The following is a 144179-nucleotide window of genomic DNA, read 5'->3' on the forward strand; positions in this document are numbered from 1 at the left end:
ACATGTGTGACTAATTGCACGATAACTTTTTAACGAGATGTCAGATTTCAACAAAATTTGGTATATAGTTTCTTTTTTATAAACAAGACGGGTATAATATGACGGGTAATATTACCCGCATGCACGCCAATGGTGAATATAAAATTCTTAGTTGTATGTCAAAAAATATGCAATAACTGTATCTTAAAACCTACCAAATTTCATTTAGGTACATATCTCAACCGGTTTTAGAGCAATAAATAAATCGTCAGTTTGTAAGAAAATAATTCAACATCCAGTATCTCGAAAAAGAAGCATTTGCCGACATGTGTTTATAAAGCAAACTGCCATTATTTTTTTATACAGATTTGCCCCTTAAAGTTTGTCGCACTTATTTAGAAAGACCATGTATTAATGAAGAACATGGCTAATTGCTAAAATACCTAACTTTTTTATTATCCCACATAAGCGAATGAATCAAAAACAAAATGTTAAGAAAACCTGCGGCTATAGTTGGGTTTTAATTTCAATATTTTATAAATGCTAGAATATTACACAGGGTGTGGTGAACTTTGAGAATAAGACACAGTTTGACTGGTACACCCGGTATACAATGATCATTTACCTGTCTAGCAATAATTTTATTACAGCGATATTATTAAAGAATAAGGCTATAAAATGTTAAAAAAATCACTTAAATCGGACAACAGATTTAGAAAATTCACGACATAAAAAATTACCCATTTTGTGGGGTGGCCATTTTTTGTGCCGCTCAGTGTACTACGAAGAGTTATTTAAGGCGAGAGAAAGTTCTCTCGAATATACAGAAGATACAACAGATCTTGATGATAAAATCGAAAAGCCGGCATATGAGGACTTTTTATGTGATAAGAAATCTAAAACAAAAGAAAGCAGAAGGCCCAGATGAAATCCCAAACGCGCTAATAAAACGAGGCGGAGAAGAACTACAACGGAAAATATACGAGCTAATTACAAGGATCTGGGAAGAAGAAAGAATGCCCGAAGAATAGAAAACTGGATGGATATTTCCGATTCTAAAGAAAGGGGACACTACAAAATGCAACAACTATAGAGGAGTAACTCTGTTAAACAGCTGCTACCAAATATTGACAGCACTAATAAGACAAAAACTCTCAAAATACGTTGAAACTATAATACGAGACTACCAGCACGGATTTAGCGAGGGTAGGTCAACAATAGACGCAGTTCACATAATCATACAGTCAATTGAAAAATGTTACGAATATGATATCGACTTACACATCCTTTTCATAGATTTCAAGCAAGCCTTTGACAGCTTAACAAGACCCGACCTAATAGAAGACATGAAAAACCTAGATATACCAATGAAACTTATAAAACTTACGAAAATGACAATAGAAGGATCGACTGCAGCAATAATTACAGATAACGGTATCACCAAAAATATAGAAATAGCAAGTGGAGTACGACAAGGTGACTCTTTATCAACGTCATTATTTAATGTCGCAATAGAAGGAACAATAAGAGCTACAGAAATAAAAGGTACAATTATAACATCGACGTCACAGCTAGTGGCGTATGCTGACGACATAGCATTAATTAGCAGAAACCGGAACAGTTTAAAAGAAGAATTTACGAAGTTATGCAAAGAAGCATCCAAAAGGGGTTTAGAAATAAATCAAAACAAAACAAAATACCTAATATGCTCAAGAAAAAATCCAGTTAATGTGACAAGTTTAAATATTGGTGAATATGAGTTTGAAAAGGTAGAACACTTTAAATATCTTGGAGTCTCAGTTAATGGAACTAATGATAGAAGCATCTTAATCAGTTAAAGAACGGAATGGGACGTTTCGATGCCGCCGGTTCATCGCCGGCCGTTTCGATGCCGCCGGTTCATCGCCAGTCCATTTCATCGCCGTCATATCTCGCATTTCCTATAATTCCTAATTAATACTAAAAATAACTAATAATTGTAACTGTCGAAAATTCGGAAATAAATCAGATAGCGATTAATTGACTGGCGATGAATCGGCCGGCATCGGCATCGAACTGGCGGCATCGAAACGGCGGCGATGAAACGTCCTAGACCCGTTAAAGAATCCAGGCAGGAAACAGAGCCTACTGGAAATATAATAACTTCCTCAAAGATAAGAAGCTTACTCAGAATACTAAACTGAAAACTAACACATCAGCAATTAGACCAGTAATCACATATGGGGCTGAAGTAATGTGTCTGACATTAGAAATATTGAGGATCCTAGAGAGAAAAATAATTCGGAGGATAGCAGGCCCACTAAACTTAGGTAACAATGAATTTAGAGGAAGAAAGATTGAGGATCCTAGAGAGGAAAATAATTCGGAGGATAGCAGGCCCACTAAACTTAGGTAATAATGAATTTAGAAAACTCATGAACCACGAAGTAAGAGAACTTTTGAAAGGAGAAGACATCGTCAGATTTATCAAGGCACAGAGACTCAGATGGATGGGACATATAGAAAGGAGAAATTCAGAAGCCGTCATCAAGAAAATTTCCAAATTAAGACCTGTATCAGGCAGACCACGAGGAAGACCCAAAACTAAATGGGAGAACCAGATAGTCGAGGACCTTAAGAAGAGGGGAGTCAGAGAATGGGTAACCAGAAGCAAAAACAGGAACGAATGGAAGAAAATTGTAGAATATGCCAAGTCACACAACCAATTGTAAAACCAAAATGTTAATGCGGATTGATTCACCGCGACAAACGAATCGGAAGAGCCCAAAGAGGGCGGGAATCACTCCGTTAGGAGTGTGGATGCCATGATGATGATGATCGAGTCTATTGGGTTGAATTTGTCTGTCTGTAGTTTCAGTTTCATGTCAGAAAATAATGTATTTTTTATCTTTTAACAGTTTTTTCTTTAATTCTGGGCCGTGTTACGGCGATTTCCCCTATTCTCCCGTAGATCCACCACTGTTCAATAGTTTTCTATAGATAAAGCGAAACTACAGCTATAATAATATGTAAGCACTACGAGCCTAGTAGGCCCATGGCTTGATGTACTATTCTTTTCCACTCCCTTTTGTCAGTCGCTTTTCTTTCCCAGTTCCTTACGTTAATTCTTCTCATATCTTCTCTAACTCCATTACTCCATCGTGACCTCGGTCTTCCTCTTCGTCTTTTCCCTGCCAATGCACTAGATAGTACCATTCTGGGAATTCTAGATGGAATCATCCTCTGCACATGGCCCAACCATCTAAGTTTTTGCGCCTTAATTACTGCTAGTATGTTAGGAACTTGATAGAGCTCAGTTTGTTCCTTATTTGTTCTTCTTACCCATTGTCCATTTAAGTTTTTTCCACCGAAGATTTTGCGCAGTATTTTCCTCTCCCAAACTAATAACAACTCTTGATGTTTTTTTGTTGTGACCCATGTTTCAGAAGCATACGTTACTATCGGCCTTATTACGGCCTTGTAAGTTCTTAGTTTTGCTCTTCGTGATATATTTTTACTTCTTAACAACCCATTAAGAGCAAATATAGCGCGGTTGCCCGACATAATTCTCTTTTGTATTTCTTCTTCACAGTTAGGATCTCTTGTGAAGACAGTTCCTAAGTACTCAAATCTCTCAACTTCTTCGAATTTATACTGTGTTCCCTTCGCTGTTGTCATTGTTATGTATTGCTTCCGAACGAATTGCTTATTTGTCCATTCCATATACTTTGTTTTTGTTTCATTTATATACAATCCTTTGGTTGCTGCCCTCTCCTCGAGTTTCATGACTGTTTCTATAAGTTCTATTTTGCTCCTAGCCAAGATTACCAAATTGTCTGCGAATGCCAAGCACTGATGTTTTTTGTGGTAGATCAGACCTATTCTATTAATGTTTGCTTCCTGTATAACCTTTTCTAGTAATATGCTAAACATTATAGACGATAATGGATCACCCTGCCGCACTCCTTGTTTCACCTCAAAGCTTTCTGATATAGTATTGTTTATCTTGACTGTATTCATTGTTCTTTGGACAGTTAATTTTATAATTCTAATAAGCTTTGGAGAAACGTCCATGTCTTGTAATGCTGTGAATAACTCGCTTCTTTTCACTAGATCGAAAGCCTGTTTAAAGTCAATAAAAAGAACCATGGTGTCTTTATTAAATTCGTAACTTTCAGCCTGTATTTCTCGTAGTGTGGAGACCTGATCCACAGTACTTCTGCATTTTATGAACCCACTTTGATATTCTCCTATGCTTTTATCAACCTTCGTTGTTAATCTGCTTTTAATATGCATATCCAATATTTTATACGTTATGTTTAGCAGCGCTATGCCTCGATAATTCTGACAATCAGCCATACATATTCCCTTTTTTGTGAATAGGACACAGTATTGCTTCTGTCCATTCCTCAGGTAGTATTTCTTGTTCCCATATATTATTAATTAGTTTATGGATTTTCTCTACTAACTGATTTCCTCCAAATTTAATCATTTCAGCCGTTATGCCGTCGCTTCCTGGGCTTTTGTTCATTTTTAATTTATTGATGATATTCTGAATTTCGCTTAAAGTCGGACCCTACTCTTCACCCTGTTGATTTTGTATTTCATTTACTAGATCCTCTGTTTCCTCGTTATTATCGTCTGTCTTTTCAGGTCCATTTAGAAGCTCATCAAAGTACTGCTTCCAGCGTTCTAATATCTCTGGTTCACCCATATAGGCTATTGATTATATTCAAAATAAGATAGCTAAAAGGAACTACAACGTTAACGTGGTTTTATTATTTGATATGGTCAATGGACATCTATGCATGAAAAAACCGCGGAGTGCTACCATTTAAAGTGGTGCGTTTTTGAGAAATGGGTGAATTAGTCCCTGGGCACAGGTTATATTAGGGTGAGTTCTATGCACTTTTGGTACAAATACGTCTACATAAAAATTGTTCCTGGTTAGATTTCCTATCTAAATATAACTTTTTAAAGTCAAAGGTAGTTTTTTTTACAAAAATATATTCAAAAGAAAAGCACAAAGAAACCCAAAAGAAAGAAATTTTGTTTTTTGTCCCATAACTTTTGTCCACGGGTATATAGGTATAGACATTGCTTCACAGAAAAAAATTACATATTTTCTCTTTAAAATAATGTTTAGTAGAGGTCATTAGAATTTACAATTTTCGAAATATGATTTTTCAAAGTTTGCCACTCACAGCAATTTTGGGCAATTTTCCTTGTTATTTCGCAAATATTGTTCTGTAACTTTTTTCTACGTAACTTTAGGTATATGCAATGGTACACGTAATAGGAATAGAAATCAATTATCTTTAAAGTGGTGAATTTTTATATGTTAAAACCAGGCGCATACGCATCACCCAGCGCATACGCGCATTATAACTTTGTTCTAATTGGATGTTCAAATGACATGTCAAAAATTATCCAATATGGCAGCTGTAGGACAGCTGTGGTTTGGAGGAAAAGATAAAGGTAAACAAATGTATAATATATTAGTTTTATTGTTGTGAGGACAGAAACAAAACAGTTTATAATATTGTAGTGACTTTTAAATAGTTTTTAAAAGCAACAGGTACGTAATAATTGTTAATGTATCATGAGTAGAAAACTACCTGTTTGATCTGCCAAAATACATAGGTAGTATGTAATAATGTAATACTTTTATTTATATAATTTGATTACCATCAATATTCACCTAATATATTGTTTTCTTACTATATGTTTTGTTGTATTTTTTTTTCAATTCTAAAGTCCACTTTACATCAACAATAATTGAATAAGAAATTGACAACAAGTTATTCAAGGTCAAATTTGGCTTATACAAAACACAATTCTACATCCAATTTTGCCGTGAATAAAAAGAAAATAAAGAAATTTGACAAAATAAAACATATCCAATTGTTCTATTTCATCAAATTCCTTCATTTTCTTTTACAAACCATACATTTTGTACTCGTCAAATTTGGCCTTGAATAACTTTGTCAATTTCTTGTTCAATTTATTGTTGATGTAAAGTGCACTTAAATCATTTAAATTCAAAATTAAAATAATTTGATCAATTTTCAAAATATCACAAGTTTAATGACGTTCTACACCTTCGGCAAAGAATTAAGGATTTGCATGAAATTTTAGTATGTTATAGTTTACTTCAAAAAACTAAGACTTGATTTTTTAAAAAATGTTTTACCGTGCCGTTTAATTACTATTAAGGGTCAAAGTTAAGTTTTAACATGGGCTCTTATGGGAATTCTTAAAAAGTTAATAACTTTTGACCCAAATTTACGATTTTTAATTATTTGTGCTTAAATTAAAGGTATTTTTGTAAGGAATAACATATTAAAAAATGAGGATTGTTTACCGTACCATTATTAAATAAAAGTGAAATTGGTTAAGATCAGCTGCACTCATAATTATATCCGAAACGTACGTGTCAATCACATGACCTCGGTGGTCTAGTTGTTGAGCGTTCGGTCAGAGTTCGAAACGTCCCGGGTTCCAATCCTCTACGATTCTTTTTTTTTAGTTGTTTTAATAAAAAATTTTTGAAAGTGGTAGATAAGAAAGTTAGTTTAATATTTAAATAGAATACAATTACTTCGTTAAAATTATATAATAGAAGTATAACTTCTTACGTGCGTACAAAGTACACACACATTCTTTTTTAAAGAGATTATGGTTTTTCAAGATTTTATACTTTTAACGATTTTTTTATAATATAATATAAAAATAAAATTATTATATAGTATATTATATATTATACAATACCTAATATAAAAAAATATTATTTTTTACGATTATTTTTGAAATTTCTCATTATAATTTTTTTTCTTGTACATGAATATACTATCTATATATTGCGCAAAAAAGAGGGCTTACTTTCTATTCTTTAAAATGGTGTATCATCTATATTTAAATACATAATGGAAACCGAGTGATTCTTTGATATTTTTTTAACTGTATTATTTAAAATTATTTCTTTTACAAAAATTACATAAACATTAGTCTTAAAAAACATCACTTTAGTTAAAATTATTTAAACGTTGACATTTAAAAAATTTTCAAAATCAAAGTCCATCTCTTCGTTAGCATTAGCTTTAATATCTTCCTCTGACACCTCAGTTATCTTAGAGTTCCCACAATGAGTACCCATGCACATGCACCCTTTGCAGAATATTGAACAATTAATTCCTATCTTCCTACAACCGCAGTTTTTTGTACATCCTTTGGTACATTTACATGCTACACATTTTTTCAAGCAAAGCTTGCGGTGCAGGAGCTTTGACAGTAAATATTGGAATTATTCCATATTTTGAAGTTTGCCCGGCCGAGTCAAGTGGATCCAAAGTATTACCTATAAAAATAAGATTCAATCATAACACACAATCACATAAAATAGTTATAATGAGGAATTAAAAAAATATCTAAAATCAAAAATCGTTGCTTAATAGTATATTAAGTATGGAGAACGGTAAGGGTTTTATACCGATCGAAGACAATTGTTTGGAGGAGGAGCGGCGCGACGAATCCAATTATTGTCTGAGATCGGTTACCCTTAACGTTCGACATGCTTATAATGTTTTTTGCACGATTGATACCATTATAAATTATAAAATTAAACATTTTCGTCATATTGACTAGTTTCATTCATTTTATCAAGATAGATACTTTGGTTGTTAGGTAGTAACTAGGATGCATAAGAACAATGGAGAATTGAATTTTTATTTAGTTGTCAATAATTTTAAGTACAATTTTGATTATTATAAATTAAAATATGAGCGAAAGTGAATTTGAAGAAATTGAACGGGCTTGGGAAGAAGGGTGTTCCGCAGTTATTCCCGAAAAATCCAAAATCCGTTATCAAAATACCTACCAAAGTTTTAAAAAATGGTGCGAAGGCAAGAATTTAAGAATCGAAGAAAAGACTCTATTGGCATATTTCATTCAAAGACATATGCAGTTGAAAGCTCCTGGAAGCCTCTGGGCAGAATATTCAATGATTAAATCCACCGTTTTTCTTTATGATGGCATTGATATTTCCAAGTTTTCAACTTTGATCGCGTATATGAAGAGAAAAATGTTGGATACTACTAATGTATGCGATTCTGCAGGAGTTTCTGTTAGAAGTGAAACCACAGCCCAAACAAGTGGGATTTCATTAAATAATTTAACAAATTGTACCATAAGTTTCAATATTAATAAATAATTCGTTAGTTTTCTTTATTCTTTTAAAAAATAAATTAAAATTAAGAGATTTTCTAACTCGACGGTAAGTGAATTACTTACCGTCGAGTTGGAGTACTTACCGTCGAGTTGGATTACTTACCGTCGAGTTGCTAGTAAATGTCACCTACTGACGTAAAATCTGTCACGGTAAACTGTCAAAAATGATCAATCGTGCAAAAAAGTACTTATTACAATTTGAAAAAGCATATCTTATTCAAAAATAACCCTAGAATTTTTTATAATACACCATTTTAAAGTAAACAGAATAAGCTTTCTTTTTTATTATATAATATATACCATATAGAAAAAAAAGCTATAATGGGAAATTTAAAAAATAATCGTAAAAAATATAAAAACTCGTTAAAAGTATAAAGTCTTGAAAAAGATAACCTCCTTAAAAGAGGTCGTAAAACATTATAGAGTGAACCATTTTAAAGGTAATTGATTTCTGTTCCTCTTACATGTACCATTGCAAATACCTAAAGTTACGTAGAAAAAAGTTACAGAACAATATTTGCGAAATAACAAGGAAATTGCCCAAAATTGCTGTGAGTGGCGAATTTTAAAAAATCATATTTTGAAAACTGTAAATCCTAATGACCTCCACCAAACATCATTTTAAAGAGAAATTATGTAAGTTTTTTTTTCTGTGAAGCAATGTCTATACCTATATCCCTGTGGACAAAAGTTATGCGACAAAAACCAAAATTTCTTTCTTTTGGGTTTGTTTCTGCTTTTTCTTTTGAATATATTTTTGTAAAAAAAGTATCTTTGACTTTAAAAAGTTATATTTAGATAGAAAATTTAACCAGGAACAATTTTTATGTAGACGTGTTTGTACCAAAAGTGCATAGAACTCACCCTAATGTAACCTGTGCCCAGTGACTAAATCACCCATTTCTCAAAAACGCACCCCTTTAATTGGTAGCACTCCGCGGTTTTTTCATATATAGAGATTCATTGACCATATGAAATGATAAAACCTCGTTAACGTTGTAGTTCCTTTCTATAGTACATAATCAATAGCCTAATAATCATTTCTCCATTTTTGTCTTTATAATGTACCGTTTTCGGTTGGTGCCCTCTTTTCTCATTTTTTATCCATTGGTACAGGTTCCTAATTGGATTATTTTTGTAGCTTTCCTCTATATTTTTCAGTTTAGTTTCATAATGTTTTCTTTTTTTTTCTCGTAGTATTTTTTTGGTTCTATTTCTTTGTTTAGTGTAATTTTCCTGCGTTTCTCTTGTTCCTTGAGTTATCATTTTTAATCGTAGCTTGGCCCGTTCTTCCAATGATTGTTCAAATTCTTCATAAAATCATTCTTTTTGTTTTTTCTTTGTGTTGTCATTGGTGTTGGAAATATTTGCTGCTTCTTTAATTACATCTTTTAATGTTCCCCACATGCATTCTACATTCCTTTCATCCACTATGCTCTCTAATTTGTTGTTAATAATTTGTCCATACAACGTTTGCTCACATTCTATCTGTAATCTGATTGGTTTGTTTCTTTCGTATTTTAATCTCTTTTTGTTTCGAAGAGTTGGTACTAATTGTTTCATCCATATTCCGACCAAATGGTGGTCTGAGTCCATATCAGGTCCTCTATATGTTCTCACCTTTGTTATGCGGTGTTCTTCGTTTTTCTCAATTAAAACATGGTCGATCTGGTTGACTGTACGGCCGTCTGGAGATTTCCATGTTCCCTTATAAATGTCCTTTCGTTGGTGGTACGTACTTTTTATTATAAGTCCCTTTTCTTTGGCAAAATCTACCAGGAAATATCCATTTTCGTTAGTCTCTGGATGTAAACTGTGCTTGCCTATAGTGGGCATTAATATTTCTTCTCTGCCTATTTTGGCATTAGCTTCTCCTAGAATGATCTTCATATCATACCTGGGTATAGCCTCATATACTTCATCTAATGTGCTATAAAATTGCTCTTTCAGATCCATTCCTTTTTCCTCCGAGGGTGCATGTATATTAACAAATGTTATTTTTTGGTATTTACCTTTTTTAATCTGAGAGTGCACATCCTGTCCGAAATTGCTTTAAAGTCTGAAACAAATTCTTTCAATTTTTTACTTATTATAAAACCTGTACCCAGCAGTCTGTTAGTGCCTCCGCTATTGAAAAATATATAGTCGTCTACTTCCTGGCTACCCTGCCCCAATTGTTTTGTCTCTTGTAGAGCTACTAGATCAAACTTACATTTCTTAACTTCGTTTATTAAATGCTTCAGCTTTCCTTCCTGATAGGATCCTCTTATATTCCAAGTTGCTGCTTTTACCATTTCTTCTGTTATTTTATTAATTTGTTTTTGATTTCCTTTTTTTGTGTCCGTGTTCCCTGCGGTGTCGTCTTTGTTGATTCATCTTCGTCTGCATCTGATTCTAGTTTTTTGAGATGTCTTCTTTTATTTTTTCCAATTGCCCGCTTCTTTGTTCCATTTCCATAGTTCATTGTTTACTATTAATCTCTGGTACCCTATTTTTGTGATTTTTCCTTTGTTTCGCTGCTCTCTAGCCATTATTCTGATTTTGGCTTGTATTTCTCTTTCGTCTTTTGTTAGATCATCATTTACATATATTTTGTCCCTTAGCTGGTTAAGCTTCATTTTATTTTGCATTACTTTTGACTTTTCGTATTTATTATCCAACTCTACTAGACATGTTGTGTCTCCCAGCTTTCTTGCATCGTTTACCCTTACTTTAACTCCCATTTCTTTGTCTATTAAACTTTCTACTTTATTCTTTAGTATATTAGGATTGTCCGTGTCAATTGAAAGTCCTTGAATCACAATGTTTCTTTTTCGTTTTTCTCCTTCTAATTTTTGTAATCTTATATTCGTATTACTTAATTGGTTTTGCAGCTGATTTATCTCTTTAATCGCTTTTTCATTAGCTAGTTTTAGTTCTCCTATTTCTCTTCTATACTCCTTTTGTTCTTCTTTGAGCTCTTTTAGTTCTTCAGTTAGCATATTCATGGTTTCCGCCTGCTTTTTCTGTTGATTTTTTATTTCCTTTGTATCCTCAGCCAGTCCTTTTAGCAAATCCATCATTTGGGCTAGCATTTCTGGCTTTGAATCATCCCGTTTTTTTTGGTGATCTATAGGTTTTTTTGGAATTTTTGAATATATCATCCCAAGTTCCTGCTTTTCTTTTTCCTCTGAATACGTATCATCTGAGTCTGTCATATTTATAAAATTTCACTTTTCTTGCTGTTGCCTAGTTTCGCGAGAATATTCTTTGCACCGCGATAGGGGACGATATCCAGTTCAACCCTTCAGGAATATCCACCCCTCTCAGTGCAATCAGCTTCTCTCTAAACTTTATTAAGTTACGCTTTCCAATGAATATTCGCTTTAATTGAGGTTTGGCAACACCGCTTTATATTCGAACCGGACTTCAGCTGTAGAACTAGCTGTTTTATTTATCTTATCAATATAACCTTACTTGTTTTTCTTATTGTCAGTATTGTTTTTAACGCCGAATATCACTTTTTCGCAGTGGATTTACACTTATTTTATTGTTCTTTACTTTATAATCACCTGGTACTGTCAGTTAACATTTAATTTTCGCAACAATTCTCGAAATTTTCGGGTTTATCGTTGGCGAAAAATCAAACACTTTAACACTTTCCCACTGTTCATCCGTCATCCCACTCAAGCTATGCTGGTCTGGTATTAAATAAGTATGAAGCATTCATGAAAACATGACAATTATTATGTCGCTCTAGGATAAATTTTTTTTTCGCACTTCTTCAGTTTTCTGAGGACTTTTCGGAAGTTTTCTGAAGACTAAAATGCGATAGATATATTTTTGACCATGAATTCATGTACAACACGCAAATATGCATGAAGAAAATAAGTCTCTCTTCTTTCAATATTAAATATTTTCGTTCACTTGACCGTGAATTGGTGCACTTAACGTAAACCGAGTACCTGAATTCAATAACTTCAGAAGGCTGTAGCTTCAGAATAATAGTTCTTCCGACCTAGGTGCCATGGACTTTTTTAATCTACGCACCGAGAACTATCATTGACCGAACTTTCCTTAAATTTGACCTGGGCAACTTTTCCACAAGGAGTGTTGCGGGGTCTTTTGAATTATTTACGAGCTGTTTATATTGTAAAAAAAACAACTTAATTTAGCTAAATTATTATAATTTATTTATTTACATATATACATAATATATACATACGCATCGATTGCAGAGTCAATGACATAATACGTACAACATATTTATTAGTAACGTTTATACATAAATATATTGCAAAATGAAAATGATATACATATTATATTTATTCAACTTCGAAACTGATTAATAGTTAATTTATTGTTAGTCTATTTACTCACGGTTTTTGCTGTGTATTTTAAAGAACCTTTTGAATTGACATGGCATAAACATAGCTAACATATCAAAGAAAAAAGTGAGGATGAAGTTTTCGATCCTAATAGCATTATTAATAATATTTAGAAAATATTAAAATATTACTAAAAGATTTTTAAATCGAAAACTTATTGGTCCATTTCCTTGGTAACACCTCCAAGGCTTCTAAAATTTGCAAGCCAAATGGATGCTGAAGCGAAGAAGACAAGAGGGAATTCAAAAAACTTACAATTCACGACCCCGTCTGTTCAGCTGGTAAATTCCAACAGAAAATGGACCTAGTTACTCGAAGGAGTAAAAACCAATATAAAAATAAAATAAAAATTTTATTTTTAATTCAGTTGCAATGCGAAGGCAAAACAATCTTACTTTTCAATTAGAATACGGAGCGCAGTCCAGTCCCTTGAATCGCGATTTTCGGCTCTTATTGGAGCCTCATCGGAAAGAACGTAGGCTTGTTCTCCATATCCCAATTGATCCGCACTGAGAGGTTTTCCCACCCATTGCAACTGAAGTGAAAATATTAGGTGACTAGCGTCATCTAATAGAAAAAAAGTGATATTGTGCCGACGTGCGTTTATGCCCTGGGCAGCCCTGGGGTTCAGTACCACCCCTTCTCGGGGGTGAAAAAATATACGCAATAAAGGTTAGTCCGAAAATAGATAAAGTGATTAATTCTAAGCAACTTTCTCTCTATAGAGTTTTCTCAGTAAGTCAGTGCTTTTTGAAATAATTGCGAGTGAATATGAAATACTTTAAAAAGTGAGTATTTTATCGAAAAAAAAATTCTTAAAAAATATAGCTTATAAAAAACTGAAAAAATTATGTATGCATGAAATCTGTAGACCCAGCAGGAGCAGAGTTGTAGCTAATGAAAAATACGTTCTGATTCATCAAACTCCAAATCTAACATTTCATCTTGAAATAGTCAAAAATGAAGTACATTTAGGGGAAAACTCATCTTTATACTTTTGTTTTTTTTAAAAAGTTTCTAGCATCAAAAGTAAGCAAGCTACGCTCAAAATTAAGTTGGTCCCCTTTTTTTCGTAAAAAAAATCGTGAAAATCACCTCCTAATTAATATCCCAAATGAAATTAATCGTTACTGCTTCACAAGTTACGTTACTTACGTATTTACTGCTTTACAAGTTTCATCGGTTCAAAATGCTTATTTTTGAAAAAAATTAGTTTTAAGGTAAAAATTGTTTGTTTAATTTTGAAAAAATGCCTTTTTTCAAAATAACTTAAAAATTATTAGAGGTACCAAAAATCTCAAGGTGTAAAAAAATGTAAGTTTTGCTTTTCTGAATATTTTGGTTTTTTTTTGTTTTTCTGTAAGACAAAATTTGGATACATTTGTCATTAGTGACTCGTTCAAGCCCTTTCAAAAATAAGCACTTTGAACCCTTTATTCCCGTGATTTTGGCCCGGCCAGGTATCTGACAAAGTTTTATGGACATCAATAACCCAAACCCCTTTATACAGAGAGAGCTTAAAATAAGGAATACCTAAATTCATTTTCTGTAAATTTGACGATTTTTGAGATAAATTCCGAAACAGGTCGATTTTTATTTTTAAATTATAATTTTTTGACATATATGATATTAGTGACGCCATCCATCATAGTGGGCGTGATGACTAGGGGTCGGGTGGTAGCTTATTTGAAAGGTTATTCAATTATCTATTCAGTAATATGAATATTAACATCATTATTTATACAGGATGATAAAAAAATTACATTGGTCGCAGCAAGTACGCGTACGTTAAGTCCGCCGAGTAACTACGCCGTCGATCCAACAAGTTTGAAATCTTACTCGTAACCCGTACGTGTATCACTGCGACGAGCCGCGAGCCTCGAGCCATCATGTTATTGCGTTTAAAGTTACACTTATATTTTCACTAATTAAGCAAATTGCCCAGAAATAATTCAATCGTTTATTGTTGAAAGGAGGCAAGTTACAAAGAAAACCGTAAAACCCTGTTTAAGCTATACTAAATTATTTTTGATTATTTGTTTTTGAGTAAACCTAATTATTTATAGGCTGTTTTATCCTCATCATGAAAATATTGCCCTCTTATCTATGTATTTTGTTTGTTTATGCCTACGCCTACCTTGTATTAAATTAAAATAGATCGTCTTTTTTATTAGTATTTAAAATATAATACGATATAATTTCTAAATAGCACGAAGCATCTTCTCTTGACGATATCGCAATGAGTTATGAGTAAGTGTGCCGTGTGTCACCGACGCGCGACGGCGAGCCGAGTAAGTCCGCGATCGTTAAACCCGCGTACTTAAACTTTGCGTGTGTGTCACACGCTTTAAAGTTAGTGTTATTAACTCGTATATATTCACATTATTCATACGTTTCGTCCATAAAGGAAATTTAACATTACGATTCAAAAAATTAGTACTTGCAGTAGTTTACACAGTTTTGATTAACAGTTGCATAATTTGTCAAAATTATTAATTATTAATTATATTATTTATATGTTTATTATATATACATAAAAGATACGTCCTTTTAAGGCAAAACAATTATTTTTGCAATAATTCGTTAATGTTAAAGTCGGAATGTATTTTGAGGTATCACGACTAGTGGCAATCGAATTAGCGTATCAAAATACTATAAAAACCGCTATAAACTTGCAGTTGGTAGCGTTTTGTTTGGAGTTTTTGGGCGGATAAACAATTATTTTGTTGTTAACAAACAGCATATTTTGAGTAATCGTGAGTGGTCGCATTCGATTTAGTGACCAAAAATACACTAGAAAAGACCTTAACACTATAAATTTCTTTACAGGGCTTCTAATATTACCTGGAAAATATCTTATTTTACCATAATTTATTAATAGCAATTAATCGGGTTACATTTGGGCTTTTGGACAACTTTCATTGGATTCAGTGACCCAAAAAACCTATAATACCACCATCAAATCACAGCGAGCTAGAATTTCCCACGGAACTCTTATATTGCGACTAGACTATATTATAGAACAATATTGTTCTAATAGAAGCTACACAAATAGCCCATAAATATAATATATTCTTATATTACATAAAAATTACTTCTAGGGGAGTCAATAGAGAACGAAAATATGCCTTGTTTCGGAAAAGTTCCAATAAGCTTATATTTTTTTAAAACGTTTTTTGTTTGTTTATATACAGTGCATCCATAAAGTAACGCATAAAGTCATTATTTCGTAAACCGGTGACTTTAAGGAAAAATCCCGAAACAGGTCGATTTTTATTTTTAAATTACGATTTTTTGGCATATATATCATACTAGGGACGTCATCCATCTGGGCGTGATGTCGTAATCGATTATTTTTTGAAGATATTCTTCTTTAGCGACGAATCGATTGAGGGTAAAATTGTACATTTACCGCGCGCCTGCGCACACTGACAGTATGTAGTTCATTGCTAATCTTTCAAGATAGGTATGTATGTATCTGTAACCGTGCAAATAAGTCATTAAAAGAATATATTAGTGGTTTTAGGAAATGTATTATTTATTATAATTCTTATTGTGTTTTTGGATTAATAATAGTAGATTATACCACGAGTCAATAATGATGGCTATTATTCCCGAGGAATATTTACGAACCGAGCCGCGTTAGCGGCGAGGGAGTAACATTCCGAGGGAATGAGAGCCATTATTGCGAGTAGTATACTCTACTTTATCTACGACAAATTAATTAATTTAAGATTTTTAATGAACAACTTTATTTGTTAAAAACATTAAAATTAGTAATAGTACAATTAATAAACTGAATTGGTTGAGAATCATCATTAACTTTAGTAGAGTTTTTAATACAAATATTTGGGATCTCGATTGCTGTAGAACAAGAAGATGGTACATTACTGTTTATCATGCTGTTGCTGTAGCTAGTTCTACAATTTCTGGTGGTGTACAATTAAAAGATTCTTCATTTTCGTCCATCTCAACACAAACTGTCAAATATACTATTCGTTTGACAGTGACACTTTTTGAGGTTGATTATTTTGTTTCCGTGGTGAATTTTGTGATTGTTGTGCCAGAGGGATTAATAGCTATTAATCCCGCATTATTAATCCCTAAGGGATTATTATATGGCATTATATTGCAAACACCACAAGTATAATACATATATTATGTATCAGTCGTAGATAAAATATTATGTAAGCATATCATTTTTACACTATATGTCGCCGTGTTGTGTAATTATATCCGAAACTTACATATTTATTTCTAGTACCTCGATGGAGTAGTTAGAAATGCGTTAGCACTGAGATTGGAAGGTTGCTGGTTTAATTCCCAGGCTATTCATATTTTTTTTTTATTTTTGGTTGTTTTAATAAAATTTTTTTGAAAGTGGTAGATAAGAAAGTTAGTTTGATTTTTAAATAAAATACAAATAACCTTTTTAAGTATATTTACTTCGTTTAAATTACCTATTATATAATAGAAGAATATCTTCTTACGTGCGTACATAGTACACACACATTCTTTTTAAAATGAGAATAGGGGTCATGTAACAACTCATTTGAAAGTGTATTTCATTCTCTATTCACTAATATAAACATTAACATAATTATTTATACATGGTGTCCATTTTTTTAAATTAAATTAATTCACACAAAAAGATGAATGTATGTAATTTGTTTAATTCTAAATACATTTTACTGCTGTCAAAAAACATAAAAATATTTTATTTAAAAAATAAACATTAATATTAGCTTAAACTAAATGTTCAAATTATCAAGAGCCAGATGGGTGGCAGCTTTACCGTTAAATTTAAGCGAAAAGCAATATTTATTTGTCAAATAAACATGTTTTCTTTGTGTTTATGACAACAGTAACACTTATTTTAAATTAAATAAATTACATACATTCTTCTTTTTGTCTCAATTAATTTAATGAAAAAATTTTTTTTGAGCACATGACACCTATTATCTTAAAAAAAATCACCGATTACGTCATCAAGCCCAGATGGATGACGTCACTAGTATGCTATATATGCTAAAAAATTGTTATTTAAAAATAAAAATCGGCCTATTTTGGAATTTTTCTTTAAAGTCACCGGTTTACGAAATAATGAATTTATGCATTACTTTATGGACGCACTGTACATATGAAGGTAAAAAGTTCTACTCGCAGATTTAGCCACTAATTGTTTATTAATTGTTTAAACAATAACAATAATAATTTTAAAAATATCGTTCAATTCATCATTTTATTTTGATAAAATATGTCTCTATTTTGTTTTTGATAATGCTGAATCCGAATATGGCATTACAATTTGAAAATTCAAAAATTTGGAGCTCTTATACAGTATATCTATTAAACAAGAATGTGTGTGTACTTTGTACGCACGTAAGAAGTTATACTTCTATTATATGATTATATGATTAAAAACGAAATTAATATACTTTTTATTTATATTTTATTTAAATATTAAACTAATTTATACTTACTACTTCTCAAACATTTTTATTAAAACAGTGCCAAAAATTAAAATAATAAAAGAATAAAACTCACACAAACACATTAAAAATGCCACAAATGATTTCTGAACATTAATAATTGTCGGAAAATTTTTTAACTAAATACGTATTTTCTGAAAATAAAATTATATAATAAATATACTTACAATCATAAAATGTATAAAAAAAATAAAAAAATAAAAGTTTCTATTGGGATTCGAACCAACTTACCACGCGGCTGGTATTTGCGTTGTATTGGGGTTCACTCGCATTAAAAGCTTCGCCACAGAGACAGTTTGTCATTATGTGCGAAGATTCCTAACTAAACGGATTAAACTTTTGACATTTTTAACTTATGTAAATCAAATTATTTTGATTTTGAATTGAAATGATTTAGAATTGAAAAAATACAACAAAACATAGAGTAAGAAAACAATATATTAGGTGAATATTGATAGAAATTTTGATGGTAATCAAATTATGTAAATAAAAGTATTACATACTACTTATGTATTTTGGTAGGTTCAAATAGGTAGGTATCGGAGCCCGTATAACGACTAATAAATTTCGCAATCACTTGCATCGTGCAAAGTGGCTATGTTCAAATATCATAACAAAATTTGATCAACTATTTATAAAACACTTACCAGTGTAAGATTCTTTAGCTTTGAATAAGCGAGATCTGCGGCACTCATACTAGTCACAGTTTGATGGGCTTTCACATTGGCATGCAACAATCATCTCTTCTATGTAAATAAGTCCAAAAATATAATATGAAAACTATTTAAAAAGGCAGTATAACCATTAACTAACTTTTTGTTTGTTGTTTCTCTTCCTACAAATTTTAAAACGCAACAACCATACATTATAACCAAACCACAGTCCCACAGCTGTGCCACAGCTGCCATATTTAGTGTGACCAACTCCAATTCAGTCGAATCCGGGACAAGGCTGAAAAAAATACCTGATATTCGGGACATTTCAATCAAAATCGGGCCATTGTTGTTATCTGGAGACGATAATTAAAATACTTCTTCTCGTTGTCCTGATGCCCAATAAAAGCGTCGGACTTTGCTATGACCTATATCTTTTACCCATTTCTTCCACGCCTTCCGATCTCCTGTCATTTCCTTAATCTGTTGCACTGTTTTCCCAATCTTAGTCCCGATTTCCTTTCATCATCCCCCCCTTTCTAGGTGTGTCCCTTCTTCTTTTCCTCTGTCTTTTCGCATCTGTCACCATCTTTACTAGTCTGTTCTCGTTCATTCTAGTTATATATCTAAATCAATTCAGTTTTCTTTTTTCAATTTTTTCTCTACTGGTTCCTGTCTTAGAACGTTTCTGATGTTTTCGTTTCTTTCCCTGTCCATCTTTGTCTTTCCAGCGATTTTTATCAGCTGCTTATTTTTTCTGCATTTTTAGCACTTTCATGTCTTTTATTTGTAACCCATATCTCGCTTGCATGTATGTAGAAGAGGTGGTACTGTGATTGTATTATATACATTGTATTTTTGTTTCCTGTCTGGTTTCCCCTTTTTCCAGTACCGCATTATTAATTGCATAATTTATTCTCGTAGCTTTCTTTGTCCTATTTGCAAATTTCTTCATCTAGCTTTCCGTCGTTCGATAAAAATTAAAATCAAATCAAAATACAGAAACGAAAAAAAGTCCACCGTTTTAGTTTTCGTAGAACTATAATACCTACCACGATATAACATGCATGCGTTTTGGATGTGGTATTAGTATTCACTCTAAAAATTTTAGACTTTTTTTCGTCTCACCAATTCAATTAGATGTGAATTCTTAGAAGAATAACTTATTCAAAATTTCAAAATAGAATTTTACCAAAACGTTGAAAATTCGGATGGCCCAGAAGACTTGTCCGGGACGCCGGGACACGACTTTGTATTTCGGGCCATGTCCCGGATTTTTCGGACTAGTTGGTCACACTAGCCATATTGGATAATTTTTGTCATGTCATTTGAACATCCAATCAGAACAAAGTTATAATGCGCATGCGCCCGGTCGCTAGGTTTTACCATGTAAAAATTCACCGTCATTACGCCCGTAAAGAAGTATTACTTCAAAAAAAGTTAATGTTCATAAAATGCTCTGCATAGTCTAAAATCAAAAACTCAACCATCAGATATCAGATTTTATCAATTTTATACGAGTTATGTCAAAAATATGAATTTCGTTAAAGAGTGTCATCATCAACAGCTATTCCATCCATCGTCAGATGTAAGCTTTCCTTAGGTGTGTCCATTAATCTCTGTTTGCTATTTTTTGCATCCATTCGTGGGCAGCCATTCGCTTGATGTCATCAGTCCATCTTGTTTGAGGTCTGCCTCTAATTCTTTTGCTTGCCCTTGGTCGCCACTCGAGAATTTGCTTTGCCCAGCGGTTGTCTTCCATTCTTCCTGTGTGTCCTGCCCAGTTCCATTTTAACATGGCAACCTTATGGATAACATCTGTTACTTTTGATCGTCTTCGTATCTCTTCATTGGATTTGCGATCATTGATCTTAATGTTGAGCATTTTCCGTTCCATAGCTCTTTGAGTCACTTGAAGTTTGTGTACTACTTCTTCTTCTTCTTCATGTACCATGTCCTTTCAGAACGTTGGTTACCATCATAGCTATCTTAATTTTATTCACTGCCACATTAAATAGCATGCTTGTATCAACACCATACCAATCTCGCAAGTTCTTTAGTCATGAGGTTCTTGTTCGTCCTGGACTGCGTTTGCCTGCTATTTTTCCTTGCATGATATTTTGTAGCAACCTATATTTGGGACCCCTCATTACATGGTCCGAGCTACTCCAGCTTTCTCTGCTTGATGCTTTTTATGATCTCAGTAGTCTTGCTGAGACGTTCTAGTATTGTGGAGTTTCGAATCTTCTCCACCCAGGAAACTTTTAAAATTCTTCTATCTATAGCACCACATTAGGCAGCGAAGTAGGCGGATCCTCAATGCCAATTTTAGGTCTTTGTTACATAACACCTTGGACATCCTTCTAAAAGCCGCTCTAGCCTGCTCTATCCTAGCTCTAATTTCTCCGTGACTTTCTGCGTTACAATTTAATTGCTGTCCAAGGTAAACGATTTTATCAACTTGCTCAAGTTTGGTATTATTTACATATATAGACGGTTTATATGCTGTTGTTTACTTATTACGAGTATTTTGGTTTTCCGTATATTCAGATCCAGACCTGCCTCCCTACAACTCTCAACGACACTATCAAGTAGTGTTTGCAGATCTTCTTGACTAGAAGCTAGGAGTACTGTATCGTCCGCATATCGCAAATTATTGATGACTTCACCGTTCACAAGTATTCCTTCTTGTTTTTCAGAAAGTGCTTTTCGGAAAATTCTATCGGAGTAAACGTTGAAAAACCAGGGGTGACAAGAGGCATCCTTGCCGTACTTCTCTTTTAATATTAAGAGCCTGTGATTTCACACCATCTACTAAAACTGATGTTGTTTGATTCCAATATAAATTTGCAATTATTCGAACATCTCTGCCGTCCAAGCCAATGTCTTTTATAGCTTCGATCAATATAGATTGCTTAACACGATCAAATGCCTTCTGAAAGTCAATAAAACAACAGTATATGTCTACAGATATATGTCGACATCTTTGAGCAAGTACGTTGATTCCAAACACTGCCTCTCTCGTTCCAAACCCGTTACGGAAACCAAACTGTGTGTCATCCAGGTATTCCTCGCATTTATTGTAGATACGACCATGTATTACCTTCAGAAAAATTTTCAATAAGTGGTTTAACAAACTGATGGTTCTATAATCAGCACAGGTTTTTGCTGTTGCCTTCTTAGGTAGAGCTATAAACAGTGAATTAGACCAACCATTAGGTAGTTGTCCGCTGGTATAAATGATATTGAAAAACGAAGTTATAGCCTCTAAAACATTGCTATCATTTATAAGCTTGTATATTTCAGTTTTTTGATTGTAGTTGTAAAGAAGCAGAAAACGTCGGCCTAACCTGGAAAGAAGTTAGAGAAAAAGCACAAGATCGGCAAAAATGGAGAATGACAGTAGATGCCCTATGTTCCAGTGGGAACGAAGAGGATAAGTAAGTAAGTAAGTAATATTTCAGTTGGAATTTCATCAGGACCAGTCGCTCTGCCATATTTTGATGATTGTATGGCTTTTATAACCTCAGAGCGTGTTATTTAGAGGTCCGTCGCAGTAAGTAATATCGGGAGGTGAACTACTCCTATCGTCTTCGAATAGATTCGTGACGTAATTTTCCCGTAATTTGTGTACTACACTGTTGTTAAAAGCCCGAGTTTCAGTTGCATATGTCAGAACTGGCAACACGTATCTACCTACTGATCGAACGTTGTTGCCTTTAAAGAGTAAAGTACCTTTATATTTCAGAATATCAAAAATTGTTATTATGAAAAGTTGTTTGGAATTAAAAACTATGTTTTAATATGCAATTACATCCTTCTAATTGAAAAAAAAATAATTGCAAATTTTCCTCAAATTACGGATACCCAACATCACTTTATTAAAATAATTATGATAAATATTTTATTATCAATTTTACAAAAAAAGTTATGCTTCATAAAATGCTCTACCTGGTCTAAAATCTAAGATTTAACCATCAAATATCAAACTTTCTCAATGTTATACAAAGTATGTAAAGAAATATGGATTTCGCTTAACAGTTAAGTACCTTTATAGTTCACAATACTTCAATTACAAGGATTTAATTGAATATTGAAACATAATTTTTAATTCCAAACAACTTTTCTTAAGAACAACTTTCTCCTTCTTTTTCTTTTTCTTTTTCTTTTTCTTTTTTTTTTCTTTTTTTTTTCTTTTTCTTTTTCTTTTTCTTTTTCTTTTTCTTTTTCTTTTTCTTTTTCTTTTTCTTTTTCTTTTTCTTTTTCTTTTTCTTTTTCTTTTTCTTTTTCTTTTTCTTTTTCTTTTTCTTTTTCTTTTTCTTTTTCTTTTTCTTTTTCTTTTTCTTTTTCTTTTTCTTTTTCTTTTTCTTTTTCTTTTTCTTTTTCTTTTCCTTTTTCTTTTTTCTTTTTCTTTTTCTTCTATAGAGGCAGTACTGCCTGTTTTTCTTCAACGGTGCCTTTAATTCTGCCCCTAAATTGTCATTCCATCCTTTCCTTGGGCGTCCTATACTTCTTCCTCCCAACAGTGACTTGTCCCTGGCTATTCTTACTATCCTTGATTCAGACATCCAGCTTATGTGTTGATTCCACTCTTCTTTTCCGTTCTTTTCCCAGGAATTTATATTATCTACCCCACAAATTTGTGTCTGGTTGAGTGTTATAATTAAAGCTCGGATTATAGGCAAAATGCCTTTTTTTGCCTATTTTGCTTATTATAATTGTTTTTTGCACTTTTTGCCTTTTTCGTAAATTCCGCCTATTTGTGCCGTTTTTTAAATTTCATGGTACTACCCATGATATTATTCTATTACTAAACCATTCTATAATAAAATTTTGGGTCAATAATAAAATATCAATGGTTTGTTTATATAACAGATTTCTAGGAAAATGTACCTGATCGAGACTTGAGGGTTAACAATTTGGAAATCCCTAAGCTTGATTAGTTTATTATTAGTTGTACAGTCGGTTACTGTATCAGAGTTTAGTCAAAAATTGCTATATCCTAGTTTAGTTTTGTTGCGTATTCGCGGTGTGCAAGTACTTGGAAAGGGAAACGAGAAACGACCGTGCGCGAGTCGCGGAGAAATATTGCAACTATCTTAAATAATTCATATTGTCAATTGAAATTGTCAAATTGACGTATATTTCATACCTTCTGTCATTGACGCAGATAAATTATATATTGCTCCACAATATTGATATGATATGCAATTATTATATAAAGGTAAATTTAATTAATTGTATTTTGCTTGCAGTACTGCATTTTAATAACTGATTTTATTTACTACATACAATTGTTTACGTTTGCTAAACATAACCTGCATCTTATTTTTTCTTCTTATTATTTTTTTGGACTATGGTCTTGACAATTATCTAGCAACCAGGACTAATATAATTGGCCAATATAATTAAAAGTGCGAATAAAAGTACAGAGCGTAGAAATAGAGGTCGCTTTGCCGAACTTGCACGGTCCCAATACCGAAAAGCAAAGAACACGTTTTAAAACGTTTTAGACATTTGTGTGAAAATATGACATCTAAATTAAGGCTATGGATCGCACCTTATTCGGAACTTTCTCTAGAAGGAGATGGAGCATTTTGTAAACCATGCGGCAAATCGGTAAGTTTTATTTTTTCTCTTTTTTACTCGTCCCACAACATAACTAAATTCTAAAGCGGTTTTAGAATTCTAATTATTATTTTTTAATTCTCAGATTTCAAGTAGAAAAAAGTACTTTATTGACCAGCATTGTGGAACGCCACTTCATAAACGTAATTTGGAAAAATTAAATTCCTCTAAGTTAGCCCAAATATCTCTGCGGGATAGTTTAAGCAGTTCAAAAAAAAAAGGAGGAAGACGCATTTAAATTTGATTTATGTCAGATGATGATTGCATCCAACATTCCTCTATATAAAGTTAATAACCCTAGTTTTAAATGCTTTTTCGAAAAATATCTTAATAAATCCTTACCGGACGAGAGTACATTGAGAAAACATACTGTGGAAAAATGTTATGTGGAATGTATTTCAAAAATTAAGCGAGAGTTAGAGGGCAATTTTTTGTATATTATCGTGGATGAAACGACACATGTATGCGGCAGGTATGTAGCTAATTTAATGATTGGAATTTTGAACGAAAACTTTGCGAGAAAACCTTATTTAGTTGCCGTTAAAGAATTGGAAAAAACAAACAATTTAACAATAAGTCGATTTATACAAGATAGTTTAACAAACCTCTTTTTAGCCAACACTATACCAGTGAATAAAATAGTTTTAATGCTTTCAGATGCTGTGGCATATATGTTAAAAGCTGCTGTTAATTTAAAGGTTTTTTATCCTAATTTAATTCATTGCACTTGTGTAGCCCACGGGGTAAATAGAATTGCTGAAGAAATAAGAAATCTGTTTCCGTTGGTAAATAATTTTATAAACTTTATGAAAAAAGTTTTTGTAAAGGCTCCGTTGAGGGTGCAAATAAATAAAGAAAGACTTCCCTTTGCCACCTAAACCAGTAATTACAAGGTGGGGAACCTGGCTCGAAGCAGTTTTTTTTACTTTGAACACTGCAATGAAATAGAATTAGTTATGTCAGAATTTGATGATGATATTTCCGAAGCCATTCGAGGAGCAAAAATAAATATTAAAAAATCCCAAATTGAAACAGGAACTCGCTTATATCAATGACAATTATAAATTAATAGTTACCACAATTACCTTATTAGAAAAGCAAGAGATAAATTTATGTGAGTCAGTAAAATTAATAGATAATTTAAAGACGAAAATTAAATCGGTACCTGGAAGTAACGGTCAATTAATTTTTAAAAAAATTAAATATGTTTTCGACAAGAATGAAGGTTTTTCGTTTTTATCTAATGTTGCTAAAGTTTTGAATGGGACATTTTCCGAGGAATTACAAATTATGCCAGATTTATTATCCGCTCTGAAATATGCTCCAATTACATCTGTCGATGTCGAACGTTCGTTTTCAATGTACAAATTAATTTTAAGTGATCGAAGACATAGTTTTAAGACCGAAAATATTGAAAATCATTTAGTTGTTTCTATTAATGATAAAATTTTAAGCGGTTATAAATAATAAGTTATATTTCTTTATTGCCTATATTTTGCCTAAATGTTAATATTCCTGCCTTTTCTAATAAAAATCTTTGCCTATATAGGCGCCTTTTTCTTCAATTTTTGTTGCCTATAAATCCGAGCTTTAGTTATAATGTTCTATCAGCACTATTGGTGGTAATCGAGGTATGTACAGAATTTGCTTAAAGCGGCAGTTTCACATAGCAGTTCACTGTTATCACAGCGACTGTTAGGTAGGCGTGGTTTGACTGTCACCTTTTCTTCGTTGTGAATCATACCACTTCGATCGCAGTAGATTGTTATAAGAATTACTGCGATAAGTAGAAATAATTCTAGTTTTGCTATCGCAGTAACTTATTTATAAAATAAAAATGGCGAATTCTGGCGAAAACACATTAGGTTCTCGGACGAAAAAAATGTTTTTATTCATTTAAGAGAAAGGATGCAATTGCAAAAATTGCGGAAAAGGTGGGTATAGATTATAGATAAAGAAACCATAAAAAAGAAGATAGCATCCATAATAAGAGCAACGTATCTACTAGAAAAAAAGAAAATTCATGATAGCCAACCAACAGGAATGAGCACAGATGATTATTTACTGTCCAACAGTGCCATGGTTTTAATGGTTCTGTTAATAAATTATTTTCTATGTCAAAGCCAGGTCTGTTTAATAACGGTCTGTTCACCCAATATCTTTTTTTACTGTATGTTCGTTTCGCCACCGAGGGTACTTTTTTCCATAATATTTTTATTTCTTCAATAGTAATAAATAAGTTGTTACACCATCTACACCTTTTTTTTATTCGGCGCCATCTTTAAAAACTGACTATTTCATTTGGACATACGGATAGTGAATCAGTAGGTAGCAGTAAAACCTATCCCAGTAGATATATCCCCACCGCTAAAAGCCGCTGCGATAACAGTGGACTGCTATGTGAAACTGCCGCTTAAGGGATATCATATTGTTCTATTAAAATCGACTTCTGCATAAATATTTGATCGTGTCTTTAGATTTAGACAATATTAAATTGTCCTAAATGACAAATTTAAAAATAGCTTATTATAATGTTCTATCAGATGCGATCAATAGCAATCCGATATTTCTGCAGTTAGAACATTATAATTTCGAAATTCGAATGAGGAATAGTTTGAAATTTCGATGAGTGTGCAAAAGTTGTATGAATTATATCAAGCATTTTGTGCTGAAAGAAATCTAGTAAAGCATTTAAGATATTATTCTTCCAGAATACATTATCTTGAGCTGAAATACCAGCATGATGGACCCTTTACTGAAGTTTCAATTATATGCAAACCGTTCACTAAAGTTTCAATTCTATGCAAGCCTCCAGTACGAAAAACAAACGGATCTTGTCTAACCCCCACTTCAATACCTTTACCATCGATAAAATCTTGTGATGAACCCAGGGGATGCTAACTACCTTTAGATAAAAAAGCTTTTCAAGTTTTTGTCACCTATGGACAAACAGTTAATATCAACTTTTTTAAGCAATATCAACGATGCGAAAGTTTTATCCAAACAAAAGAAAGGTCGTTTAACTAATGAAAATTTAGACAATGAACTGCCCTCTACATCAAAATGCAATTCTTCCAACATTCCAAAGCAGTAGTAAATTTAGCCAAATTCTTGTAAAAAATTATTTAGAAACTTGTTTCTTTTATTTACTTTAAACGTTTTCCTTAATTTATAAGTTTATTAGAATATTACACGACACGATGTTGTTAGTTAGAACAATTCCGTTACATTTTTGTAAAACTTGATCTCTCAATAAAATCATAATATTCTATCAACATTTTATAATTTTTTTCAAAATACTTTTTGTTTGTTAAATAAAAAATAAATAACTAAATTGTTATAAATAACTCTTTATTACGTCATTATACATATAAAAATTAAAAATTTCTATAAACAAAGCGTCTCAAAATAAAAATACAGTGACCATTTTTTTAAATTGTTTTTCCTGCCAAACTATAAAATATGCTAATACATCTTCTTCTTCTTTAAGTACCGTGCCCAAATTTTTAGGCGTGGGTAGCTTCCATAACAATTTGCCGATATCGTTCTCGATCTTGTGCGGCATGTAACAATTGATCTGCTGATAAGCCAGTCCATTGACGAAGGTTTCGGAGCCATGAATATTTCTTTCGACCAATTCCTCTTTTTCCGTCGATCTTTCCATTGAGTATTAACTGCAGCATCCTGTATCTGCTACCTCTCATTATATGCCCCAGATATTCAAGTTTTCTCTTTTTTATCATCTTCATTAAGTCACCTTCGCCTTGACCTACTCTGTTTAAGACTTCTCTGTTTGAAATGCGTTGAACCCAAGATATTCTGAGCATTCTACAATACGACCACATCTCAAAGGCTTCTAATTTGTTCATCATGTTAACCTTCATGATCCAGGTTTCACATCCATATAGTAATAAAGGATACACATAACATTTTAGGAACTTGATTCTTAGTTGTAAGTTCAGCTGAGAGTTGCTCAGAATAGATCTAAGTTTCATAAATGCTCCTCTTGCAATTTCTATACGAGTTTTAATTTCTTCATCCGGATTTAGTGTCTCGTTTATCCAACATCCTAGGTATTTAAAATGGTTAACTTTTGTTATTGATTCATCATTGACAATTAGTTGCATAGGGCCGACGTCTTGTTTACTAACCACAAGTAACTTTGTCTTTGTTGCATTTATGTTAAGTCCGTTATTGGAGCATTCTCTAGTGACTCGATCTATAAGGAATTGAAGATCTTCGATATTTTCAGCCATGATCGCGGTGTCGTCTGAATATCTGATGTTGTTAATAGTTTCTCCTCCGATTCGAACTCCACATTGTCCTTCCAAGGCTTCATTAAAAATTATTTCTGAGTATACGTTAAACATAGTTGGGGATAACACACAACCCTGTCTGACACCTCTTTGAATGCAAATTTTGTCTGTTTCTTTGCCGTCTACCAGAATAGAAGCTTCTTGATTCCAATATAGATGTTGTGAAAGTCTCAGATCTTTATCGTCTATTCCAGTCATTTCTAGATATTCAAACAACCTATCATGTTGAACTCTATCAAACGCCTTCTCAAAATCTATAAAGCAGACGTAAATTGGTTTCTGTACTTCCCATGATGGTTGAAGTAATGTTAACATTGAGAACAAAGCTTCCCTTGTTCCCAATCCTTCTCTGAAACCGAATTGTTTGTTTCCCATTGTCTCTTCACATTTCTGCTTGATTCTATTAAGAATTATCTTAAGAAGTAGCTTGAGAGAGTGGCTCATGAGACTAATTAGTCTAAAGTCTTTACATGATGATGTATTAGACTTTTTTGGGAGTGGAATAAATGTAGACTCTAACCATATCTGTGGCATCATGCCAGTCTCGTATATATGGTTATAAATGTTTGTTAGTTGTGAGACATTGTCGTCATTCAGAAGTTTGAGCCAGTCTGATGGTATTTGGTCAGGGCCTGGAGATTTCCCATTTTTGCTCTGTTTGATGGCTTTCTCTACTTCCGCTTTTAAAATACTAGGACCAGTATTCGTATACTTTGTGGTGTTAAGTGGTGGCCTCGTATCCAGGAAGAGCTCTTTTATATAGTTAGTCCATTCTTCCTTTTTTTCACCCAAGTCGAGAATTATTTTACCTTTGGAGTTTCTCATAAAGTGAGGAGTTCTTTTTCTCTGAGTGTAGGTAATTTCTTTAAGGTTTTTATGTATATTAAACATGCTAATACATACAACATTATAACACTCGACCGACGCCTTCTTACCCTGTCCTGTAGTCCTTTTCCAGCAATCCTTCTTAAGCTCTTCATTTCGTTGGTCTCCAGATGTCTCTGTGTTTTATATATAACTGACTTATATATTCGAGCCTTTGTTTCCACTTTTAGGTGTTTGTTTTTCCAAATTGTGTCGTTTTGGCATCCGGCCGTTCTACTGGCTTTAATTATTTGGTCTTTTACCTCTTCTTCGATATTGTTGTCGGCTGATTAATTACCAGGTATTTGAAAGTCATTACTTGTTGTATAATTTGATTGTCTAACTCCAATTTGCATCTTATTGGTTCTTTGGATATTACTAAGCTTTTTGTTTTTTGGGCTGATATTTTCATATTCAACTAACAATTTTCTATATTGTGAAATATAAAGGTACTTTACGAGCGAAATTCATATTTTTTGACATACCTTGTATAAAATTAATAAAAGGACCCCGCAGAAATGGTTCTCTGTCAAATGCTCTGAAACTTTGAGTTAGAATAGAATAGAATAGAAATATGCTTTATTGTCATGAAAAATTTAACAATTTTATAGACAAAGCTTACAAGAATCATAAATAAAAACAATAACAAATACAATTTACTAGAATTATACAAATCGTCAATATAAATAAAACATAATAAAGTGAAATAAAAATCAGTAAAAAAAAATCAGTAACAATTTATTGCAAAATTAAAGAAAAAGAATGTGTGTGTACTTTGTGCGCACGTAAGAAGTTATACTTCTATTATATGATTTAAACGAAATTAATATACTTTTTATTTATATTTTATTTAAATATTAAACTAATTTATACTTAATACTTCTCAAACATTTTTATTAAAACAGTGCCAAAAATTAAAATAATAAAATAATAAAACACACACAAACACATTAAAAATGTCACAAATGATTTCTGAACATTAATTGTCGGAAAATTTTTTAACTAAATACGTATTTTCTGAAAATAAAATTATATAATAAATATACTCACAATCATAAAATGTATAAAAAAATAAAAAAATAATAATATAGTTTATATTGGGATTCGAACCAGCTATCAGCGCGGTTGGTATATTGGGGTTCATTCGCCTTAAACGCTTCGCAACGGAGGCAACGTGTCATTAAGTGCGAAGATCGACTAACTAAACGGATTAAGCTTTTGACATTTTTGAATTAAATTAAATTATTTTGATTTTGAATTGAAATGATTTAGAATTGAAAAAATACAACAAAACATAGAGTAAGAAAACAATATATTAGGTGAACATTGAGAGAAATTTTGATGGTAATCAAATTATGTAAATAAAAGTATTACATACTATGTATTTTGGTAGGTTCAAATAGGTAAGAACCTATGTATGATACATTTAAAATTATTACATACCTGTTGCTTTTAGAAACTATTTAAATGTCACTACAATTATAAACTTTTTTGTTTCTGTCCTCACAACAATAAAACTAATATATTATACATTTGTTTACCTTCATATTGAACAATTATTTATTATTGACAGATCATTTCAACACCCAATCAGAGCCCGTATAACGACTAATACCATACTGTCGGTGTGCGCATGCGCGCAGATCAATATAGATTCACCCTCAATCTCAATCGCGCCTAAATAAGTATAACTTCAAAAGTTGCAAATTGCGTAATCTACCTTAAGAAATTTAATAAGTAATTTAATAAGTTATGCTGCTGCATATGACACTCAAATATAGATTAAGATTCTACTTATACATAAGAATAATTGTAATTTCTTAGTTATTGGATAAGAAACTCTGCTATTGAATAATATGGTCTTTCAGATAAATATACTTTTGTCATTTTACGGAACTTGGGGAAAGATGTTGCAGATTTAAGTTGTAGAGGGAGATGGTTGTATAGTTTTTTGCAGAATATAATATAGATTTCTTTACTAACTCACTGGACGGGATCGGTAAATAGATGTTAAAGGTAGAATTTCTGGAGGAATAGTCTTGTCTAGGTCTTGCTGGAAAGACATGTAGATGTTTACGAATTAAGCAAACAGTTTCTAAAATATATAAAGAAGGTAATGTTAGAATCCTGTGATCTTTGAAGTCGCTTCTGCAATGTGTTGTTCTTCTGAGGCCAAACAGATATCTTATTGCTCTTTTTTGTAATTTAAAAATAACATCGGATTGGGCAGCTGTACCAGAACCCCAAAAAGGCAGACCATATCGAAGATGGGACTCGAACAATGAAAAGTATGTTATTTTGGAAGAGGCTAAATCCATTTCCTTCGAGACAGATCTTATTGCAAAGCAAGCTGAGGATAGTCTCTTGCTTAACACATCGATATGAAGGGACCATTTGAGGTTGCTATCTAAAAAATACCAAGAAACTTTACAGAATCAACGATATTGATCTGGCTGTTATGAAGAGGTAAGGGTTGAAAGGTTCCTTTATAGGATAATGCAACTGTTTTGTCTACGTTAAAAGGGAGTAAATTAGAATCGGACCAGGATTTTATTGTGAGTATATCAGAAGTTATAGTAGCATGAAGAGTTGCGATATTTGATTTGCTCCAAGTGATACCGGTATCGTCAGCAAAAAGAAAAACTTTTCCATCGATTTTTAAACTAGTGATGTCATTAATAAAGATAAGGAAAAGTAGAGGACCCAATACTGAACCTTGTGGTACCCCACATACAACATTTTTGAGACTAGAGTCTGTATCATTTGCTCTAACTAGTTGATTCCTATTATCCAAGTAAGATTGAAGCCAGTTCAAAGAAATACCTCGAATTCCATAGAAATCTACTATTTTTATCAAAATGTCGTGACTTACACAATCAAAAGCTTTGGCATAATCACAAAAAACAGTGGCAGTGTGGAGATTATTATTTAATGCTTGATAAACCTCATGTAGTACAGAAAACATGGCACCGGTGGTACATTTATTATTTAAAAAGCCGAACTGATTTTGTAATAAAATCTTGCTATCAACGAGAAAGGACATAAGTCCTTTTTATGAGTCTTTCAATAATTTTGGAGAGTACCGGTACTAATGCCATAGGTCTATAATTGCAGGCAATAGATTTTTCACCACCCTTATGAAGAGGAATAATGATGGCCGTCTTTAGGCACTCTGGAAATTGACCTTTATCAAAAGAATCATTAATTAGAGAGATAAGGACTCCCAACACATTGTCTGGGAGATTTGAGAAAATTTTTATGGATAGTCCATCGGTACTACAGGAAGATTTGCTTTTGATACTATTGATTGTTTGGATCAGTTCAGATTTATCAACCGGTCTTATAAAGAATGAATTCGAAACCTTTCTTGAATTAGGGAGATAGGAAATGGGATCTTGTTGTGACACAATAGTTGATGATATATTTTTACTCACATTAACAAAGTATTCATTTAGATTTTCTGGGTCTGGAAGGGAAAATGTTTGAGCTGTGTGAGTTTTATTACGAAGATCCTTTATTATGGACACCTTTGGTAGTCCAGGGTTTGCGATGTTTTTGCTTAATTGTGATTAAAGGAAATGCTTTATTGAAAATAGAGACCAGCTTATTAAAAAAATCACTGAAATTATAATCGACGTCCATAAAAGGAAATTGCCACTCAGAGGTTAAGCATAAATTTTGGAATTTACGAAAGTTCCGACCGGAAAAAATCCTGCCTAAACGTCGAGTTTTCGAGGAGGACTTGCTAAAGATGTTAAACTTCGTATAAACCGCTTCATGATCAGATAGTCCCGCATTAACAGTTGTAGCGCAGACATCACGGGGTGAGAAATCTGAGACAATATAATCAATTATAGGAGATGAAGTTTTTGTAATCCTTGTAGGAGAATCAATGTGCATTGATAGACCATATGATTCAAATATGTTGACCAGGGATATTTGTGTAGCACAAGCAGCAGCATAATAATTATGCAGCATAATAATTAATTATTAATGTTGAAGTCCCCGCATAAAATTTTTCTGCTTTTATGGGGCAGGTCATCTAACAAATTAAGCAGGTTCTGAAAAAATAGTTCCACGGAAGAGTCAGGTGATCTATAAATGCAAATAATATAAAGATTAATGTTCTTACTGTAAACTAAGGGAAACTAAAAGAATGCTTCACTTAATAGAAAGTCATATTTTATTACCAGAGAAAAATCATTATTTGTAGAAAGAATTAGGGTGCCTCCATGAGCTGAACTTGGACGGTCATACCTAGCAATATTGGAATATTTTCTGGGTTCTGGTAGTCCTTGATGTGTAGAACAAAAGACTCAATGGGCGCGTAGCTCCAAAAAATCATAGTTTTAAGATATAAGCCTCTGAAGTTATAGGTACAGTGAGGACGTTTGATTTGGAATAAATTCATTTTCTCGAGAATGGGCAACTCTGAAGATAAATTACGAATCAGGTCGATTTTAATTTTTAAATTATAATTTTTTGGCATATATGTCATACTAGTGACGTCATCCATCTGGGCTTGATGACAGAATCGATGATTTTTTTAAATAAGAATAGAGGTCGCGTGATAGCTCATTTGAAAGGTTATACAATTCTCTATTCACTAATATAAACATTAGCATAATTATTTTTACAGGGTGCCCCAAAATTTTTTTGAATCAAATTAATTAGGACAAAAAGAAGAATGTACATCATTTATTTCATTCGAAATACATTTTACTGCTGCCAGAAAACGGAAAAAAATGTTAATTTAAAAAATAAACATTGCTTTTCGCTTAAATTAAATGTTCAAACTGCTAAGAGGCAAGTGTGTGGCCGCTTCAATATTGAATTTAAGCGAAAAACAATATTTATTTATCAAATAAACATTTTTTCTGTTTTCGGACAACAGTAAAATGTGTTTCGAAATATATATAATCAAATTCTCTTATACCATATTGGTGTCGGGATTACAATAATAACTTAGATATTTTGTACAAATTTACGCCACTGACTTCTATTTTGTGCCAATACTTTTGCTTCTTTCCAGGATTTGCCTCTCTCAAATCATTTTTACCGGTCTTCTATCGTCTAGTCTTTGTAAATGTCCCCACCAGCTGATTTGTCTTTTTTCTATGAATTGTATGATTGATTCCACTTCCAGATCCTCTCTTATCTGCTCATTTCTTACCATGTCAAGTCTTGTGACTCCTCTCGCTCTTCTTAGCTACTTCATTTTCGTTGCTTGTATTCTGCTCTTCTGCCTCTCTGTTAATGTCCACGATTCGCAACCGAAGGTAAGTATGGGTCTATATATTGCCTTAAATACTTTCATTTTTGTACTTTGCGCTATTTCCTTTTTTCCTATAAAAGTTGTGTTCATTGCATAATATGAATTTATTGCTTTCTCTATACGTTTATCGATTTCTAAACCTTGTTGACCTAAATCTTCAATTTTTACACCCAGGTATTCGAAGCATTCAACTTGTTGTATATGAGTCTTATTCTTTATACAATGTGGTGTGTTCGTTGGAGAATTGAGTAACGTAACTGCTGAAGGAAATGCACAAATTTATTGAGATGTTAACAGTTAAGCGCTGGTTTCCTCGAAAGCGGTGCCGACACCTTACGATCGTAACGATGCGATGAATGACATCATAAAAAACTGTACCATGCAAAATAATAGCGTTGGTTTCCAAGGATGCGTTGGAAGTCACCGCAACGCAATATCGCAGTGCCGGCATATGGACTGCGGTAGCCAATGCGGCGAGAAACATTAAATTGCGGTGGTGAAGTTTGGTGATTCGTTTTCTTTATATTGTAATAACTGATAAAATAGATATATATTATGTTTTATATTATAAAGTTAACTTTATTTACATGTGTTTTTTAGCATAATGTGTTTATATTATATATTTATTTTACAAATTATATTTGTTACCGATGATGTTGTAACTGCAATGGAACCATCCGCTACTTCAGTATTGGCGGAGCATGGCCGGAAATACTTTATAAATATATAAATTTTTCCAATAAAAATAATAATTATATAAACAGGGTGGGCCAAAGAAAACCGTCCACCTCGATATTTGGCAGTAGTTATTACATTTTAAGGAAATGCTGAAACAGGTCGATTTTTATTTTTAAATTACAATTTTTTGATATTATATTTCATACTAGTGACGTCATCTATCTGAGCGTGATGACCTAATCGATAATTTTTTTAAATGGGGATAGGGGTCGTGCGGTAGCTCATTTGAAAAGGTGTTTAATTCTCTATTCAGTAACATAAACATGAATATAATTTTTTATACAGGATGGCCAAAAAAATAATTTTTGAATTAAATTAATTGACGCAAAAAGAAGAATGTATGTAATTTATTTAACTCAAAATGCATTCTACTGATGTCAGAAAATGGGGAAAAAATGTGTATTTGGCAAATAAACAATGCTTTTCACTTTAATTAAATGTTCAAACTGCCAAGAGGTAGGTGGGAGGCTATTTGTGATTTATTAAGAAAATTAGCTTTTAAGAAAATGCCCAAACAGGTCGATTTTTATTTTTATATTGCAATTTTTTGGTCATCCACCTGAGCGTGATGACGTAATCGATGATTTTTTTTTGATATCATAGGGGTCGTGTGGGAGATTATTTGAAAGGATTTTTAATTCTCTATTCAGTAATATAAACATTAATATTGTTTATACAGGGTGACCAAAAAATAATTTTTGAATTAAATTAATTGAGGCAAAAAGAAGAATGTATGCAATTTATTTAACTCAAAATATATTGTACTGCTCTCAGAATATAGAAAAAAAAAATATTTCACAAATAAACTTTTCTTTTCGCTTAAATTAAATCACAAATAGCCTCCCACCTACCTCTTGGAAGTTTGAACATTTAATTAAAGTGAAAAGCATTGTTTATTTGCCAAATAAACATTTTTTCCCCTTTTATAATTACTGAAGTTATCACCCAACTTGATTTTCAAAAATCCGAAGGTCACCTCTCAAATCTACCTCAAAACAGATCAGCCCTGGTCTATAACACATATTAAACATATTAATAATATGCTAATATAAATGGAATTGAAAATAAATAAAACAAAATGTTCACAAATATAAATAATACCTACCCTATTTTTAGAGTTAAGAAGAATTATTACATTAGTTTTATCGCATACTTTTCATTTCGTCTTTATCAGTCACAGCCTACTCTTTTCGGCACCCGGATTGAAATTTGAACCACCAAATTTTTGCAATGTTGCAAAATGGTCCACAAACACAAAATGAACCACTTTGGTAATCTCTTTTTATCAAGTTACACCTACGCAAGCGGTTTGTATTATCTACATTCCAACTGTTGCTATTTAAGTATAATCATGAATTGGTAAAATTCGCAAGTTCGCACGGTTTAGTTTATAAACAGACAAACTAAATGATTATCAGTTGTTTCTTAAAACGTGAGGTCATTTTACAATTATGCAATTTAATGTTTCCGTGACCGAAGGGTCTATATTATAAAAAAACACTTTTAAATAACGTTAACTTTACGAGATCAAATATTATACCTATTTTATCAGACAATGTAAAAAGAAACGCAGCACCACACTTCACTAGCGCAATAAATCGTCGACTGGATGTTCCTCGCCGCATCCGCTACCGCATTCGATATGCGTATGTTTAAAATTTAGTGGGATAATGCTTTTAAAGCATTTATTTTATTTTCGAATCCTGAGAAAACTAGTCCGTATTTTTGAGAAATTTAAATAAGTTAATAAGGGTGGGGGGAGGTTGGGGGTGTGTAGTTTCAGAGCAATAAAAGACGATATTTGTGTGCAAACCGTGTTCCAAATCCATTGACTCCTGAGCAGAAACTATGCCTGTTTTTAAGGTACATATTTCCATTACTATTGACTACATCAAATACAAAACAAACAGGGTGGGCCAAAGAAAACAGTCCACGTCGATATTTGGTAGCAGTTATTAGATTTTAAGGAAATGCTAGAAACAGGTAGATTTTTATTTTTAAATTACAATTTTTTGATATTATATTTCATACTAGTGACGTCATCTATCTGAGCGTGATGACGTAATCGATCATTTGTTTTAAATGGGAATAGGAGTCGTGCGATAGCTCATTTGAAAGGGTGTTTAATTCTCTATTCAGTAATATAAACATGAATATAATTTTTTATACAGGGTGGCCAAAAAATAATTTTTGAATTAACTTAATTGACGCAAAAAGAAGAACGTATGTAATATATTTAACTCAAAATGCTGTCAGAAAAGGGGAAAAAATGTTTATTTGGCAAATAAACAATGCTTTTCACTTTAATTAAATGTTCAAACTTCCAAGAGGTAGATGGGAGGCTATTTGTGATTTAATTTAAGCGAAAAGAAAAGTTTATTTGTGAAATATTTTTTTTTCTATATTCTGAGAGCAGTACAATATATTTTGAGTTAAATAAATTGCATACATTCTTCTTTTTGCCTCAATTAATTTAATTCAAAAATTATTTTTTGGTCACCCTGTATAAACAATATTAATGTTTATATTACTGAATAGAGAATTAAAAATCCTTTCAAATAATCTCCCACACGACCCCTATGATATCAAAAAAAAATCATCGATTATTGCAATATAAAAATAAAAATCGACCTGTTTGGGCATTTTATTAAAAGCTAATTTTCTTAATAAATCACAAATAGCCTCCCACCTACCTCTTGGCAGTTTGAACATTTAATTAAAGTGAAAAGCATTGTTTATTTGCCAAATACACATTTTTTCCCCATTTTCTGACATCAGTAGAATGCATTTTGAGTTAAATAAATTACATACATTCTTCTTTTTGCGTCAATTAATTTAATTCAAAAATTATTTTTTTGGCCATCCTGTATAAAAAATTATATTCATGTTTATGTTACTGAATAGAGAATTAAACACCTTTTCAAATGAGCTTCCGCACGACCCCTATTCCCATTTAAAAAAATTATCGATTAGGTCATCACGCTCAGATAGATGACGTCACTAGTATGAAATATAATATCAAAAAATTGTAATTTAAAAATAAAAATCGACCTGTTTCAGCATTTATTTAAAATGTAATAACTACTGCCAAATATCGAGGTGGACGGTTTTCTTTGGCCCACCCTGTTTATATAATTATTATTTTTATTGGAAAAATTTATATATTTATAAAGTATTTCCGGCCATGCTCCGCCAATACTGAAGTAGCGGATGGTTCCATTGCAGTTACAACATCATCGGTAACAAATATAATTTGTAAAATAAATATATAATATAAACACATTATGCTAAAAAAACACATGTAAATAAAGTTAACTTTATAATATAAAACATAATATATATCTATTTTATCAGTTATTACAATATAAAGAAAACGAATCACCAAACTTCACCACCGCAATTTAATGTTTCTCGCCGCATTGGCTACCGCAGTCCATATGCCGGCACTGCGATATTGCGTTGCGGTGACTTCCAACGCATCCTTGGAAACCAACGCTATTATTTTGCATGGTACAGTTTTTTATGATGTCATTCATCGCATCGTTACGATCGTAAGGTGTCGGCACCGCTTTCGAGGAAACCAGCGCTTTAGAGATACAAAACGATACTGTCCAAATTAATGAATACAAACTACTTATTTCTTAAAACCTTTCATAGTCCATGAACATTTCGCTGACACCGCGAAATTACAAGCGTTGGTGTTTAAGAAGTTATCATGTCACGTAGTCTAAATATTGAAATATAAACACACACAGTGGCGTGCTCGCCATAACATATGTATACCATTGATCTGAATACTCACGTTTTCTTTAATTTCTGCTACTACCATTACTTTTGCTTTTGTTAAGTTTAGTTTCATGCCATTTTCTTTTAATATTTCATTCCACGTTTGTAAGTTTTCTTGTAGGTCCTTTTCTTTTGCTTCCATTATAACGATGTCATCTGCAAAAGCACATTCTGATATTTCGATCGGTTGCAAATTTTTGTATCCTACAAATAGGTGTTTTGTTCTCTGACTGCATTTTTTAATTATTTCGTCCATAAACAACGTAAACAATGTCGGACTGAGTCCTCCTCCCTGTCTTAGCCCATCTTTTATTATAAAATTTTCTGACTTGAGGTTTCTAGTTATAACACAATTCGTCGTATTTTTATATAGACATTCAATATTCTTTCTTAGTTTGGTTGTTATTCCTCTTTGTTCCAGGAGCGACCATACTTTTAGTCTAGGAACAAGATCAAATGCTTTTTGTAAGTCGATAAACGCAAAATATGCTTTTCCTCTTCTGAGTTTCGTTTTCTCAATGATCTGTTTAATAGTGAAGATGTGATCTTGCACACTTCTTCCTTTTCTAAAGCCATTTTGAGATTCTGCTAATGTTATATCGATTATCTTTGTCAGCTTTTCCTGTAATATTTGTTCGTACAGTTTCATCGCCGAGCACAAGAGCATTATGCCTCTATAGTTTTTGCATTCCTTTTTATCTCCAGATTTAAATATGGGTAGTATCAACGAGATCTTCCATTCTTCTGGTATTCTTTCAGCTTTCCATATCTTGTTTATTAATTGTAATAGTATGTGTTGACCTTGTATTTCCATATATTTGAGCATCTCCGCTGTTATTTTATCATGCCCTGGTGACTTTCCATTTTTCATTTTTGCCAGTTCTTGTGTAAATTCTTCCCATGTTATTGCAGTGTTTTGCGTTTCTTCTATGGTTTCTCCGGTATTTGTTCTGTTAATGGTATACTGTGGTGTCTCGTTTTCGGTTGATAATAGTTCTTGAAAATACCTTTTCATCTTTCCATTATTTCTTCTTCCTGTGTCATGTTTCCTGTTTCGTCTCTAATTGTCAATTGAACTGTATTTTTTCCCCTTCTTAACGTTTTCATGGTCTTATAAAACAGTTTTTGGTTACTTTTACTACACTTACACTTCGAAACACTTAGTAAAAGTGTTTCGAAATAAATAAATTATATACATTCTTCTTTTTGTCTCAATTAATTTATTTAAAAAAAAATTTGGGCACCCTGTATAAATAATTATGGTAATATTTATATTAGTAAATAGAGAATTAAATAACTTTTCAAATAAGCCGTCACACGACTCATATTCTTATTTAAAAAAATCATTGATTGTGTCATCACGCCCAGATGGATGACGTCACTAGTATGATATATATGCCAAAAAATTATAAGTTAAAAATAAAAATCGATCTGATTCGTAATTTATCTCCAGAGTCGCCCATTCTCGAGAACATGAATTTTTTCCAACTCAAACGTCCTCACTGTACCTACATATAACTTCAGAGGCTTATATCTTAAAACCATGATTTTTTGGAGCTACTCGCCCATTGAGTCTTTTGTTCTACACATCAAGGACTACCTGAATCCAAAGTTTCAGAGCATTTGACAGAGAGCCATTTCCCATAAGGTTTCAGCGGGGTCCTTTGATAATGATGGTTGTATCTTAGATTCTATAAATATGATGCAAAATATTTTATAAAGAATAACTTTTTTTTCGTAAAATTGATAAAAAAAAAGTTATCAGTAGGTTCCAAGTTACGCAGACATACTGTATAAAAGCTCAAAAAAAAATTTTTACATTTATTTTATAACGTTTTGATGACTTTGCACAAATATTTTTTTGAACTGATATTTTTCGGTTTTTGTATTCCATTTTTTTATCTTTCTCAATTTTCTCAAAATGAAGTTGTTTATTTTATTCCTAAAGTAAAATAATGCAGTGCATTTTAAAGACTACATCTCAAGCTTTAAAAAGACATCTATAAAATTGTCATATATCTATTCAAACATGAGTAATACCCTCTTAAATTGGTAGTAATTCTGTAAAACGAAGAAGTTTTCAAAAATTACATTTTTTTGAGACGTGGTATCATTTGAATAAAATTTTTTATTTTTTTTTTAATAAAATATTATTTAGTAAGATGTTTGAAAAGTATGTTGTTCCAATTTGAGAGTTATATAAGTAACAGTAAATAAGTATAAGTATTAGTTACACATTTTTAGATCATTTGTAAACAAAATTCGTGTACGTCTTATTTTCGCCCACACCGTTCTTATGCCCATACATTTTATTTTTTTTTTATTATAACTGTAAGATAGCTTAAATATTCTTCATTCATGTCCAATTTGTAAAATTTCATTTGATCTATTAGTTAAAGAATTATATTAAAATAACTCAAATGTGCGCTTCGCTGAAGTATACAGCTAGTATACAGTGCGGCAATGTTTGTGAGAAGGGCGACTTTAGCGTTATAAATAAAAAATTATAGAAGCTATAGATTAAATTTTAGAAAAATCTTTATAGGTATAAATTTTTAGTGTAAAATTTTCTGAATTTTTCAATGGTCCAGTCAGTTTTTTTCTAAGATTTATATTTTCGTAGTTATTTAAAAAACAATTAATTTCTCAGTTCACTTGTTTAACAAAAATTAAAGAACCTTTTGATATGTTGTGTATTAAACATTTCTTAATCAAATTACAAAAAAGTTCTATCTCGTTTGATTTTTTCCGGAGTCAAAATCTCTATTGACTCCCCTATTCTGTTTTTTTTTAAATAAGCCAATGTATTTATATAATTTGGTTCCATATTTATAAATTATAAAAATAAAAAATTAAATACCTGCTACGCTAATCAAAAATTGAATAATTTTTGGATAACCCATTGGCACAGTACCGTTCTCCATTGCACGTGGCTTGCTACACTAATTTTACAACAAATTATATTATTGATAAACTTTGTCAACTAAATACAGACATTAAATTTAAAACAATAAATACCTCGATATTAAGTATACAAACTGAAAAGCCTAATTGCTGAATTGTTTTTACTGATAAGCATAACAGGAATACAACAAGTCTTAAGTAGTATTTCTGTGTCAACAAAAATATGCATTTCTTTAAAATTTGTTAAAATAATATTGTTGTTTGGTCTAAAAATTAACTAGTAGTAGGACATCCGTTATCATGTAAATAAAAAACATATTATGTTAATTGCCGATTTTTATCTCCGTTTGAGTATTTTTGATAACAATTTTTAAGACAAAACTGATAGTTCCTAACTAGTGGAGTCACTGAAGGTGGATATAAGCTATTACCTCCGATTTCGTTGAACCTCCATCGATTTGCATGAAAATTGGTAAGTGGTTAGAGGATATTTCAAGGAACAAAGGTGACATGGTGCAAACTTGCGCTTTTACCCTGGGGGTGTATGCCACCCCTTCTCGTAGGTGAAAATTGTTTTATTAAAAATAACCCCATAATTCGATAGAGGGACAAATTTTAAGCAAAATTTGTTTGACCAATTTTTCATCAATAACTCAAAAAGTGTAAGTTTTTGCAAAAAAGTTATTCTTATCAAAATTGAAGCTAATAAAAAATGAAATAAACCCCTTGTTACGAAAACCTTTTAATCTTAACCAAAAGTGAGTTATAGGTAATTGAATGTATATTTCTTTCGGTGATTAAAAAACTCTAAGTATTCAAGCTGAAATAACGGAAAATTGATGCATTTTATAACATAAACTTATTAAACATTTGTCAAAGTACTTAAAAATATCTATTAAATGTGCCCCCGAACATGTTGATAGCGTTAAAATTTATGCTCAAAAATTTTTTCAAAATTTATATTTTAAAAATTTTTCCAAAAAATGTTATGGTTTCTTTTTAATAACTCCCTTCGTTTTTACGATATCAGGTTTATCTAAAAACTGTTTAAAAGTAAATTCAAAGTTCTATTTAAACGCGTTAAACCTAGTCTTTTAAACCACTTACTTTTTTAAAAATAAAAGGTTAAATGACCCCAGTTGCATGGTTCCCACAGCAAAATTTAAGATTTAAACGTTTCTATCTCGGTTATTTTTCACCCTATAGAAATAGTAAAACAGGTAAAATATTTGGCACAGAAAAAACGAAAATCGGTTTTATATATTTTTTTACGTATATTGAGTATTTTTGGAGTTATTATCAAAAGAATATGAGAATTACAATAATTTTAAAAATTATGATTTTTATAAAGTATATCCTTTTTTCAAAAATATGCATTCTAAACCTGTCAAAATTATCGAAAACATTACTTATGCTAATATAAAGAAGTTCTTGTAAGCATTACTATAAGTTTTAATTTTTGTGGAAATGGCGTATGTTTTATTTTTCACCTTTTCCTAAAAAATTCGAAACGGTTCTTTTATTTGCATTATAACTTGCTTAATTTTGACGCTATTATCTTGTTCTGAAGCTCATTTGATAGGTATTCCGAAATACTTTGACAAGTGTTTAGCAGGAATATTTTATACATTGCATCGTTTTCCCGTTATTTAAGCTTGAATACTTAGATTTGAGTACTCGTCGAAACAAATACACATTCAATTGCCAATAACTCACTTTGAACTAACATTAGCTTACTTCTTTATTCAATTTTTTATTATCTTAAATTTCAGTAATAATAACTTTTTTTTAAAACCTTATACTTTTTGGTTTATACGTGAAAAACCGATTTAAATCTTGCATTTTGTTACGAAAAAATAAAATTTTTGGTCTTTAATAACTCAAAAAGTGTTGATTTATTTTGATAACTTTATATAACAAATTTTGCTTATAATTTGTCCCTCTATCGACTTATGGTATTATTTTTAATAAAATAATTTTCACCCCCGAGAAGGGGTGGCATCCACCCCCAGGGTAAAAGCGCAAGTTGGCATCATGTCACCTTTGTTCCTTGAGGTATCCTCTAAATACTCACCAATTTTCATGAAAATCGATGGAGGTTCAACGAAATCGGAGGTGAAAACCTTCAGTGACTGCACTAAACGTAATCCTAGTGTCATAGATCAATAAAAAAGATTTAAAAATTACACTTCTCCAAGAAATTACCGCACCACCTTAAAATTTGATCATTTTTGATGTCTCGAATTTCCTAAACCTGTTGTCCGATTTAAGTGATTTTAATATGGTATAGCCTTATTTTTTAACAATATCGCTGTAATAATATTGTTGCTAGACATGTAAATTTTCATTGTATACCGGGTATACTAATCAAACTGATTTTTTCTTAAAGTTCGCGTGGCCCTGTGGAATATTCTAGTCTAACATTTATAAAATACTGAAACTGAATCAATTATTTCTTAAACGAACTAAGTAGTCCTGTCGCCAGGGGGGGTACAACGGCCTCGTTAATTCAGATGAACTTACTCAAGTTTTTTTTATGTATTTTGACCCGTAGAACACGAATTTTTTGGGTAACAGTTGATCCGGATGTCGATAAGATTGTTATAGACCAAGAACTTGAGGAATCAAATAACAGCGATTTTTGGCAAAACAAAACAATATTTTGTATTTTTTGAGCCATTTTAAGTAAAAAATATTTCTACAAGTTTTTTCGCAGGATGCACAGTTTTCGAGATAAACGCGGTTGAACTTTAAAAAAATCGAAAAATTGCAATTTTTGAACCCGAATAACTTTTGATTAAAAAATAAAATAGCAAGTCTGCTTACCGCATTTGAAAGTTTAAGTCAAATTATATCGGTTTTAATTATTTGCATTGGTAAAAATTTATTTTTTTATTGTTTAACAAAGCTATAAACACGTAGGGTTTCCCGTGCTTTTACATGCGTTTTAACGCATGTAACGTAGAAATAGTCTTGATTGCACTAGTACCTATTCTACCTACTCGTTCGATTTTAAATGAGAAATCATAGAAACATCACTCACGCACTAGTTGTTTGTAGCTTTGTTTAACAATAACACAATAAATTTTTAGCAATGCAAATAATCAAAACCGACATAATTTGACTTGAACTTTCAAAGGCGCTAAGCAGAATTGCTATTTTATTTTTTAATCAAAAGTTATTCGGGTTTAAAAATTGCAGTTTTTCGATTTTTTGAAAGTTCAACCGCGTTTATCTCGAAAACTGTGCATCCTACTAAAAAACTTGTAGAAATATTTTTTGCTTAAAATGACCCAAAAAATACAAAATATTGTTTTGTTTTGCCAAAAATCGCTGTTATTTGATTCCTCAAGTTCTTGGTCTATAACAATCTTATCGACATCCGGATCAACTGTTACCCAAAAAATTCGTGTTCTACGGGTCAAAATACATAAAAAAAACTTGGGTAAGTCCATCTGAATTAACGAGGCCGTTGTACCCCCCCTGGCGACAGGACTAAAGTGATATTAGGAAGTTTTGAGAAAAACAGAAAAATGTTGTTTATTTTTGAACCTCTTGATATTTTAAATTTTTATTCTTTTTTTTATTATTATGGTTCGATTAAAGGTGTGTATTACTCAAATCAATCTATAATTTTGGATTTTCTTTATTGCACGAATTTTTCAAAAAAATTAACTTAGGTCCTTTCAGAAATATACATTTTATAAAACAAATTAAATTTTTTAGGTTTTTATATAATCCTCTACTATAGTAATTTTATTGTGAAAAACAGCCACAAAAATATATTTAACTAAAATTAAAGTAATAATATAACTTAAAACATAGATATAAAAAAATTATTTCTGCAAAGTTTAAAACAAAATCGAAAAAAAAAATGGTTTTCAGCTCTATTAAGAAGATGCATTGGCTTTGGATTTCTTGGTCTTTCAGGAATTTATTATGTTGACGTAAAACTCCTGCTTATCTTCTGGTACCCACTGACCAAGGCTTTGCAAATAGGCTATTTTTGTTTTCAAAATTGGCACCATGTCTTCAGGATATGCTGGTATTTTGGGCCATTCGATAATAAATTGGTGGCTGTGTTTCGGTACAGCCAAATGGAAGTGATTAACACCAAAAAGGTTATTACTATATTCCGATGCCCTTACATAATCTGGAGTTTCGAAGCTATATACATAATGATTAAAGATCGAAATTGCAAAAAGTTTTTTAGATCGATGAACATTTTTTTTGAGATTCAGTGGACAGGCTTGTCTTTTTATAATACCTAGGCCACCATTGTTTAAAATCAAGAATTTCACTAGTTTTCACTTCTTTTACAGTAAACTTGCTTTTGGCACTTGAATTAGCAATAATTTCGGCGTAGGTACTTCTGAATTTCAAATTCCGCTCACTCTAGCTTTTTGATTAAATTTCTTTAATAATTATCATCATTTCTCACACCTCGCTGTCTTTTTCTAAATTTATCTGATTAAGGCAGCTCCTCTTCACTTTCACTGCTTCTATTTTTGTCCGACCTAGCCATATTGCCACAAAAATGCGAATATATTACATTCAAATGCACATATTATCGAAGCCGGTAAAGCACTAAAATATTTATACACACGAGGCTTGCATTTCCAAACAAAACATAGCGCAAGGTCAACTAAAGCACGACTCACATTTTTAACATTCATTTCTTAAAGGGGCTAAGTTAGTTTACTTAGGTCCTTTCTGCACTTAACCATTATTTTCTGACCTAGAAATGCAAGTAAGGAATAATCGAATTTAGTTCTTTTCTGTACCAAACGCTAGGATTTGGACCAATAATTAATTTAGCATAATAAAAAGAAAACGGCCGAAATTGCACTTAGGCCCTTTCAGAAATAATCGATTCAATTAAAATCCAACTATAGCCTAATGTTTTCTTAACATTCCGTTTTGATTCATTCGCTTATGTTGGATAATAAAAAAGTTAGGTACTTTAACAACTAGCCTTGTTTTTCGTAAATATATGGTGTCTTTAAGTAAGTATGGCAAACTTTAAGGGGTTCTTCTGCATGAAAAATAATGATAGTTTGCTTGATAAACGTCCGCAAATATTGCGTTTCCGAGATAGGGGCTGCTGAAAATTTTCTTACAAACTGACTATTTATTTATTGCTCTAAAACCGGTTAAGATATGCAGATGTTTGGTTGGTTTTAAGGGATAGTTATTGCGAATTTTTGATATACAATTAGGAATTTAGTACTTACGATTGGCGCGCATATGGGTAATAATATGACCTGTGCGCCAATGGTGAACATAAAATTCTTAAGTGTATGTAAAAAATTTGCAATAACTACCTCTTTAGACCCACAAAATTTCATTTGCATATCTCAACCGGTTTTAGAGCAATAAATAAATCGTAAATTTGTAAGAAAAATTTCAACACCCCCTCTCTGGGAAAAGAAGCATTTGCGAACATACATACATCTATAAAGCAAATTGTCAGTATTTTTTCGGGTATAATATCACAAGAGGGTGAGAATAAATTGAAAATAATGCGACAGTTTTTCGAAAATTTTTTGTCTGGCAATAGACACGAGAGCCCGCAGGGTCGAGTGGCTATTGCCCAATGACAACAAATTTGAGTAAAAATTCAGCATTATTTTCTTATTTATTCTTACTCTCGTGTAATATTCGTAAGATTATTTTTTAATACGTGTATTATGGATATTTTCTTAAATGCGACAGTTGTCAAAACTAGGAGACTGGTTACCATTAAACAGAAACAATCTACTTAAAAAAATCCTATCGGTAATTTTCTACAGTAGATAATTCTCAGTATAATTTTAATCTGATTGGACAGAATTAAACATGTGATCAAATATCTTACTATACGATTGGAAATTAAAATCATTAAAAAATAATCACGTAGAATTGCTCCTTAAAGTTTACCATACTTATTTAAAAACACCCTGTATTGAAGAAAAACAAGGCTAGTTGTTAAAGTACCTAACTTTGTTATTTTCCAACATAAGCGAAAGAATAAAAAACAGAAACATTAGGCTATAGTTAAGTTTTAATTTCAGTATTTTATAAATGCTAGAATATTCCACAGGGTGATGTGAACTTGGAGAAAAAATCACAGTTTGATTGATACACCCGGTATACAATGACAATTTACCTGTCTAGCAACAATATTATTGCTAGACAGGTGTTATTGCTAGACATAAGCGATATTTCTAAAGAATAAGGCTATACCATGTTAAAAAAATCACTTCAATCGGACAACATGTTTAGTAAATTCGAGACATTAAATATGACCAATTTTTAAGGTGGTGCTTTAATTACTTGGCGACGTTTATTTGTAATTATTTGTTTTAAATCTTCTTCTACTTTTTTATAGACATGTTTGTCTTTTTTTTCAATGTGCCTCCAATAAGTTCCATCGTTTTCCTGGTCCTCCCACTGATCATCTATTTATTGGGGAACCGTCTCTCGCCGTCCTTACTAATATATTTGTTGCCATTCGGTTTATGTGGTCATTCCATTTCAGTGGCGACGCGTGACTTTTTCTGAAGTGTTACCAAAACCAGATGCAAAAAATCTTATTTAAAAAAAATGAAGATATGGCTAAATGTATATATACACTCACCGGCACAAAATTCCGCCACCCAAAATTTTTGATTAAATTTGACAGTCTATAACTTTATTATTTGTACTTCGATTTTAAAGATTCTTGAGTTTGTAGGTACATGTATTGATGTCAATTACTATTATTCCGGTAACAAAAATTTTTTGCTTAGATGGCATTATACGGGGGTGAATGTAAGCGTTGTTTTTTCTCCTAACTTTAAAAAATGCTGTGGAAAAATTGGAGGGCTGATTTTTTTTCATACTCCTTTTGTATTATCCTGGAGGTATCACTAAAGTCTTTTTTTAATTATCTGAATATTTCCTTTCTTGTAAGAGCTGTAATTAAAAACACTGCTTTGAAGGTTTATTTAATTAAAAATATGAAACTCACTAAAATTAACAGAACAAAACAAATTTAACAACAAAACAAAACAATTCAATAGCGATTATGTCCACCTCTTGCAGCAACGACTGCTCGCAATATGTTTAGCATCTAATAAAGATGTGTTTTCCTTGCCTGGGGATAGCCCGATATTCCTCTACCAGGGCCATAACTGTACCAAATTTTCTGGAGGCGTAGGATGACGGCAAATAGCTTTTTTTATTCATCCCATAAATTCTCAATATGATTGAGATCTGGGCTGCATGCGGGCCATTCTAATCTTATCAATCCAACCTCAATTGTATGAGTCAATCAGTGTTTTTATTTACAAAAAATGGTACAGCTCTTACAAGAAAAAAGATATTCGGATAATTCAAATAAAAAAATGTTGGTGATGCCTCCGGGAAAATATGACAGGACTACGAAACAAAATTAGCTATTCCATTTTTCCACAGAATTTTTTAAAATTAGGAGAAAATACAACGCTCCCTTTCACCCCTGTACAATGACATGTAAGCAAAATTTTTTTGTTACCGGAATAATACCAAACAATATGAATACATGTACCTACAAACTGGTGTAAGAATCTTGAAAATCTGAGCACAAATAATAAAGTTATAAATTGTCAAACTTAATCAAAAATTTTGGGTGGCGGAATTTTGTGCCGGTGAGTGTAGCTTCAATAATATCATTTTGTATATCACTTGAAACTCTCGAAAAAACAGATGTTTCTAGATGTTGACAAAATGTTTGATCTTTTTTAGCAATTAATGTTAACAATTCCCTGTAATTGCCTGGATTGTCAGAGTCGTCGCACTCAAAATGACCATGAAACGCTAGTTCTTGTTTGGCCCAAAAACATACAGCGTATATTGTAAGTGTGCTAAGGATATACCTATCTATTTTTTTTAACAAACTCATTATGTTTAGCAATATTTGCTTTAAAAGCTTGGTTAAGGGAACTTTTGATTTTTGTTTTGCCAAACTGAATAAAATTGGGTATACATCTTACATGTAGGTAACGGAGAAATTTCATGTCTCCTTTTTAAAAATCTAACACTATTTAAATCGTGAACCTGCTCCACCCATTTTTCTGTAGAAACCAGAAGACATGGCCAACAATACAGTGTATTTTTCTTGCAACTATTATATAACCAAGGATTTTCACTGTACCAACTAAATTTAAAATATCGAACTACTTTTGTTGATTTCTTTTTTAAATTGTTTAAAATAGGTCTTTCATTTTTAATCTCATTTTTTTCTTCAACATTATACAAGGAGAATTACTTTTCAAGTAGTTGATCGATTAAGAAGCGACACTCATCCATGGTTAACTGCACGCACACTTTTTATAGGTACTGTCACCAATTTTAAATGTGGTAACAGCACTATTGATACACAGCGCGCTTATGCCGTCGCTTCTTCAAAATTTTCAGTCACTAGCCGGTCCCGAGCGCCAGCGTGGGTATATAACCATTGTAACCAGAAATGAGTCTGGCAACAGAGTATAATAAAGTGCAACTGAGTCACATAAACTCGCCAATATTTTCGTGTCTACGTAGTCTACGAGTAGTTGGCTATTTACTGAGTTAGGTACTATTACCACATAATATAATAATATATTTCTATTGGTAAAAATTTTGGTAAATAGAATTATTCATCGTCATAAAATATTTATTTGCAAGATTTTTAACTGTTACCAAAGGTAACAGTGGTTACATGGACGCTTCGCCAGTGTTCCATTTTAATTTTCTGTTTCTTAGCCAGTTATATCTGTACCCCGTATATCTGCACTTTTAGCTCTGTCCCATAGTGTCTTGCCATCGATTTTTGTAAGGTTTTTCATCACCATGTTTCGAGCAATATTTTTGTTCTCTTCGTGTCAGGTCGTGTTTCTGCCGCGTATGTTATTATTGGTCTGATGACTGTTTTGTATATTCTGCCTTTCATTTCTTTTCCGGTATTTTTATTTCTCCATATTGTGTCATTCATGCAACCTGCGGCTCTGTTTGCTCAATTTACTTGATCTTCCATTTCTGTTTCGAGCTTTCCTTAGCTAGATAGTGTGATACCTAGATATTTAAACTCTATAACTTGTTCTATTATCTGGCCCTCCAGCTCCATTTACATCTAAGTAGAGTTGTTGTTATAACCATGCATTTTGTCTTTTTTTGGGGAAATTTATATGTTAAATTTTCTGGCGATTATATGTATTAAATTGGTGCAACTTGTATGGTATAACTAGACCCAAACTAAGACATCCAAAGTAAAAGTTATCCTCCAACACCAAATTGTTCTATATGGTCCACATAATGTTCAGAAAAAAGTGACACCATTTTGAGCGTCGGGTTTGGGTAGGAGAGGGGGGAGAAATTGCTAAATTCGTAGTTTTTTACGTTGTTCGTCGTTCGTCAATATTTCTAAAACTATGCGGTTTAGCAAGAACAACAAAAATGTTCTACATTATATTTGAAATCAAAAAGGCCCTATGCTTAATCCTTCTAAAATGAACGGTTCCAAAGTTACGGAGGTAGTATAGTATAATTGTTCCAAAAAAGGTCTAACCCAAACATCCAAAGTAAAAATTTTCCTCCAACACCAAATTGTTTTATATGGTCCACATATTATTCAGTAATAAGTTACACCATTTTGAGCGTCCTGTTTGGGGGGGGGGGAGATGGGGGAGAAATCGGTAAATTAGTAGTATTTTTTAAGTTTTTCCTCAATATTTCTAAAATTATGCTTTAGAGTAAACAATGTTCTATACAAAAATGTTCTACATAAAATTTAAAACAAAATGGTTCTATACATAATTATTATAAAATCAACGGTTCCAGAGTTACGAAGGGTGAAAAGTAGAGGTTTTCGACACTTTTTATATTGTTTCGGCAATTTATAATATTATTACTGATGAAAGAAATTTTCTCCAACAGGATTGTGTTTTGTAAATAAAATTTGCTATTTCACTGGCCGATGGTGTGTTAGTGATAAGCCCTTGAAGAAACGTCAACCTCGCTACCCAAAATCATCATCAATTGCCCAAAAAATATAAAAAGTATCGAAAACCTCAACTTTTCACCCTCTGTAACTCTGGAACCGTTGATTTTATAATAATTATGGATAGGACCTTTTATATTTTAAATTTTATGTAAAACAATTTTGTATAGAACATTGTTTACTATAAAGCCTAGTTTTAGAATTATGGACGAAAAACTTAAAAAAACTACTTATTTTAGCGACTTCTCCCCCATCTCCCCCCAAACCGGACACTCAAAATGGTGTAACTTTTTACTGAACAATATGTGGACCATATAGAACAATTCGGTGTTGGAGGATAACTTTCACTTTGGATCAGTGATGGATTGTGATTTTTACAATAGGGGAGGCTATACCTAACTCTAAAATATCTAGGCAAATTTGCACTAGCAAAAAAATGCGCCAAAAAATGTAATGTAACGCCCCATTTTTGACCATTTTTTATTTACATTTCATAATACATATCATCATAATTCATAATTTCATAATATCATATCATTTTAAAAATAATTAGTCTAATTGTAAAAGTTTAATACCAAAGTTTGTGTCGTTTATTTGTTAACAATTCCATCTTTGTAAGTAAATATGCATATCAAAATAAATACAGATTTGAAGTTTTGCAGGCCATACAGGTTGAAGGTTCACATTTTTTACGATACTCAACTGCATTTTTTTAATTCTAAACGCGGCCTACTGCGAATCCAAAAACATGATAAATTACCGATATTTTGCTTTACGTTACAAATATCGGAAAAAGTTATTTGAACAAGTTGTTCCAAATATTATTCTAACCCCACATACCAAATTTCAAAACAAAATTCGCACTTTTAGTTTTTTCATTATTTTTAGTCAGGACCCTAAAATTCGTTGTCTCGAGATGCACGCAAGTGCATTTTTGGATTCGCAGTACCTGGTCCGCGTTTAGAATTAAAAAAATTCAGTTGAGTATCTTAAAAAATGTGAACCTTCAACCTATGTATATGGACTGCAAAACTTCAAATCTGTATTTATTTTGATATGTATATCTACTTACAAAGATGGAATTGTTAAGAAATAAACGACACAAACATTGGAATTTAACTTTTACAATTAGACTAACTATTTATAAATTGTTATGATATTATGATATTATGAATTATGAAATGTAAATTAAAAATGGTCAAAAAAATGGTGCCTCAAATTACATTTTTTGGCGCATTTTTTTGGTAATGCAAATTTGTCTAGATATTTTACGGTTAGGTATAGCCTCCCCTATTGTAAAAATCACAAGCCGCCACTGAATATTAACAAAGTTATTCAAATTGTTTATAAGCCAAAAAGACTCTACTCTAGTAAAATGTTTTCGGAATGGTAAAAATGACTTTTTAATGATTTTTTTTATACACTTTGAAAATGTAACTATTCTTCTTTCACGCGGTTTCCACAGAATTGCTATGTCATTATTATTTTCTGAACAATAACATTGCAAAAAAAGCTCTTCGGAATAAACAAATTGAATTAAATTTAAACTAATTGACGAATCGTCTCAAATTTTTTTGTGCATTATGTGGACTGTTTGACTCAACTTTTCGTGTAATATGAAAGTCTTAAGGCCGTTTTCGGAAAAGTTACAGCAATTTTTTAATTTTCGAAATTTTAATTTTATTTTAAAATTTTTGAAGCAACAAATGATCAGACCAAAATTCAAAAACAGCCATTTTAAACTTTTGCTCATCTACTAAAAATTTATACTATAAATAAGATATTTAATTACCCTATTTTTACCTGTGTACCTATTTTTACCCCACAGGTAAAAATAGGGTAATTAAATATCTTATTTATAGTATAAATTTTTAGTAGATGAGCAAAAGTTTAAAATGGCTGTTTTTGAATTTTGGTCTGATCATCTGTTGCTTCAGAAATTTCAAAAGCAACGTTATTGTTTTGCTTTTTTTGCAACGTTATTGTTCAGAAAATAATAATGACATAGCAATTCTGTGGAAATTGCGTGAAAGAAGAATAGTTACATTTTCAAAGTGTATAAAAAAATCATTAAAAAGTAATTTTTATCATTCCGAAAACATTTTACTAGAGTAGAGTCATTTTTGGCTTATAAAGAATTTGAATAACTTTGTTAATATTCAATGGCGGCTTGTGATTTTTACAATAGGGGAGGCTATACCTAACTGTAAAATATCTAGACAAATTTGCATTACCAAAAAAATGCGCCAAAAAATGTAATTTGAGGCACCATTTTTTTGACCATTTTTAATTTACATTTCATAATATCATCATAATTCATAATATCATAATATCATAACAATTTATAAATAGTTAGTCTAATTGTAAAAGTTTAATTCCAATGTTTGTGTCGTTTATTTGTTAACAATTCCATCTTTGTAAGTAGATATGCATATCAAAATAAATACAGATTTGAAGTTTTGCAGTCAATATAGGTTGAAGGTTCACATTTTTTAAGATACTCAACTGAATTTTTTTAATTGTAAATGCGGTCTAGGTACTGCGAATCCAAAAACACGATAAATTACCGATATTTTGCTTTGCGTTACAGATATCGGAAAAAGTTCACATACCAAATTTCATAACAAAATTCGCACTTTTAGTTTTTTCATTATTTTTAGTCAGGGCCCTAAAATTCATTGTCGCGAGATGCACGCAACACGCAACGGAGCCGAGAAGCTAGTTAGTCTCCGTTGGTAAATCTTCGGGCAGCGTATGATGGCATCGTAGATGCCACTGGTAGGAGACCGGGTCTCCATATAACGCCTGCTGGGTCTCCTTAAACGCATTAGCAACGGAGGCTGGTCGGCCTCTCGGCTCCGTTCATGCATCTCGGGATAATCCAGGGTCCTGCCTACAATAATAAAAAACTGAGACGCAATCATGCGTTCTAATGCTAATGCTCCGTACGTATGGATATTTAGTGATAATATGGAATTTAGACGTTGTATAATGAGATGATAATGTGAGTGTGCTTGTTGTTTTTCGCGATTCAAGATAAACAAAATAGTGTAGCGTATGTAAAAAATTTATGAGAAGGCTAAGCCTCCCTTGCCTCCTCTGACGAGCCGCCACTGTTAATATTAACTCTAGACTAAAACTACTTTGGGATTTGAAAATCTGGAATTTTTACACGAATTAAAAAAAAACTTTTCGCCTAGGTTAATTATAGTCAAATTTAGCCACTTTTTTTATTTAATTCACAGCTACTTTGTTTACAACAATTAAGCAACCTAACTAGCGCCACTTTGAAGTTCAAGGTATGCAGTTTATGTGTAAAAGTTTGAGTAAACTTTGAACTTCAACAAATTGGTTAATACTTACTTACTTACTTACTTAGTCCTAAGCCTTTCTACCTTTAGGTGTAAGGCTTAGAACTAAGGTTTGGTTAATAAAGCTTTAAAAATGACGTCCTAGTGAAATCGATTCGTGGTCGGTGGAGAGGAAATATTAAAATCCATGCACTCAAAAAATGAACTTGATTCTTTAAACAAATGCTGCGATTAATATCTCCGGAGCTTGTTGATGGATTTTTATCATAATTTTTTTAATTTGTATGTACTCGTAGTTTTGTCGAGTACGTTATCTACACATATCCCCACCTGACATTACAAAATGTTAGGGGGAACCCCCCTTACCACACAGGGATATGAAAAATAGATTACGACCGATTCTAGGACCTACCGAATATACATATATAATTTCATAAAATCGGTCAAGCGGTCTCGGAGGAGTACTGCAACTAACACTGTGACAGGAGAATTTTATAGATTTAAATATATAGATGGCTATTAAAAAATAGGGGTTGGTGATAGAAGAGTGAAAATTAAGGGTTGTATGTATTTTTAAATTCTACACCATATAAAATTAAGGTAGATAATATTGTCCAAAAAAATAAAAAAAATTGTCAGGGGTGTAACCCTCCTTATAATTTATGGGTATGAAAAATAGATTGAAACTTATTCTCAGTCCTACAGGATATACACGTAAAATTTCTTAAAAATCGGTCAAGCCGTTTCGGAGGAGTATGGTAACTAACACTGTTATATGATATGAGAATTTTATGTATATAGAAGTAACTGTGAATTAAATAATAAAAGTGGCTAATTTTGACCGCAGTTAACCTAGGCAAAAAGTTTTTTTGAAAAGTCGTGTAAAAATACCAGCTTTTGAAATCCCAAAGTAGATTTACTCTACAGTCAATATTAACAAAGCTATTCAAATTGGTTTTAAGCCAAAAATGGCTCTACTTTAGTAAAATGTTTTCGGAATGATAAAAATGACTTGTTATTAATTTTTTTAAATGCTTTGAAAATACAAATATTCTTCTTTTATGTGGTTTCCATTTAATTGCTGTATCATTATTATTTTCTGAACAATAGCATTGCAAAAATTGGGATAAACAAATTGAATAAAATTTAAATTAATTGACGAATCGTCTTGAAATTTCTTGTGCATGATACGTACTAGTTGTCTAAACTTTTCATGCAATATGAAAGTCCTAAGTTCATTTTCTCAAAAGTTATAGCAAATTTTTTATTTTAGAAATTTTAGTTTTATTTTGCAATTAGCGAAGCAATAAATGATCGGACCAAAATTCGAAAACTGCCATTTTGAATCTTTGCTCATCTGCTAAAATATGAATACTCTAAATAAGATGTCTAATTACCGTATTTTTACCTGGTGGTAACTTCATAATATATGGCTTACATTATAAATTTTGATAAAATATTGTGACTACAAGTCGATGTTACAAGATTAGATTATGTATGTGCCTAAAGAGCAACATGCTTCCCTGCTCGAAAAAACTAGGTACTTGCCATTTCAATTAGCACAGACCAACTGATATAATAGGAATAGGAAAAGGAATGACAAAGAGTGACATGACAAGACAAGGTAAAGTCAATTTTTGGTTACGAACTTCAAAAAGTGTAGTTTTAATTTTTGGATTTTAATTAAAATGTAAAGGTAGGTAATAACTGATTGAAAATATAATTAAAACTGTTTAAAAAATATGTTGAGAATCTATTGTAAAGTCTAAAATAGCAACTCTCTAATCCAGAAAAAACTTTTGGTTTGTTGGAAATAAGATTGGTATATTTCACGGTTAGAAGCGTGACGTCATCGATTGTAAAATTTAAAGGTGAAAGTTTAATTTAGTATAATAGAATGAGATATATACTATATGTAAACAATAAATGACCTGAAGTGGAGAGATTGGATGGTAAATAAAGCAGATTTTAATTTTAAATGTTATAGATATATGTACTGTTGGTTGCCTAACATGATGAGGAATGTTTAAATTTGGCTGTATACTGTTGAAATGATGATTCTGTCTGTTAAAATTGTAAAGGAAATTGTGGAAAAATTAAAGTTAAAATAACTAAAACAATACAGATCAAGAGTAGATGACAATATTAAAGAAATAATTGTAAACAATGGAATTAATAAAATAGTAATGAATTAGTAACGAAAAGGAAAATAAAATATGTGAGAGCAAAATCTAATTACACTTTATGTTGTTTAGGATGGAATAAAATCATTCAAGGAAAAATACCATGAAGGCTTCCAGCAGCAGTGGTTAATGTGTGGGTGAATAATGGAATGATATCTAACTAATATATGATAAATTATGTGTTAGTGTCAATATGTAATGGAGAATCTAGAATGACTGAGTATCTGAGATAGCGAACTATGAGTTTGATGTGGTATATGGTTGGCTCTTACCACACAATCACTTTGTTTTGTTGCCTGTTATGTCACCTTCGCTTCATTCATCTCATTTAATAACTACTACAGTCAATTCCTTTGGTCTGCTACACATTTTACTATCTTTTCTTATTATTTTCATGTTACCTTTTTCTCTTTCAAAATAATTTTATTAGACTATACTAAACAATAGGGTACTGCAAACCTAAATCCATTAGCTTAAATTCAGTCTGTTACTTTTTCATTTTTCCACCTACATATCAGGCAACCCACAATACTCAGCTATTTTAATTTAATTTCCTATTAGTTCTTTTACATCATTCTTAATTCTGGTTAACATCTCTGTCATTTAAGATTATAAACTTGCACTAAAATTACATCAAACTTGGTTAAATTTGTTCACTCCCCTACCATATACCACATCAAACTCATAGTTCGCTATCTCAGATACTCAGTCATTCTAGATTCTCCATTACATATTGACACTAACACATAATTTATCCTATATTAGTTAGATATCATTCCATTATTCACCCACACATTAACCACTGCTGCTGGAAGCCTTCATGGTATTTTTCCTTGAATGATTTTATTCCATCCTAAACAACATAAAGTGTAATTAGATTTTGCTCTCACATTTCCTTTACAATTTTAACAGAGAGAATCATCATTTCAACAGTATACAGCCAAATTTAAACATTCCTCATCATGTTAGGCAACCAACAGTACATATACCTATAACATTTAAAATTAAAATCTGCTTTATTTACCATCCAATCTCTCCACTTCAGGTCATTTATTGTTTACATATAGTATATATCTCATTCTATTATACTAAATTAAACTTTCACCTTTAAATTTTACAATCGATGACGTCACGCTTCTAACCGTGAAATATACCAATCTTATTTCCAACAAACCAAAAGTTTTTTCTGGATTAGAGAGTTGCTATTTTAGACTTTACAATAGATTCTCAACATATTTTTTAAACAGTTTTAATTATATTTTCAATCAGTTATTACCTACCTTTACATTTTAATTAAAATCCAAAAATTAAAACTACACTTTTTGAAGTTCGTAACCAAAAATTGACTTTACCTTGTCTTGTCATGTCACTCTTTGTCATTCCTTTTCCTATTCCTATTATATCAGTTGGTCTGTGCTAATTGAAATGGCAAGTACCTAGTTTTTTCGAGCAGGGAAGCATGTTGCTCTTTAGGCACATACATAATTTAATCTTGTAACATCGACTTGTAGTCACAATATTTTATCAAAAATTATAATGTAAGCCATATATTATGAAGTTACCACCTTCATTGGTGTGCTAGTTACAACTACTTTGCGGAATGTAAGTATTCTCCACATATTTTTCTCATTACCAGTCACAATTTTAACCTTTTGCCTTAATCTAACGTGGAAATACTTCATTCCAGGCACTGAAGATGTTCTGTTCAGAACGAAAACGTTTTGCAATCCATGTGGATGACTTTTAGATAGTTTTTAAATAAACGATTTTATACCAAAATACAATTTGAAGTTTTTACTTCTGTATAGGTTTTTTTAACTAAAATTCTCGTGCGATCTGTGACGGGCATTTTTGTATTTATAATGTATTAGGTATATAGTACCCAAAAAACCAATTTGCAAACTGGCTGCTCAAGTGTCCCTACAAAAAGCTTATTTCTCTGGACTAAAAGTATAACTTTTGCTTCCTCTACTGCTTTTTCTGATTAAGTATAGTGTTTTTAAGATAACACGGTATGCGACGAAATAAACAGTACTGAAATTCGTATGGCTCAAATTTGTATGTGTCAGGCAACGAAGCATACTGAGTGATTTCCGAACGACGGTATAACGTTTAAGTTTGTCGTGATAATGTTAGGTGCTTCAGAATGGTTTTCAGTTTTGCAGAAAATTTTTTTATGATGAAGTACTATTTTCGATCATACTTAAAAGGTCACGAAAAGGGTCCAAGCTTGAAATCAACAATGGTTTCAGCAGGACGGGGCAACACTTCACACTGCCAAGAAGTCTCTTTGAATACTTCGCGATTATTTTGGGAGTTGCCACTCACAAGAACTAACGCCGCCAGATGCGTACATATGGGGAATGCTGAAGGAGTCAGAGAGATCCACTGTCTGCCATTTCGGAATTATGGACTAGAATTAAAGATTTTTGTGCCAGAGGCAGTGGCGGATCTAAAAATTGGCCTTGGGAACTGCCTTGGGGGCGAAATTTGCCTTAGGGGAACTTCCAATGAAAAATGAACAAAAAAAAACATAAAAAAGATCAACTCAGATTACGTAAAAGACATAAATAATAGCATAAAGTTACCTTAATTTTCTTAACTAGCGTGTTTATTGGGTTGAATTTCTGTTTCTGTGGTTTCGGTTTTATGTCAACAAATATATTTTTTATGTTTGAACAATTTTATTTCTTTAATTATGGATTTTGTGGGGGGGGGGGGGGGGAATTTCCTCATTTTTCCTGCCCGTAGATCCGTCCCTGGCCAGAAAGCATTTTTAAAATCTGTTTTATCGGGAACGTGCGTTGTCGTAAATAATGTTTGCAAGGCTATATCATGTGTACCAGATTTAAAAATAACCATAAACATTTCAATATTCATTTCAGTACTGTTTATGTTGCCGCATACTGTACCACCATAAATCAGTATTTTTGTATGAAATGTAGTTTTTAGTGGAAGTGTGGAAACAATTGGGAGAGACCTATGTTCAACAGTGTACGTAAATTGGTTGGATGATGGTGGTGATGATAGTTTTTAGTTATATTCACCAAGCAAAATTTAGAAACTTTTGTAAACCATTGCATTTTGTATAAAAAAATGGTAATGTGTTTTGCCACGGATTGTAAGCACTATAATGAAAGAGGGATATGTCGATCCTTTGTGTTTCCAAAGGATCTCCTTGAAAAGCAGAGGTGGATTTCATTACTAAGGTAACAAACTATAGTGATAAAAAAGAACTGAATTTATCGCCCGTGGGGACAGCTTACAAAATTATGCCACCATGAGAAGCACATAGTTTTTGATAAAATACACAAGAAAAAAAATAAACCTGCAGCCATCTCCAAAAAAAGATTATGCGTTTTGTCAAAAAAAAAATTTGTATTTTGAGGTTATGTACACTCAATCTACAGGTCTATAAAAATGAGACACACTTTTTTATAAGCCTCATCTATGCGTGTGAATTTTTTGAAAATTTTAAAATGATTGCACCCCACCTACAACAAATAAAAAAAAATTGTGTTTTTGCGGCGGGGAGAGCAGGACGGGAGGTGGAGTATTAAAATTGCACTAAGACTCATTTTTTATTCACATAGAACGTAAAAAAATAAAAAGAAATAGAATTCTGGGAGTGAGGGCATTTTGCCTATCTTAACCCATCAACGTAACCTACGTAATATTATTTTTTTGCTCAATAAGCAAATATTTTTTGCTTATTAATAAGCTTAATTTTTAGAAAAAAATATACTTAATTTTTATTTCTGTTGACCTTGTCACATACTAATAACATACAACAAATAAAATTATTATATAACATTATATAAACATATTATTCATTGTGTATAACCCTGGCAGGAAACAGTAGCGATCAACAGGAAGCGAAAACGCGTTCCAAGATTGCGGCTGTAATTTTGAATATTCTTTCGAGATATTTGGCACACGTACCCGTAATATAATAAAGAATGGCGGTACAGAGCCCAATTTGAAAAATATATTAATATGTGGAAATTACTCTGTAATTCAATACAATATTAAAAAAGCGAGCCTGCAACGCCATGAAGAAGAACAAAAAAATACACTTTTTTCAAATAGACTTTTTTATCCGATGCCTAGATTTTATGTCATTTTGGAACTACTAAATTTTTTTAATTCATTAGTAGTTCCAAAATGCCACAAAATGTAGGCATCGGATAAAAAATTTATTTGAAGAAAGTGTATTTTTTTGTTCTTCTTAATGGCGGTACAGGCTCGCTTTTTTAATATTGTATTTAATTACAGAGTAATTTCCACATATTACTATATTTTTCAAATTGGGCTCTGTACCGCCATTCTTTATTATATTACGAATAAGTGTGCCAAATATCTCGAAAAATATTCAAAATTACAGCCGCAATCTTGGAACGCGTTTTCGCTACCTAGTGATCGCTACTGTTTCCTCTTAAAAGTAGTAGTAAATAACATTAACTGCTGGCTAATTGGCTAAAGCCAAAACCCTTATGTAAAACAAAAAAAAACATTAAGAGGAAACAGTAGCGATCAACAGGTAGCGAAAACGCGTTCCAAGATTCCAACTCATGGATTTTGCTGATAAATGGATTGTATTAAAAATAGGATTTTGCAAAATAATATATTTAATACAATCCATTTATTTAATGCAAAATACTGAGATTATAGAAGATGGAGTTAATGATGAATATGTTCAGCCTACAGAAAATATGAAGGATGATATTATTAATCCAAGTGATAATGAACACGAAGTAACAAATGACAATGTTGATATCGTGAAAACCTCACCTCCGTGTGGTACTAAAAAGTGTAAAAATTGTATAGCTTGCTGTTACGCTGTTTTGCATACATAAGTACAACTTAGTGTGCTTATCCAAATTTAAATAGTATAAAGTGGGTGATCGACGTGCGAGCCGTAATACCGCGGTTTTAAGAACGACGCGACGGTTTTACTCGCGGCTCGTTGGTGCTGATCGACTAGCGAGCAAAACAGTCCTGTCAACCGTCCACAGCCAACATGTCTTGACCTTGTTACTTTCTTTCCTGTAGGAAGCTCGCAATGATTGAATTTTTTTCTTGACATCGGCTCTAGTTGAGTTGGGTTCATGTTTTTTACGATATTTCAGAGTTTAACATAATGTGGTAAGTCGAATTGCTTTGTTTTTGTACTCTGGCGATTTACATTTTCATAAACAAGAACAGTCTCGTAAGCAATATATAAATTCTAAGACAAAGCCGTGGCTGAGAGTTCGCATATCCATGATTAAAAACTGGTCTTTTCACTTCAACGGTCGCCGAAAACTGCCGGCTTGGCTCGCCAGCCATGATACACGCGCGGTTTTGAACGACGAGCCAAGTAAAAAATAAAACAAACTGACGAGCCGCGAGCCAGGCTTGTCGGTAAATAAAACCGCGGTATTGCAATGATACACTGGCGAGCTTTACCGACGAGCCACAAAACCGCGGTTTTAGTCGCCTGTAGACCAGGGCCTTAATATAAAGCATTTATTAACTCTTTCAGTGACACAAGTATCTTGCGAAAAAAGCTTTTCAACATTGAAATACATAAAAAATCGGTTAAGAAGTACTTTAACACAAGATCACTTTTATGCTAATGGCTACAGAAAAAGAAGCTTTGTATATAAGCTTAAAAATGATGAAATAATCGACGAATTTGCTCAAAAATCTATTTTAATGCGGAAATTATTGATCGAGAGTTAAGTAATTAGTTTATAAAATAATTGCAAAAGAATATCTAGATTATTGCGTTGCATTAACATTTTAAATATTGTTAAATTAAAGTATTTGCACTCTACTTGTATTTGTACTCTCTTGTATAATTGATTTACTAAAATGCAACTTAATACATAATTGAACAATTTTCAATTTTATTTTAATTATTGTACATACCTTAATCACATCAAATTTATATTATATTTATTTAGGAAATTATGGTTTCTGCCTTACTGCATACAATATTGTCATACATGTCAATTATTATTTGTAAGATTTATTATTCTTAAATGAAAAAATATGGCAAATTAAAAAAAATCATTGAATTCAATGTTTTATGTTTGATTTAAAAATAATTTATATTTTTGTTTTTTTTGTGTTTTTAAATACCGAATTAAATATCCTGATAATAGAAGATAAAATGAGGGTGGGAGGCCGCTTTTCTATAAAATCACCGGGCCGCTTGAAAAGTTCCAGCACCCCACTGGTTACACTACTGGAATATTGACATAAAAAGACATGTAACTGCATACAATGTACGTATATACAGGATCTCCAGAAACTCTACCGACAAATGAAGACAGGAGATTCCTCAGATAATTTTAAGACAATTTAACCCAATTCACCTAGTCCGAAAATGCTTCTTAAGGGAGCTAGAGCTCTTTGAAGATGGCGTCATGAAATTAGTTTTTCTTAAATACCTCCAGAACGCTTCTATTTAGAAAAATTGGTATGCGTGTTTACTTTTCAGAGATGAATCGACTCCATCCATTGCAAATTTCTAGTACCGGTCATAGGCGTGCGTTTTGGGTAGAGCAACGGGTATTTTATCGCATAACTTTTTTGTCCTTAACTTTTATGCATTTTTGATACCGGATTATTAAATTGTGAGGTATTCTAGTACTAAAAGGTACTCTTGATTTAAGTCGGTAGGACACACCGTTTTCTAGAAAAATCGATTTGAAAGTTTTTCGTTTTTGGAATTTGAAAAAAATTTGAAAGAACTTTTCAACAAAAAACGAAGTATTTTACCAACATAAAGTAAGACTAACTTTTAGTACTCGAATACCTCATAATTTAATAATCTAGTGTCAAAAATGCTCAAAAATTCAAGACAAAAAATTATGCTATAAAATAACTGTTGACCTACCCAAAGCAGACGCCTATGACCAGTACTAGAAATTCGCAATTAATGAAATCGATTTATCTCTGGAATATAAATAAATGTACCAGTTTTCGTCTTTCTAAACAGTTTTTTTTTGAAATTTTTTTTAATTCAAAAAGCGAAAAGTTTTTAAATCGATTTTTCTAGAAAACGGTGTGTCCTACCGATTTAAAACAAGAGTACCTTTTAGTACTAAAATACTTCCCAATTTAATAATCCAGTATCAGAAATGCATAAAAGTTAAAGATAAAAAAGTTATGCGATAAAATAACCGTTGCCCTACCCAAAACGGACGCCTATGATAGGTACTAGAAATTTGCAATGGATGAATTAGATTTATATCTTGAAGATAAATACGCGTACCAATTTTTGTTTTTATAAATAGAAGTGTTCTGGAGGTATTTAAGAAAAACCAATTACAAGACGCCATCTTCAAAGAGCTCTAGCTCCCTTAGGAAGCATTTTCGGACTAAGTGAATTGGGTTAAATTATCTTAAAATTATGTGAAGAATCTCCTGTCTTCGTTTGTCGGTAGAGTTTCTGGACACCCTGTATACAGGGTGTCCCAGACTAATTTAGCCACGCTATATCTCTTAAACGAATAGAGATTTTCGATTGGGATAAAAAGTGGTATATTCTACTTGTAATACACTTTAATATGGCGTGCAAAAAAATTATTCCCTAAATAATCATCCCTTAATTACAACCCCTAACTTAAATTTTTTTAATAGCACCCTGTATATTTTTTTATAGTTTTGGATGTGGTTTTCTATCGTCTATTCAACACTTTTTTTTTTAAATAAAATCGGTTCGTAAATAACCAAGAAAATATCAGTTTAGTTTTGTTAATTATGTGTCCCAGACTAATTTATCCAGGCTTTATTTCTTAAACGAATAGAGATTTTCGAATGGGACAAAAACTGATCTATTACATTTGTAATAAACTTTAATATGGCGCAGAAAAAAATTATCCCCTAAATATTCATCCCTTAGTTACAACCCCTAACTTTCTTTTTTTTTTAAATAGCACCCTGTAGGTTAGGGATGAATATTCAGGGGATGAATTTTTTCTACGCCATATGTAAGTGTATTACAAATGAAATAGATCAGTTTTTGTCCCATTCGAAAATCTCTATTCGTTTAAGAAATATAGCCTGGATAATTTAGTCTGGGACAAACAATTAACAAAAATAAACTGATAGTTTCTTGGTTATTTACGAACCGATTTTATTTTCAAAAAATGTGTTGAATAGACTATAAAAGACCACATCCAAACCTATAAAAAAATATACAGGGTGCTATTAAAAAAATTAAAGTTAGGGGTTGTAACTAAGGGATGAATATTTAGGGGATGATTTTTTGTACGCCATATTAAAGTGTATTATATGTAGAATATACCACTTTGTGTCTCATTCGAAAATCTCTATTCGTTTAAGAGATATAGCGTGGCTAAATTAGTCTGGGACACCCTGTATATATACAGTATGTAAGAATATTATGTACATATATACGGTAGGTATAGGTACTTATTTCTCTCAATAAATAGTCATAAAATAAACAACCTACGTTTCGCAGATGACACAGCTCTTCTTGCAAATAGTCAAGCAGAGCTAATTAATCTTATACGACTAGTCGAAAACGAAAGTCAAACATTTGGTTTGCTATTAAACATATCAAAGAAAAAGATCATGATAATGGATAGACTACATAACAATCATCCCCACATAACCACAATTGACCGGTTTGAGGTTGTGAGCTCATATTATATTTGAGATCATTGATCACAAACACAGGGTCATTATAGGAAGATATTAAACGTAGATGTGATCTAGCAAAATTTGTCATAGCAAAAATGACTAAGATATGGAAGGACTGACAAATTTCAAGATGTGTTGAAGATGAGACTACTTAATATTCCCAATACTGATTTACGGATGCGAATCTTGGACCTTGAGACAATCGAAAAGAAGAACGATAGACGCCACTAAAATTTTCTGTTGGAGACGATCGTTACTAAAGCCTTACAATACAAATAATTAAAAATAAAAATGTATACCATTTTTATTCTGTATAACTGAATGAATAAAAATGGTATACATTTTTATTTTTATATTAGTATTACTCCTATAGAGTAACTAGGTCCATTTTCCGTTGGAGCTTTACCACGCTGCAGACGGGGGTTGTGAATTGCATAGTGTAGAATTCCTTCCCTTTAGTCTTCACTGCAGCATCCATTTGGCTTGCATATTGTAGAAGCCTTGGAGGTTGTCACCAGGAAATGGGCCAATAAAGTTTTTCAATTAAAAATCTTTTAAAAATATTTAATTTACAAATATATTTATTAGGTTGAAAAACTTAGTCTTTTAAACTTAGTCTTTTACAAATAATTAAATTTAAGAGAGCTAAAGGTCAATCTCCAACAATTAAAATACTTTGGCCATGTTATTAGAGCAAACACAGAAAACATGGAAAGACTTATTATACAAGGAAAGGCGAAAGGTGGAAGGGCGAAGATCACGAGGAAGATCCCCAACAAGATGGATCGATCAAAGTACAGGAATATATGCAAAAGACCTGTACACGCGTTAAAAGAAATGACCAGGGACAGAGATCTTTTTAGACGGACAATACACGATATCACGTCGACCCCTACACTCCCTTCGAGGGGTCAGGATTGAAGAGAGACCAACGATCGGTTATTATAATATTCTGGTTATAGGAATAATTTAGCTTAGTATGAATGCTATTCCTAATCGTAGCATATGGGCCAAATAATAATGTCAAAAAAGAGGAAAAAGATGAATTCTTTGAAATATTACAAGCAGAGATGGATAATGAAGGAGAAAACATTATATTAATGGGAGACCTAAATGGTAGAGTGGGAAGAGACAATAAAGGGATTGAACGATACCTAGGGCAACATGGAGAAGAAATGAAAAATGAAAACGGAAACAGAATCATAGACCTATGTAGAGCAAGTGGTATGGTTATAACGAATTCAAAATTTATGCACAAAGACATACACAAATATACTAGAGAAATCCCATCGAGAAAAGAAAAATCCATGATAGACTATTTATTAATAAAAAGAAAAGACCTAAAGATGATAAAAGACGTAAGGGTAAAAAGGGAGGCTGAAATAAGCAGTGACCATTACTTGCTTATAATGGAACTAAGGGTGCACACACATAACACAACAGAAAAAAGAAAGAAGATAACTAAAGAAAAAATAAAAAGCTACAAATTAAGAGAAATAGATAGTAAAGAGGAATACCAGAAGAAGTTAACCAAACAGTTCGAGACTATAAAGGCAATTAACACATGAATAGAAAATAAACGGAAGCAATTTAAGGAAATCATATTAAAAACAGCAAAAGAAGTATGCGGAACAACTAAAATCACAAACATATATTCGAAGAAAAGTAAATGGTGGCAGCAGAAATACAGCGTAAAGTGAAAGAAAAGAAAAAAGTGTGGAAAAAGTATCTAAAAACCAAATCGGAGACAAGAAATTAAAACGGCAAAAAAGAAGTCTTGGGAAGATTTTGGACACAAAATGAATGAATACTATTTTAATAACCAGAAATTGTTCTATGGTACATTGAAACAGCTAAGACAAAAGAAAACACATAGATTAAGGAATATAAGAGAAAAAGAAGAAAATCTATTAACTACAGAAAGAGAAATAATGCAATGATGGAAGCAGTACTTTGAAGAACTAACAGAATGGAAACAATATCAACAAAAAAGAGAAGAATACATGATCGAAAATACAGAGGAAACGCAACAAATAACAAAAGAGGAAATTGCAGAAGCAATTGACAAATTAAAATTGGGAAAATCTCCAGGCCAAGATAAAATCACAGCTGAAATGTTAACATGAGTGAAAATTCAAAATAAAAAAATCCGAGAACTACTAAATGAAATAATCACAGCAAAGGAAATACCATCTGATTGGAAAACAGATATAATAGTACCACTGTTTAAGAAAGGAGATGCAAGAAATTGCGAAAATTATAGGGGTATTACATTGACAAGCGTTCCTGCCAAAATATTCAATAGAATAATTGAAAAAAGTCTAAGGGAAAAACTAAAAATAAAATTAGAAGAATCCCAGCATGGCTTCAGAAAAGGAAGGAGTACCCAAGATCTGATTTTCATATTGAGACAAATAGGAGAAAAACTATTGATGAAAGGCAAAGAGATACATATATGCTTTATTGATCTGAAAAAAGCTTTTGATAGAATAAGAAGGGAAGATATATGGAAATGTTTAAAGAAAAATGGAATAGAAAAGGATATGATAGAAATAATTAAAGCCTTATATAAAAATAATAAAATAAAAATAAGGACGCACAATCAAGAATCTGGTGTATTCCAGGCAAAGATAGGACTAAAACAAGGCTGCGTACTAAGTCCATTACTTTTCTCAATGGTACTAGATGACGCAATAAAGCAATGCAAGGAGAAATCTAAAGACATGATATTGGGAAAATGGAAAATGAACAATGTACAAATACAAGAATTACTATTTGTAGATGATATGGTATTGTTAGCTGACACGGAAGAGAAACTGCAACAAATAATAAACACTTATACAAAATAACTAAGAAAAATGAACATGGAAATAAACACCGATAAAAGTAAAACAATGGTTACTGCAACTACAAAAAAAGTGATAAAAATTAAGGTAGAAGGACAAGTGTTGGAAAAAGTAAACAGCTACAACTACTTAGGTACAATTATTGAAGAAGATGGTAAAATAGACAAAGAAATAAACAATAACATAGGAAAAGCAGGCACAATTTATAATACATTAAGAAATAAGTTCTTTGGAAAGAAAGAGGTACCCAAAGAAGTCAAAACACAAGTGTACCAAAAAGTGGTTCGACCATCAATCGTTTATGGGAGTGAGTCGTGGACGCTAACAAAGAACAACAAAAGAAAAATCAAAGCTAGAGAGATGAGATTCTTGAGAAAAATAGAAGGGGTCACACGAAGAGACAAAATAAGAAACGACAAAATAACTCAAGCCCTAAAGATAAAACCCATAGAGACAATTATAGGGGAACGACAGTTAGGATGCTTGGGCCACATCCATAGACTAAACGACACAAGAATAACGAAAAAAGTATATGAAGTCAGAGTACAAGGGAAAAATAAAGTAGGTCGCTCAAGAATGAGATGGGAAGAACAAGTTAGACAAGAAGCAGAGAAGAGAGGACTGCAATGGAGTATGGCAAAACAATTAGCTCAAAATAGAACAGCATGGGAAAGAAGTATCAAAAAAGCACCACAAGATGGAAACATATGGACAGATGGATAAAACATATGGACAGAAAGATGGGTCAAATAAGTAATTTATATTCATTAAAATTGTATTGTTAAAATAAGTATTGCATACTTATTAAAATGTATTGAAATGTAGATATTGAACTAGTTGTAAACAGCCCAACACCGAAAGGTACGAATGGGCTTAACTGATTAAATAAAAAATAAATAAAATAAATTAATGCTATTCCAATAAGTGAGTTTGATTGTATATGTGTTTTCATTCGGATTTTGCACAATACTAGCTTATGATCTCGGACATATTACACGTGCAGAGAGATATAAATTGCTCGAATTGATTATGCAGGGAAGTGTTCAAGGAAAAAGGAGCATATGGAGACCTAGAATCTCGGGGTTGCGCAACGTGAGAGTATGGTACGGATAATCATTAAATGAACTTTTCAGAGCAGCCGTCTCTAAAGTCCGAATAACTATGATGATTGCCGACCTTCGTCGTGCAGATGGCACTTAAAGAAGAATAAGAAGAAGCTTATGATCGCTTCTTATTTCTGCCGATGTTTGTATCTTTATATTCAAATTTTTGTCGAATGCACGGCCACACTTCGGATTCGACTCGACTACGCTTTGATTTTACCGACAGAGCATGGAAAACCAGTCGACACGTCGATCGACATCTTTTGTCGATCGACAAAGTCGATTGCCGCGTACACACTCAGTCGAGAGTGTCGATAAACACAGTCGATCGGCAACGTCGACTCAATGAGGACGCCGCTTAAGACATATTTACAGTCTTTTATTTGATTTGCTAATATCTGGTGTAATATTAGGGCAAGTTATCTTTTGGCTCTGGTTTCTTTTGCAACACCACCGTAGTCGTTGTCTTACATACTTTGACCTTTTCCTAGTTTTTAATTCCTTAATATAAAAAATAAGAAATGGGAAGTCCCAGATGTAAACAATAAATATGAAAATTCTCGTGGAACCACTTTCTGGTAACATCATTAATATCTACTTTTCCAATTTAAAAGGTAAAGAGTCTGGGAATAAAGGAGATGAAAGGGGTTCTATAATATGCAGTCACATTCCGTATATTCGTCTATGAAAAAATCCAACGAAAGTTGACTCCGTGTACTCAATATATGAGTAAAATTAAAATTTAGAAGACAGCTTATGTTTCATTTCGATACAGAGATAATCCACCATTCCCATACCTCCATTTTGGTCTATCCAGACCTCTTCAATGGGGCTACATGAACACCTCTGAATCGAAACGAAACCAGCTGCCTATTTAAGCAGAATTATAAAAATATTTCGCATATATAGGATGCTGTAGCAACATCTATTAAAGAAAAGAAATTGGAGAAAAGAGAGAGACCGAAACGTACGTATGGGGATGGTGGATCATCTCTGAAGCTAAATGAAACATAGGGTCTATTAATTTAAATTTATTTTGCGTAAACGTTAGGCTCTTTGATATTTTAAATTACCTCTTTATGTATTATTAAAACATTACACTTATTTTATTTATTTAGCAACAATACAGGCTGGGGAGGAAATGTTGCATGCGAAATCCGCCAACAGAACGGAGAGGTGGTGCAAGCTGGTCACGAGTCTGGACATGAAGCAAAACAGCAGACGTGCCTGGAAGGTGATTCGGAATCTTGGCAACGATCTTGGCAAATGAAAGATAATAAAGCGGCTGGGGAATATGTTGGGAATATGTTGGGGAATTTTGACTAGGTGTCAGAAACGAAATAGGAGATAGACTCGTGGACTTTTGTCAAAATGAACATTTTGCAGTAATGAACACAATGTTCCAGCTACCCGACAGAAGATTGTACACTTGGAGATCTCCTACAGACAACAAAGAACGCATCGTCAGAAACCAAATAGACTATATACTGGTCAAAAATAGATACAAAAATTCAATTAAAGCAGTAAAGACGTACCCCGGAGCAGATGTCAACTTAGATCATAACCCGCTGATAGCAGTAATGCGTTTGAAACTCAAAAAGATAGTAAGACGTAAAAATAAACCATCGCTTGATTATACGAAATTAAGAAAAACAGAAATACATCAAAAAATGATCCAACAAGTCAACTCAAATCTAACATAAGTAGAAGAAGAAATTTTAACATCAGAAGATATCAATGAAAAATGGAATAAAATACAGAAGGCATTGCTAAAGGCTGATGAAGAAAATTTAAAGCATGCAAAGACAAATAAAAAGCAGAAGTGGATGAGTTCGGAAATTCTAGCATTAATGGAAGAGAGTAGAAAAGCCAAAGGGAGAAATGAGCCAAAATACAAAGAACTACAAAATAAAATTAAAGTAGAGATAAAAAAGGACAAGGAAAATTGGTTAACAGAACAATGCAAAGAAATAGAAGAGTATGACAGAAAATACGACAGCTTTAATATGCATAAAAAAATAAAAGAATTAACAAGTACCAAAAAGCGAGCACACTATGGGATACTTAAAGATGATAAAGGTAAACTCATCGCAGACATCAAAGATAAATTAAGGTTTTGGCAGGAATACATAATGAAACTATTCGACGATTATAGAATGATACAAGAAGAACCACAGGAACAAACAGGACCGAAAATAATAATGTGCGAATTAGAACAGGCAATTAGAAATACAAAGACCGCAAAAGCAGTAGGCCCAGATCGGATACCCAGTGAGCTAATTAAATACATTGACGAAGAAACACTGCATATACTTTTAGATCTGTTCAACAAGGTATATACAACAGGAGTAATACCCCAGGATTGGTTGCTGTCCACATTTGTAACACTACCAAAGTCAATACATGCGACAGAATGCTCCCAGTACAGAACAATTTCTTTAATAAGCCACACACAGGCCCGGACTGGGCCGCCGGCCCACCGGCCCGCGGGCCGGTGCGCCTTTTGCCTTCGTTAGTATATATCCATTAAAAAAATTAAACGCTGAAAAAAATTTCTTTAACCATTACACAAAGACTAGGTGGCAACCATTCCCCCAAAAACTGTTTCTACTTCATGAAGAACAGAAACTGCTATAGAAACCTATATAATGAAGCCAGTGGGTACAACAAAGTATAACTTTTACCAGGTATCAGATAATCAAATAGCACAGATACGACGCTCGGTGCCCTCGAAGACTATTTTTACGATTCGGGCGCCTTTCGTAGGTATCAATATCCGGTGTTTCTATTCTAATACATAGGTAGCTTAGATTCGACGCGTGGCGCCCTCGAAGACAATTTTTACGATTCGGGCGCATTTCGTAGGTATCAATAATTTTCGCTGTTTCTGTTATAATAAATAGCTTAGATACGACTCGCGGCGCCCTTGATGACCATTTTTAGATTCATTTGCCTTTTGCAGGTATCAATATCCGCTGTCTCTATTATAATAAATAGGTTACATACGACGCGCGGCGCCCTCGAAGATAATTTTTACGATTCGGCCGCCTTTCGTGGGTATCAATTTCCGCTGTTTCTGTTATAATAAATAGCTTAAATACGACTCGCTGCGCCCTTGAAGACCATTTTTAGATTCGTTTGTCTTTTGTAGGTATAAATATCCACTGTCTCTATTATAATAAATAGCTTAGATACGACGCGCGGTGCCCTCGAAGATCATTTTTACGATTCGGGCGCCTTTCGTAGGTATCAATTTCCGCTGTTTCTATTATAAAAATGGTCTTCGAGGGAGCTGAGCGTTGCATCTAAGCAATTTAATTATCTGATACTTGATATAGTGTTACATCCCACAATTGGCCTATAATATACAGGTGTAGTTTTCTGCTCTCCATAACTACATTATACATATAGGATTGTTGCGCCCCTGAATCCTACATAATGAAGCCATTGGGTACAACAAAATACAAATTATCAACTTGTATCAGGTATTAGATGATCAAATGGCTAATATAAGAGTGTTACATCTCACAATTGGCCTAAAATATATGAGTACAGTCTTCTGCGCTCCATAACTACATTATACATGTAGGATTGTTTCACCCTAGAATCCTACATAATGAAGCCCGTGGGCGTAGTAGAAACGCAACTTTGTCAGAATGCGCAAAAAGTGGCCATTTTAATGTTTGGTTTAAATGTTTAAATGTTTTAATGTCCTTTAAAAATAAGAGTTTGTCGATATTGTAACATCCCATTAATCATTTACATACCATTTATACTCCGGGCACTGAAGTGAGGCAAAAAGCCGCCTCACTACTGGACTCTCGTGCCTGATGGCCTCCCTTGCCACATCTGTAGCCGGAGTCGCTCAGTTTTCTCCCTTGCAGTCGGTTTTACCATGACCGAGCTGTGGGTATCTGAAGCATCGCTGGACATGGAGTCTCTCGTATCTTGCACGAGTTATAGCCAATATGTTCTTTTTCCAGTGCTTTTTTGGCTGCGATGCGCGTCAGTCTAACTGTGACGTTTGTGTTGCCTTCTCTATTTTCCCTTATAGATACGAGTTTGATGTGTTAGATTTTCTGCTGCCGGTATACCTGCGAACGTGTCTCAGGATTTCTTCCTTTTTGACATCACTGTCTATATTAAATATATCCACCTGGTCCTGATAGCCCCGGACGTTAACTACTACGTTTTCCTCCGTGCGGGCCACGCTTATCTTCTTCAGGTGTTCGGCCTGTTCTTTCCATGCCACTTCGAGCTTTAGGTCCCTGTACCTAATCTTCTTAGCGCTTTTGACACCAACTTGACTCTTTCTCGTGTCTGCACTGCCTTTGTTTAGCTTTAGCAACTCGGCGTAGAATTTTCAACCTCCCTACACGATCACCTTCTGCGTCACCACGTTCATACTCCTCCAGCGCGAGGTGGAGGTCCATACCCATAAAGGTGACTTTGAGGAGCTTCCTGAGGTTCCTACCTCTGTAGCCCCCCCTATACTCTTAGGGACGCCTCTCTGGTCTCCAGTATCTCTGTCTTCCCTCAATAATTTAGAAATAATTGCCAGTAATCTCTTGTCCCCTTCCATTTCCGTCACCTCTTTCTCTACACGGATCATGAAAATAGTCTGACGATTTCCTCGGTTCTCTTTTTCCTGACTCTACCTTGTAATTGTGATCATAGAATTAAGTGGGAGGTCTCTTGGTCTGTATATACCTACTGCACTTACTACCAGTTTCGGTTTTTTCTGGTCAGGTCGTTGGACCTTTCCCCTTCACCTAGAAGTCCAGGTTCCAAGACCATTACTAAGTCGCCTGGAGGTTTATTTCCTCTTCCCGGTTTGACGACCGTAAAGTGATTTTCTTTCTATTTGAATTTATAATGTTAATTTTTTCAAAGCCTCTTGCCCTTGAGTTCAGGACCGTTGCGATCATTTGTATCTTTCTTTCACTAAGTTATTCGGAAATGAAGGCTTCGAAGTCCATTTGTGTGGACACGTTTGCCGCTTCTTAGTCGTTCCTTCCTCATCGCTTTTCTCCACTATTATATTTCGGTTCTCAATGCTGCCGAGGGCGACTTCTCTGAAAGTGCCCTCCATGTCTTCGGTGGACAGTGGTCTTCGATAGTTTAAGGACAGCGCAAGACGGTTCTCCAATAGGAAGAAGATCAGTGGAAAGACCACGAAAACGATGGAACGACAACTTACTAGAGGCACATTGAAGAAACAGACAGTCATGTCTATATAAAAAGGAAGAAGGTGTCTTTGGTGACTTTTTTAAGGTTTTTTACCTCATTCTTGATTTCGACTTTCATGTTCTTATGGTCGGACATTAGTTTCACTAAATTATTTGTAACTCTGGTAAGTTTATTCATTGCTCTTACCATAGCCGTTATTTCGGAACTCTACTCCTCTCTAGATCTTTTCTCCCCAAGTGAGGAGCTCCTTTGCAAGGTTGCCTCCGCTGGAAGCTCCGTCTTGTTCAGGTCCCTACCCCTGACCGGAATTCTTCCAACAGATCCCCTTTTTCCGAAGTCTCCTTCCTCTTTTCTTCTTCGCTGAGTACTTTCAATTTGTTCCCTTCACTACTGATGAACACGATATTATCAACTCATTCATAGCTTGTTCCAGATTGCATCACCACGGGTGACTCGCTCCATTGTCCCTTCGTTTTGTTTTATTTTTTCCTGCGTGATTAAATCCATATAGTTCCCATGAGTAGGGGCGAATTATACTGTCCGGCAAGGCAGTGCGCCCTTACCCACGTTAAGGCTTGAATTTCAGATTTCAAAGGGTTTCATCAGTTCTCCGAAGGCTCCGTTTGCGGCTGTCTGATCTAGGTCATTCACCACTCAGGCACGGATCACCTGACACCGTGTGGTTGCGGATATTTTATCTAGGTTTACTCTTCTATTATATGGAGTGTTAGAACGCTCTAAAAATTTGAAAAAATTCAAAAAGTGACTTATATTGAACACCAATCATGATTTTTGTTCATTGTTTTTGAACCAGTAGATTCATCTGTAGAAGCAGTTAAAAAATTACTCAAGCTTTTAAAAAATTTGTTTTATATCTCCAGATATCACAAAAAATGTAACGGAGTAAAAGGGATACTGGGAAACTGAGGCTATATTTTTATGGCATCTTAATATAATTTACTATTTCCAATAAAAATAGTAAATTATTTTATGAATTTAAATTAAAATAAACTTAAAAAAATCACAAGTAATATTTATAGCGTTACTTGAAAATACATGTGTTAGGATTTGAAAAAAGTTTGATATAAAGAAGGGGGGGGGGGTCTGGCGCCTTTTTTTGGATTTGGGTTGGCGCCTTTTTTATGTGCCAGTCCGGCCCTGGCCACACACTTAAGATATTCCTCACAATAATACATGGAAGACTATACAAAAAAATAGAGGAAGATATAGATGACACCCAGTTTGGTTTCAGAGGAAGACTAGGAACGAGAGACGCTCTGTTAGCTTTTAACGTTCTCGAGCAAAGACGACTAGATATGAACCAAGATCTCTATGTCTGCTTTATAGATTATCAAAAGGCTTTTGATAGATTACGACATCAGAAACTCATAAAACTTTTAAAAGAGAAGAATGTGGACAGTCGAGATATACGGGTTATTGTCAATCTGTACTGGAATCAAAAAGCAACGGTTAAAATCGAAAATGTCGAGACAGAGGCCATAGAGATCAAGAGAGGTGTTAGACAGGGTTGCGTATTGTCTCCATTGTTATTCAATCTGTACAGCGAAGCTATTTTTAAGGAAGCAATATCAGAGGAAGAGCAGGGTATATCAATAAACGGAAAAATCTTGAACAACATAAGATTCGCAGACGACACCGCTATTTTTGCAGACAGTCTAGATGCACTGCAACTATTAGTAAATAGATTACATCAAGTCAGTATGGACTATGGACTACAAATGAACGTTAAGAAAACCAAGTTCATGATTATTTCTAAGCAACATACAGAAGGAAGCTTGGATATCGAGGGAAAACAAGTAGAAAGAGTGAAAAACTACAAATATCTGGGAACCTGGGTAAATGAAAACAATGACCAGGGTAGAGAAATCAGGACACGCATTGAAATTGCAAGACAAGCATTTATAAAAATGAAAAAGATGTTTGTTAATCGAGACCTTCCTCTGGATCTGAGGATAAGAGCCTTAAGATGCTACGTGTTCTCGACTTTGTTGTATGGAGTGGAAAGCTGGACACTAAAAGTAGAAAATATAAAGAAGTTGGAAGCCTTTGAGATGTGGTGCAATAGAAGGATTTTGAAAATACCATGGAAATACGAGTTACAAATGCAGAAATGTTAAGAAGGCTGCAAAAGGATTGCGAGGTGATAAAGAACATCAAAACAAGGAAGCTGGAATATTTAGGCACATTACCAGAGGTGCGAAATATGAGATATTAAGGCTCAGAACACAAGGTAAAATATAGGGTAAAAGATCCATAGGCAGAAGGAGAATTTCCTGGCTGAGAAACTTAAGAGAGTGGTATAGTTGCAGCTCAGTAGATCTTTTCAGAGCAGCCGTCAATAAGGTACGGATAGCTGTGATGATAGCCAACCTCCGATAGGAGAAGGAACTACAAGAAGAAGAAGAAAGCGGCTGGCCTGGACGACATACGAACAGAACAAATAAAGAACTTTGGACTAAAAACCGTAAAGTGGCTCGTAAAAATGATGAATTTCTGCATCCGTACATTACAAATTCCCAAAATCTGGAGGAAAGCTAAAGTGGTAGCCCTCTTAAAACCAGGGAGGGATCCGGCGGATACAAAGAGTTTTAGACCTGTCTCTCTTTTGTGCCACCTTTTCAAGGCATTTGAAAGAATGATACTGAATCGGATCGCTGAATATGTGGAGACTAAAATTATTCCAGAACAAGCAGGATTCAGACCCGGAAAGTGCTGCTGCAGTCAAATTCTTAATCTCACCCAACATATTGAAGATGGTTTTGAACGGAAAGAAATAACAGGAGTAGCGTTCATAGACCTATGTAACTGCCGCCTATGACACAGTTAACCATCAACGGCTACTCGCAAAACTCTACGAAACTACAAAGGATTTCCGACTAACAAGGTTAGTAAAATGTCTCCTCCAGAATAGACGCTTCTACGTAACGCTCCAGTCAAAGAACAGTCGGTGGAGGGACCAAAAAAAATGGGCTACCACAGGGAAGTGTCCTCGCGCCGATTCTATACAACATATTATACACCAACGACCAACCCATACACCAACAAATAGGGCAATTTATTTACGCTGATGATACAGTTGTGGCAGCTCAGGAAGAACCTTCAATGAAGTCGAAGTGAAACTGACAGATGCTCTGGGAGACTTAGCTCTATACTATAATAAAAACCATCTGAAACCCAATCGCACAAAAACCTAGGTTCTGCTTTCCACCTTAGAAACAAGCATGCTCGAAGGCCGCTGGAGGTGGAAAGGCGTAGACAGATGCTGGAACACAACAAGACGCCAAAATACCTTGGCGTCCGTCTGGATAGAACTCTGTATTACCGATACCACTGTCAAGATGTTAAGAAGAAAGTAAGTGCTAGAAATAATATCATCCGCAAGCTAACTAATACAAAATGGGGAGCACAACTACACACTCTCCGCACTTCTGCCTTAGCATTATGTTTTTCGGTCGCGGAGTTTGGAGCACCAGTATGGGCAAACTCTGCCCATGCAAAGAACGTCAACGTGGCTCTAAATGAAACGGTTCGTATAATATCAGGTTGCCTGAAATCAACACCTATCGAAGAAGTGTCGGTATACCCCATAGATTGCTCCACCACCTATCAGGAGGAAGGTCACGTCAGAGGTAGAACGAAAAAAGCAGAAGACGGACCAAAGACACCCCTTATATGACCACCTAACTCAGCCAAGCAGACTAAGATCTCGGAAAAGCTTTCTGAAAACATCAAGATCTATCCCCGAAGCGCCAGAGACGCGCCGAATACACCTATGGCAAGCGTCAGCTACCGCGACACATTTTCCTCCCTCAGAGGAAATGGCTGCTAGACACAATTTACTGTATCCGACTTGGAAAGCGCTAAACAGACTAAGAACCGGCGTTTCACGTTGTGCTAGTAACCTGAAAAAATGGGGATACCAGGAGGACGATACCTGCAACTGTGGCGCGGTTCAGACCAGCCGGCATCTACTATCATGCACAGAGATGAGAGAGACCTGCACAGAAGAAGACTTGATTATAGAAAATGACAGGGCCAATGTGGCCAACCATTGGAAATACAGAATTTAAAGTTGTTGGTGTTCCGGACACGGAAAGTAAGTAAGTACAAGAAAATAAAAAATAACAAAATTATGTCTGTCATTTGGAATAAATTCAATAGCTCAAATATTAATTATTTTTTTGAAAAATGCTCAGACCTGTCGATTGGTATTGCAGATCGAATTTTTTTACATACAGTAATAATGTATATAGGGTGTCTCAATTTAGAGATATGACAATACTGTCATTTTGATAGCTATTTTGATAGGGTGTGCAAAGTATACAGAACTGCAAAATATCGAATTTGTATTCTCTACCCTTTACAAGATAATAAAAAATACCAGTAAATCTCTAAATTGGGACACCCTGTATACATCATTATTGTATGTTAAAAATTTCGATTTGAAATACTAATTGAAAGGTCAGCATTTTTCAAAAAACAATTAGTATTTGAACTATTAAATTTATTCCAAATAAAAATTTGATATTTTGCAGTTATGTATATGTATATCTTTACACACCCTATGTAAATAGCTATCAAAATAACAGTGTTGCCTTTTAAAAAGTCAACGATGACGTCATATCTCTAAATTCGGACACCCTGTATACATTATTATTGTATGTAAAAAATTTAGATTTGAAATACTAATTGACAGATCTGAGCATTTTTCAAAAAAACAATTACTATTTGAACTATTGAATTTATTCCAAATTACAGACTCACTCCGTATGTATATTCACATACACGGTATATTTTAAATATTAATTATAACTAAATATAATAGTTATAGTAGTTAATATTAAGTTGGAATTGAATTTTATTGACGTTTCGATATCCACATCGGTAATCGTTATCGAAATACAAAATATTTAAAAAATCGAGAAATTACTTGCCGTAATTTTTTTCAACTGGAATATATAATATATTCAATAGAAAACATGTATCATCTTGTGGTAATGAAGTTTTTAATGCTTCATGGTTTTTTTATTAACATTTACCCAAAAAAGTGACTTGTTCCATTCATTTCAATATTTTGAACATACTACGCATTGTAGATAACCTTAACAGAACAAAACATAAAATAAGATTTTCTACTATTAAAAAATGTTTATAAACAAAAAATTATTTCAAATTAAACCCGAAGGTAAGCATTATTTCAATTGTTTGTAATTATTAAAAGTTTCCGGTTGTTTTGGTTTAATCTTACTCACACAATCGAAGGGGACTCTAACGGTCGTTTACTCTGATACTATTTATGATATCGATGAGATGTCCTCTTAGTTCCAGTGAGATAGGAAAGTGGTGTATACCGACTCATCTCCATTAAAAGGTTCCTCAGGGAATGTCGAGTCGGTATCGATGTGTATTTAATGATTTCCGAAGTGGAAGTCGAAACGTCAATAAATTTCATTTCCAACTTAAATTGTGGCTTATTTCTCAAATAACTTAGTAAATTGCATAAGATGCCACAAAGAAATAACTTCAGAATAATATTAAGTAAAACCATTAAAACGTTAAAAATATAAAATATTATATTTTTATTCTTTTACTCTATTTATTCTAAACTTTTATTCTTAAAAATGTATGTAATAAAAATGCGTAGGTACGCCTATGCCATTCTTGGATTTCTCCTCGCCTTTTTCAATTCCATTCTCACAGATTATCAAATGCAGGTTACGGGTTGTTTTGAGTATTTTCAGCTTTGCATATCTTTTATTAGAATAACAAAAAGGAATCAATAATAAGCGAGAAGGCGATGCCTTCAGACTAGCTTTGGTTTATACATTATTTATAAATCGTACAGCGTTTTTAACGTTTTTTTAAAATTATTAAAATTTTCGAAATTAATTATAGATATTTAACCTCCCATATCGGCGATCCTGAGTACTAAGTTTAGGTTTTTTTATTAAGTTGACTCCTGTAAGTTTGTACTTATTTTGGAATATTATTTGCCAATATTTGTCAAACAATGTTCTATACAAAAATGTTCCACATAGAATTTAAAACAAAAAAGGTCCTATACATAATTGTTATAAAATCAACGGTTCCAGAGTTACGGAGGGTAAAAAGTGGAGGTTTTCGATACTTTTTATATTTGTTGGGCAATTTATAATATTTTTACTGATGAAAGAAATTTTCTTTAGCAGGATTGTGTTTTGCAAATAAAATTTGTTATTTCAGTGGCCGATGGTATGTTAGTGATAAGCCCTTGAAGAAACGTCAACCTCGTCACTCAAAATTGCCCAAAAAATATAAAAGTATCGAATACCTCCACTTTTCACCTTCCGTAATTCTGGAACCGTTCATTTTATAACAATTATGTATAAGACGTTTTTTGTGTTAAATTTTATGTAGAACATTGTTTACGCTAAAGCATAGTTTTAGAAATATTGACGAAAAACGTAAAAAAACTACTAATTTACTGAGTTTTCCCCTATCTCCCCATCTAACCGGACGCTTAAAATGATCCAACTTTTTACTGAACAATATGTGGACAATATAGAACAATTTGGCGTTGGAGGAAAACTTTTACTTTGGATGTCTGGATTAGGCCTTTTTTGGACCAATTATACTATACTACCTCCGTAACTTTGGAACCGTTTATTTTAGAAGCATTATGCATAGGACCTTTTTTTATTTAAAATTTAATGTAGAACATTTTTGTTTAGAAGGTTGTTCATGCTAAACCGCATAGTTTTAGAAATATTGACGAAAAACCTAAAAAACTACGAATTTACCGATTTCTCCCCACTCTCCCCCCCAAACCGGACGTTCAAAATGGTGTGATTTTTTTCTGAACATTATGTGGACCATATAGAACAATTTGGTGTTGGAGGATAACTTTTAGTTTGGATGTCTGGGTTATGCCATCTTTTGGATCAATTGTATCATACTATAAATTCTACCAATTTTTTTTCGGCCCGGGCAGATATTATTTTAGATGTTTTGGATCATTCTAAACAAAAAGGTATTTTGTAATTTTTTTCTCAAGTTGATCTTTTTCCAGTTATATGCAATTTAAAACTAAAAAAAAAGAAAAATGGTTATTTAGGCTCAAAAATACAAGTAAAAAATGTCCTAACCTCTAAGATACTACAGTCATCTAAATAGACTCGAAATGTGGTTAAATATTGTCGAGAGTTAAAGTTATAATATTTACATTAAGGAAAGAGATCAATCCAACTGTACTTCTTAACATCACTCCACTGCCAATAAAATTTGACGTCAAATTCTTCAGGATTTTCGTAGACAGCCTCCTAACATGTCATAAGCATATTTGGAACAAACGACTGCAACTGGGACTGTGTATAGAGAGATGTACTGGTTCATAAATCAAATATTATCAGTAGTAATTGCACAAGAGCTCTAAAATTCTATATTAATTTTAGAGATCGAGTGCAATTTGTTGCGATTATTTCATGAATAAAACTGTTCAAAACCAAAATTTTATTGTAATTTATTTATGTAAGTACAAATTAGTACTGTTAAACACACAGTTGATATAAAATATTTTACGGTTGAAAGTCATCACTTTTATAACTTTTAAGACATTAATTGTCATTAATGTCACTGAATGTATTTTTTCGTAGCAACGAAGGGCATCTGACGTAACATACTTGACGACGGGATATTATCAAAAATTATCACCTTAATTTGCATTTCTTGATTGGTCAGAATACAAAGCTAACCTCATAGACACAGTTAAGGAACGCTTGTGTTTAATGTTCCGCCAAAGTGAATAAAATAACAAAAAGAAAATATGTTATTGATTTTTTTTATAATTTTTTTATTTATTAATCAATGATAATAAAAGAATTTATTAAGTTACTTCAAATAATGTAGCTGTAATTATCCACCAAAATTTTAAAGCAAAACTTAAATTTTACATTCTGTTTATTTGATAACGTCAAATTTTATAGTAGAACCCGTGATCGACCTAAGGCCAAAAAACAAAAAAAAAACCGTGATCGGAGTAATACCCACTTTCTGTCACTTGCTGTTGAGTTTAGTAAATTTCCGACTTATTTCGTATGATTTAAATGATTACGCACGGGTAAAGACTCGTGGACTCCACTGTATAACATAATTACATACTTATAATATTTATACGTAAACTCAAAGGGTGTTGATTAGATTAATATTGTCCAAGATTATTTAAAATTCGTTTAATATTATTGCAAATACTTTTCTTTACCGAGAAAAAGAATAGCTGTGGCCCTTTTATCCAAGCCACTGAGTAATACAAACGTCTGAGATTTAAAGGGGACATTTCTAATCCTAATGATTCCATCTCAGTCTGGATCGAATACAAAAATGTCTGCAAGTGCCATTTAACAGAAGAAAATTTTATTTACTCGCAGCTCCGAGAACAAACCGATACGTGACAGTAAATTTTATTTCGGCCTTTTAGATCTACTCGTTACGTATTTGGCAACCGACGTCCATGTTTTTCAGTCAATCAATTTTATAACATTTAAATTTATAATCATATACTAAATATAGGTAGAGTGGGGACGTTTAGGTTGGAATAAATTCATTTTCTCAGGAATGGATGATTTTGGAGAGAAATCCTGAAACAGGTCGATTTTTGTTTTGAAATTATGATTTTTTGGCATTTATATCATACTAGTGATGTCATACATCTGAGCGTAATGACGTACTCAGTGACAGAGAGCTATACAGTGCTGTCTATGATTAATTCAGATATGTTCAGAAATACTTGTCAGTTTACGTCAACTTTGACTTCTCAAGATTTAGTATAGAAAATTATTATTAAAAATGGTTTTCATAATTATAAATATATGATTATAAATAAAGTTACATGAAGCTTTTAATTATTCTCTTAATAAAATAGCCAGTAATTTTCTTTAATTTGGCGAAAAATGTAATTACTGATAAAGTATAGTAAAGTGTTTTGAATCGTCAACAATAGATGGAAATGGAAGAGTCCATTTATTATTAGGTACTCCCATTGAAGGCGAGGCCGTATGCTCGTACAAACCTTTTTAAAGTTGTTAATAAATTATTGCTTTCAAAATATACTCAAATTGTATTTTTAACACATTTACCGCCACATTAAAATTTTTTGTTTTTGCTTTTAGACTCCACGTTCAGAATCTCAATGTTAATGTGAATGATATTTAACACACTGAGCGCCTGGGCCAAACAACAAATAACCTATGCTTTGCTTAAAAAGTTCAGATTAAAACTAACCTACTAGCAACGATTTGAGTTGACGTTTAGCTGTGTCGGCAGAAAATAAATATTTGAAAAAGGATTGTGACGTCACTTTTTAACTTTGAGGTCGGTTATCTTGAAGATGGTTAGAGATAGCGAAATGCCGTTTTCAGATTTGGATTCAGAAGACAAAACTACATGAGAATCCATCGGTAAATCGGTTCTAAGTATTTCAGGAGCGTCGACGCACCACCGAACGAACGAATGAACAGAATTTGCGAATTTAGAAAAGTTTTGGTTGAAAATAGACCTGCTTCGGGATTTCTCTCCAAAATTGCCCATTGCCCTTGAGAAAATGAATTTATTCTAACCTAAACATCCTCACTGTATACAAAGGAATAATATTATATTAATGGATTTTGATATACAAAATGTTGTGATAAGACTTAAATAACAAATATACATGTAGTACGAAAGGTAAATAAGAGAATAAAAACTTACTTTGTTTATTTTTTTAGTACAGTTGATTTCGCAATCATAATATTATAATAGTGCAATGCGTAGTGTGTGTGTTGAGTAAATGTCTTGTTACTGAGTAAAGTTGATTTCATTGTCTTTACAAAAAGACGCTTATTGTATCCGAATATCCGCGGTCCTTCCGGTGAATAAAATTTAGTTTATTAATTAACGAGTAAACTTTTAAACTAATTAGTTAGTAGTTATAAAATGTAATTATTTTCTACACAACTTTATAAAAATTGTACTTTGATTTTACCAGTGGGTAAAATCTTTCTTGTCCTTAGTCAATGTAATTACTTTTGTTTATTGTTGACACTCAACAGATTGCAAATTACTTTTAAATAAAAAAAAAATTAACGAGTAAACTTAAAATAAACTTTGATGAGGTAATTGTAGAGGTAAGTTCACACTTACTATGGGAAATAATTTAATGTTATATCTAACTTTTAAATATTGTGTTTAATGGGATTAAAAGTCACTGTAATGAAAATTACATTTCTAAACTAAAAAATTTGACGGTTTCCTTATACATTCCGAAAATCATTCGCAAAAAAGATTAAGTAAGAATTTTGTTAAAAAGAGTGTACAACTGTCTATGTTTTTAATGTACGTTTCATGCTCGTTTTATGCACATAGAAATTGTCGAATTTTGTGTATGCGGTTCTTTGATCTCTCTTGTGTGCTGTTAACTTTGGATTTGGATAGGATAGATCCAAGTGTATTGTTCTTTTAAATCTTGTTATGATGTTGCACTTATTTCGTATCTTTTTTCATTTGTCTAATAAGCTCTTTACATAATATGGTATTATTGTCATCCTTGGTCCCTCCTTGCGCGAGTGTTTCTGGATTACTGGTGGTGTTGTGTTGTTTTCTTTCTCCTCTCTTGCGGAATCCCTTATTTAAAAATGCCAATCATTTTTTGTTAAAACCATTGTTAGTAGGCTTTTCTCTTCCTAATATTTTTCGATTTCTAATCATTTTGTTTATGTTTACGTTGTGATTTGAGTGATAATTTAAATAACTTTTGGTATGCGTTGGTTTTAAATAACGTTTGTAAACATACAAACATGTTCAAATACTAATTGTTGTTTTGAAAAATGCTCAGACATGTCGATTTGTATTTCAAATCTAATTTTTTTTGCATACAATAATAATGTATACAGGGTGTCCCAATTTAGAGATATGACGTCATTTTTGATTTTCTTAAATGGCAACACTGCCATTTTGATAGAGATTTTGATAGGGTATGTCAAGTTTTACATTAACTGCAAAATATCAAATTTTTGTTCCCAACCATTTACAAGATAATAAAAATAACAATGTTATGTCTGTAATTTGGAATAAATTCAAGAGTTCAAATACTAATTGTTTTTTTTTGAAAATTGCACAGACCTGTCAATTAGTATTTTAAATCGAACTTTTTTACATGCAATAATAATGTACACAGGGTGTCCCAATTTAGAGATATGACGTTATAGTTGATTTTCTTAAATAGCAACACTGTCATTTTGATAGCTATTTTGATAGGCTGTGTAAAGTTATACATAACGACAAAATATCAAATTTTTATTCCCTACCATTTACAAGATAATAAATATCTCTAAATTGGGACACCCTGTATACATTAGTATTGCATGTAAAAAATATCGATTGGAGATACTAATCGACAGGTCTGAGCAATTTTCAAAAAAACAAATAATATTTAAACTATCGAATTTATTCCAAATTACAGACTTTTTTATTTTTTATTATCTTGTAAATGGTAGGGAATAAGTATTTGATATTTTGCAGTGAAGTACAACTTTACACACCCTAACAAAATAGCTATCAAAATGACAGTGTTGCTATTTAAGAAAATTAACGATGATGTCAAATTTCTAAATTGGGAGACCCTGTATACATTAATATTGCATATAAAAAATTTCGATTTGAACGAAAGGTCTGAGCATTTTTCAAAAAAACAATTAGTATTTGAACTATTGAATTTATTCCAAATTAGAGAATCACTCTGTATACAAAAATGCCTGAGACAATGAACACAGAGTCCAATGAAAATATGCATCAACAATCGTGAAAAAAACAGACACGAAAGAGAGAAAATTAAAGAAGCAGCCTTCATCCTACTTATTCAAGAAAGATGTGTAACGAACTCATCAGCAGAATGTAACAGGCTTTGGTTGTCAGTATTAAAAGAAGAAGTGAACAACCAGAATAGATCAAAAATAGCGGGTAATAAAATCTGTGACACATCTCCTACAATCATACACAATAAATATGCCACACACACTACACAGACACAACGCAAGAACACTGACACAAACGCATAAAGCATATACATATACCTATTTATAAATAATGCAGAGACAAACACACAGATCAATCAGAATTTGGTGTTCCAAAATTTCCGTCCTGAGGATCTTTTCGGCCAAAGCATGACTGTTGTCTAGAACGCCGCGGCCAAGTAAGTTAACCTTCAATAATTTTGAAAAGACATACTTATTCACCCACTTTGGCCGTTATACACTCTTTGTAACACAATTCTTAGCTAATCTTTTTTGAAAACGATTTCCGGAGTGGAAATCAGAACGTCAATTTTTAGTTAAAAGATTAATTCTCATTATAATTAATTGGAGCTTAATCCTATATAAGAGACAACACTTAACCTGCCTCAAGACATGCCACAAGGAAAAGGGAAATAGGAAAAAAATCAAAAAAGGGAATCATGCAATCTTTATACGATAGAGCCCAAATTACTTGTTCTAACGAAAATTAGTTGGTGAAGAAAAACATTTGTTAATATCTGTTTTATTAAAAAACGAGTATCGTCTGACGTTTATTAGCACCTAAGGACTTTTCAAGAATAGACCAAATGGAACAGATCAAATTAGATTGGGATCCTATAACATTCACAAGAAATAATACCAGAAAAATAACAATAGCATACATGCCACAAGAAAAAGGGAAATAGGAAAAAATAAAAAAAGGGAATCATGCAATCTTTATACGATAGAGCCCAAATTACTTGTTCTAACGAACATTAGTTGTTGAAGAAAAACATTTGTTAATATCTGTTTTATTAAAAAACGAGTATCCTCTGACGTTTATTAGCACCTGAGGACTTTTCAAGAATAGACCCAATGCAACAGATCAAATTAGATTGGGATCCTATAACATTCACAAGAAATAATACGAGAAAAATAACAATAGCATACATAAAGGATTACGGAAAAACTTAAATTCAACATTTCAACAATTTCAACATTCAAAACAACAAACACATTGAAATATATTTTATCTAAAATTAAATCTAATTTATAAAATACCTTGTGAATGAGAACATTTTTATTTAGGTGAAACATCAAGATCATTAAACATTAGAATAAGTGAACATCAATCTTCTAAAAACGGAGAATTTGATAGATCTCAAATATGTAAAAAAGCATGGGAAAATGTACATAGAGTTCAGTGGAAATATTCAATTATAAACCTGAAACAAACAGGTGGCAAAGAGAAAAAAAATCAAATAAAAGGTTCTAAATATGATAAATGAAACCAATTGCGTCGCAAATTCCTCGGCAGATAGTACATTCTTTCACGGTTTTTGCTCTAAATTTTAAAGAACCGCTTGGATTGACATGAAATTTGGCATACGTATAGCTTACATGTCAAAGAAAAAAAGTGATGTTGTGCCGATGTGTGCTTTTGCCCTGGGGGTGACTTTCACCCCCTCTTGAGGGTGAAAAAATATATGTCAAAAATAAGTCCGGAAATGGGTAAACTGACTAATTTTAAGTAAGTTTTGTTCTATACAGCTTTTTCGCCAAATCAACACTTTTCGAGTTATTTGCGAGTGAATATGTCCATTTTTCAACAAAATAAAACCATTTTTAGACCACATTTTTAGACGGTTTCTCGCAAATAATTCAAAAAGTAAATATTTTGTCGAAAAAAAGGTTCTTAGCAAAAATATAGCATATAAAAAAGTAAAAAAAATGGTGTACCCGTTAGGTCTCTGGATCTCGTAGAACCAGAGTTATAGCCAATGAAAAATAGATTCATATTCACCAAATTTCAAATAGAATATTTCGACGTGAAATATCCAAAAAATTAAGCAATTTTTGGGGAAAACTCCTTATAACTTTTTTAAAGTGTTTAAAAAAAGATTTATTTCTGTTTTTACAAAAAGTTTCTAGCATTAAATTTAAGCAAGTTACACTCAAAATAAAGTTGGTCCCTTTTGTTTTGGCAAAAAAAAATCGGGAAGACCACCCCCTAATTAGCAACTTAAATGAAATTAATCGTTACCGCTCCACAAATTATTTTACTTATGTTGTGTTTATATGCTCAGTAAGTTTCATTGATTCAAAGTGCTTATTTTTGAAAAAAATTGGTTTCAAAGTAAAATTTTTAAAAATTTTAATTTTGAAAAATGTGCTTTTTTTCAAAATAACTTAAAAATTGTTGGAGATACCAAAAAACTCGAAAAGCAAAAAAAATCAGCATTGCTTTTTTGAATATCATGTATTTTTTTGTTTTTCTGTTAGACAAAAATTGATTAAGATTTGGTGTTTCTAAATTTGCATACATTCGTGATCAGTGACTCGTTCAACCCCTTTTAACTACAGCCTTTTCAATAATAAGGACTTTGAACCGATGAAACTTACAGATGATATAAAAAATACATACACGAGTCAAGAAACTTGTGAAGTTGTAACGATTAAGTTCATTTAAGATACTAATTAGGGGGTGATTTTCTCGATTTTTTTACCAAAACAAAAAGGGACTAACTTTATTTTGAGCGTAACTTGTTTACTTTTGATGCTAGAATTTTTTTTTTATAAATCAAAAATGAAGGTTTTTTTAAACACTTTAAATAAGTTGTAATGAGTTTTCCCCGAAATGTGCTTCATTTTTGGTTATTTCACGTTAAAGTATTGCATTTGGAATTTGACGAATATGAACCTATTTTTCATTAGCTATAACTCTGATTCTACTAGGTATAGAGACGTGATATATACACCATTTTTTAAAATTTTTTACAGGATATATTTTTGCTAAGAATGTTTTTTTGACAAAATACTTACTATTTGAGTTATTTGCGAAAAACCGTCTAAAAGCGTTGTTATTTTGTTGAAAAAATGAACATATTCACCGCCAAATAACTCGAAAAGTATTGACTTAGTGAAAAAGCTCTATAGAACAAAAGTTACTTAAAATTAGCCAGTTTATCTATTTCCTGACTTACTTTGGACGCATATTTTTTCACCCCCAAAAAGGGGTGAAAACCACCCCCAGGGCAAAAGCATATATCGGCACAATATCACTTTTTTCCTTTGACATGTTAGCTATGTGTATGCCAAAGGACATCGCACACATTTTATGGAAAATATAATGTCACTCAAATTCAATAAAATTTATACCAATAGATTCGTTTTAAATTAACGATCAAATCTTATCATTGCGCAAACTCTCTATTTTCAAAAATAAGAGCAGAAATTGATATAAATAAATCTGAAATCAAATGGGTAGGTACATAAGTTAGAGAGAGAAAAAATATTTTAAAATACCCAGATTTTCGGTACTCCATAAATCAGCGGATTAGTTTCACTAATCCGCTTAGGCCCAGCGGGATTTAAGCTGTTATGAATAGCACTCAGAGCAATAATGATTGTAAACTAACATTTTATGGACTCCAAAAATGTGATTTCGATAAACTTTAATTGCAATTTGCGCCATAATTAATCATAATTAAGAGTTGGCGCAATGATAAGAATTGATCGTTATATTAAAACGAATCTAATCGTATAAATTTTATTGAATTTGAGTGACATTATATTTTCCATAAGATGTGTGCGATGTCCTTTCATGTCAATCTAAGCGGTTCTTTAAAATTTAGAGGTTTTGCGATATTTTACCGTTAAAGAACGGACTAAGAATGCAGTAGGACGAAAAGGATGTGGTTGCCCATATTAAAAGAAAAAAATAATAGAAAGAAAATAACACTATCGGTAAGCAGAGGCACTAGGCGGCTCCAACCCATGTAGCGCCCGTGTGCAGTCGATGCCCTGGCGCCCTTTGCTAGACGCGCAGTCAAAATGGAATAGTCGAGTAGGTACCTACCTAGTATTAGTAGGTACATAGGGTATTAGAGGGTATTAGGTGCGCTTATAATGTAAACAAAAATCCAGATGCAAATAGTGCAATATTAAATTATGTCGGGAGCCAATAGGTATTCACGGCGTCAGAACAAGAACAACCTACCCAAATCTGTTAAAAATATTTAATTAAAAATAAACTTTTTTATCTATGAGGTAAGGTTGAAAATTGGTTGAGGAAATGTGACAGGTTTAAGTACACGAGTAAATAGTACTTTTAAGAAGGAATTGGTTAGATCAGTAGTCGGCAAAGTGCGGCTCCGGAGCCGCATGTGGCTCTTTGGCTCCATAGGTGCGGCTCTCTCACAAATATCCACGGAAAGCGCAATAATATTTTCATGTGAAAAAAACTTGGTAGGAAAAACATTACCTACATCTTATTCTGATAAATTAGCGTTTATCAAACTTACAAACTTTAGCATTTGTCAAAAATCCTCTTAATGCTACAATAACCGAGTTGAAATTTTCTCGTTTTGAAATTGGCATTAAAGCTTTGTAATTAGACGAAGCAACGAAGCATTAAACCTAGGAATTTTGTGCAGTAAGATGAATCATCATGCAACTTTTTGCATTCGATTAGAGAGAGTGTCAGTCAACTTTGTGAACTAAATTCATCTAGGGCAAAAATTTTTGTGCATAAGAAAATGCATTTTAAAAGTGCATCTCGAAGAGGTGAAAATGAAAAATTTAGAACTTGGGAAATATTGATGGAAATGACTTGAATTTTTATAATTGGGGGTTTTGGGGATCGCTGAACACGAATTTCATATCGGCGATGGCCTCCAAGGTACCTGGTGCCCACGGTGAAACTCGTCGTCTAGAGTTTAACGTTATAATCATTAAAAATCAGTCAATACCCATTAGTCGGGGGGTTTTGTGGTCGCCGGCCACGAATTTAGTGTTGGCGATGGTCTCCAAGATACCTGGTCCCCAGGGTGGAGCTCGTCGTCTGGAGTTTTATGTTATAATTATTACAAATAATTTAAAACCATTACTCGGGGAGTTTTGGGGGTCGCTGAACATGAATTTCATGACGGTGATGGTCTCCAAGGTACCTGGTGTCCAGGGTGGAACTCGTCGCCTGGAGTTTTATGGTATAATCATAAAAAATCAGTCAATAACCATTACTATGAAGGTTTAGGGGTCGCTGTGCACCAATTTCATGTTGGCGATGGTCTTCAAGGTAGGTATACAATAATCTAAAAATACGTTTTAAATTAAATGTTAGTGCACGTATTCATATTCAATTTATTTGTATAATATAATGAAAAAATTAATAAAAACGTAAAATAAAATAAAAAAATATATTTACCTACTTGAAGCTACACAAATTTCTCTCTTCCGCAATTTCAAAAACCAAAATTATAAAACAGCGCAGCTATAGACTGTAGATAATGAAAATTCCTTTAATACCAATCTTAAACGGCTTGATATTATAATATTATTATTTATTCTGTAATTAACAGAACTAATAAGTATAAAATATATGACTTTTTAAAACACCAACATTAAAAACTTACTCTGCTTTAAATACGGCATCACTTTTTAGATGTTTTTTATAATTAAGTAAAATTTTTTAAAAGAACAGAACTACATAAAAGTGTAACTTGGAGGTGTTCACATATATACTATGCTTTGTTTTTAAACCAGGAGCAGTAAAATAAAAAGACAGATTCACACCCAAGAAAGTCATAGAAAAATCACCATATATATCTTCTTTTTTGGTTGATCATATCGGCCTTCGACGGTAATCCATCAACATTATATTATACTAATACGTCGCTAAAGAGTTCTAAAAACCACTGTTTTTTTATATAAAAGCAGAATAGAAATTTCAAAATTAAAATAATACCGCAGAATATACAAAAACTCGCTGATATAACTTAATTACCCTTGAAATGCCAATTATGTCAAAATTTCATAAATGTCATTAGTGTCAAAATTTAACGACAACTGCTTTAAAAGCGACAAAATTTTATAATAATTTTTAAATAGGTAATTTTTTAGGATATAATATAAAAGTGTTTTAAGAAAAATTATTAATGAAAAATATATTTAGCGAACTCCAAAACACCGAAGTAATGGATATTGACTGATTTTGAATGAATATAACATAAAACTGCAGGCGACGAGTTCCACCCTAGACACCAGGTACTTTGGAGACCATCGCCGACATGAAATTCGTACTCAGAGACCCCAAAAACCCCCGAGTAATGGTTATTGACTTTTTTTGAATGGTTACAACATAAAACTCCAGGCGACGAATTTTACCCTGGGCAACAGGCAACTAAGAGACCATCGTCGACATGAAATTCGTACTAAGCAACCCCCAAAACACCCAGATTAATGGTTTTTCACTGATTTTGAATAGTCATGACATAAAACTCCAGGCGACGAGTTGCACCCTGGGAACCAGGTACCTTGGAGACTACCGCCAACATTAAATTTTGTTTAGCGACTCCAAAACCCCCCCGAGTAATGGTTATTGACTGATTTTGAATGGTTATAAAATAAAACGCTAGGCAACGAGTTCCAACCCTTGGCACCAGGTACCTTGGGCACCATCGCCGACATGAAATTCGTACTCAGGGACCCTCAAAACCACCAGGGTAACAGTTTTTGACTAATTTTGAATAATTATAACAACAAACTCCTGGCGACGAGTTCCACTTTAGGCACCAGGTATCTTGGAGACCATCACCGACATTAAATTTGTGGTCAGCGACCCCAAAAACCGCCGTGTAATGGATATTGACTGATTCTTAATTATTATAACATAAAACACCAGGCGATGAGTTCCACACTGGGCACCAGGTACCTTGGAGACCATCGCCGACATGAAATTCGTACTCAGCGACCCCGAAAACCCCAGGGTAATAGTTTTTGGCTGATTTTGGATAATTATAATTAAAAACTCTAGGCGACGAGTTCCACCCTGGGCACCAGGTATCTTGGATGCCATCGCCAACATTAAATTCGTGGCGGCGACCCCAAAAACCCCCCGACTAATGGATATTGACTGATTTTTAATGACTGTAACATAAAACTCTAGGCGACGAGTTCCACCGTGGGCACCAGGTACCTTGAAGACCATCGCCGATATGAAATTCGTGCTCATCGATCCCCAAAACCCCCGTGTATAAAAATTCAACTCATTTCCCTCAATATTTCCCAAGTTCTAAATTTTTTATTTTCACCTCTTCGAGATGCACTTTTAAAATGCATTTTCTTATGCACAAAATTTTTTGCCCTAGATGAATTTAGTTCACAAAGTTGCCTGACACTCTCTCTAATCGAATGCAAAAAGTTCCATGACGATTTATCTTACTGCACAAAATTCCTAGGCTTTGGGCTTTTTAGTGCTTCGTTGCTTCGTCTAAATACAATTTCTGGATTTAAGAACAAGAAGGTATGACGCTCTAAATTTGAACGTCTTTGTGTTGAATTGGAAATATTGGAGAAGAAAAAATGTTCACAACACAAGTGGTCTGCTTTGAATCAACTGGAGAAGGAAGACATGATCATTTTCAACGCTTGGAATAGTATTCCTGATTCTTATGATGAGCTGAAAAAGTTCACGTTTGCTGTTCTTTCCCTTTTCGGTTCTACATATCAACATTAAAAAAAGAATGTGTGTGTACTTTGTACGCACGTAAGAAGATATTCTTCTATTATATAATAGGTAATTTAAACGAAGTAAATATACTTAAAAGGTTATTTGTACTTATTTTATTTAAAAATCAAACAAACTTTCTTATCTACCACTTTCAAAAAAGAAGAATATCTTCAAAAATTATATAATAATATACTTACAATCATAAAATCTATAAAAAAAAATAAAAAAATAATAACTTCCTTGGGGCTCGAACCCACTTCACCTCTACCGCGCAGTACGAAAGTTGACGCCATTTCAAACTGCACCAAACTCTCGTATACGTCATGTGGGAATATACACAAACTAAACGTTTACACCATAAATTTATATGAATTTAATAAAATTATTAGTTTGATTTTTGTCGAAATAAAATACAACAAAATATAGAGTAAGAAAACGATATATGAGATGAAGATTTGTTCGTAATCAGATTATGTAAATTAAAGCATTGCCTACTAATAGGTAACTATATTATTTTGTTTACATTTTCCAAATAGATAGGTATTGAAACTATTAGGTATTTCCAACTGAAACATTTAGAATTACGTACCTGCGGCTTTTCAAGACTATTTAAAAAGTCACTATAATTATAAATTTGATTTTATTTCTGTCCACACATCAATATAAACTAATATTATACAATATTTTTGTTTACCGATAACCTCCATATTGAACAATTATTGAGAGATCATTTCAAAATTTCAACACCCAATCAGAGCCCGTATAACCACTAATACCATACTGTCGGTGTGCGCATGCGCGGGGATCAATCAAATTTTACCCTCAATCGATTCGCCGCTAAAGAAGAATATCTTCAAAAAATGGATTTTGTTCCAAAAATTTTGTGAAAAATACAGTGTTGTAGTAAATAAAACCTTACAAAACGAAAGAAAATAGAATTTTCTACGATGATTAGAAACGAAGATATCGCCAAAAAAAAACGAAAAAACACGTTTTACTTTTTTGCGGGGTTATGGATGGGGCAAGGGGTTTAAAATTTTTTTTTGGTCGAATACTTTTTGATGTAGAACATATGGTTTTTTATTTTTGGAATATCGCTGGGGGCATTTTTCACTATCTTAACCGGCTAGACCCTTTAGTTTTATTTAGTGTAATAAAAGTTTGCTGAACAAGCAGATTTGGCTCCCAATTTTTTTTTAAATGTTTGTAATGTTCATATTTGCCTCTTTGGCTAAAAAGTTTGCCGACCACTGGGTTAGATGAATAAAAAAGAGCAACTTTGTGATTATTAAAAAAAAAATAATTTATTAACGAATTATTACGGGACGCACATAGGCACATACTCCAACATGTAATTAAAAAAGATACTTTTCGTGCTTTTGCATTAGCAAAATCTTGAATAATATCACTTACTTCAATTTTTATTTCATGTTCAATACTTACTACTGATAAATTTGTTAATCGGCTTTGCGACAATGCTGATCTCATATACTTATATTTTTTAATTTAGAAAATGATGTTTCACTGTGTGCTACTTTCACTGGCAATGTGAGGTAAATTCTAAGAGCAGTGAACAAATTTGGGAACACTGAAAATAATTTATTTGTATACAAGTAATTAACAATGAAGCTTGGACCTTTAATGCTGTATCAGTGAAAAACTAGAATCATTCGAGCTGTGGGTGTACAGAAGAATTCTGAAAATATCGTGGACAGAACACGTCACAAACAAAGAAGTTCTGAGGAAGATGAATAAAGAAATGGAAATCTTAAACACAATCAAAACCAGAAAATTGAATATCTCGGACATATTACACGTGGAGGGAGATACAGCTTGCTCCAATTGATTATTAGTCTAAGAGCTAGTGAACCCTTCGACTAACGGTCGTCCTGTAAGGCTAGAAATTTGTCTAGTGATAATTCATAGCACACCAAGGCTAAAAACCATGACCTGGTAGGCATCAGCCGTGCACGTGTATCTACCAGGTGAATCGAAAAGTGCATAGTTTAGGGGTAAAATAAACTTTCTCCTGTAAGGTTTAAATTTAAGTAAGTATTTAAGTAAGTCATTTAGAAGAAATGTGTACAATGGCAGGCGATTCTGAAGAGCATAAGACCTTGCCAGGCGAGGGGAAAAATTAGGGGTTTTCCTAAAATTATTTTTTTTGCATCGAACAAATGTTTTTTAGGTTTTTTGAATCATTCCAAACAGAAAAGATCTTTAGTGATTTTTCTCTTAAGTTAACAGTTTTTGTTATATAAGCTATTGAAAATTTTGAAAATTGCGAAATCGGCCATTTTTAACCCTAAATCGGACATTTATCTAAAAATTTCAAAATTGGCAAGGTAGATAGATATTCTTTATACATTGATTGATGAAATCCCAAAGAGTTTTTTGCAATACAATATCGGAAACCCCTTTGTTTTTAATTGCTAATCAAGCGGGCGCGACACTGTAGTATAAGTGAGGACGTTTCAGTTGGCTTAAATTCATTATCTCGAGAATGGGCAAATTTCAAAAGAAATACTCAGACAGGTCGATTTTTATTTTTAAATTAGGACTTTTTAGCATATATTTAATAATAGTGACGTCATCCATCTGAGCGTGATGACGTAATCGATGATTTTTTTAAATGAGAGTAGGGGTTGTGTGATAGCTCATTTGAAAGGTTATTTAATTCTCTATTCACTAATATAAACACTAACATAAATATTTATACAGGGTGTACAAAAAAAAGTTTCTTCTATTTGTCAAATTTATTCAAAGATAATTTAAAAAAAAATTTTTTTTGTACACCCTGTATAAATAATTATGTTAGTGTTTATATTAGTGAATAGAGAATTAAGTAACCTTTCAAATGAGCTATCACACAACCCCTACTCTCATTTAAAAAAATCATCGATTGCGTCATCACGCTCAGATGGATGACGTCACTAGTATTATATATATGACAAAAAGTCCTAATTTAAAAATAAAAATCGACCTGTCTGAGGATTTCTCCTGAAATTTGTCCATTTTCGAGATACTGAATTTACGCCAACTCAAACGAAACGTCCTCACTTATACTACAGTGTCGCGCCCGCTTGATTAGCAATTAAAAAACAAAAGGGTATCCGATATTGTATTGCAAAAAACTCTTTGGGATTTCATCAATCAATGTTTAAAGAATATCTACCTACCTTGGCAACTTTGAAATTTTTAGATAAATGTCCGATTTAAGGTTAAAAATGGCCAATTTCGCAATTTTCAAAAATTTCAATCGCTTATATAACAAAAACTATTAACTTAAGAGAAAAATCACCAAAGGCCTTTTCTGTTTGGAATGATTCAAAAAAACTAAAAAAAGTTTGTTCGATACAAAAAACATAATTTTAGGAAAAACCCCTAATCTTTCCCCTCGCCTGGCAAGGTTTTATGCTCTTCATAATCGCCTGTCACTGTACACATTTCTTCTAAATGACTTACTCAAACACATACTTAAATTTAAACCTTACAGGAGAAAGTTTATTTTACCCCTAAACTATGCACTTTTCGATTCACCTGGTAGATAACTTGCACGGCTGATGCCTGCCAGGTTGTCTGCTGCCTGCATGGTTTTTAGCCTTGGTGTGCTATGAATTATCACTAGACAAATTTCTAGCCATACAGGACGACTGTTAGTCGAAGGGTTCACTAGGTCATAGACTATATGCAGAGAAAGATTCAAGGAAAAAGAAGCATAGGGAGACGCAGAATATCGTGGCTGCGCACCCTGAGAGAATGGTAAGAATGTACATCAAATGAACTTTTCTGAGCAGCCGTCTCTAAAATCCGAATAGCTATGATGATTGCCGACCTCCGTCGCTGAGATGGCACTTAAAGAAGAAGAATTTAAAATATCCAAAGGTGTAGTAGAATCATCGATAAAGATTGGTATTAATTATACTGCATTAAAGAGCTCAAACCTATCTACGTCTGAAGAGCCTACATGACACAATTTATATTCTAAATTAGAACAATATGCTCTTTTTGTATCTAACTCTGAATCCTTCAAGTGTTTTAATTTTTGAAGGAACGAAAAAGTGTCATTATTTTGCTTTAAAAGTTCGAAGCGTTCGTCAAACTTATTAATTGCGGTATCTAATAGGTAATAGTAAAAGTTTACTTTAAAATGTATTTTCGAGTCAGTTACTGATCATCTTCCGCCTCACAATTAAAAAATTTTCATATCTGTTGAAACAAAGTAAAGGACCCGCTCTTTGGCGCTCGGCATCCCCAACATCTCGGCGCCCGTGTGCACCGCACACCCTGCAGAATAGGTAAAGCCGCCTCTGTCGGTAAGTCAATGTATTCTGCTTACTAATTATTGAATTTAATTATTACTTAGATATTATATAGCAAATATTAATTAATTAATTATTTGCTTACTAATTATTGAATTATTTATATGTACATTTAGCATTAATTTTTTTGTAAAAAGCGTATGCCATAAAAGTTTATATTTTATATTTATTACAGAATAAAGCTTATTTTTAAAGTTAAAAAATGTCGCACGTATGTACCGCGTGTCCCAATAAGAATGGCTCTCGGCGATATCTCAGGAACCGTTTATAGTACAACTTTGAGAAAAAAATATTTATAACACAAGTTGCCTCGGGAAAAGCCTGGAAATTATTTTCATAATTGTAGGTCCACCGCTAGAGGGCGTAATTGAATATCAAAAATTAAAAATTCAAAATTTTACAAAATTTACCTAATGAAAGGGCACTGAAAATTCAATCTTCGTATTCTTCATAAAATTCTGCGCATATTTGATTTCACAAGTTTAAGTCTACCTTTGCAAATAAGAGGTGGGGGTGAGTGGGAAGCTTCTTATGACAAAATGGCTGTAAGTCCGGTTCTGCTATATCGAATTTTGCATACTTGGTCTTGTTGAAAACAGCTCTTATTTTCGAAATAGCCTAATAAGTAATATGCAAGCTAGTAGGCGTTATTTAATTATTTTAAGAAATCTAGTTTTCTTTGAAAATATTAAATACAAGTATACATTTTTAATCCTGTATTACAAAATTAGACCAAATTAGCAATATAATACCGAAAACCGCATGTCGATACCTTTTTTCTATCTCCTATCTAAAAAATGTGTAAATTTTAAACATAACTGTTACTGTCACCGGTGAACGAGGTTAAGGAAAAGCAGTTTGCTATGGAAAAAACAAAGAAACATTTTCCAGATGTAAACGTATATAATTATTTAAAACAACAATAAGACAAACAACACTATAAAATATAACAAAGAAATAAAAGCAACTACTTACTTAGTCTTAGTGACTGCCTAAATGTTCAAATTGTTGCCCATCATTTTCGATGCAAGCATTTACACTTTCAAGAGTAAATTGAACAGCAGTCTCAATTTCTGCTTTCGCAATGGTTTGAAAGGCGTTTCGTATTCTCTAGATTCTAGAGCATGTTTTCTCGAGTAGTGGGCCTAGCGGCAAAAACAAGGTATTTAATCCGTCCCCATAAATAAAAGTCTAAAACAGATAAATCTGTTGCTATTCAATCTACTCTTAAAAGAGTAAACACTTGCATCGAAAATGATGAGCAACAATTTGAACATTTAGGCAGTCACTAAGACTAAGTAGTTGCTTTTATTTCTTTGTTATAATGTTTTAGTGTTGTTTGTCTTATTGTTGTGTTAATTAACTATAATACGTTTACATCTGAAAAATGTTAATTTAGTTTTTCCATAGCACACTACTTTTCCTTAACCTCGTTTACCGGTAACAGTAACAGTTATGTTTAAAATTTACACATTTCTTAAGATATCTCGAGATATAAAAAAGGTATCGACATGCGGTTTTCGGTATTATATTGCTAATATTGTCTAATTTTGTAATACAGGATTAAAAATGCATACTTGAAAATAATTAAATAACGCCTCCTAGCTTGCATATTACTTATTTGGCTATTTCGAAAATAAGACTCTTACATTGACGAAAAAAATGCTGTTTTCAACAAGACTAAGTATGCAAAATTCGATTTAGCAGAACCGGACTTACAGCCATTTTTTCATAAGAAGGTTCCCACTCACCCCCACCTCTTATTTGCAAAGGTAGACTTAAACTTGTGAAATCAAATATGCGCTGAATTTCGTGAAGAATACGATGATTGGATTTCCAGTTCCCTTTCATTAGGTAAATTTTGTAAAATTTTGATTTTTTAATTTTTGATATTCAATTACGCCCTCTAGCGGTGGACCTACAGTTATGAAAATAATTTTCAGGATTTTCCCGAGGCAACTTTTGTTATAAATATTTTTTTCTCAAAGCTGTACTATAACCTGTTCTTGAGATATGGCCGAGAGCCATTCTTATTGTGACACCCGGTACATAGTTTTGTGTCTGTTAATCATAAATGAATTTGAAGTGTTGCTTTCAAAGTAAAAATCTTGCCTGCATACCCCTTGCCGACTCCAAATTCCTGACATTGATTTATTCCACATAATGAAATTCTCAAGTTACAACATGCATTCGTTATTATACTTTCAAGTTAACTGCCCAATATTCAGTGCCATAAATCAAATGTTACCTTACAGGCAGCGGTTTTAAAAATGAGATAAATAATTTGATTTAGCTTAACATGAGCTTAAAAACACAATATTTCTTATAAAGTACCTACATTTCATTGTAAACCATATTTTGTTTGAGCTGTTCAGTATTTATTTATTACTTCTTTTTATTTTTCTCTATTTGTTGTATTGTTCTTCCAATTTTTTAAATTTATAATTATTTCTAAATCTTCTTTTGGACTAAGAGCCGGTGTAGGTAAAATTTGCTAATCATTTTAGGCACCGTGACGCTTCCTTCACAAATTAAGAATTTGAAACGTGCGAGGGTTAGAACGTACGATGACATTCCAATGGTGGCTCGAGCAATCATATCGCACCCTCAGTAATATAAGGGCTCAACTCAAAATTGTTGGTAACTGTGATTTTAAATGATTACGGCACAAAATGAAATTCTCTACCGGTTAGCGCCGATAGAGAGAGAAAAAGAACATAAATGGCTCGGTAGCTATATGTGTGCCTCTCTCTTACTCTCCCCGCCGCGCCCGCCTCTCGTTTTTACTGCTACAAGGTAACAATCAGTAACATGTCTTTCTATGACGAAAATTCCGGCGAGTTTGTGTTTTAACATTTTGTATTATATAGAACAGTTTTGAGTTGAGCCGTTATATTATGCAAAATATAATAAATAAATGGGTCTAATTCATAACAGATCGTTATTGTGCATAAATAGTGACAGAGCATTAATAATATAAGGGATCAAACTTAAACAATTCCTTATTTCTGTTATGGTTTTTTATACTATATGGGATTAACTTGAAAGTATTTTTTTCCATTACATGTAATGGCAGCTAATCTGGAAAACTCAACGTAGGTGGCGCTCGTGTAGTTGGAGGTCACCTCAACTTACGTCAACAGTTCAAATCAATCTATTTCTAAGTAAATATTGCATATTTGTTTGGTTGTGTGAATTAAACTTAAGAGAATAAAATCCCTCAATGTTGTGCTGTGCATTTGTGCTCATCGAGAACATCAGGACACAGGTTTCCCAAAGATATTCTGATGAGAAAAAAGTGGATTGTAGCAATAAGAAGTGATAAATATGTGCTGACAATAAATGCACGTATCTGCTATAAAAAATTTGTTGAAACCGATTAAGTATTGCCCCTAGATTCGACTGTAAAAAAAAATAGAATACTTTACTATAAAATTCAGATAAAAATGTATTATAAACGCACGGATTAAGATACGTAATTTTATATACATTCACACTGTTGCCACATCCACAATGGCTTTTTATGAAGTGAAAATATAAAATAAATTATATTTGATACAGTTGAACCCGTTTATTGGAATAGTCTTTGTGCCAAGCAAAAGTATTCCTATAACCGGGATATTCTAATAACCGATCATTGGTTGCTACTATAAATGTATCGGGACCTCAAATTTGTATTCCTTAAACCGGGATATTCCTTTAAGAGGTATTCTAATAAGCGGGTTCGACTGTATAATAAAATATAGAAAAATTTTAAATAATTCTCAAGTTCTCAATATTTTTAGTGACTAAAACATAACCTGACCAAACCTAACTTTCATCGAAAATAATATAAATAAGTTAATAACTGAAAATTTAAGTGACATAATTACCTTTAAAATGACTAAAACATAACCTGATCAAACCTAACCTAATCAAAAATAATATAAACAAGTTAATAACTGAAAATTAAAGTGACCTAGTAGCATTCAAATATTCTTTAATGACTATAACATAACCTGATCAAACCTAACCCTAATTTTTTCTAATTTCACCTTAAATTTAAGGTTGCCTTTCACCTAGACACACACCCAAATAATTATACTTAATTAAATTAACACATTCTATATTTCTTCAAGGAATTAGATATAAGTTTTTTTTAAATCAGGCAACATTGCGGAATCAAATGCGCTCAACCCATGCTTAAACCAAATTTATCCCAAATGCGCCACTGTCATGGCGGCCATATTTTGAAAATATCACATTTTTAAATGAGATAAATACAAAAATTAATGGTGAGCGTACTTATTTGGAAATTTTAAATTGATACAAAAGTAAGGCAGATATCATATACTTACACACTAGACTCGTGGGGGGAGTTAGTCAATACCAAATAAACACCCTCAGATCTATACCTTCTGAGCTATATAGAAATAAAACATTAAGACGATGATTAATATAGTTTATCATTCGATGAGGGCTTCCTTTTTTCCAGTAACTTTCGCATTTCTTCTCCTCAATTCGTTTTTCAACGCACAAACAGCCCAAAATCCGTATTTTTTGGCCATAATCTATTATTTGATAAATCCTAATCAAAAACACCATATACAAACTACACGAATTGTCAAAACGGGATCAAATGCGTACATAGCTGCCATTAATGGAATTTATTTACATCATTATTTTTTCTTCATTGCCATTTATAGTGTAATTATCAAATAACAAATCTGCCAAATTTCACATTTAAACTTAAATAATAAGCATGTTATTTGAGAACATAGCTGCAATGTTGGAAACCAGAATCTTTAAACGCGATTTCCCAAAAATCTAGTTTTGGATTGTGCCTCCATATTACTAAGGGTGCGATATGGAACCTTTCTCATTAGACGCCGGTTGGAACGTTCGGTGTAATGTGAAAGTTACCATGGGATTGCTTGAGCCACCATTGGAATGTCATCGTGCGTTCTAAAAGTGGGTTGACACGATCCAAGTTGCATCCAAGTGTACTTCGTCCAAGTCAACTTGGACACTGCACGCGTCTACTTGGAAGCTACTTGGATCGTGTAAATTACTTGGATGTCAAATCAAATAACCATTGCAAAGATGGCGGAAGTGATTATGGAGGGGGTTGAAGTGGTTGCTCAAATGTTTGCTCAGGGGGAATAACCAGATGCCCGTCATACCAAACCAAATAACCAATGGCATGTCAATGTCTGTGACGGGATGAAAAAATTAAAAAGGCCTGCCGAAAGGTTTACGGTTTCTTTGATATTGCACTATTTATGGCTTTATTATTATACTACAACTGTATGTTATAAAAAGAGAAATGTGTTTCCTTTGAGTGGATTATTCTACCTGTAAGTACCAAAAAGGACACCGGTTATTGATAAAGAATAATCTTAAAATGTGTAAAAAGCAGAGAACAACGAACCCCAGGGGTTTCGTTGTTTTCTGTAAAAAGTATGTAATGTTTTTGTTAAAAGAAAAATGATACAATGAAAAAAATGATACTATACCGTGATGAGCACGCTAATAACCAGCAAAATAGCGCAAAAGATGGAAAACATATTAAGTTGTGAGATAAAAGAAATAAAATTATTAGAGGTGGGAAATTTAGCAATAGAGACCTATAAATTTACAACATATTGATTTTTTCTCACCTTTAGACGTATCATAGGATTATGTCGACTAAAACTGTCACTGTCATGGTGATAGTTGCCAAACTGGTCCGATACGCCTAAAGGTGGGAAACAGTCAATATGTATAATGTAAATTTATAGGTTTTTATCGCTAAATTTCCCACCTTTAATAGTGTCATCTCTTTTTATCTCACAACTTAATATGTTTTCCATCTTTTGCGTTATTTTGCCGGTTACTATCGCGCTCATCACTATATCGGTACATATTGGGCACATAAATGTCTTCAGTTGACGCACCTGTTGTAGTTAAGGCTTTTATTTTTTCTGCTTCCTGTTTATAGGTAGTTCTCATGACATTAATTTTTTTTAAAACGTCATTTTCTGTGAAACCAGGAATATTCATGTGCATTTTTATTTGTTTTAGGTCCTCACTTCTAGCATCCCTATTTTTATACTCATTTATTTTTATATTGCAAGGAAAAGTGGAGGGAAAACAAGGACCAGGAAGTCGAAGGATTTCCTGGCGGAAGAATCTACGCACATGGTTCAACACAGAAATAAGTTCAATTTTTATACTTAGGTGTTTTGGAGGTCACTGAACACGAATTTCATGACGACAATGGTCTCCGAGTTACCTGGTGCCCAGGGTGGAACTCGTCGCCTGGGACGACCGAATAATTCGCGGGACGATCGAATAATTCGCGAAATGAAGATTGGATCGAAAAATTGAAAAATATGTGTTTTTAAATTTATCAATATTTTTCAAAAATCTATCGAATGACACTAAACACGACTACCCCACTTCACCCCCTGGAGGTGGGGTGGGGGTAACTTTAAAATCTTAAATAGAAACCCCATTTGTTATTGCAGATTTGGATTGCTTACGTAAAAGCAAGCAACTCTTATTCGAGACCTTTTTTATAATTATTGTGGATAGATGGTGCTATAATCGGAAAAAACGGTTTTTTTCGTGATACCATAGGTAAATTATAGAAACTGTCTAATATCTCGAGAAAGGCACTTCCAAATAAAAAACCAAAAAATAAGTCTTTTATATTTTTTAAGAACCTATCGAATAACAAAAAACACGATTCTTCACTCCACCCCTTGGAGGTCTGGTGGGGTGTAACTTTAAAATCTTAAATAGGAGCCCCCATTTTTATTGCAGATTTGGATTCCTTATGTAAAAATAAGTAACTTTTATTCGAGACGTGTTTTAGAATTATGGATAGATGGCGATTTAATCGAAAAATCACTATTTATTAGCGTAATCTATTAACAATAGGGATGTTCACTAATTTTTAAATATAGTTAAATTCAATAGATTACAAGGTATATAAAAACGTAACAATCATAAAACTGTTTAAAAATGTATATTTTTTAAGATAAATGAGTTCATAATGTTGATTTTCTTGGAGGCTAGAAAAACGGTACCCTGCAGCGAGGCTACGGTCTGTGACGTCAGCAGTCGTAACGTCTTTGATCGACGACTAGTTTTGTATACTTATTTACTCAGTGTATTTGAATGTGCGAAGTTTTTACGTATTTAATTATTAAAAATAAAGCCAAATAAGTGGTGTTTTGTTCCTGGGTGTGTAAATACATCAAAAAACAGTTCTGACAAGATTTTTATTACCGTTCCAGCCAATTTAAAACAGAAAAAGAAATGGTTTGTTGCAGCTAGAACTTAAAATAACTAACTTAAAGAACTAACTTAATAAAATAAACATTATAGAAGTTTTCCAGAGACTTTCGGCCCTTGGTAATAATGTAATTGTTCTTTCTGCATTTACATTTTTCAAAAATACCTACTTATTAGTTTTCTTAGGATTCGAAAAAAATGAATGAATTTAAATAGCATTGGACCAAGATTTTGCACCTACTCCCTTAAAGAGTAAATGAAAAAGTTTCGGGACCTAAAATTTGTATTCCTTAAACTGGGATATTCCTAAAAACGGGATTCTAATAATACATACAGTAAAAGTAAACCTTGAAATAACTACATGTGGATGTAGGTATGACTTTATATTATATTAAAATCATTAATAATTTAGTGAAAAGATTGGTTGAAATGAAAATGTACAATACCCAAGTTCAAAAATATTTTTTATCTTGGAACAGTTGTCAACTCGAAATACGAAACAACCGAAATAAGATCTAGAGTTGAAAAGGACATAGCAACATTTAACAACATGCATGAGAAATATTTTCACTCATTGCGACATAATATCTCTCCCACTAAAAATTCGGCTGCTAAAATGTTATTATTTCCGGTCTTGCTATATGGCGCAGAGGCCTGGACAATAATGGAAACATTAATGAAAAAGCTAGAGGCATTCGAGATGTGGGTGTACCCACGTATCCTCAAAATATCCTGGGCGACCCACACCAACGTACAGGTATTGCGTCGAATGGGAAAACAAAAAGAAATCTCTTTTACAATTAAGAAACGAAATCTTAAATATTTCGGTCATATCATGAGGCATGATAAATATTGTATACTCCAACTGATAACGCAAGGTAAAATAGAGAGCAAACGCGGACCCGGAAGAAAAGACACTCATGACTTAAAAACTTACGCCAATGATTTGGACAAAAATCGATCGAGTTATTCAGAAACGCCTCAAATGAAATTAAAATTGCCATGATGATAGCCAACGTCCACAACGGACAAGGCACATGAAGAAGAATAAAATTATTTTTAATACACCTAACCAAGGTAAAATAATAACCAGCCAATGTATGTATTGTAGTATGTATACAATATGCATGCGTACAATGCATGCATACAACTTTCTCTATTTTTTTTTGTGGAGTATTAAGCATTTATTTTTTTAGCTTAAAGAAGACATGGAAAATTATATGGAATATACACTCAGTAAAGCTGTGGTAGATTTATTTTTTTACAAGATGCCAATAAATCATACACCATTGTTACATCTACACTACAGTCGGTAGTTTATACGAATCGGCTTTCTGAAAACCTTATTCCATTTTATTTGTTTATTTTTGTAAAACCCAAAATATGTCCTTACAAACAGTCTATCCACTTTAAACTAAACAAATTCACTATAAAACTCCACTTTAACCCTGATAAAACAAGAAGAGAACAAAATAAAGTGACCTGAAACGTCAAAAACGTAAACAGTAACACTATGAGAATGGCGCGCGCTTGGAGTATGCAACTAGTGACGTCAGGCCAATAGAGAAGCGTTCTTGAAATTTAAAATAATGCTAGATTTCTAATAAAGATTTTTTATAGAAAGGATTTTTCAATTTTGTTGAAATTTTGGACAATTATTCCTAGGGTGTTTCTTAATCGTTTTACATGTTTTAAATGACTTTTTAATTTTTTGTGAACATCCCTATTCTAAAAAATGTTCAGAATTAATATTACTTATTTTTTCATGAAGAATCCAAATCTGAAATAAAACATGAGGATTCCCATTTAAGATTCTAAAGTTGACCCCCACCCCACCTCCAGGGGGTGGAGTGGAGAGTCGTGTTTGATGTTATTCGATAGGTTCTTGAAAAATATTAAAAACATATTTTTTGGAATTTTATTTGGAAGTGTATTTCTCGAGATATTAGACCGTTTCTATAATTTACCTATGGTATCACGATCAATCGTTTTTTCCAATTATGGCGCCATCTATCCACAATTCGAAAAAATTTCTCGAATAAAAGTTACTTATTTTTACGTATGGAGTGGGGTCGTCTTTAGTGTCATTCGATAGATTTTTGAAAAATATTAAACGCGTATTTTTCAATTTTTTGACCCAATCTTCATTGCCTGATACTCTCTCGAATTGAATGCAAAAAGTTGCATGACGATTCATCTTACTGCACAAAATTCCTAGGTTTTGGGCTTTTTAGTGCTTCGCTGCTTCGTCTATAGATACTCTCGGAATTTCTAGAATCATTAGAAACAAAATTAATATCTAACATCTCATTTTTTGTACCTAATTTTTAGGAATAGGGACAAATGTAGGTTTTAGCCAAATCTGAGTTATCTATATATTCAATATTGTAGATGGTGTTAAATCATTCGGCTAGAATTTTTAAATTTTTATTGTCTCAGAAACTAGAGATAAATGTTATTTAATCCAAGTGATTTACTATTTTTGAGTCCCTCCAAAGCCTTCTATATTGCTTTTATAACATTTTTTCAAAGAGTTGCGTCAAATTTTTGCGATTTCTGCATATCTATTTATTGATTTTTAATGCATCTTTGTGCATTTTTTCATTTTTTTTTAATCTACTAGTGCAAATTGTGCTAAAAACAATTACAGAATAAAAACTAAATTTTTCCATAATAAATAAAACGGCGGTTGGTGATAAAACCGTCATCGATCCATTAAAATTATGCGAACCATCAGCGGCATCAGAAATGCGCGCCGAGCATATCAATGCATAACAAATTCTCGTAAAAATCGCACCAAAGCCAACTACACACTGGATATCTCACTCGAGCCTTACTACTGAACCAGTAAACTTTCTGGGATAGTGGAATAGTAAGTGCGGAGAGAAAGGTTAGAGTTGGGAGTTGGGGGATTCTCGTCAATTCCTGCAACTTTGCCAACAGTCGAGGAGGCGGGAGTTGGACGGAAAGGTCGGAGGAAAAGCGGCTGCAAGACGGGGGATGTTCGAGAAGTTGAATTGTCACAGATACTGGAGCATTCACCCTTCAAATCCGTACCATGGCTTAAAATTAGTTTAAGTAATTTCATATAAAACGTTACTGTTGGATATTCCTTTTCATTAATTTACGCCTAATGAATAAAAAAAATGATATGTCTTTTCACAAGTAACGAAAAAATTACAAAATATATTTTGCATAATATACCGTTGTATAAAAAATAGGATATTTTTTGTATACTCCCCAAACCCTTTTTTCAGTGCGTCACAGTTTATCGAATTCTCTCTAATGCATTACAGTTGGAAGTGACAGATAAAAACGTACCTCTGCGATTATTATACACTTAGAAAACTATGTATTCCTTGACGGATATTTGCATATTAAAACGGATTTATAGTTATAGATGTACAATTGGTTGGCGATTACAATACTCTAAATAGATAACCAATCAATGAGGCGAGTAAGATAATTTGACAAAAAAATAATCGATCATATGGTAAAATTACAATTGTAATTGCTAGGTTAGAAATTTTTCATCTACGTAAATATAAATATTTTATGTCATTGGTATATTCGGGCATTGGGTCTATTGAATAAAAAGAAGTGTTTGCTTTTACTTACAAATATTTAAGTATTTACTTAATAGTAATTTAATAAAGTAATTTCTTTAATGCTGTATTTAATTACTATTAAGTAAATATTTAAATACCTGTAAGTAAAAGCAAATACTTCTTTTTATTCAATAGACCCATTGTATAGTGAAATTTTATTTATTTAATTTAATGTATAAATATAACATAACCCAAAAAATAAAATAATCATGTATTCGTTAGCAAAAAACCTAAATTTTCATTGTGGTATATTTCTGACAACTTTCACTATTTCATCTTGATCCAGTTTTTCTCATCCTTCCCTTAGCACACATTCCAGTTCCTCATTTGATTTTCAATGTTTTTACCTAATGTTTGTTCGACCTAATGCTCTGTGGTACTTATAGATTGAAATATGCTATTGTTTTCTTTAATACAGTGATTTTCCTCTTTTTATTTGACGTTTTTGCAATACTATTAGGACTTATATTGCGTTTGATCTTTTTAAATATTTTGACAGCAGACATGAGGTTTACTTCGACCAATTTCCAGGAAATGATAAATTATTTGAAGATTAAGATCCAGATACGAGCTGAATGAAGTGTTAAGAAACGCTTTTCTTTAGTTACGAGTGACTAAAATTAAAAATATTATAAAAAAATCAACCAAAAAGCAAAAAATAAAAAAATCTCACACATTCGTTAAAAAATTGAAATAACCTAACACATTCGTTAAAGAAAAGCGTGGAGCGCCTCTTCATCGAATAAACGGTTTTCGCCCCACGCTTTTCTTTAACGAATGTGTTAGATTTTTTCAATTTTTTAACAAATGTGTTAGATTTTTTTATTTTTTGCTTTTTGGTTGATTTTTTTATAATATTTTTAATTTTAGTCACTCGTAACTAAAGAAAATTTAAAAAATTTTTTCTTTTCTTAAAATTTTTTTTATTTTTTACTTTTTAGTCTTACACTTTTCACACATTAAAATATATCGTCATGTTTATTAAAATATATATATATATATATATATATATATATATATCTATATATATATAAAATATGATGTAAAAACATGAAAAGTAGTCGGAATCGGCAAAAAATTTCAAACTTTATTTTTTATGAAGCATAGCGTAAACTATTAACGTAAAAAGTGAAATTATGTATAGTTCATATAATTAGCTACAATCTGTAAAAGTCTCAAGTTTGTTCATTGTAAAAAACAAGAGAATTTAAGCATTTTCCATTAACACGTTAATCGCCCAAATGAAGCCAAAATATCCCACCCCAGGCCCAACTTAGGTTTTCTAGTAAATCATTAGGTTTTTACACTGGATCTGATGTACCTACTGGCTGTTATAAAGTGCTAGGTTAAAAAAATTCTCCAAAAATGTATTTTGAAAATGACGCCCTACTTATGGGTTTCAGATTCTCTGACGACCGAGCGCCGCGAAACCCGAATATCGGTTGTCATTTTTTTCGAATTCTAACAGGTCTGTGTGTGCTAAAATTGCAGATGTTTTGTTTAATCTACAATCCATTCGTTGAAACTTGGCGATACTTTAAGGAAAAGTAGAAAAAACAATCAAAAACAAAGGATGTAGAGACCTAAAAATTAAATAAAGGACACCTTTACGCAAAGGAAAGTAACACGGAAGTAGGTGTTTTAAAATGGCAGGATAAATGGATAAACGTGATACTCTTTGCCTAAGCACTATTCATACTGACACAACCACTAAATATACAAGAAGAGAAACATACCTAGAAAATCCATCTCTTATAGTTGACTATCATTCTGTAAGTCATTCATAGATCCATCCGATGAGTTGAAATCATATTCTTCCCCTTTGTTCCCAAGTTGTATAGAAAACTTGCATTTGAAATATTACTTGGATCAGCAGTAGTAAACGCTTTTATAATATACAAAACGGTGACAACTACCAAAATATTTGGTATTTTGGTATTTGGTGGTAAACGGATTTTAGACAGAATTGCTCTAAGTATGTTACAAATAGCAAATAGATGAAGTAGATGTCCGGTAAGTGCCGGAAAATGATATCAGAAAGCATATTTCACATGAAGTTGCTTTAAAAGATCGGCGAAAATATGTAGAATGTTACGCGAGGATAAGCTTTGAAGAAAGCAGAAAAACCGCTGAGAAGAAGCGACCAAAATCAAAATTTTCATGTGATGCATGTAATAAGTTTTATTGTTTGTTATGTTTTTTGATGTTCACCATTATTCTGTATAATTAATAAAAACTGTTTTTATTATTTAATTAAAATAAAAATATTTTTTCACAAATCCCTTTAACTTTTTTGAAAAACTTTTTAATCATAGTAAACACATAAAAAGTGCCTAGCTCATTCACTAGTATTGCCTGCCAGGCCCCCTGTAAACACTTTCAAATAGATAAATGTGTTTCGAAGCACTACAGTTGGGTTACAGGCTTTGATGTTAACGCTAGTAATGAAGGTTGCCCTATGGGTGTCGGGGCGTATACGACCACAGCATCTGAAACCTAAATGTCGGGTGTCATGGCGATTAACGTGTTAAAATCGTTTTTTTTAAACAATTATTAATAAACACAAAAAATTTTTTATTGACTATTCGTGTATTGTTCCTGCGAATGCATATGTCTGCAAATTTTCATTCATTTGAATTGAAGAAAAGGCAGTCAAATTAACGTCTAAAAATTTGACGCAAACGATTGAACTAAAGAAAAGCGTTTAAAAACACCAAGAAAACGCGATTTTTTCCACTCTAATAGTCAGGAGGATGAATAATCATTTCAACTCTCTTTTTATTTAAAATTGTTTTAAAGTGTAACTGCTTATTTCGTTTGGTCCCATCTGCAGAATTACCTCGTACCATACAAACGAGTAGCCGTTGTGATCTCCCATATCATAAATTGTGAGATTACATATTATGTGGAGAGTTTACTCTTGTTTGTAGTCTCATACCAACAGTCATTGACATAAGATGAGCGACTCTCTGTAAATCCAAACAAGCGAAACAAACTGACTTATCATTGATCGCAACTTGCTTATCTGCATCCTCTAATGCTCTGCAACTTTTTTTAGTAAAAAAATCTCTATCAAGCCATCTTCTATTTACATTTTGTCTTCTGGACTTGCTAGTGATAGCTAGCATAGGCTACATAGACATTTAATTGGTTCTTTTTGGTTTGAAAAATGCAAGATTGAACTTGGAACTAATAATTTCCCTGTACTGTCTTTAAGTACCTATTTCTATATTTCTTTCTTGAATATATTTTAAATACGATAGATGCATTGTTGCACCCACCTCTAAGTACATTTTTGTTGACTTTTGTCTGATATAGTACGACGGCACCACAGTAAAAAGTTAAATATGTTGTGTTATCCTGTTTAGGATGATTTTGCTCAATCTGTCTCAAGAGATCCAATTTTTACAATACTTTTTAAAATATACGGTAGGAGTGAGGGGTACCTAATATCGTTTAAGTTCACGTGGATTAGTAAAGACATGAGTAATAATCATATTTTAGGCATTGGAGAAACTAAAGAGCAACTGAATGTAAAGGCTATAATGCAGATACAGAAGAATATAAGATAATGGAACTTACACGCTCCTATTACGTTACAAGAACTCAACAACTCACTCAATGAACTAAAAAACACAATTCCTGGGCCAGACGATATTCCAACAGTTTTCTTAAAACACCTACCTACTTCTTCTAAAAATTACTTGCTCCAATGATTTAACTTTATCTGGCAAACGGTACCAATACCCATCTGTTTGGTCAGAATCTATTATTCTTTCATTTCTCGAAAGTCAAAAATCTCGTCTAGACCCTGATTCTTATAGACCAATAAGCCTAACTTGTGCAATGGGCAAGCTACTAGAGAAAATTATCAACTCAAGGCTGATATGGCAGCTAGAAAACCGATCTGGGATAGATAATATATTAGATCTGGAAAGTGATATTCACGAATCCCTGGCAACAAAAGAACATTGTATTGCAGTATTTTTTGACTAAGAAGAGCGTTTAATACATGCTGGAGATACAACATCTTAAGAAAGTTACAGTCGTGAAATATTCGTGGAAATTGTCTTCACTTTATTAAGAACTTTCTAGAGAATAGATCGTTTCGTGTAAGAATTAACAGCCACTATTCCGAAAAACAAAAGGAAGAAAATGGGGTTCCCAAGGCTCAATTATCAGCCCTACACTCTTCTTAATTGCCATGAGTGATATAATCAGAAACCTCATGAAACCTTTAAAAGCACGTTTATATGCAGGTGACTTGGTTGTTTACGTAAACTTTCAATTCTCAGTTACAAAAACTGTGGGTATGATGTTCTCTAAAATGAACCTTACAAATAATCCCAATCTCAAATTTTTCAACACATCGCTTTCATTCAAACCATGTGTGAAATTCCTAGGTATGTGGTTTGATAAAAAACTTACTTGGAAAGGACATATTAGGCAGTTAGTATTGACTTGTAATAAGAAACTTAATCTAATGAGAACATTGTCAAACAGATATTGGGGCTCTGATCGCTCCATCCTGCTAACTATTTACAGAATGTTAATAAGATCAAAACTAGATTATAGATCAATTGTCTACGCCTCTGCATCCCCCACATTATTAAAACAGCTAGACTCTATACACAACACAGCACTTATACTATCTCTTGGAGCATTCCGAACATCACCTGTAGAAAGTTTATATAGTGAAAGTGGGGAGCCTTCCTTACATCATCGACGAATTTCCTTAACTCTGTCACATGCAACGTCAATAGCTTCAAACGTAAACAAACCTCTTTTTAATAACACATTCACTAATAAATATATAAATCTCTTTACCAATAGTACTAAACACAAACCTTACTGCGAGCGAGTACGGTGTTACCTGAGATGTCTCGACGTCGAATTTCCAGATATTCTTCCAAACAATATTAAAAAGCCTTCACCTTGGTTAATTAATACTCCCAATATAAATATTGGGCTAACCCAATTTGACAAACAGATTAATAGTCATGCAGAGATCCAGCACCATCTAGATTTAGTCCTCAAAGAGAATTACGAGTGTTATTACAAAATCTTTACAGTCGCATCAAAGTCTGAGAGAGGAGTAGGTGTTGCCTTTGTTAACCATAATACCTATCAATTTTGCCTCCCATCCTACTTCTCGATTTTCTCTGCTGAGCTCTATGCAGTGCTCAAAGCTATCATGCATGTCAATTCTAATGACATTTCTAATTCAGTTATCTTAAGTGACTCACTAAGTGCTCTTCAAACCCTTAAACAGATCTATCCCAAAGGTCCTATTGAGAAACACAATAAATTCGAACTGATGCAGGCTCAAGAAAACGCTAGACGAATCAGATTTATATGGATACCATCCCACATTGGCATTGCAGGCAACGAAAAAGCTGACCAGTGCGCGAGTGAAATTGCCGTATGTGCCGATATAGAAAAATATGAATGTCGAAATACCGCTAGTGATATAAAAGCTTACATTAAGAATCGTGTTTTGTGCAAGTGGAAAAACGAATGGCAATCGTCTCAAACCTCACTGAGACTAATTTAAAATGACATTACCGCCTGGGAACCCTCAACTCGTAACATAAGAGAACAGTTGGTGATAACTCGATTGAGAATTGGATACACGAGACTTACTCATATTTATTGTCTAAAAGCGATCCACCTGTATGTGAAATATGTAATGTACAAATTACTGTTAATCACTTGTTAATTGTATAAATAATTTATTGAGCACTAATTATTCAACGGACAATATTATAAAGCATTGTATTCTCTAGCCTAATAACCACCAAGGTGGATGCGGCTGTATTTTCTAAATAAAAAAAAAGATAATGGAACAAATACTAGCAAATTTGATCAGAATGACGAAAATTTTAGGTACGAATAGTTTAGACTTTTCTTGGAATACAAAGGAGTGTGCAACTAAATGTTACAGTTCAGTGTCTTTTATTAAGGAGTTGAAGCGTGGACACGAAACGAAAGGGAGAAAAATTATTGTCTTTCAAATGTGGGTGAGAAATGGAGAACAGAGAAATATGTAGAAATAACAGTAAACGAAAGAAAACTACAAGAAACTCCTAGTTCAATTAATGCGAAGTGAAAGATATAGCGAACAATAGAAGAAAAAATAACTAAAGGAAACCTATATCATGGCTTTGAAAGGAAGTTATTTGGATGTAGGTCAAGTGCATACTTTGGTGCTGCTGATTTAAAAGTCAAAATAACATTGATACAGAAGACGTTACCAAAAGAAGAAGACGTAGAATATAAATAAAAACAGTAGGTATTGTCCGTTTTTAAGATTATCACAAAGACATTTTCATTTATGTATGTCACTCAGTCCTATTTGTGTCGGCTTCGCTGTTTATAGTCCTGTGTCGCCAGGGGGGGTACAACGGCCTCCTTAATTCAGATGGACTTACCCAAGTTTTTTCATGTATTTTGACCCGTAGAATACGAATTTTTTGGGTAACAGTTGATCCGGATGTCGATAAGATTGTTATAGACAAAGAACTTGAGGAATTACATAACAGCGATTTCTCGCAAAACAAAATATTTTTTTGTATTTTTTGGGTCATTCTAAGCAAAAAATGTTCTGGCAAGTTTTTTCGTAGGATGCATAGTTTTCTAAATAAGCGCGTTGAACTTCCAAAAAATCGAAAAATTGCAATTTTTGAACCAGAATAACTTTTGAATTAAAAATAAAATACCAATTCTGCTTACTGCATTTGAAAGTTCAAGTCAAATTCTATCGGTTTTGATTATTTGCATTGCTAAAAATTAATTTTTTTATTCTTAAACAAAGCTATAAACAGTAATAAACACCTAGTGCGTGAGTGATGTTTTCAATGATTTCTCATTTAAAATCGGACAAGTAGGTAGAGTAGGTACTAGTGCAAGCGAGGCAATATCTACGTAGGATGTATTAAAACGCATGTATTAGGTACGGGAAACACTATGTGTTTATAGCTTTGTTTGACAATAAAAAAATAAATTTTTAGCAATGAAAATAATCAAAACCGATATAATTTAACTTGAACTTTCAAATACGGTAAGCAGAATTACTATTTTATATTTAAATCAAAAGTTATTCGGGTTCAAACATTGCAATTTTTCGATTTTTTGAAATTTTAACAGCGGTTATCTCGAAAACTGTGAATCCTACGAAAAAACTTGTAGAAACATTTTTTGCTTAGAATGACCCAAAAAATACAAAAAAATGTTTTGTTTTGCGAGAATTCGCTGTTATGTAATTCCTCAACTTCTTTGTTTATAACAATCTTATCGACATCCGGATCAACTGTTACCCAAAAAATTCGTGTTCTACGGGTCAAAATACATAAAAAAAACTTGGGTAAGTCCATCTGAATACAGGAGGCCGTTGTACCCCCCCTGGCGACAGGACTATTAATTTATCGCAATGAAATACATTTTTGTGCTGTACCTTAAGCAGACTATAAAACAGTTAAATTTAAAAACTAATTATGAATTATGAATTAAACATGAATGAATTATTATCAGCCCAAATAAGTAATTTTTGTGTGTGAATTTTATGGCCTTGGCCGAGCCAATTAGCCAGACATTTTGTTATTTTAAAGACAAACAAATTTTTTTTTTGATCAGAGGAATTTTTTCTGTATACCTAACTCTAAATAAATAGGTATATAAACAAATAAATGCAACACATTGGTGTTTTTATCCTATAAGTTGTATTCTTGCTAAGAATAATTAACATTCTAAAATAAAGATACTTTTCAATCAAAATGTTATAGTTTGTGCAAATATAACGAATCTAGGTCAATTCCTTTCGTCAGTGAATAAAAGAATTCATCAAAGATATGCGACTATATGGTATAAAAAATTTCATTTCAAATATAAAATTTATTTTCTTAATTCCTGAATTTCGCTTGCTTATATGAACCCCAGGCTCCCCGATCAATGGCCCATTTTGATTCAGTGCTCCCGTATAGAGATAAAATTAGCAAAAGCATCTTATTTCAATAAGTATGCGCACAGAAATATAGAATGGATATCAAAATCGAGTAGTTTTTTTCACATAACACATACATACATATGTTTCCAAGGTGATCCTGACGTTCGCTGGAGCAAGCAGGGCGTCCAGGTTGCTAGCCATCAACATCGGGATGCTGAGAATCCTGAGACCAGGATCCTCAGCATGAAAGAAGCATAATAATCAATGAAAGAATCCAGGCAGGAAACAGAACTATTGGCAATACAACAACTTCCTTAAAGATAAGAAGCTTACGCAGATTACTAAACTGAAAAATTACAGAGAGGCAATTAGACCAGTAATCACATATGGTGCTAAAGTAATGTGTCTCGACACAGAAAAATAAAGAAAGGTTGAATATGCTACAGAGAAAAATAATTAGGAGGATAGCAGGCCCACTCTACTTAGGCAATAATGAATTTAGAAAACTGATGAACCACGAAGTAAGAGAACTTTTGAAAGGAGAAGACATCGTTAAATTTATCAAGGCAGAAAGACTCAGATGGATGGGACATATAGAAAGGAGAAATTCAGAAGCCGTTATCAATAAAATTACCTAATAGAGACCTGTATTAGGCAGGCCACGTGCACAGACTTCATAACGAGAGACTTATAAGGCTGGTGTGGGAGGAGATTCCTACAGGCAAAAGACCACTCGGACGTCCCAGAATGCGATGGAGAGATAACATCCAAGCAGATCTGCGGAAAATGAACATTCCATTTGACCCTAGGTTGATGGAAGACCAAACAAATTGGAATGGAATAGAAATATGCTTTATTGTCACTGAAAATTATACAATTTTATGGACAAAGCTTAACATAGATTCACGAAAAAGATATACATAACAATAACAAATACAATTTTATAAACTTAGGTAAACCGTCAATAAAAAAAATATAAACAAGTTAAAAAAGTGAAGTAAAAAACAAAAACCAATATATTGCAAAATTACTATAAATTCCAAAATTGAACATACAATATAATATAATAAAACACAAACAAAGGAACTAATAAGTTTAAGCTGCTGTATGTGACACCCAAATATAGATAAATACACTTTAGTTACTTGTACATTACTGTGATTTCTTAGTTAGTCATTAAGAAACTCTTCTACTGAATAATATGGTCTTTTAGATAAATGAGCTTTTGTCATTTTACGGAACTTGAGAAAGGATGTTGCAGATTTGAGTTGTAAAGGGAGATGGTTGTATAGTTTTTTTGCGGAATATAGTATAAATTTCTTTACTAACTCAGAAGACGGGATCGGTAAATAGACATCAAAAGTTGAATTTCTGGTGGAATAGTCATGATGAGGCCTTGCTGGAAAGACATGCATGTGTTTACGAATGAAGCAAACAGTTTCTAAAATATACAAAGATGGAAGGGTTAAAATTTCGTGATCTTTAAAGTAACTTCTGCAATGGGTTGTTCTTCTGAGGCCAAACAGATATCTTATTGCTCTTTTTTGTAATTTGAAAATAACATCAAATTGGGCAGCTGTACTAGACCCCCAAAAAGGAAGACCATATCGAAGATGAGACTCGAATAAAGAAAAATATGTTATTTTAGAAGATGCTAAATTGAGTTCCTTCGAAACAGATCTTATGGCATAGCAGGCTGAGGCGAGTTTCTTACTTAACAAATCGATATGAAGGGACCATTTGAGGTTGCTGTCTAAAAGAATACCAAGAAATTTTACAGAATTAACGGTAGAGATCTGGCTGCTATTCACAAGCAGGGGTTGAAGAGCACCTTTATATGATAATGCTACCGCTTTATCCACGTTAAAGGAGAGTAAATTAGAGTCAGACCAGGTTTTTATCGTAAGAAGATCAGAAGTTATAGTTGCATGAAGAGTTGCAATAGTTGAGTTGCACCAAGTGATACTGGTATCATCAGCAACAAGAAAAATTTTTCCATCGATTTTTAAATAAGTGATGTCATTTATAAAGATCAGGAAAAGTAGAGGACCCAATACTGAACCTTGTGGTACTCCACATATAATGTTTTTGAGACTAGAGTCAGTATCATTTGCTCTAACCAATTGTTTCCTATTATCTAAGTAAGATTTGAACCAATTCAAAGAAATACCTCGAATTCCATAGTAATTAAGTTTTTTAATCAAAATGTTGTGATTTACATAACCAAAAGCTTTGGAATAGTCACAGAAAACAGTGGCAGTATAAAGATTATTGTTTAGTGCTTGGTAAACTTCGTGAAGTACAGAAAACATGGCATCAGTTGTACATTTATTAGTTAAGAAGCCGAACTGATTTTGTGATAAAATATTGTTATCAAAGAGAAAGGACATAAGTCGGGTTTTTATGAGCATCTCAATAATTTTGGAGAGTACCGGTAGTAGGGCAATAGGTCTATAGTTGCAGGCATTAGATTTTTCGTCACCTTTATGAAGAGGAATAATAATGGCTGTCTTTAGGCACTCTGGAAATTTACCGTTTTCAAAGGAATCATTAATTAGTGACACGAGGAGTTCTAACATATTATCTGTGAGATTTGAGAAGATTTTTATGGATAGTCCATCAGTACTACAAGATGATTTGCTTTTGATACTATTGATCGTTTGGATCAATTCAGATTTATAGATTGGTCTTATAAAGAATGAATTCGAGACAATTTCTGAATTAGGGAGATAGGAAATGGGATCTTGTTGAGACTGAATAGTTGATGTTATATTTTTACTCACGTTAATGAAGTATTCGTTTAGATTTTCAGGGTTTGGAAGGGCAAATGTTTGAGCTGCGTGGGTTTTTTTTCGGGAAAGAAGTTGTACAGCTAGCCAGGACCCACCCAGGGTTGTAGCGCTACATGATGATGATGATGATCAGGCAAACCGCAAGGAAAACCCAAAACCAGATGCGAGAACCAGATAGTCAAGAACCTTAAGAAGATGAGAGTTAGAGAATGTGTAACCATCAGCAAAAACAGGAACAAATAAGGGAAAATTGTAGAAGATGCCAAGTCACACAACCAATTGTAAAACTAAAATATTATTGCGGATTTATTCACCGCGACAAACGAATCGGAAGAGGCCAAAGAGGGCAGCAATCACTACGCTAGGAGTGTAGATGCCATGATGAAGTTATATTCTTGCTAAGAATCACCAACATTCTAAAAGAAAGATATTTTTCAATCAAAATGGTATAGTACTTGTGCAAATATAACGAATCTAGGTCAATTCCTTTCGTCAATGAATAAAAGAATTTATCAAAGGTATGAGACTAATAATATATAAGGGTATAAAAAACTTCATTTTAAATATAAAATTTATTTTCTTAATTCCTGGATTTCGTTTGCTTATATTAACCCTCGGCTCCCCGACTAAGGGCTCATTTTGATTCAGTGCTCCGGCATAGAAACGAAATTAGCAAAAGCATCTTATTTCAATAAGTATGCGCACATAATATAGAATGGATATCAAAATCGAGTAGTTTTTTTCACATAATACATACATACATATGATGTTTCCAAGGTGATCCTGACGTTCGCTGGAGCAAGCACGGCGTCCGGGCTGCTAGTCACCAACATCGGGATGCTGGAAATCCTGAGACCAGGATAGCAATCAATGAAAGAATCCAGGCAGAAACCAGAATCTACTGGAAATACAACAACTTCCTCAAAGATAAGAAGCTTACGCAGAATACTAAACTGAAAATTTACAATGCAGCAATTAGGCCAGTATATATACAGATATATGGTGCTGAAGTAATGTGTCTGATACAGAAAGATCAAGAAAGATTCTGGATGCTATAGAGAAAAATAATTCGGAGGATAGCAGGGTCTCGATTTTTGACCCTTCGCTTCGTTATCGAACGTATTCGCTTCGTATACTAAACAGATACGAAGCGAATACGTTCAATAACGAAGCGAAGTGCCAAAAATTGAGGTCCTGGCCCCTTATATGGATCTACTTAGGTAATAATGAATTTAGAGAACTGATGAACCACGAAGTAAGGGAACTTTTGAAAGAAGAAGACATTGTTAAATTTATGAAGGTACAGAGACTCAGATGGATGGGACATATAGAAAGAAGAAATCCAGAAGCTGTTATCAAGAAAATTAACAAATGGAGACCTGTATTAGGCAGGCCACGTGCACATACTTCATAACGAGAGACTTGTAAGACTGGTATGGGAGCAGATTCCTACAGACAAAAGACCACTCGGACGTCCCAGAATGCGATGGAGAGATAACATCCAAGCAGATCTCCGGAAAATGAACATTCCATTTGACCCTAGGTTGATGGAAGACCAAATAAATTAGAAAAAAGTTGTACAGTCAGCCAGGACCCACCCAGGGTTGTAGCGCTACATGATGATAATGATGATGATGATGATCAGGCAAACCACGAGGAAAACCCAAAACCAGATGGAAGAACCAGATAGTCAAGGACCTTAAGAAGATGAGAGTTAGAGAATGTGTAACCATCAGCAAAAACAGGAACGAATGGAGAAAAATTGTAGAAGATGCCAAGTCACACAACCAATTGTAAAACTAAAATGTTAATGCGGATTGATTCACCGCGACAAACGAATCGGAAGAGCCCAAAAAGAGCGGCAATCACTCCACTAGGAGTGTAAATGCCATGATGAAGTCGTATTCTTGCTAAGAATCACCAGCAATCTAAAAGAAACAATTTTTTAAATCAACATGGTATAGTTTGTGCAGATATAACGAATCTAGGTCAATTCCTTTCGTCAATGAATAAAAGAATTTATCAAAGGTATGAGACTATAATATATAAGGGTATAAAAAACTTCATTTCAAATATAAAATTTATTTTCTTAATTCCTGAATTTCGCTTGCTTATATTAACCCCCGGTACCCCGACCAAGGGCTCATTTTGATTCAGTGCTCCCGCATAGAGACGAAATTAGCAAAAGCATCTTATTTCAATAAGTATGCGCACAGAAATATAGAATGGATATCAAAATCGAGTAGTTTTTTTCACATAATACATACATACATATGATGTTTCCAAGGTGATCCTGACGTTCGCTGGAGCAAGCACGGCGTCCGGGCTGCTGGCCCTCAACATCGGGATGCTGGGGATCCTGAGCGTATCGGGAGTAGGGAAGGGCGTCGGTAGGGTGGTTTCCAGAGCGCCGTCGCGCCGAATTTGCTTGCGTCTGGGCCGGCGATTAGGCGCGCATGCATTTCGCGATGGGGCTCGTCGTGAGCCAGATCAGGTAGAGGGTGTGCGTGACCAAAAATTCCACCAACTCGCGACTACGTTGTTGTTGTGAATTGTAAAAATAGGCATCGCAATGGCTGTGAATTATGTTTATTACACGTAACGCGATATGCTGTGCTGCTGGATATACCGTTTGGCTGCTGCCGTGTGGCTGCTGTCTGCGCTTTTGGGATGTTCTTCGGCTGCTACTAAAAGAGGTGAGTGAGTTCTAGTGTCTTTCGAGAACAACTTCCATGCCTCCAGCATCACCACGCGCTTTCAGAGGATAACGGCTTTCGAGGAACTCTCAATAAAACTTCACGGATTTATATACAACACATACGACCAGATCTGCAATTAAATATTATAAAAACCAACAAAAATTTAAATAAGTCTGAAAATTTTCAAAAATAAATGGAATAATAAATTTTTGAAAGATCTTTTTGGAAATATACTTTAAATAATTGTAAATTTAACAATTTTCAATTGTTGGTTTAAACTCCACATGAGACAGAGTTTTAAAAATGAATGCAATTTAAGTGCATTAATTTTTTTCGAATCCTGAGAAAACTAATCAGTATTTTTGAAAAATTTAAATGCAGACTGAAAGATTACGTTATTATAGAGGGCCTAAAGTCTCTGAAAACTTCTATAATGTTTATTTTAATAAGTTACAGTGGTGGAAAAATAGAGAAAATTTAGAGAAAAAACGTGATATTTAATTTCAAATATTTCATTTAGAAGAAACTTCTTGTTTATTCTAAGGGACTTTCTGTCATCGGCAATAATGTAATCTTTCATTATGCGTTTAAATTTTTGAAAAATATTCACTAGTTTTCTCAGGATTCGAAAAAGAGGATGCATTTAAATAGAGTTGGACCAAAATTTTGCGCTTACCCCCTTAAACGAACTGTTTGGTCACGTTAGAACCGAATTATATCTCATGATTTAATTTACAATACCTAATTGGTACTACTGCTAAAACATCAAAATGGTGTATTTTGAGACGCGTTCCTGGGATGACTTTATTGAAGGATTCATCATTTAATCTACCCATACTTTCATCAAGAAATAAATTTAATATATTCAGGATATGTTCTTTTAATAATTCCAAAGGTGAATTATATTCCTCTAACTCAGTGGTCGGAAAACTTTTTAGCCAGAAAGCCAAATATGAACATTACAACAATTGCTTGTTCAGCAAACTTTTATTACACGAAATAAAACTAAAGCCCTACTACCTAGCCCCATCCATAACCCCAAAAAAAAAATTAAAATATGTTTTTTCGTTTTTTGACGATATTTTCGTTTCTAATCATCGTAGAAACTTCTATTGTCTTTCGTTTTGTAAGGTTTTGGTAAAATTTTGGCGCAAAATCCATTTTTTTTTAATATTGATATGTAGAACCAAAAAGGGAAAGTACAGCAAACGTGAACTTTTTCAGCTGATCATAAGAATCAGGTATACTATTCCAAGCGTTGAAAATGATCATGTCTTCCTTCTCCAGGTCATTCAAAGCAGACCACTTGTGTGAAGACGTCCGAATTTAGAGCGCCGTACCTTCTTTTCTTAAATACATATTTCAAAGCTATTAATGCAAATGTTAAAAGGAGACAATTTCAATTCGGTTATCGTAGCTTTAAGAGCAATTTTGACAAATGCTAAAGTTTGTTAGTTTGATAAAAGCTAATTTATCAGAATAAGATGTAGGTAATATTTTTCCTACTAGGATTTTTTTAAATGGAAATATTATTGCGCTTTCCGTGGATATTTGTGCCAGAGCCGCACCTAAGGAGCCAAAGAGCCACATGCGGCTCCGCTCCAGAGCTGCACTTTGCCGACCACTGGTCTAACTGAAAATAATTGACTACTGCAGAAATATAGGGTTCCATGTAGGGCTTTCTGTTTTTTATGGTTTATTACAGATAAGAATTAGAATAGTTTGGTAAATGTTTAAATTTTTTTATTAATGGTGTAACTTCAATTTATTTAAATATCTTTTTATCACCCCATAAAACTTGATCAGCATTATGTGTACATAGGTTGAATTATGTCTGCCAAGATTTTTGCAGTACTGGTAAATTGGCGGATGCTATAAGATCTGACGTATCTTCTCTCTTTACGACAGTGACTAATCTTTCTCAAGAATAAACTAATCTTGTCGAATATATTTTATATTAACCTATTGTCCTTATTTTTTTTATCAGATACATATACTTTATGCAAGATTATTTCGCGCTTGAGTCTCAATATATTTTTCTACCCGGACTTAACTTGCTGATAGGAATAGGAGGTAAGGATCTGATTCATCTGGACCATCTCTGTGCAATGAGTTTCCTTTAACTAGGCTCTTTGAAGATAAAGTTATTACTGATCTAATCGTATTAATAACTTTTATGTTTGTCTTGAGCTTTCCATCCGTTTTCTTTTAAAAGTGACATAAATGAAAAATATAATCAATAAAATGTCATACTGGAAAAACTTAAAGAAAAATGTACCAATCTAGAAAAGAAGTAGTCTAAAAGGTTTAAACAAGTTCCTACAATTTTGATATTTATTCTTCTTCTTCTTACGGTACCTATCCGTTCAGGATGTTGCCGATTAGCAAGGCTATCCTAACTTTGCTTGTTACTATTCGGAATATGCCGGTTGTCTATGTATTGAACCAATTTCTCAGGTTTGGAAGCCCAGAAGAAGATACTCTTCTTGTCCCTGGTCATCTCCTTCCAAAAAACCTTGCCCTGAAGAATAAGTTGCAAAAAGCCATATCACTGTTCATTACTCATAACGTGGCCAAGATATTCTAGTTTGCGCTCTTTAATGGTGTTAATTATCTCGCACTTCTTGTTCATTCTACGTAGGACCTCAACATTAGTAACGCGATCCCTCCACGAAATTCTTAAAATGCGTCTGTAACACCACACTGTTTTCTTAAAGAAGCTTAGGAAAGTGTCCAGACCTCTACTCCGTATAATAACGTAGAAAATGCATAGCATCTGCTGATAGATATTTTGGTACCAAGTGTCCAATCGTGACGGACATCTAATTAATCTGATAGTCGAGGAAATGAAGCATTTTGGCTCGCAATTTTTTCGTCCAGCATGGATTTACTTGAAATTTTCGCAGAAGGTAGGGAATAATCCAAGGATCATTTTCTATATCATACCGCTCTACGCTAAAATCTTGGGGGTGGTTGCCACCCCATCTCGGGGGTTTGAACTTTTTATTATATTTTAACCAAGTAAATTGATGTAAAAAGTAATTCTAAGAAAAAAATATTTTTTACATTTTCTTCGTAAAACTAATATTTTTCGAGTTATTCGCGCTTGAAAGTAACAGTTTTTCGACGAAAAATCGAGTCCTTTAGAGGGTTTTTTGAGAATACATCGAAAAATATGCATATAATCAAAAAACTGTAGATATAAAAATTGTATATTTTAGCAACACAAATCAAATTCTTTTTCTATAATATCTTTAAGACCAATACAAATCAAGATACGGTACGTTAAAAGTTAGCTTTTTTCGTCAAATGTATAATTTGAAATATTCAAAACCAAATACCGGGAAAACTTTGCATTTTTCGAGGAAATTTTAAATAACCTTTTTTTTAAGTATACAATTACATCTTTCAAAAAAAATAATAAAAAGTTTCTATCATGAAAATTTAGCGACTTATGATCAAAAAAGTTCGGTACCTGCTTTTTTCTACTAAAAAATCAGTGAAAACAACCCCCTAACTACCCTCCTAATTAAAAATTAATCTTAACCTTTCTGTAATTACTTGTAAATTTGTATTACCAACACATCCAAGAAGTTTGACCTATTGAAAAGGCCTAATTTTAGAAAAATTGGAGTTTAAAGGAGAATTGATTTTTTGCAATTTCGTATTTTACACCCTTTACTTCAAAATATCTCCGAAAATACTGGAGACATGAAGAAAATGATAGATTATTAAATTGTATCTTTTTAATATCTAAAATTCAGTTGTACGTATATTTTCATTATAGTGAACAGTTAGCGATATTATAGTTGTTTAAAACCTCTATTTACGAGCAAACACCACCTTATTCGAGGCATTTAAACCCACCCCAATTAAAAACTAAAGCATCCTACGGAATTTAATTTCAGCAGTCTTTAGCTCTTTAAAAATCCTACAAAATCGTCTTTAAAAAACTTTTTATCGGCAAAAATGAAGGAGTTATGTTTATAAAACGATCTTTTTTTTTTCGAAAAATTCGACTAGTCCGCTTATGGAGCATTTTCAATGTATGTATAATACTACAGAATCGGTTTGTATACTGGAATTTTCGTGAAAATTCGTATTTTTCTGTAAATAAATGTTTTTGTAATTCTTTAATTCTACTTTTTTTTCTATATAGATGAATTAAATTATCTTCGTATAAAAATTGTAATGCTATTAAGGGTGGTTTTTAAGGGTTTAAATATTACGATATATCCTAAAGCATAAAACAATCATTATTTAACGGTTCAGCACCAAATTTTACCCATCTTAAAGTTGACAAGTTTTTTTATATAATTTTTGAAAATAAGGGGTAGTTTACACCCCTAAAAATAAGCAACGCCCTTGAGCATGATATAGAATATAAAGTACATGATGAGATCATCCTAATCCTAAATTTTTATGTAAATCGATGCAAGTCGAAATTATTCTTTTAGGATAAGTCATTTTTTTATATATAGCTCCAACAAGGGTGGTTTTAAGGGTTGAAATATTATGGTAGTATATCTTAAAGCACAAAACAATCTATATGTAACTAATAAGAACCAAATGTTGACAATATTAAAGTTTAAAATGTTATTTTATAATTTTTTACAATTAGGGGTAGTTTTCACCCTTAAAAAACCAAAAGCGTACAACGGCTCAATATAGAAAATGAACTAGAGGGCGAAATGAGCCTAATCCCAAATTCTTGTACAAATCGATGCTGGAAGAAAAAATTGCGAGGTTTTTCCATTTTTTCAGCTTCATTTCTTCGACTATGATAAAATATTAATTTTTACGTAAGGACATCTCAATATATTGAAACATATAAATCCTTTCAAACCCTAACCTCGCAATATACAGCCAGTTAAAGTCATAACTTCAAGTTCTTATTTTCTATTTTTGATGTAATTTATAGCAGGCATTTTTTTCCATTTTCCCATTTTTTAATATCTTTGGTCCTATGACGCTTAGGGCCGGATGTTCGAACGCTAATCAACAATGATCACTATCAAATATTTAATTACTGTCACCAAAACTGTCAATGTCAACTTTTATTGGGTTGCTGAAAACATAATTGATTATAATTATGAGATTAGTTAATCAATTAACATAACAATTATTAACATAATTGATTAAGTAATATCATAATTGTTTTAAGCAACCCAAACAAAGTTGACATGACAGTAATTAAATATTTGATAATGATCATTGTTGATTAGCGTTCGAACAACCGGCCCTTAGTCTAAATTTTCCATCATTAGCAAAACATTTTTGGGATATAGAACTTTCGGTCACTAATTTTAATATAAACGTCGTGTGTAATTTTGATATTAAACTATTTTTTTATTGTATATTTTTTTTATTCGGTATGTAGGTATCGATTTCAATAAGCTAAAGCCTTTTACAAATACAGTTTAACTTTCTTTCCCCCCTTTCATTTACCCTATCAGGGTGTCGGATTTGGGCTAACGATTTTAATTTCCATTCGTCCATATATTCCATTGTTTTCTATTTCCTGCCATCATTTTCCATTACTTGAGTGATTTGTTTTTAAATGTCCTGCCTCTACTGCTTTTTTTTCTTGATTTACCTTTGTTTCTTTTTTCGATGTTGTTTCCTTCGTGGACTTTTCTTGTAATTTTGTTGAGCTGCATCCTCATCAAATACCTATACCAGTTCATTTGTCTCTTTGCTATTTTATTCATTATTGGTTCTTATAATCTATCCCATTTTGTCTTTCCAACTATCCTTCTTAGGTTGTCTCATCTCCTTTGCATTTATTATGCTCTTATGTTTTTCTAGAATTGTCCAGTTTCCACTTATATAGAGTACAGTCGGTGTACATATAATATTATATATTTTTATCCTTGTCTCTCTTGTAAATTCTTTTTTTCCCTATATTGTGGTTAACGCATACAATAAGTTGTTTGCTTGTTTGCTATATTTGATATTTTCCAGTATATTATAAAATTTAAATTATACCTATACTTTACCAACTTCTGCAAAATCTATGTGCAAATTTTTCTTCCTGAATGTGCATTTGTAGAAGAATCTGTCTTTTGTACCCAAAAATTTCAGCGTTTCAATCATCTGGTCCTTGTATTTTTAGATTGAAAAATATTCTTTTCGATTTGAATGAACATGAAGATCATCTCAATACTAAATATTTTTGGCTTGTATTTAACCAGACGTCAATGTAAAATCGATATTATCTCAAACATTGTCTTTTAGCACCAAATATCATAATTGAGCACTAAAATTTTAATACCAAATTTTATATTTGTAAGCGCCAAAGTATTGGGTTGCGAAGTTTATTTATCTATTTCAGCAGCAGCTTATTATTGTTTATACCACAAATCTTACTTGAACACAAAATATTTGAACACCAAAATAACCAAGAACCAGCATCAGAGGCATTAAGCCCCAACGGCATGGGACTATAAAATTATACATTCGAGCACTAAAATTAAAAACATGAGTAGATACACTCTGCCTCCAAACTAATACGTATAAACCAACAAGAACTAACGAATGTAAAACTAAAAATCTGTTCTAACCTCTATCGATATAAAATAACACAGAAAACACCAGCATAATTATATTATTGAACTATAAGAGCAGCTTTGGGTCGTGTAGGTCATTCCCGCTTTCTTTTTATTCATATAGGAAGGTTTTTTGCTTCAGGAGGTGATAGAGCGTATTTAAGCCGAATGGTCATTCCAAGAACATGTTTGGACATTTGATATTCATTCATTTACATTGGAAAATTACAAGTACCTTGCATCCAGTCATCTTTTTTCTTCGGCAAGGGCACTTCCCATTCACCGTCTAAAACACTGCATCTTGTAATCATCAAATTTGGTGCATGACTCGGCGAACGATTTCAATTCTAATGCATCCCCAGTCGGAATTCTAAAATGAGTTTTGTCTTCATAATAATATTTTTTGGGCACCCTCTTATAGTCTAGGGTAATAAGGTTTTTTCCATGACACTTGAACAGCCTGGGTACTGAAGCGTTTTTTCGACAGGTAATATCTATAAACATGTAAACCATGTTGAAAATGTAGCTCATGCTCTTTCATTTGACACCTGTAAAATGGTTCTAAGGTCATTTTTTCCTGACTTATGTTATTGCAAAAAAAATGCTCTCTAGGATAAACAATTTAAATAAAATTTAAACAATTGAATGAATTGCTTTCAAATTTTTATCACATATTAAGCACCAAAGAACCCTCATTTGACAAAAATTTCAAAGCTGTACACTGTACACTAATTTTCACAACAGTTATTGAGAAAATATTTTTTTTCTACAACCACTATTCAAAGTGCACTTTTCTGCACGGTTTTATGTTAGCAAACTTGATATTTTCTCACAGTATAAGATATTTGACATTAGTGTGCAGAAAAGTGACGTTTCTGTGCCGCAAAGTGACGTTTCTGTGCCGCAAAGTTCTTTTCTGCACAGTTGACTACCTCATTCTGAGTAACGTTATATTCTGTTTACATCCGTGGACTACCGCATTCTGAGTAACGTTATATTCTGTTTACATCCGTGGTTAAACTTTAGACAAATATATAACCTATAAGACAATTATTATATTTAACTATAGCACAGAAACTAAATTATGGATGTTACAACTGTTTTATTTTACAATTTTATTCTTATTAAACATTTTATAATTATCAAATAACCAATAAGGATTTAGCAACCTGTGCAAGAGACGTCGAATGAAGTAGGTTTTGTGTAAATCCGTGACTGGATAAATATAATGTCAATAATGTGTAATAATTGTTTAAATTTAAACAAATTAAGGTAGTGCATTAATTTTTTTACTGATTTCTGTGCAATTTATTTAGGTATAAGGAATTTAAATTGATTAGTAGGTATTAATTAAATACAGTTTAAAATTTATCACATAGGTAACTATTATAATTAATCGTCGTTTGGAAATTGTGATTTTTATTTTTAGGAAAAACTGTGCTTGTAGAAAAAGTATAGTGTGAAACACGTGCAGAAAGGTAATTTCTCACTCGTTTGAATTGCGGCACTCGCTTGCGCTCGTACCGCAACTTTTCAAACTCGTGAGAAATTAGTACCTTTCTGCACTTGTTGCACAATATACTATTTTGCAATTCCGACCTTTTTTCGCAATTATATTAACAATAAATAAGTATAACAAACTTTGTAATACGTCGTTCTAAAGATTTTTCCATAATCTCGAAGATATTTGTACTAAAAAAATCATAAGTTTCACTGTTTTCCGTTGATTTGAAAAAAAAGGGAACATGCCATTTTTTGACACTTAATTGTTTATAAATAAAAATGGCCGTCAGATCCTACGCAGGAAATAGTTATAATTTGTTCCTCTAGGTATTACCTGTCGAAAAAACGCTTCAGTACCCTGGCTGCTGAAGTGTCACGAACAGGGTATATTTTTGCCTTATTACCCTGGCCTATTAAGCTTTTTAGCCCACTGGTAGGCATCCGTACATTGTTTTAAATCCGATTTTTTTGGTGAGCAGTATTATTTCCAAGAATTATTTTGGGGTTTGCATAGTAACCACTATTTTAACTTCCAGCTCATTGACTTTAATTGGATCTCATTCATTAATTTTGGAGATTATTTAATATTTTCGATTTTAATGTGTTACTTTAGGTGCGGCTTAAATATTTACGCCAGCTTCATTAACATTTCAGGTGTTCATCAATTCTATGTCTAGTTGAGGTTTTCTGATGCTCGTTTATTATTTTTGGTTGCCAAATATTATTTTGGTGTAATCCCAAGTTGGACTATTTTACTCTCCTCTTTCACTCTGTTCTTTTTAAGCATCGTATATTTTACAGATAGCAGAAAGTGATTTCTGACTTACTTTACTTTCATGGGAAACATGTATTAGTTTCTCAGTTACTTGATCAAAAAGTAAAGATATTTTTTTATTTACCTTAATGCCTCGATAACTTATGGCCATTGGCAAGGTACTATTGATAAGGGTCGCCAACTTCTTGAAAATTTCAAGATCTTGTCTTGATTTTGTTCTGATTTCAAGACAAGATCAAGACAAGAAGTAATTTTAGATTTCAAGACAAGACAAGAAATGTTATGTCAATACCAAGATTTCTTGTCAAGAAAACAAGAAATCTTGAAATATCTTGACTAATAATGAAAACACTAAAACGTATTTATTTGTGAAAAACATAACATTATACATAACATAATATATTTTAATTTATTTAACAATTTTTTGCTAAAACAATTCACAAAAATGTACCTAAGTTAAAAATAATATTTAATAATACTTACCTAATCCTGTTGAAAATAAAATTTCAAACTAGATTATATTTTAAATAACAAATTCAGCACATTTTTAAATCGGAATTGATAATCCATGAATTAAGGCAGATAACGCTTAGCTGATGTCTTGGCTTTGTTATTGTTAAATTAAACCAGCTTTTCCGCAGGTACAGATGCTGCTGGCGTTCCGAGAAAATTCTTAGCCATTTTCGATAATGACGGGTAGATATTTTGGTGTCTTCCACCAATAAAGTATATTCTCAGAATCTTCTGACCTAAGCTCAATTATGTATTTTTCAATTTCATATTTCCAAGATTGTAAGTCATCACTTTATATTTATCAGTTTTCTTAAATAGGTAAGTAGTATCTAAATAAAATTGGCTATCTTCTTTTTTCAGACTAAGTGGTATTGGTATTGGATTCTTCGAGTATTGAATAAAGTGTTTTAAAGCTTCTCACATACTGACAAAATTTACTGATCAGAGCCCATTCTTTATTTAATACAGTGGAACCTCGATAACTCGGATTAATCGGGACCGCGGCCGATCCGGGTTATCGAAAATCCGGGTTAGCCGGAGAGCATGGTAAAAATTAATAAAATACGGTATACTTATAGATAAAGTCCCTTATAAGCAAAATAATATGAAATATATATGCACAGTTACCTATGGTTGTATAGAGTTTAGTTATTAGTATAGATGTTATAGTCAAAGCCCGAATTTCAGGCACTCCTAGGTTTGACTAGGCAATCCTGAGGTCTGACTGACGGTCTTAGTCAAAGCCCGAAATAAATTACAGTTTCGGCCTTTGACTAGTCAAACCTAGGAGAGACTAAGTTGGTCAGGCAAAGGTCGAAATTTAATTTTATGAAATCGGGGTTTGACTAGTCAAACCCCGATCAGCTATTAAAATGTCGTAATTTGTTAGATTAGGTTTAATAAAACGTAATTTTTTAATTGTAATATTTATTATTTTTATACTGTCGTAATTAAAATAAAAAAAATTATTTTATTTTTAGAGTTTATTCTCACATATTGATGTTGAGGCATTATGGGATTTAGAGTTACACAATAGGTTAGACCAGTGGCTTTCAATTTTTTTGAGTGATGTACCTACCACAAAATTCTTATAATTATTTTTGGTACCAGCTAACCAAAATACCTATGGCGGTAGTTAATCTAATTAACTATAAATATGATAAATTTTTGCTGTTTTTGCGCATAATGATATGTACCACCATTGGTACATGTACCACAGATTGAGAAGCCCTGCGTTAGACCTTTTACACTTACATAATTTTGAAGAGCAATTCTTATTGCAGTAGCATTTTATAAAGCTTTGTCCCCCAAATTTAGATCTTTTGTACTAATTTCTCTTAGAGACAGAACGTCTTCGAAATTAAGAAAATTTCCTTTGCATTCTCTTATTTGTTGAAAAAATTGTGTTTATTGTTCCGTATTTTGTACCAACTCTACATAAACCGTCAACTGTTTTATCTTGTATGATACCCAAAATATTTAGAGTATCTCCTTTAGCTCTATCAAAACTGGGAATAGGTATGGTTAAAGTTTCTCTGATCGAAATTGGAGGAATTTTTTTTCACTTAATTGTTTCGTAGCATTGGCCTGGGCATAAAGACCTTCAATCGCCTTTCCCTTTATTTATTTTAATCTTTTCTGTCTTTGCACAACGCATGTCTACACCATCTGATTACAAATTATGCTCGAATATGCGTCAGAACTCTCTTTTTGGCAAATACAACAAACCACACCTGAAGAAGTAATCTGAATTGTTTGACAATTTTCTTCCTCCACTAGTAACGACGGTCCAGGGCATTCGTTAGTACTATGGTGATCCTTACTTTTGATAGTGCTCAGCCTACAGGTGGGTTGACATTACGAGTGTATTACATTTATGCAATGCATATATAAATGTACCTACTGCTTGAGTTTGAAAATAGATAATAAAATATCTGACAATAGCACGGGCAAAATACGTAAGCGTAACCCGCCTTAATGCTATGAAACAATTAAGTGAAAAAAATTTCCTGCAATTTCTAATGGAAAAACTGTAACAATACCTATCCTTAGCTTTGATAGAGCCAAAGAAGGTGTTCGAAATATTTTGGGTATCATAAAAGATAAAACAATTGACGGTTCATATAGAGTTGGTACGAAATAGGGAACAATAAACACACTTTTTTCAAGAAATCGAATAAGAGAATGCAAAGAGAATTTTCTGAATTGTCTCTAAGAAAAATTAGCACAAAAGATTCTAAATTTGGAGGACAAGACTTTATAAAATGCTACTGCAATAAGAAATGCTCTTCAAAATTATGTGTAAAAGGTCTAATGTATTGTGTAACTCTAAATGCCATAATGCGTCAACATCAACATAATGTGAGAATAAACACTAATATAAAAAAAATTTATTTCGACAATATAAGAATAAAATTAAACATTAAAATTAAAAAATGACGTTTTATTAAACCTAATCTAACAAATTACGACATTTTAATAGCTGATCGGGGTTTGACTAGTCAAACCCCGATTTCATAAAATTAAATTTCGACCTTTGCCTGACCAACTTAATCTCTCCTAGGTTTGACTAGTCAAAGGCCGAAACTGTAATTTATTTCGGACTTTGACTAAGACCGTCAGTCAGACCTGAGGATTGCCTAGTCAAACCTAGGAGTGCCTGAAATTCGGGCTTTGACTATAACATAGACAATATAGAGTACTATTAATTTCTAGGTAAAAAAACTCAGTCAGTTTGGTTGTGTCAATAATTTCGTCTGGTCTGCTTATGTAATTTAAGAACAGTGACTCTTTCATTGTTTAAAAGACCATTGTTTAAAAACAATTTTTTAAAAGACAGTTGAAAATAAATAAAGGAATAACAGGTGCCTGTTGTTTGCGATAAGAATGTCGCTCTGCCGCCGCCGTGTGCATGAGTTATTTTTACTATCATATAGTTCAAATTACACAGATACCCATTATCTCTTAAATATTATATTATGATTGAAGGGAAGTTTTATCAATGAAATTCGATATTTTTAAGACATTCCAGAAGCGGCTGCAGATAAAATGTTTTAACATAATACATACATTTTTATTGTTGGAATATTTGTCCGATGAAAATCGGTCCGGGTTAGCCGGACTTCCGGGTTATCGGGGGCCGACTTATCGAGGTTCCACTGTATTTTGCATTTATTTAGATTTTCGATGTCGCAAAATATAGTTGAATCATTTTTTACACTTAAACCCCATGCTAGGATCTCGAAAGTTGAATGCCATTTTGTAGGCACATCAAATTTTGGTATAGTCATCTTACAATTTATGGCCTCGCAAGCACTGTTGAGTTTAAGTTGCATTTCCCTGAGTTTTTGATCTATTTTGACAATTTCACTTAATGGAGAGTTGAAATTTAAAGCAGTATCATCTATATCATTTTCTACTTCGATCTCATTCTCCAAATAGTCAAAATCCTTTTCGATGTCTAAACTGTTTTGATTTGGATCAATAATTTTTATGAAATCTGGGACAGCTAAGTTTAGAATATGTGCGAAACATACGAAATGTTTATTTTAAGCATGCAACTACACATCAATTTTGCGTTCGTCAGAAAATAAATGCAGGTCGGGGATTCCCCCAGTAGCAGTGGGGGCCGTGTTAGCACGCAAAGCAATAAAAAGGTCTTTGGGGAATCACCGGATCGGGTAATCAAGAAATTTCAAGATCTTGAAATTTCTTGAGTCAAGACAAGATATAAGATTTCAAGAAAACGTCAAGACAAGATTTTTTAAAATTTCTTGATTTTTCTCAAGACAAGACAAGAAGTTGTTGTCAAGACAAGAATTCTTGTTTTCTCGACCCCTAACTATTGATTTCGCAATCAGATAGTGTAATGTGTAGTGAGTATGTTGAGAAAATGTCTTGTTACTTAGTAAAGCTGACTTCATTGTCTTTACACTGAGACGCTAATTGTATCCGAACGTCTGCGGTCTCTCCACCGGTAAATACCGATTCCACAAGGATAGAAACTTAATCTAAAGTTATGTATGGCATTGTAGTGAAAATAATAAAGTTACTTTACTTAACAAATCAAAGTTGTAACTAAATAGGACTCCGAACAAAAATCCTTTATATATAACTTTTATAATATAGAGTGACAGAATTTAAATAACGAGCCCCATACCTATATGTACATTAACTTATGCGATATTACTCTTGAAGAATATAAAAAACTGTTATGCTTTAAAAACCTATTTTAGGATGATAATATCCAATATCATGTATCGAACACTAAAATTGAATATTTTTCAATTTTTTAAAGTCCATTAAAAATCCACAACAGCGGTTTGGCTCAAAATATTTTTATTAAGTGATGTATGTACATTAAAAAGTGAAGTACCTAACATTTTCAGTTCATGCTGAACAGCTTTAAAGAGAATGCATATTTGTCCCTAGATGATTGATACAATCTATGGAAGTGTACTTTCTTTAAAAAATAAATTTTTTCGCCAAGTTTGACGAAGTACTTTGCGATTGTTTTTCGCCAACCAGCTCTTTCCATTGACACATTCTTTTTGCATTCTTTAATTTGACTTCCCGAAAATAGTGTGTTTATTTTTCCATGTTTTGTACCTACTCTGCATAACCATCAACTGTTTTAACTTGTATGATACCCAAAATATTTCGTGCATATCTCTTGTCTCTATCAAAGCTGTGAATAGGTATGGTTACCGTTTTTCCAATCGCAAATAACGAAAATTTATGTTCAGTTAATTGCTTTATAACATTAGCCTGAGCACGAAAACCTTTTTTCTATACCAATTTTTTTTATGGTCTATGCAAAAATCTATATTTTATTATAATAAAATTATGTTATAAAATTATTATATATTAATTATATTTTCTGTCTATATAAAATGCACGCATGTAACTTTACTTTCAAATACTTTATAGTATGCACCAAGTGTGCAGTCAGCGCACACAACATGTACAGTTACGATCACTTTTTATATTGTAATACTCTATAATTGCAGTGTCGTACGGATTTGATAAATGTCAAAGTCAAAAAATTTCAAAAAGTCAATGCTTGTCAAAAATTTGGCGAGTGTTGAAAAATAAAATAAAATAAAACGATATCAAACTCCTCCAAAATGGTTAGAATGCATTTGATTGATATGCAAAAAGCAAGAGCAATTGCCAAACTCGAAGAATGTTGTGCACTCAGGAAAGTTGCTGCAGATTTGTACGTGAGCCATATGTGCATATGAAAAATCAAAGAACGATGGGATAATTATCACTCTATAGCAAGATTGGAAGGTTCAAGAGGGCAGAAGATCTCCACAGATCAACAGGATGAGTTGATGGTAGATTATTTGAGAGAATCTCCTTTTGCCAGAGCTCAAAATGCTAATGAAGAGACAGTGTTTCCGGGCAGTATTTGCACTGCACGTAGAATTACACAAATTATTGTTTATTATTTAACATTGTTTAGCATTATTTAAAATAAAATAGATCTATGGATATTTTAAAACCATACTTCCCTATTTTCGTTACCTATTAAGACCATAATCCAATTTATTAAAAAAAAAATTTTTTTATACTATCCATTTTGTTAAATTTTGTAAATATTAATTTATATTCTTTTGATTTCTTAATTTTAATCAACCTATTGTAGATACACCACTGTTAACGTCACTTTGACGTAAAAGGTGGGCTTAAACGAGGTAAAAATTTAAAAAATTGTCTCCTAGATACGTAAGCCTGTAAACTATTCAATGATCAAATATAGTAATGAAACACAGACTTACTCACAATCATTTAATTATACTTTGACGACCGGTTTCGATCTCTACAATATACAGATCATCTTCAGGTCGGCGTTACAAGTAGTTAAATGCTACAATAAGAGAAAACTTGTGTTAGACCAGTGTCTGATTGAAGAGATGTTAATAGAAAGCCAAATTTAAAAAAATTTTTTATAAAATTTTTTGAAATAAAGGTTTGCAACTGTTGACATTTCAGAATATTGGTATATACAAAGTCAAACCTATGAGTAAAAATGCTCATAGGCATGTATGTGCAAATGGGTGCATACAGTTTGAATTTGTTGAGATTAAAATTTTTAACCATTAAAAAACAAAATAAACATAAACTGACTTCAATATGCTTCCAAATTCAAAGTAGTAATAATAAAAGAGATAGTAATATTGTTCTAATCTACTTACATGCCGTTACAAGGATTGCGTTGCAACTTAGTTGTTGTCATATTAGTACGTCCAAATTATGCTAATTGGTTTGTTGGGATAGTGATAGGGTAAACAGACATGTTACGTAGGTTAAAACACAGTAAGATTTCGAATTTGGAATGGATCCTGAAGGAAGATGCGTATGTGAAACGGGTGATGTTTTGTTCGAATGGAGAAAGACAATGCTCCAGGAGTTGCGTATTAATTGTAGCAAAGTATGAAATGTTATTCTAGGCTCTTGTACAAATGTGATGGTCTTAGCTCGTAGATGTTATACGATGCGGGCAGAGGTCAAAGCATAAAACTGAAAACGAGCTAAGACCATCACATTTGTACAAGAGCCTAGAATAACATTTCATACTTTGCTACAATTAATACGCAACTCCTGGAGCATTGTCTTTCTCCATTCGAACAAAACATCACCCGTTTCACATACGCATCTTCCTTCAGGATCCATTCCAAATTCGAAATCTTACTGTGTTTTAACCTACGTAACATGTCTGTTTACCCTATCACTATCCCAACAAACCAATTAGCATAATTTGGACGTACTAATATGACAACAACTAAGTTGCAACGCAATCCTTGTAACGGCATGTAAGTAGATTAGAACAATATTACTATCTCTTTTATTATTACTACTTTGAATTTGGAAGCATATTGAAGTCAGTTTATGTTTATTTTGTTTTTTAATGGTTAAAAATTTTAATCTCAACAAATTCAAACTGTATGCATCCATTTGCACATACATGCCTATGAGCATTTTTACTCATAGGTTTGACTTTGTATATACCAATATTCTGAAATGTCAACAGTTGCAAACCTTTATTTCAAAAAATTTTATAAAAAAATTTTTTAAATTTGGCTTTCTATTAACATCTCTTCAATCAGACACTGGTCTAACACAAGTTTTCTCTTATTGTAGCATTTAACTACTTGTAACGCCGACCTGAAGATGATCTGTATATTATAGAGATCGAAACCGGTCGTCAAAGTATAATTAAATGATTGTGAGTAAGTCTGTGTTTCATTACTATATTTAATATGGACTCACATATGCAACCCATTCAATATTTATTCAATGATCGTAACCATATCGTAACTATACATCCTGATTAAAAAGTATGTACGTATGTCGACCTGAGCTCTCTTTTTGTTAAATACAATAAACCACATCTGAAGAAGCAATCTCAACTAAAGGATTTTCTTCTCTCTTTCTAGGGTTATTCTTTTTCTTCTGACTCATTCTTGGTTAGAGTCGATGTCTCTGCTCCATATGTCATTAACGGTAGCACACATTATCAAACACTTGCCTTTTTAAACTAATCGGTATAATACTGCAATATGTCTCTCAGCGCTCCATAGTCTGCCCAAGCAAAAGTTAATCTTCTTTTTATTTCGCACGTTTGGTTATCTCTGCCAATTCTGATTTCATGACCTAAGTAGTAAATGTACTTTTCCACTAGTTCTACTCCTTGTTCACGTATAATCAGATGTCCGCTAGGAATCAGATTAGTCATAAATTTAATTTTAGTAAAGTTAATTAATTTTCAGGGCTCTTTTCCAACAGATAGTGTCTAATTTATTTAACATTTCCTTTACGTCTCCTAGGTCATCAGTTATAAGGATTATGTCATCTGCAAAACGAAGATGATTTAACTTTTCTACATCTATTATGATCCTTTTATTGTCCCAGTTGAGCTTCTTAAAGGCATATTCCATGTTCATACATCACTTTATTTAAATTAGTAATTTCCTCTTTAAACTTCATTTTGAAAGCGTCTTTATCTACGTTTTTATTAACAAAACTGTCTGAAACACTCATAATCTTACACACCTGCACGCTCAGAGTACGAACTTGAAACAAAACAATTTACCGGATCGAAGATCGAAACACCGCAAGAGAACATATTTATATAAAACTGTTTAAACATCTTACAAAGTTTCGTACAGATCGATGTGGGACGCTAATGTGTAACAATATAACTGCCACAGAAAGTTGGGGTTAATGTGTAACAATAAAACTCGTCTAACTAACCACGGAAGCCAATTATTTCAGGCTTTGTCAAGCTAAATCACTCAGGTGTAGGTACGTCTTTTCTGAATTGAAAATTAAAAAATGAGTCTTATTCGCTACGTGCATGACTGACGCGACACCTAGCGTAGTCGCCTGACATTTTTGCGACCACAATTTGACGTTAAACATATGATACACACATGACATATTAGACGTTAATTTGTAATATTTATTTACCATTTTTGATAAAATTTGTTATACAAACAATAAGTTCGAGTGTCAAATAAACGTCAAATTAAAAAGCGGATATTTCCGCTTTTCTTCACTTTTTCGTTATAGTTTAGTTGTCGGTGTTAACATTAATTAAGTGTACATCGAAAACAATTAGGCAGTGTGAATTATTAGCACCAGCATTTAACATTAGCTGGGTCTATTGAACTATTAATTTTGTGTGTCTGTAACACAAAATGGAAATATATGACGATAGGAATATACCACAAGATCGGGGAAGGAGAGAGAATCATTATGAAAATACAAATATAAATAATAAAAACCACAAACTCAATAATAAGGTAGGCGAAATATTTATTGAAACAAATTATCATTCAATCATTATTCGCCAAAATTGTCATATTTCACCGCTACGGACGCTGGCATAGTTTCGTGTATCCCCACCATACTCACGCAAAAAACAAAATGAAATTTTGATATCAACAAAGCAAATCCTGCTGCCTTAAGCTTTACAAAATGATAAATCATGGTTTAAGTGATAATTATGGCATTTTTTTGTACGTATATGTATTAGAAATGCAACGTATATGCAAGAGAAATCCAAAGAAATTGCCGGAAAGATAAAGACAAATATGTGTCTAACATTTGCCAGGAAGTAGAAATCCACTTACATCGAAATGAAACAAGAGATCTCTTTCAGAAAGTAAAGTTACTGGCTCGGGAATTCAAACCCAGAAATTAGGCTATAGAGGATGAGACAGGTAATATGGTAAGCGATATGGATGCAGTTCTGGAGACTTGGAGGAAATACTGCACAGAACTCTATAAAGCTGAAACCTCTAACATTAATCATATAACAGCACTGCAAGTCTCAACAACAACCATAGAACCAGATATTCTAAGGTCTGAAGTTGATGAAGCCATAAAACACCTTAAAAGAAATAAATCACCTGGTTGTGATGACATCACGGCAGAACTTTTACAGAACATGAGTGAACATGGTCTCTAATTAATGTGGAGATTGTGCAATCATGTATGGCGAATCGGCAAATGGCCCAGTGATTGGTGTACCACACTATTTACTCCCATTCATAAGAAAGGCGTAACCACAAAATGTAGTAACTACCGAACCATCTCACTAATTTCACACCCAAGTAAAATTCTGTTGAGAATCATTAAGTGTTGCATGCAGACATACCTGGATACACAAATACCACAAGAACAGGCAGGCTTCGTGAAGGGTAAAGGCACAAGGGAGAAAATCCTTAATATGCGACAACTCATTGAGAAAGCATGAGCATTCAAAGATCCGATGATCATCTGCTTTCTGGATTATCAGAAGGCATTTGACTGTGTAGACTGGACAGTTTTGTGGAAAGTTATACATGAGATGGGGGTTCCTGATCATCTGTCAGCTCTGGTGAAAAGCCTATATGAGAACAGTGAAACCAGAATAAGAATTGAAAACCATAAGTCCGATCCTTTTAAAATAGGTAGAGGAGTTCGACAAGGATGTATTTTATCTCCAAGTCTTTTTAATTTCTATGGGGAATATATAATGAGAAAAGCTCTCGACAAATGGAATGGCTGTATTTCTATCGCAGGAAGAAGATCTCAAATCTCAGATATGCAGATGATACAACATTAATAACTGCATCCGAAGAAGAAATGTCCAGCCTGCTGCAGCTAGTGGAAGCCGAAAGCAATAGATGTGGTTTCAAGATCAATAAACAAAAAACAAAAATTATGATAGTAGATTATTCAAATTCACTTCAGACAACAGGAGCCTTAGACCAGTTTGAAGTTGTTAACGAGTTCAATTATCTAGGATCCTACATCAGTAATACAGGATCTTGTGAAACAGAAATACGTAGGAGAATAGGCATGGCCAGAAACGCTATGAGTCGATTATCGAAAATCTGGAAAGATCGCTCCTTGTCGAAGAACACCAAAATAAGATTAGTACGTGCCTTAATTTTTCCCATATTTAATTACGGATCCGAAACATGGAACATAAAATCGGACGACAGAAAAAGGATTGACGCCTTTGAAATTTGGTGCTGGAGAAGAATGCTTCGGATCTCATGGACGGAATACAGAGCAAATCACTCAATCCTCCAAGAGCTTAATATTCAGACTCGACTTTCCTCTATTTGCCTCTCCACCGTCTTAAAATTTTTCGGCCATATTGCAAGAAGAAGTGATGATAATCTTGAGAGACTTATAATTTCGGGAAACGTTGAAGGGCGCAGAAGTAGAGATCGCTCACCTACTCGATGGACGGATAAAGTACAGAAAGCCAGTGGAAAAACATTCTCTGAATCCATGAGGGAAGCTCAGGACAGAAGCCGATGGAAAGAGATAGTTGCTCGTATTATAGGGAATCACGACACTCAGCAATGAGGGAACGACTGAGGAGGAGGATATGTATTATTGGCTTCGTGCAGTAGAATCGTTTGTTGAACGCAGTTGGTGCAGTTGTTGGCTTCATAGGATGGCATAAATATACCTTAATCTGTGTAGATGCTTGCATGTAAGGGTAAGAGGTAACCGTTGTGTTTTAAATTCCAGCTGCAGTTTTAATTCATGGTCGTAAATGTGTGGTACACCACGAGGCTTTACGAAGTTTCACCCAACAAGAGGAAACAGTAAAAATTAGATAAGGTCAAAAAACCTAGAGAAGAATGAACGATAGAAAAATGAATATATGAATAAAAGATGGGCTTAAATAGATGGACGAT

The sequence above is a fragment of the Diabrotica virgifera genome, chromosome 1, assembly GCF_917563875.1.
Source record: "Diabrotica virgifera virgifera chromosome 1, PGI_DIABVI_V3a".
NCBI classification, from domain to species: Eukaryota; Metazoa; Arthropoda; class Insecta; order Coleoptera; family Chrysomelidae; genus Diabrotica; species Diabrotica virgifera.